General features: G+C 39.1%; 1 protein-coding gene and 2 non-coding genes across 3 annotated transcripts; 2 read left to right on the top strand and 1 right to left on the bottom strand.

The window, feature by feature from the left end:
- Positions 1-26952: 26952 nt before the first annotated feature.
- HIBADH (3-hydroxyisobutyrate dehydrogenase) lies at positions 26953-134610 on the bottom strand. The gene is made up of 8 exons (XM_032872620.1): positions 134435-134610; positions 120700-120860; positions 112151-112260; positions 109134-109255; positions 41658-41791; positions 39514-39590; positions 32184-32340; positions 26953-27900 (listed from the first exon to the last, which is right to left on the bottom strand). Exons 1-8 carry the CDS (start codon positions 134523-134525, stop codon positions 27742-27744), a joined length of 1011 nt encoding a protein of 336 aa, XP_032728511.1. The 5' UTR covers positions 134526-134610; the 3' UTR covers positions 26953-27741.
- Positions 64723-64862, top strand: LOC116878923. Its single transcript, XR_004384912.1, has one exon.
- On the top strand, positions 64941-65023 carry LOC116878911. The gene has a single exon (XR_004384910.1).
- Positions 134611-144179: the final 9569 nt, after the last annotated feature.

The following is a 144179-nucleotide window of genomic DNA, read 5'->3' as shown; positions in this document are numbered from 1 at the left end:
GAGTCCCACATCGGGCTCTCTGCTCAGCAGGGAGACTGCTTCCTCCTCTCTCTCTCTCTCTCTCTGCCTTCTTCTCTACCTACTTGTGATCTCTCTCTGTCAAATAAATAAAATCTTCAAAAAAAAATATTTAATGGCAGGGAAAGCTATTCAGGATATATTGTTAAATTTTGTAAAAAATGGGCTTCAAATTAATGGCAAATTTGTTTTTCATCATCTAGCTGTAGTTCATAAGGGCTGGAAAAGGAAATTGACAAGTCATAAAATTAAAAAGCAGAGCTTCCCTGATGCTCCCTTCTCTAAATATTAGATGAAAACTTTCTTCAATAGATAAGTAAAATATAACCAGACTGTTTTCACCCATATGCAACCACAGTCAACATTTTGATGGACCCTCCCTATCTTTTTTCTACATGTGTGTGCACACACATGTGGCAGTGATCACATGGATCACGGCTGCACTAGGAAGTCCTCAGTCATTACCCTAGAGATTGTAATACACATCTTTGATTTATCAAAGCTAATGCTGCTTTGTATTTTTACCTTCTTTCAATAATACAAAAACCTTAGTACATTAATTCATCCCTCCTCCCCCCTCCTGAACTTATGTGACCTTGCTGGCATGCATTTTAATTCTATACATATTGCAAATTCCACAAAGCATTATCATAATCAATATTTATGTTCCCTACATATTTACACTTCTCTTGCTCTTATTTCTTATTTCCACTGCTCTTGACTCCTTTCTTCATCACAGACCTCTTCATCTGTGATCATTTTCCTTTTCTATAAAGAATACTCTTTAGTATTTCCTTTAGTACATGTCTGTGGGTGACATATCCATCAATTTCTGGCTGACAGGCTTTTATTCCACCTTCATTTTAGCTCAAGATATTTTCTCTGAGAATAGGATTCTAAGTTGGCAGTCAGATTGATTTTTGGTTTTTTTTTGGTCAATTCTCTGAAAATGTTTTGAATAGTTTTACTCTAATGTGCCTAGGTCTGGGTTTTGTTTTGTTTTGTTTTGATTAGTCCTGCTTGGAGTTTGTAGTGATTCTTGAATTTGTGGCTTCATATCTTTCATCAGTTTTTTCAAGTTCCCAGCTACTATCCCTTTGATACTGCTTCTGCTCCATTTCTCTCCTCGACTTTCAGGATTCCAATTATGCATTTGTTAGATCCTCTCACAGAATGTCTGTATCTCTTATTCTCCTAGTTTGTTTTTTTATTTCATCATTCAAAATATCATTCCAATTTTTTTTGGTGATCTGTCAGTTTACTAATTTCTTTAAAGAATTATTATTTTAAAAAATTTTTATCTAAATTCAAGTTAGTTAACATATAGTATATTATTAGTTTCAGGGGTAGAATTTAGTGATTCATTAGTTGCATATAACACCCAGTGCTCATTACATCATGTGTCCTCCTTAGTGTCCATCACCCAGTTACCCCATCCCCCAACCAACCTCCCCAGCAGCAAGCCTGTTTTTTCCCTGTACTTAAGAGTTTCATGGGGTGCCTGAGTGGCTTAGTCCATAAAGCATCTATCTTCCATAAAGCATCTATCTTCAGTTCTGTTCATGATCCTGTGGCCCTGGGATCTAGTTCCAATTTGAGCTCCCTGCTCAGCAGGAAATCTGCTTCTCCCTCTCCCTTTGCCCACCCCCACTCTCTCTCTCTCTCAAATAATAAATAAATAAAATCTTTTAAAAAAAGAGTCTCTTATGGTTTGCCTCCCTCTCTGTTTTTATTTTATTATATTTTTCCTTCCCTTCCCCTATGTTCATCTGTTTTGTTTCTTATATTCCACATTTGAATGAAATATGGTATCTGTCTTTCTCTGACTTATTTTTGCTTAGCATAATACCCTTTAGTTCCACCCATATCATTGCAAATGGAAAGATTTCATTCTTTTTGATGGCTGAGTAATATGAATATGAATGAATGAATATGAATATCCATTCATCTGTTGATAGAACTATGGGCTCTTGCCATATTTTGGCTATTGTGGACATTGCTATTATAAACATTGGGGTGTATGTGTCCCCTTGAATCACTATTTTTGAATCCTTTGGATAAATACCTAGAAGGGCAATTGAGTACACTAATTTTCTCTCTCTCTCTTTTTAAGATTTTATCTATGTTTGAGAGAAAATGAGCAGCAGGGAGGAGCAGAGGGAGAATAGACTCCCCACTGATCAGGGAAGCCCACATGGGGCTCAATCCCAGGATGCTGAGATCATGACTTGACCTGAAGGCACACACTTAAATGACTGAGCCAAGCAGCCAAATTCATTAATTTTCTATTCAGCTTTGTCTAATTTTCTACTAAACTCATGCAATGAGTTCTTTGATTCTGTTACTGAAATTTTCAGTTCTACTTTTCTTATGGTTCTTCTGTGCTCCAAATCTCACTTTTATCTTTCATCTCTTTGAACATACCAAACATTATTATTTTACAGTTTTTGTTAATATCTCCACGGTCTGGATTCCGTGTAGGTGTGTTGTTTCTTTTGATTTGTATTTGTGTATTTTCTCCCCTCAAGTGCCTGGTTATTTTTGATTGAGTGTCTGAAACTGCCTAAGAAAAACTGTAGAAAAAATTCAAGTTTAAGATGATGTTATTCCTTCAGAAAGGATTTATCTTGGCTTGAATGGTAATTAGGAACATTAGGCTTCTGGGATCCTCTTAAGCCAAATCCAGAGATGAGAGTATTTGAAACTGGGTTTCAGACCCTTGGAGACTTAGTTTACTTCAGGTCATCTTTACTTCCAGGATACAGAGATTTTAGGGTATCACCCAAATTATGGAAGGCTGGCTGGTCTCCCTCACCCGGGGGAGCCTTAGATTCTGATTTTTACCTACCCATGCAAGGCTATCAGAGCCCTGCTTAGCTTCTCAACCTCGCCACCACTTCTTCCATAGTTGGCAGAAGTGCCACTAATGCCACTAGCTTTCAGGTGCTCTGGGCACTATCTTCTCCTGAGTCTTAACCTGATAATCCTCTACTGTCTTATTAGCTCTCACATGCCTTCGAGCAGATTTTTAATAATGATTTTGTCCAGCTTTTCTCATCATCCTCAACAAATACATTGATCCACATTTCCTAATCTGCCACCACTGAAAGCAGAATTCTGTCACCTATTATGAAACTCAATTTTTAAAGGGTTCCTCTATTTTTTACCTCTGTTATCGGATAACTAGTCACTGTCTGTTTCTTATCATTGTTAAGGAGTTGGTTGTTCTTTGTTTCTTTGAATCTCAAAACAACTACCAACAAAAACTGCAGAGAATTACTTCTTCCTGGGTTGGATTTAGTGGCAGATAAATGTTCAAGGATTCTTTCTTTTGTGACTCATCTACTTGCCCCACTTTCCTCATCAGAAACTGATCTGTGATATTTCCTGGTAAACCAAGGCCCCAACAAGATGGAGTCCCGATGTCTCCCTGACTATAGGCCACACTGTCTCTTCCTCCCTGAAGTCTAATTCTGTCCAAGGGGTGAAAGCCTGCCGTGAGCCACATCCACTGTTCCAATTCTAATGCACTGGGGCTGAAGGAAAACAGTCTGCAATTCCACACAGTAAATCTCTGGGCAATAAAGCTGAAGCATCCACAAGATCATATTTTAATTTGCCTTTGCCTGCCTCTCATTTGCTACCGGCCTCTTTTCTGTCAGGGACTTAGAGTTTTGTTGCTAGTGCTGCATTTCCCAGCTACCAGAAAGAGGATCTAATGTTTCTTTTTCAAAGGTCAAGTCCATCACTGTTATTATTTTCCTGTTTGAGCTGATTTTAATAACAGCCTTTGGAAGGAGTGAGGCCGGGGTGGCATTCTAGAGCAGGGCTTCCGTCTCCAGGGCCCCTGATGAACAGAAGTGGGTGCTGGGAGGAGGGGACTGCAGCACGGTCAAGGCCCTCAGGGTCCTGCTCCTCACAGCACAGAGCTTTTTGGGCTCTGGCTTCTTAGAGAAGTTTCAGAAGCAATGGCTTTCTTTGCCCCACAAAGCCTGCATGAGCTAGTGACGTTTGGACACCCGATTGGCTGATAAGGGCCACAAAATTTTTACAGAAGTGGGAGGTTTGTAAGTCTGGCAGAAAGGGCTCCATTCTATTCCTATCGCCCTCCTCCCCGATCTTTCTAGGAGAGGAAGACCTGCCAGGCCCCAGGTGTTCACGAATGCACCATCTCCCCATCTTGGCTCATGCAGGATTTTAACAACACTACTACCCTCTCTCCCACAGACAAGACCTCATTTTCCAAACCCAGGGGACCGAAAGTAAGGGATCTGGGAGAATGAACTTTAGAAATTGAATTCAATTTAAATCACATTTAAGGGGGTGGCCTGGTGGCTCAGTTGGTTAAGCAACTGCCTTCAGCTCAGGTCATGATCCTGGAGTCCCAGGATTGAGTCCCACATTGGGCTCCCTGCTCAGTGGGGAGTCTGCTTCTCTTTCTGACCTTCTCTCCTCTCATACTCTCTCTCTCATTCTTTCTCTCAAATAATTAAATAAAATCTCAAAAAAAAAAAAAAGGAAGAAAGAAAGAAAGAAAGAAAGCAAGCAAGCTAAAGGGCGCCTGGGTAGCTCAGAGGGTTAAGCCTCTGGACATGATCTCAGGGGCTCAGGGATTGAGCCCCTCATCGGGCTCTCTGCTCAGCATGGATCCTGCTTTCCCCTCTCTCTCTGCCTGCCTCTCTGTCTACTTGTGATCTCTCTCTCTGTATCAAATAAATAAATAAAATCTTTTAAAAAATCACCTTTAATGAATTCTTGGGGTGGAGGTTATAGGCTATATCTAGTGCATTTTCTGAAATGCCAGCAGTCTTTAATATAGTAACTTCAAGATGTCTGTGATATGCTTTTTTAGGAAAAAAAATCTATGTTTATGATACCATTTTGGACAAATAAACAACATATTTACATATAACCAGATGATAGTATGTACACTTAAGAAATCTAAAAGGATATAAAACATGGTGTTAGTAAAATTAGGAAGGGAGGACTTAGTTTTTTACCTTATACACTTTGTTTTTTGGATTTTTTTTACATTTTATTTTTCTTAAGTAATCTCTATGTCCAATGTGGGGCTTGAACTCACAACCCCAAGATCAAGAGTCACACACTCTACTGACTGAGCCAGCCAGGCACCCCTATACCTTGTTTTCTTTGTTCTTATAAGTAAGAATTAGTTTCTAATAAAGATTAAAAATTTTTAAGTACAGGCTTTAGAAGAATTTCATGAAAAATAAAGTTATAAGAAGATACACTGGAATGTTCAGAATTTTAAGTTAGATTTAAAATTCTGTTCTGTAATTGATTCATTTTTCATCCATTGTGCACATATTTTTAAATATCACTATTCTTAGCATTTTATCACTAGGTGATTTTTAGAGTTAAAATGGATTGGGTTGGAGGAGAGAAAGGAGAGTAGGAAAGAACCATGAAAGGAAGACCAAAAAACTAGAAGACAGGTCTTTTGCTTAAACTTACATAATTTATCCATCCCATCCATCCATCCGTTAATCTTCTCATTGACTACATACTCACTACCTACTACTTGCAGGACCCTATGCTAAGTACTTCAGGGCATAAATAGATTTTTTTCCCAATAGATTTTCTTTATTTGAGAGAGAGCAGAGCAAAAGAGAGCATGAGCTGGAGAGAGGGCAGAAGGAGAGGGAGAAGCACGCTTCCCGCTGAGCAGAGATCCTGACTCGGAGCTCCATCCCAGGACCCTGAGATCATGACCTGAACTGAAGGCAGATGCTTAACTGACTGAGCCACCTAGATACCCCAAGAGGGCAAAGAGAATTTTAAAAATCACTCCTACCCAAGAAGTTTATAAGCTAGTAGATTCCACTGTCATGGCCCTAAAATGTTTGTACTAGGTCACAGACAGAGTGATGCACCTCCCACAGGCCCCTTCAACAAAAGGCCTGTTGTCCCAGCTGCTGGGAGTGTTGGGCAGACAGCTTTCAGTTTTGCCTCACCATCTCTTCTTCCCTGGGACTGCCTCAGCTCCACAGAGCCACCTCGCCCAAGGGCTGGCCCCTTCCCAGGTGTCCAATATCCAATAACCTACCCATGAAGGGGTGTAAAGGTCTGGAAATGTTAGCCCAACTTGGGAACACTCTGAGGGCCTATTCGAGGTCTAAAGCTCCCTGTGGAAATGGACTGAGTCTTGCTGGGCCTGAATCACAGCTTGGCTTCTCCTTCTATCCATTAGACTCCCCTCCCCATCTTCCACAGGTGTCAATACCAAAGGTATCCTTTAATGAATATTCTACTCATGAAACTCATCTCAGAGTCTGCTTCCTTGGGAATCCAACCTGCAACACACTAGCCATAGAGGCCTAATGTTTACAAAAATGTTAGAATAAGTTAAGTTCTTCTACTTCTTGGCTTTAGTCTAGCCAGGGCTACAGAAGCAGTAGTGATAGGACAGGGTTTGGCCTAGGTAAAGGGCCAGTGAAGGGCCGGATAGTAGGGCTTTGAAGGCCACGTGAAGTTCCTGTTGCTTATTCTTCTGTGTGTGTGTGTGTGTGTGTGTGTGTGTGTGTGTGTGCATGTGCATTCACAGCTCTTTGAAGTGTAAACATCATGCTCAGCTCACTGGCAGTAGAAAAACAGGCTGCAGGCCAATGGGCTGTAGGTTACTGACCTTGTGTAGAGTATTACAAGCACAGACCTGTTAGGAGACAATTCTCCATGGGTCCTTTCTGTTTCTGCACATCTAGCAAAGCAAGGAGCTGAATGACACTGTTCCATACTATCTTTTGAAGTATTCTGTATAGCGTACAGCCTCAGAAGATAGACTGTCTCCCTCCACAGGAGAGCTCAGGCATGCTCTCTGCCCAGTGTATACGACCAAGGTTCCCCTAATCTTAGGATTCCTTTCCTGCAACTCAACTCACAACATGTAAAAGTGTCAGCTGGCACTCTTCACGCTACTTTGTGGGAACGAAGTTCAGGAGACTGGTACGAGAAAATGTTGATGCTCTAGCTACTGCTATTCTGTAAGCAATAAACTGTTGTCTCTGATCCAGGAGTATCGTGACTGTGGCATCCCTGAAATTGTAGCAGGCATCCCTGAAAATGCCAGCATCACAGCCAGCATCCCTGAAATTGTAGCAGGCTCATTTGTTAGGCTGCAAGTAGAGTAAAACCCCAGACCCTTCCCAGTCCTTGATGTCCTGAGTTCAGATTCTGGCTTCGTCACTTACAGGTTGTAGGACACTGGGCAAGTTATAGGACTTCTCTGAGCCTCAGTTTTCTCATCTGGAGAACAGATGTGGTGATGCCACTAACAGCGTCTGTCTCATAGGGCTCCTGTGAGGATCACATTAGGGGACCCCATCCATGACACATTATAAGAGCTTGATAAAGATGAGCTCTCTTAATTATTATTGAGGAATAGGTTATTTAATTCCCAGGAAGGCTCAGAGACAGGGATGGGGACCACACCTGGAGACGACCCCCAAACTCCAACAGCTGACCCCATACTGGGACTGCCCCTTGCCCTGGGGCACAGACTCTGCAACTGCCCCCAAGCAAGCTTGCCTTGCCGTGTCCCTGCATTTCCTCCTCAGTTCATGGGATAGCAGTGGCCTAGAGTGTGGTCACCAGACCTGCAGCTGGAGCATCACCAGAGGATGAGCTAGAAACTCAAGTTCTTGGACTCAGCCCAGATCCTTTCCATTGGAAACTTAAGGGTGGGACCCAGCGATCTGTTTGAACAAACCCTCCAGGTGAGAGCGATGCAGCTGACACCTGAGCAAGACGGCCCGAGAGTGTCTGGCTCCATCAAGATCAGTTCTGCCTCACAGCCAAAACTCACCCTCCGCCACCAGGACCGCAAAGGTACTGGGATCTCCAATGCGCTATCGTGCCTTTCGGGTGAATTTCACCCCTTCTGGGTAACTCAGACACCCATCCACTGACATATTCTAAGCACAAATCAAAGAATTGTACATGCTTCAAGGTCAAGGGCTCCTGTGAGCACACAACAAATTCAAGCCTGTACATGTGCCAGACTCCAGGTACACATTTTCCCCCCAACCAAAAGCTCATTACCAAACTTTTCTCTGTTATTCTGAGAGAGAACACATGCCCCTTCAGTAAATAGGAAAAAAAAAAAAATCTCAAAATTTTCCTTAAAATTTTTGAATTATTACTATCTTGACTTAAAACAACTCAAAAATCAAAAAAGAAAAAACAAAAACCACCCAACACCTTGTTATTTGTAAAAGGTAGGGCTACAAATGCACAGAAAAGGAATAGGTTACCAAGTGCCAAGCGCTGTATACACACTACCTCGGTTAACCACAACCTGTGAAGGCCGTTCATTTGTTCGGGGGGCTTCAGTCATGCTGCACTAGAATCACCTGGGGAAGCTTTAACAGACTCGGGCTGCCCAGCTCCCTTGCTACCCGCCCTCCTTCCCCAACGCGATAAGAAACCCTGGTGATGGCAACTGGGCAAACACTTTTTTTTTTTTTTTTAAATTTTAATTTCCCGCATGGTTCTTACCTGCAGCAGAGTGGAGAATGGCTGAGCACTCGCCCCTGGGGTGAGGGTGTTGGCAGAGGACAGCTATTGGGCCCTGGGGCTGCCAGTCCTGCACCCCTCGGCAGATGGGGAGGAATGGAGGGGGAGTTCCCACGAGACAGAGTCTGCTTCCGCTCCTCCCCACACGCACAGCCCGCTCACTGGCTTCTAGGTGTCTGGGAAACTGCCAGTCCTGGGTCTGCCTGCCCTGGCCCCTGGCCCTGGAACCAAAGGCTTGAGTTCCTCCACAGCTGATGGCACTTTGAGGCTGGCAGTTGCCAGGAACATTGTGTGGCTTCATGTGTCTGCCAAGAAGGTGCTCAGTGAAAATAGAACGTACCTAAGAGGAGAAAGAGCAGTTATTACCACACTGGGATGCCCCTGGTGTGGGCTGGGGGCTGGAAGCTTATGGGCCTCTTTGGGCCGCTTTCCAGAGCTCGTCCGGATCCGCTCTGTGCCCCGCACACTTACTCTCCTCGTGGTGCCAAGCGGGGCTGAGCTCTGCAGGTCTCCCTGGTTCAAGAGCTGATGATCTAGCAGAGCTCCTGGCTGCTTCCTCCTCCTCCTTCCTTACAGCCTGCGCACCTTTTGGTCATTTCGCTGCTCATTGGCACCTCCTCCAGAAGGTGACCTGGTTACGGGAGGAGGCGAAACTCAAACCCAGCAATTCTCCAGCCTGTTAGCAGCTCTGATAAAAGCCTTGATGAATGAGCAGGTTAATGTGGTCGGCTAAGGCTCTAGCCTCCCGGCAGCCCTGACCACCCCCCCTCCCTGCACTGGGCTCAGCATTTACTGAGCACCTACTGTAGCCACCAGAGTAACAGCTGAACACCCAAGAGGCGCTCAGGAGTGCCTGAAGCACGGCAGAAGACGTTAAGGCAGGATGTCCTCCGCCAGGCCTGTCTTGCCATTTCTCTTCTTTTACAAACGCGGAAGTGCGGCCAGGACAGACAGGTAACTCGTTCAGACCACAGCCAGTGAGTCCACCAGGAATGCGGATCTGACAGATGTCAGAGTGTGACATCTACGTGCCTTCTGATTTTCTACGCTGCCACTCTCAGGGAGGTTTTCAAGTCCCAATCCTCAAGGGACGTCTGACCCAGTGTGAAAGGAATGGCGTCTTTATGTTAAAAAGAAAAGAAAACCACAGAAACCACGGCGGGAGTGACATGCGGGCATCACAGCTGCTGAGCAGAGGATAAGCCCCCACCCGGCGGGAGAAAGAGGAGGGGTCTCGTCGGGGCAGATCAGGGGCGCACTTGGAAAGGGGCAGGTGACCACCAGAGGAGATGGGAAGCAGGGGCGGGAGAGGTGGAGTCTGGGGCACAAGTCCCTTGGGACGGATGGGGGTGGTCAGGTAGGGGTGGTGGGGCCAGCTGGCCGGGGCAGTGGAAGTAGGTGCGGTGCAAAGGCCCGCCGCCCTCGTAGCATGGATAAGTCAGGGCCCCGGTGTGGAGCTGTGCTCCAGGAAGGCTCACAGGAAAGAAGCCTGTGTGGGGTAGGCCCAGGGTAGGGGGGAGAGCGTGGAGGAAGCGGGGATCAGCACCCTTGCTGCCATAACCCAAGCTGAGGCAGGAGGGAGCAGGTGGCTGGGAAAGAGGGCTCTGAGGAGCACGGGGAAGCAGCACACTAACAGATTCCGGCCGGTGCTGTGAAACGAGGTCATGGGGCTTCCATCATGGCAGGTCCCCTTGTTGCAGCATCAGAGGGTTAATTTTTGGTCCCCAGATGGCTGCTCTGGGATTTATAATTTATAATATAAATATATAAATTATATATTATAAATTTATATATAAATATATATAAGTATAATTTATAATTTTTCTAGAATACTCAAATTCTTAGAACTCTTAAAGATTTTAAGCCCTTCCATAATAATGTTTAAATTAAGTTCTTCTCTAACAATTTCTTCCAGGCTTCATAAACTCAGCTCTGCTATTAGGCTCTTTGAAGAGAAGTAAGGGGATCCCTGTCTTCTCAATGATCGCCCAGCAAATGCCAGTGGGTGGGACCCTCTCTCCCCAGGCTTCCCCGTACGTAATTCTCCATGTGTGTATGTATGGCAAGTCTCTAAAGTCACTGGCCCACAGAATGTCTTAAAATGAATGTTCAGTTCTCCACATTCTCCTTCCCCTCTTTCCTACCCTAGAACAGGTCTGGTAAAATGAATTTAGAAACATTTTCTATTCCTTGGCTCAAACTGACATTAGCTTTGGGAAGTATCTTTCCCCAAGTGCATTCCGTAGTTCATGCTGGGGCTCTCATAAACTGTGATGAGACTTATGGGTGGCCGAGAGCCCGTCTCGGGCCCTCTCCCTGCCTGCCCATTGAGGGGCAGCCTTTCTGCAGACCACTTGCCTGTCCCTTGTCCCCAGCTGATCCAAGAGTCTAGTCCAGTGACTCATGGGTGCCTGTGAGAAGAACACCACACCGGGCCAGATTTTAGCTCTTGGATATGATGATGGAGGGAAGGACCGGAGGAGCCAAGATGGGCCAAGTAGAAGCCAAGGTGGGGAGGCAGCAGAAGCAGGGGGTAGCTTGTCCCTAGCGCTGCCTCAGATCTTCCTTTCAGATTCCGGCTCAGGTCCATGTACATCCCCTTCAAACTAAAAACCTGCCAATGAGACTGAAACACAGCATGCGCTATACTCAGGTATCAGCTCTTCTCAGATTTAAATGTGAAAAGGAATCCTCTGGGGAACTTGTAGTACTTTGGATTCTGATTCATAGTGTGGGCTGGGGCTGAGATTCTGTGTTTCTGTCCTGTTCCCAGATGATACCCCTCCTGTGGGTCCCCAGCCCACGAGGGCAAGAGGATAGGTGACTGCTGTTACTCATGTGGGAAGAAAGAAAAACCTAAACCAGAAAAGCCAACAAAAACTAGGTTTCCAGCCTGTCCAAAAGATAGCAAAGAGGCAAAATTGATAATACTTTTCCAGCTCTTTTCCTTTCTATGGCATTTAGAGAGGTAATCAAACCTGAAAAACAATAAATAAATAAATACAAAAATAAAAACAAAACAGAAACAAAAATATAAGGCAAAATAAAATAAAATGAAATAAAAACCCACAAAAAACCCGATATGACCAAGGGCCTTGGAAGTTTTAGAATACTAGAATGTCTTCAGGCAATCTTCCTTTAATTTCTTTTAGAGCAGAACTCTTGAGTTTTTAAATCAATCTCTTCTCTGGCATTGATAAATCCACTCATTTTCCTAAGTTGATTGATTTTGAATAATTTCTATGACTCTAACACAAAACTTAGACTTCACTAGAAGGCAATACGCTGGAATTTATAATCATCCTAAACTCAGTGGGTATGTTTCCCCCTGCACTATTTCCAACAGTCTTGCTTTCTGTGGCTGCTGTCCTGTGTCAAAAGTAGAAGCCTAACTCTTGACTAAATGTAAATGCTAACATCATTCTCCTTTCTGTTCTAACTGCAAGATCTGTCACACCTTCTTCAAACACCAGGAAAACCCCACTGGGGTAGAGGTGGTGTGAGATAGGAAGTAAAGGGAAGGCAAGGGCACCTTTCTGCAAATAGGAAAGCCAACCTTGGATCTGCTTTAATCGAATTAAAAAGCATAAAGTAAAAAGATGAGCTCTAAAGATATCCAGTAGGCTACACACTCATTCATCTTAAAAAAAAAAAAAAAAAAAGGCTTTGCCTCAGTGGCGTTATCATCTGGGTTAAAATCTTGGGCAATGGCTCGTTTAGTCCATTACAAGTTGTGAGCATTTACTGCCTGTGATAAACTGGAAACATGACCATGAGCTTTTAGTGCTTCAGGTAGGCTGATCACAGCTCTCCAAACTGTAAATTACTTTAGCAACTCCTCTAGCAAGAAGGAACTGAATGAAAGAGAAGACCCAAGGCTTAGAGGACCGTCCTTCCCTACCCTGGTGCTTATCGACATGGGACACTTAGGTAAAAGCAGGCTTTCTACCATCCCCCCTCCCCTCCCTGACCAGCCTTTTTAGTCGTATTTTGTGTAAACTTCAAAGCCCTCTGTCAGTCACGCAATAAATGCAAACACAGCTCACCGTGACAATAAACACAAGTGCTATCGGAGGGCTAGCTGCCGCATTTCACGTAATCACATTTTAAAAATGTTTCTCTTGGTCTTACTGATCTACTTCTTCACTATTCAAACAGCATCTTTAAAGATTTTATTTATTTATTTGACAGACAGAGATTACATGTAGGCAGAGAGGCAGGCAGAGAGAGAGGGGGAAGCAGGCTCCCTGCTGAGCAGAGAGCCAGATGCGGGGCTCGATCTCAGGATCCTGAGATCATAACCTGAGCCGAAGGCAGAGGCTTTAACCCACTGAGCCATCCAGGTGCCCTCAAACAGCATCTTTAATCAAAAAGGTTAATACAAGGGTAAATGCTTTAAAACCCCACTAAGGTCATGAAAACTATGCCAGCTATACACGAGACCATTCGTATCTGGGACGCAAAATAACTGTAAAGATGTCACGCTGATCACTTCCTCTGAATCCAAAGTCAACACACATTGTAGAGCATACAGACTCCTTAAGGAAACAACAGGACAAAATACTTGGAAGTGGAACTATTTTTTTTTTCAAGATTTTATTTGTAAGTAATCTCGACACCCAACGTGGGACTTGAACTTACAACCCCAAGATCAGGAGTCGCGTGTTGTACTGAGAGAGCCAACCAGGTGCCCGGAACTCACTTTCATTATCTGCCATGGGTTCAACACTTCATGTACACTCTCTCATCTCATTTAATTTTTGCAATAGCTCTCTGGAATGCTTGTCCATTTTAAAGATAAGAAAATGAAACTTCATGAATAGTTTGCTAACTCTTGGCAAGGCTGGTGTGCAGATACAAGCCTACTGTAATCCAAAGCCCTCCCGTTTCCCATGTCTCCCCAGATACCAGCCAGGCAATGGTGATCCTCCATCACCTGTCCTCCAACACTCCCGACCCCTGTCTTTTCCTGGCGTGCACAGCTGCTCTATTTACCTCCTAGGGCTCTGTTATGCTAGCATCAGGCTTGGCTGCCTGTAAACAACCATTTGTATTCCCTTCCTAACAACTCAGAAGGCTCCTGGTGGCCAGAAGCAAGGATGGATAGATCATTTTCACTGGCCCTGCGATGCCTCCATTGACAAACTAACAGATAGAGGGTACATTCTGGGTTTCCGAGAGTTTGGGTAGCTCTTCTACCTTTCTTCCACCTGCAGAAACAAACCCTCTTACCAGCTGACTCTGGGCTTGGCCAAGAGCTGGAAAGAGTCTGATAAGGAGACCAAGGCACAGAGAAGGAACTGACCAACTTGTTAATGCTCTAAAACAAAGATGAATGAGTACACTAGTAAATATAGCTTTACGTGTTTAGTTATAAATAGACGCTTTATTATTTCTCTACAGTACCTTCCTAGGGATGAAATGTTGGATCACATTGTTTACTCTGTGGCCAACACTGTACCACGCACTGCACACAGACTTCTTGAAGCCTCGCAGCTCCCCGGTGAGGTAGGTACAGTTATCATCCCCATCTTAAGATAAGAAGATAGGCAGAGAAATGCTGGCAGTTGTCCAAGGCCACACACTGGCAAAGGGCAAATCTGGGATTGCCACTCAGGTCTGACCCCTTCATGGCCCAACATTACTGCCTCAATGCTGCTGTGTTAAAAGATTCTGCAAACGACCCAGCAATCGTATTATTGGGTATTTACCCTAAAGATACAAATGTAGTGATCCGAAGGGACACATGCACTGAATGTTTATAGCAGTGATGTCCACAACAGCCAAACTATGGAAAAAGGCCAGATGTCTATTGACAGATGAATGGATAAAGAAGATGTTTTATACACACACACACACACACACACACACACGCACACTCACTCACTCACACAGGAATACTATGCAGCCATCAAAAAGCCCCAAATCTTACCATTTGCTATGACATGGATGGAACTAGAGGGTATTATGCTAAGCGAAATAAATCAATCAGAGAAGACAATTATCATATGGTCTCTCTGATATGAAGAATTTGAGAGGCAGGGTGGAGGTCGTGGGGGATAGGGAGGGAAAAAAATGAAATAAGATAGGACTGGGAAGGAGACAAACCATAAGAGACTCTTAATCTCACAAAACAAACTGAAGGTTGCTGGGGGGTGGGGGTGAGGGAGAAAGGGGTGGGGTTATGGACACTGGGGAGGGTTTGTGCTATGGTGAGTGCTGTGAAATGTAAACCTGGCAATTCACAGACCTGTACCCCTGGGGCTAATAATACATTTATGTTAATTTTTTTAAAAAAGATTCAGCAGGTGCATGGGGGGAAGAAGGATGGTTTTCATCATTATTTTCAAAAGTCTGATTGCAAGTCTGTAAAATAAAGGAGGGTTTTTTTAAAAAGATTTTATTTATTTGTCAGAGAGAGAACACAAGCAGGGGGAGCAGCAGGCAGGGGGAGAAGCAGGCTCCTCGCTGAGCAAGAACCCTGATGTGGCTCGATCGCAGGATCTTGGGATCACAACCTGAGCCAAAGTAAGACGCTTAACAGACAGAGCCACCCAGTCGTCCCTAAAGGAGGGTTTTGAAACCTATCTCACTCATATATAAAACCTCAGGAAACCAAGACCAAGCAAGGCTCTGGACTTTCTATCATGAGGGGTTCCTGTGTTAGTAGGAGTATCTCAGAGCAACAGGTCATGACTCCTGTCACAGATCTTCCCGGCCAGTATCCGGCCACAGACACACTGAGATGAGGATGTTTATGAGTTATCTGCTATAGGTCAGAGACTGTGCTAGTAGCTTAACAGGTGCAACTGGCCATTTAGAGAGACTTTTCCTGATGTCTTGGAATTAGCTTTGGGGCCCATAATAATAGGGGCTAAGTGTTCTTTGTTTCTAATGCAAGAAAGCTTCCAAACTCTGGGGCCAGACACCATGCACACAGCCCCGTTCCAGGCTGCTTCAGAACTGGCAAGCCTGCCTCGCCACAACCAGACCCATTCTCTCCAATCCCTCTTGCCCTGGAGCCCTTGGAAGCAGAGCTCTTGGAAACTTTGGCCTTAGCCCTGTTCCCAGTGAGCCAAAGGAGCAGGAGTGTCAAGTATTACTACTAAAAACTGGGGATGCTTCTAAGAGAAATTTGGTATCACTCTCATTCATTCATTCATTCGTTCATCCATTTTCCCAACAAATGCAGTATTTAATGAGTCCCTACAATGCGCCAGGCACCGTACTAGGTGCTTGGACGGTATCAGTGGCAAAACAACGGTCTGGCCTGCACAGAGCTCATCTTTGGACATTGGCTCAGGCAGTGGTCTTGCTGATCTGCCTCATGCCAACCTGAGCTGGAAGAAATGAACTGGGCAGCGACATCTGCAGAAAGAGGGGGAGGAAGTACAACAGCCCGGATTCCCACTGTTGTGCACCAAAGATGCAGCTGCCCCCGGGTGTCAAGAGGACCCCTGAAAGGCAGATTGGAGCCTTCTTGTTAGTACCCACCTAGAGGCTTCCCCAGGCAAGCGCACCAGCCTGGGAGACGTCATCAGGTATATTCCCATATGGAAGCTATGAGACATAGAGAAAAGGACAAGCTGGAGGGAGACAGCCCCATTAGGAAACAGTGGAATGGGCTTGCTAGGAAGGGGTCCGACAAGGCCCTCCAAGGCTGCACCTGCGTTCCCTCAAGGGATACAGGATTCACATGACTCTGCTCTCCTAAGGAGTCCAGGAGTCTTACTTGGTCACAGATGGATTTTACTGGATCCTCTCCTGAGCAGTCTTCACAAGCAGGCAACCCAACATGGCCTCCTCTTCTTCCTCAGCCTAATCAAATCCATTTGGAGAAGCAAAGGGCATGGCCTCCCTTAATGCCCCCTATCCATCTGAATTACCGGGACAGGGCCTGGAGTCCTGCCCAAATCAGTATGAAATTGTCCCCAGCCTCTCTTCTAACACTTACCAGACAGAGCTGGACCTTTCTTTCTTTTTTTTTTCCCCTGAGTGGAATGTATCCAAGGTGACATTTATAGGAGTGTGCTGATTGGATCTCGCTTCCAGGAAGCAGTGCAAGTCTGAGGTCCTTGGCTTTGGTGAGGCAGGACACAAAGGCTGAAGGTTGTTCTTTAAACCCAAGTTCCCAACTGAGCAACTTAGTGTCACCCATGCTGACAACGTTCAAAAACATCTCTTACAAGCAGAATAATGCGGCTGCTAGCCAGACAAAGAAGCAGGCTATTGTCCACCATCAACTCGCGGCACTTATGGGAGAATCTGGTTGAGAACTTCCTGTTTCGGCTCATTTTATTTTCAAAGTGCTTCTTTTCCAAGTTACCCTTCATCTCTACAGAGCTGCTCCTCTTGTTATCTATCAAGTCAGCAGAGTAAGCAAAGGTTTTGATATTTTCTTCACTCCAAAATTTACAAAAAGGAGATACTCCTGACCACTGACATCAAAGCGATGACTGACTCTTCTGAAAATCAAAAATAAAACTGGAATTCTATTGATCAGAGGGGATTTTTTTTTCTCTCTGGGAATACTCATCTTGCCATGTCTCAAGCAAATGGCTTCTAATTAGTAAAAATTTCAGAACGTGGGATTATGCTGGCCTGTTTCCTCTCCTCTACTTCTCCCATTTCTCTACAATGGCTCTGGAAGGTAGGCTCTGTGAGGGCAGGGCCTTCCTCTGCCTCGAGCACGGAGGGAGGCCGGGCCTAGAGAATCCAGCCTGGCTCCAGGGAGGTCCTCCATAAACATCTGTAGAGAAATAAATATTTGTGGTCTGAGCCTGCAGCTGCATGTTACCTCTTTTACTATAATTTGGATTAATCCTCCCTTATCTCTCAAATAACATAGAAAGGGAAGAAAACCTTTGTGTAACCTAATTTTAAACTCATAACCTATTTCCTTCATTATATCCTTCACCGTTTAGAGCAAGCAAAACAGGTCTCAGGTCATCATTTTCCCATTAGCTGAGGACAGCAAGGATTCACTATTCTTTCCCTTTCCCACAAAGTAATTATAAGATTTCTAGCTAGGAAAAAAAAAAAAGCCAACAACAACAACGGTGTCATTTCCAACCTGGAAATGGCATTGCTCATTAAGGTTGAAAAAGTGACTGGGGTTTGCTGAATCCTATGCAAATCAGTCCTGATGAGCCCTTAACTAATCTGTTTACAAACCAGACCTGCTAGACAGGCCTCCGTGATTTTCTATCAAAGCAAAGCACTGCTCTTTATGGGCATCTGGCTGGCCCTGAATGGGTAGTTTAAACATAGACTCTTTCCTTCAAAGTAAGATCAAAGGCTTTATTACTCCTAAATGAGTGCATTATTTCCACTTACTACCTTCTTGTTTGCAATTTGTGTTTATGAACAGCACTGTCTCAGGTTTACTTTGTGAATTACTAGTTTCTGAAAACAGTATGGCAGTTTTATGGGGCATGGTATCCATTTGTGGAGATTATGTAGCATATAATACATAGAATGGCCCATCAGATAGGACATCAGGCGAAGAAAATTCTCTACAAAGATGACAATACCTGACCAAGCAGAATTCATTTATGATTTTCTATTTTTTTTTTTAGAAGAGGAAACCATCTGGCCTAACAGGTTAACACAAGAAAAGATTCCCCAACTCTGAAGCGCTGGAGATTAGATAACTTTGACTGCCTTGAGGAGAATTTTCTTTGAAGTTTGGTTCCTTCTGAAGAGAGCAAGTATATACGGCTGGACCGTGGACGAGGGATGCCATCAGTACCATTCCGGGAGAAGCACGGCGAGGTATTTTCAGAAAAGAATAAGGAGATTATTTTTAAAAACAAAAAAACTAAAAACAGACATTCCAGCATGAGCCAGACCCTTGTCTTGGAGCCATCAGCCAGCGGCCTCCCCGGAGCCTGGGTGAGGGCGGACAGAGGTGTCCGCCCATTCTGGTCCCAACAGGGAGATGAGAGCCCTGGCCTTCACTCCTGCCCTCCTGTTCATCTGAGGAGGATGGAGCTGCCCAGAAAATTGTATCTTTTAAGATTTGTGGTGACACGGGTGTATAAGCTTGAGGGTGTCGCCGACCTGCAGAAGGAGCCAGGCTGAACTGCTTTGAGTACAGTGCAGCGGAGGGAACACCCAGCCTCGGCAAGGGGCAGCTTTTAATGTCCCTAGTTGGGCCAGCCAGAAATTAAATGGGATGGCCAGGAAGGGCCATAATCAAGGATCGAGCCACCGCTCAAAGTCATACCACTCCTTAATCGTTTTCTCTTTTTCTTTTTGACATTGAAGCAAGCATAAATTCACAAGGATAAAAACACATTTATCAGAACCCCATGGTCAGATCCCTACCGATCCAAAATGAGTTGGGCTGAAAGTGGTAAGCTTGACAACAGGGAAACTAAACCCATCGTAAATCTCTTTTAAAAAGTCTCTTCCTGCTTATCACCTTGTACGTGTCCTTGATGGCCCAGTTCTGCCACTGCCACATTGGGGGTAAAAAAAAAATCAGAGAATATGTATTAAACCCTGAGTGAAAAACCCATTCCTGCACTCACAAATAGTATCAGAAATTGGAGAAATGAGACACTCAGATTGCAAAGACACTAGCAGAGAAATGTGTGACTGGCAGACATTAGGAGGGCTGGAGCTCCAATCCAAGCAGGAGGGCATGAGGCCATAAGTGCATAATAAAATACGTTCTCAGTGAACATGTATAATGGATCTGTACCATGGTGGTTGAGGCTCAGAATATCAAGTCTCTCCCATTCTCCAACAGTTTGCTTTCTCTTTCTTTCCAGTGCAGTGGCTGTCTCCCGACTCACATGTTAACGTTCACTGTTCGAACCTTCTTTGTCTAAAACATGGGCCTTGCCTCTGAGACAAAGGGTCAATTCTAGGCAAAAGTAAAAGCCAAATAAATGAGTTAGGAGTTAACTAGTAGAGCATACTTACATTAGCACAAATAAGCTATCAGGTCTCCCTGGTCATCTTGGCTCATTAAAGGGACAAAACTAAATCAAGCAAGGAGAATGAATCATGTTTGGCACTTATAGAGAGCAGACCTGGGGTCAGGGTTAAGGTCACTAAGAGGAGGAGAGAGACAGGGATTAAAGTGACGTTTGTTCTTAGAGTCTCTGAGATTGGAGCTCCAAGGGGAAATTTCTGGGAAAGGCTGCAAATAGTCTAAAATTATCATATTTCAAATTCTATCCATAAATGGAATGAAAATTAAGTTCAACAGGCCCAAAACAAATGTAAAAGAATAGGGAACTTGATATTGTCTGAACTCTCTGCCTAGAGGGCTGAAAAGCTCCATCTGGAGGTGGATTAACTCTTTCAGGGCACAAGGCTATCTCTTAATGGTGTTGGGAGAAGTAATTCACTTCCGAAAGTAAGTCACTTCCAGACCATTCATTTTTATAAGGAGTACTGGCAACAATTATGCCCAATTCCATATGATTTAAAGGGAAAGTAAGGAAGGGTGGGTTTTTTGTTGTTTTTTTTTTTAACTTTCTGGTTTGACAATGTCAGTGAGAAGTTTTCAACTCTAAGATCATGTTGGGTACTGAAGCAATATTTGTTCTAACCTACAATAATCCCAACTCTAAAGCATTTTAGGCATTTATCATTTTTAATGACTATAGCAAATGCCAAATTTTGTCCTTTTGAAGATAAAATGCTGCACGCAAAAAGTCACGGGATTTGCATATGTGGCTGGGGCTGGGAAGCACACCCCAAACCTGCCCTTTGATTTTATGAGTCTGGCTGTGAGGAAGGTTTCCATCGTCTTTCCCTCTGCCAATGTCATTATTTTACAGAGAGGGCTGCCAAAATGCAGCTCGTAGCTAAGCTTGTGTGTCAGGTTTATTCAAGTGGCTCATTCTAGATGAGCTCTCCTGCCATCTCTTTACCAGGGATGATGGACCATCATTAATAAAAATGTATTGATCTCTGAATCTATTCCCGGCTATAAAAAAACCCCTAATAAATGAGATGCCTCTATGAGCAATAAATAATACCTGACCAGAGAGAGTCCAAAACCTGTCAGAAGCACACGCCTCCCATTTTCTCAAACCCCTAACCAAAAGGAAGCAGAATTTTAGAGCTAAAACAAATGTTGGAGATCAGGGTGCTACTTTCGTTCTCAAAAGAAGGAAACTCTCCTCGTGACGTCGCACAGGTTGGTATTGACCTGGGGACCCAGGTCTCCTGTCTCCTCACCGGGCAGCTCTGGTAACCAAAACACTGGACAGCACCCCTGCCAAGGGCTTCTGCTTCACTGTATTTTCCTGTTCATGTTCTGAAAGAGGCGAATTCTAGTTTGAATGAAGAAGTCTTCATCCCTTTTAGGTATTCTTGAATTATGAAATGATGAATACAATTAAATAGTAAAAGGTCATCTTCCATCTCTCTGCCACCAATGAGAGGCGATTCCATGTGTGCATTGGTGCGAAGGACACGCTCATTTATGGGTCTGACACCTTGCACAGAACATTACAAATCCCTCTGATGGCCTTAAGATTCCTCTTCAACTGAACTGAAAGTTAAAAACCCCGCCCGGGCAGATGCCATCCCATTGGCCGGCCCTTTGAAAATGCTCGAGGGTGCAGTTACGCAGCGGAGGCTGGAAGCAAGTTGTGTTTTCCCCCAGCAGCAGCAGGCTCCTGACAGTAGCCTGGGTGGGATTTATGCACACGGATAACGCTGTCCCATCCTCCACTCAGATCTGCTTTATCCCCTCTCGCTTCCCACTCCCCAGAAGAATTGGACAGATCATACACATTTCTGATTGTTTGGAAGATAAGTCAAGATCAAAATTCATTGCAATGAGGGACACCTCGGTGGCTCAGTTGGTTGAACGTCTGCCTTCAGCTCAGGTCATGATCCCAGGGTCCTAGGATGGAGTCCCACATTGGGCTCCTTGCCTCTACCTTTTCCCTCTGCCTCTACCTGCCACTCTCCCTGCTTGTGCTCTCTCCCTCTCTCTGGCAAATAAATCAAATCTAAAAAAAAAAAAAAATTCATTGCATGAGAAAAATGACCAAGGAGTAGGCTCAGGCCTTTTGGAGTTCACTTACCACTGGACTTCACTGGGGCTGAGCATATGCTTCCTTATCGTGATGTCAGATCAACAGAATAGCAAAAGAGTCTCCTAAACAGGAACGAGTCACAGAATCCCTTAATTAAGTCAAACCTGTGTTATTATGAAATTCACCTTCTGTCTCAAGGTCCGTGTAGGAGATTACATCTGGAACCACCGTGCTTCATAAAGGAATATGTGCGTGCAAGTTGACGTTCAAAGTACATAAACCGGGGTGCCTGGGTGGCTTAGTCGGTTGGGTGTCTGGCTCTTGATTTCAGCTCAGGTCATGATCTCAGGATCTGGGATTGGCCCCATGTTGGGCTCTGTGCTCAGTGGGGAATCTGCTTGGGATTCTCTCTCTCTCCCTCTCCTCCTGCCCTACCCCCACGCACACTCGCTCTCTCTCTCTCAAATAAATAAATCTTAAAAAAAAAAAAAGTACATAAAGAGACAAAATCTTGCTAGCAAGAATGTCTATTTTTCCCCAGAATATCTTTCAACTAAGAAAAATTTATCAAAATTTCACATTCTGGAAGACTTCTTGGGCAACCGTGTGTAAACTGCATCACAGATAACACGGAGTAAAATAAACCTGATCTGCTAAGGAAGAATCTTTAAGAAAGAAGTTCACACACTTAGTTCACCTGACACAAATGCAATGTCATAGCTTCCACTGAAGTCATTCACACATTCACACATTCACTGAGCTCTTACTCAAATGCAAGGTGCTGACCTCAACACAGGACTCAGAGCTGAACGTGCCACCTTCTGTGCCCTCAAAGAGCTCATAGACTCCAGGTGTGGAAGGAAGTCGGGCAAGCCAGCACATATGACGTAATAGGATAAGTCCTATGATGTAAGAGATGTCATCAAAGAACTATCTATGGATACAGAGGGGAAGCGACTTGGCCTGACATGGCTGAGGAAGACCTTTTAGGAGATATGGCACCTGAGCTGGCCGACTAGGAGTGGAGAAGGGCATTTCAGGTGAAGGAAGTGGCACACGCAAAGGGACTGAATTGTGACACACGTGGCGTCCTCAAAAAATGGCAAGTGCTGTGGCTCACAACCTTTGGTGGCACTCAGGGTACCACAGACAAAGTCGATGAAGAACAACAGACGCCATAGCGTGAAAAGCCATGGACGCCATGCTGCAGAGCTCGGACTGCATCCCAGGCTACAGGATTTCATGCAAGGGAATGATGGGACTGGATGTCAGTCTTAGAAAGATACCTCTTGCAGGGGTGTGAGGGACGAACTAAAGAACCAAACTGGTGGCCAAGCAGCAGCTGTGAATCTGAGACAGAAAGATGAGTGGTTACCTCTGGCTAGAGGGTGGGCGGTGAGAACAGTCAATGACCGTGAACAGGCACAAGAGATGTGGGGGTGGGGGTCGTGATTCTAAAGTCAGATTGTGGTAATGATTGTACAACTCTGAGAACTTACTTTAAATCACTGAATTGTACATTTAAAATGAGCAAGTTTTATTGTATATGTATTGTACCTCAGGAAACTGTTAGATAAAAAGAAGAGCAACTGCAAAGATGGCAGAGCACCTCAGACAAGCAGCCGCGAAGGCCTGAAGCAGGATCCGGGGGTTTAGACCTCATGATGCGGAGTGGGTGGAGGGAGAAGGGAGTTGGGGATGGTTCCTGGGAGCCTGGATGGGACACGGGTAAGGCAGAAAAGCAGGTCTGCTGGGCAGGAGGACGGGGAGCTCAGGTTTTGACATACCAAGTCTGAGGTACCTGTGGAACGTACACATGGGCAGGCTGCCTCACACTCTGCATGGTGGACACTTGGGGCAGGATAATTTTTATCGTGGGGGATGTCAGTGCACTGTAGGATCTTTTGGCAACATCCCTGACATATACCCACTGAATGCCAGGAGCACTCCCCTCCCCCCCATGACAGCCGCACACACTGTCATATGTCCCCCCAGGGCAACACTGCCCCAGTTGAGAACCACTGATGAAGAGAGAAAGATTGTAACTCATGATAGTTTTCCTTAGTTTTTCTTTTTCATAGGGATATAATTCACACGCCATAAAATTCACCATTTAAAAGTATACGATTCAGTGGTTTTTAATACATTCACAAAGTCATGCAACCATCACTATCTAATTCCAGAACATTTTCATCACCCTAAAAAGTAACTCCACTGAATAGCAGTCACTCCCTATCCCCCCCTCCATTAGACCCTGGAAACCACTCATCTACTGTGTGTCTGTGGATATGCCGATTCCTGACATTCCATACAGAATCTTAGATACATGCCCTTTTGTGTCTGGCTTCTTCTACTTGGCATCACGTTTTCAAGATCCATCCATGTTGTACTACGTGGTAGTATTTCATTCCTCTTAATGGCCATTCTTCCATTGCATGGATTTGCCAGTTTGCTTATGCAGTCATCAGTGGGGGGACATTTGGACTGCTTCCCTTTTTTGGCTCTTATGACTAATGCTGCTATGAACATTTCATGAGCAAGTTTCTGTGCAGAAGTATATTTTCGTTTTTCTTGAGTACATATCCAGGAGTAGAATTGCTGGGTCCTGTGATAACGCCATATTTAATTTTTCAAGAACTGCCGAAGTATTTTCCAAAGTGGCCGCACCACTTTATACTCCTGGCAGCAACGTATGAGGGTTTTACATCTGTCCACATGCTTGCCAACACTTGGGATTGTCCTTCACTCGTATTTTCTTGTTTCAAGTTTCCAAGCAAGCACTGAATATGCAGCTCCATTGTTTAAGACAACTTCATAGATGAGAAAAATAATGGTCAGAGGAGGACGGACTTCCATATGCTGAGAGGCTGGCAAAGTCCTTTCTAGCACTAATAGCCTTCACGTAAGATGCTTACGAGTCCGACACAGAGATCCATCCCTGCCTGTCCCCTTTCCTCTCCACTGGAAGAAATCGCTTGACAGGTGTCCTCTCTTTCATGCATCATTTCTCTCCTTTACTGGACCATCCCACTTCTGTCAGGATAACCCCATAGCATCTCCAATCTTAAAATGTCAATAAATGTCAATAAAATTTCCCTTGACCCCCTATCCCTGCCAGTTTCTACCCCACTTGTGTTTCCTCTTACAGCAAAACTTCTTGAGAGTTGCCCCTACTCTTTGCATCCAACTTCTCTTCCATTCCCTCATGCTCAATGCCATTTCCAACACACCAGCACACTTGTCAGAGCCACCAATGACTAGGCCAAATCTAAATCATTAATTTTCGGCTCTTAACATTCAATACTCAACTTATCAGTAGCTTTTGATACAAATAACCATTCCTCCTTAAAACTCGGTCCTCATTTGGCTGCCAGGTGACAGCTCCCATTGTTTTCCCAGCCACTGTCACTCCTCTTCAGTCTCACTCGCTGGTTCTGCCTCCTGTTCCCAACCACCCAAAGTGAGAATAATACAGACCATGGTCTTGGACCTTTGCTTTTCCCCACTTATGTGGCTACTAGGCACTTCAAATACAGAGTTTTTTTCTCCTAAAACCCCCACATCTTCCCCACAGTAAATGGTGACTCCTTTTCTTCACTTTTACCACTAACCTTGGATTCTTCCTTGGACTTCTCCTTTCCTTTCTCATCCTATCCCTCAGTTAGTGGATCTTTTATATTCAACTCTAACCACTTCTTGCCTCCCCCATCATTAAATTCTGGCCCCAGCCCCTACTGCTTCTCATCTGGATTACTACAATTCCCTCCTACCTCATCTCCTTGTGTCCACCATTGCCCCTACACTCCACTCTCCACACAGCAGCCAGAACGATCCCTTTAAAGAGTAGGTGAGACCACACCAATCCTCTAAATGAAATGCTCAATGGGCTGGCATGATAGGATGTTTGCAAACTGGCCACCTTAATGCCTTTCTTTGTGCCCATACTCTAATGTTGTCCACTCCTCCGTGGACTCTGGGCTTGACTATGTGATTTGCCTCGACCAATGGGACAGTAGAGACATGAAACAAGCAGAACCCCGCAAAGTGTCTGGTCACTGGGGCTTGTCCTATGTTGCTGTTGAGAGCCTTTCCACCACCAGGTGAAGAAATCCAGATTAGCCTCCTGGACTGTGTGGAGAAAAGCCCCAACCATTATAGCTGTCCCAGCTGAATGAGGCCAAACTAGACCCTCCAGCTCCAGAGGATTTGGCCCAGTGTAGAATAATATAGCCAACCCAGAGAATCTTGAAAAATAATAGACATTTGTTATTTTAAACCACTAAGTTTTTGGTGGCAATGTAGCAGTTAGCTTTTGCTTTGGCTAACTGATACAATGCTAATTTTGTCGGAAAAAAAGCCAAGGAGCGCCTGGGAGGCTCAGTTGGTTAAGTGTCTGACTCTTGGTTTCAGCTCAGGTAGTGATCTCAGGGTCTTGAGATCGAGTCCTGCACTGGGCGCTGTGCAGAGCGCAGAGCCTGCTAAAGTTTCTCTATCCCTCTTTCTCTCCCTCTGCCCCTTTCCCACCTCACTCTGCCCCTCTCTCTCTCTCTCAAAAAAAAGAATAAAAGCCAATATCCTAACCTAGCCTACAAGGCCCTACAAGATCTGGCTCCCCTCATCTCGTGACTTCACTTAGAGCCTCCTTGTAATTCATCATATCTAACATTATCCTACCTTTGTGCCTCTGTACCTTGTTACTCGTTCCTAGAATATTCTTTCCTCGGATACCTGCATGGCTTGTTTCCTCACTTCCTTGTTAAATCTCTGTTCAAATGCCACCTTAAGTACCCTAACAGAATGGATGGGCACTTCCCATCCTCCCCCCTTATCCTGCCTTTTTCCTTATTATTATCGGACATATGCATGAAACATTTCTTTCTTGTCTGTCACATCCCCTCATACCCACACACACACACCCCCCACACACACACACACGAGACACCGGAATTTATGGTCTACAGGGGCAAGACTTTGTTCTGTTCGTCACCATAGCCCCAGCACTTAGAATAGTGCCTGGAATTTTTTATGACCAGCAAAATGATGAAAAGAGTAGTACTGCCAAATTTGGTGTCTAGGTCTATCAACAAGAATACTCCGAGGGGCTGTGGTAGGGAAAGTGGCAACTGCACTCAACACTGGGGGATATTCCATTTAATGCAGGCTGAGTTCCCATGCACCCACAATCTAGAAAATACTCAAATGAATGCCCATTAAGGATTCAAACAGAGCCCAGCAGGATGCTGACCTCCACCGCCCAACTGAAACTCTGTTCCTTTTGACTTCCCTCCCTTCCTTTTCTTCCCACCCTTTCCCCATCAGTCTGTAACACCAGTTTGTCAGATCATTTAGTTGTTCACCAAATGGCTGGAAAGACACAAAAACTCCAAGAAAGTATTATCTGCATAGAAATTTATTTGAGTTCAAAATAATACAGTTATATTTAGAATAATGTAATAATTATCTAAAGCATATATCATCATTGGCTCTGAAACAATTCTAAAGATGTCATTCTTTTGAAGTCAAAAAATAGGTAGTAAGAATGTACAAGGAAGCAAAAATATAAAAAACAAGTTTGCTGAGTATTGGGAGTTGTAACAAGGACACACTAAGGTAATGTAACAGAGTCCAAATTCTAAAACATGCAGCAAGGAGTTCTCTAGCTTTATCAACTCCCTGGAAAATTGGTGACCCCAATACTGCACGAATACCACCACTTGGGTAACAGGACAAACTTCCCGAGGACACAAGTAGTCACTCACTATACGTCCCCCTTTTCTCCCTCCTTTCCCCATATCAATTTCTTTTCTTTTCTTTCAGATCAGTTTCATCCTGGTGAAAACATGTTTGGTTTTATTTGTGAAGTGGAGTAAATAACACCCTGATTGAAGTATGCAATGATGTAGTTGAAGATGCTCAGGGATCAAACTTTTGAAAAAGGTTAATAAGCTGGTTAGCAGAGACCATCAGTAGCTTGCAGGAAAATAAATTCCAGTAACACATTTGCTAAACAGATAAAAAGAATTAGCAGTTAAAAATGGGTGAAAAAAATCCTACGGTTTACTGGGACCTAGACAATCAAAAGCAGACAGGTGACCTTTGATTAGACCCATTTACTTGTGGAGTGAGCTATAAGGAGGCTCCAAGATTTGGTGTTCAATAGTGTCCACGGCCAAGGGCAAACTCAGAAGCTCTCCTCCTCTCGTAGAAACTGGAAGACGGACGAGAAGTCTTTCTTTGAGTAACCCTTCGCACACATCATCCTGTAGATCTGATGGGCTTGGCTGCCCAGAAGGATTGGGCTCTTTGTGCTGGTGGCAGAGTCTTGTGCCAACCCCAGATCCTAAATCAAAAAGGGCAGGAGGGAACACATTGACACTGGCAGTCAGAGCTCACTTTGGAACTGTGGCTCCTAATGCTTTGGTTTCAAAGAAGGAGAAATGAGGTCTGAAAAAATGAGATACTTACGAATACTGTGGTAAGTTATATGTATTTTTGTAAGTACTTTCATAGAGCTGTAAAACTGCTCCAGACAGAAACCTTAATTTCTGAGTGTCCTCTCCACTCCTCCATCCAGACCTGTTTTGTTTTGACTTTGGACAGGGGTTACTATACAGATGAGAGCACATGGGGAATGTTTTTTCAAATCTGCAGAAGCCTGGAAGCCTAAGACAAACCCCATTATGACTAAATACCGGTTCAATCTCTTATTCTACAAATTTTAGCAATTGCTGTGGGCTGGGCACTGTTGCAAGGGCTGGTGATACAGGCATGATAAGACCCAGTCACTGTTCTCATGAAGCTTGGGGAAGATGGACAACAGAACAAATATTAGAACTTCAGACAATGACAAGCACTATAAAGAAAAATAAAGCAGGGCAAGGGCTTGGGAAGTGGCGAAGAGCAAGGGCCGGATAGAAGGAAGGGAGTCCTGGTAGAGGATATATTTAGGGACGCCGTCTCTGAGGTGAAGACCCCTGACCTACAATCTCAATGTCAGGGAGTAGTGAGTTCTTTGGAGAGTAAAGGAAGAGAGTTTCAGGTAGATGGAACATCAAGGTGTTGGGGGACATGGCTTGGATATTCAAGAAATAGCAAGCAGGCCAATGAGGCTGTGTGCGAGCCAGGGGGCTGGAGAGAGAAATGAGTCCAGGATGGACACAGGTAAAACATGGCAGCTTTAATATGTGTGGTAAGGAGTTGGGACGTTAAGTGCAATGGGACATCTGCCTTCATGACAAACAACGTTTAACATCTCAGAGAGCGAATGCTTCATTCTGAGGGTTTCAGAAAACTTACGGATGCTTAAAAACAGGCAAAAGTTAACATTATACGTCTTTGATAGTTAAACTGTAGCTAATGAATATCCACTACCATAAAAATGGAATTTTGTCCAAACCTGAAATACATGGGGTTGATGGGAGACAATGAAGGCTTGGATAATTGAAATAATATCCCCCAAATTTCATTTTATTTATGATTTTATAACAGCTGCAAACTGGTGGCAAAACCAATTACATCTTCTTACCATTACCATCCTCACTTCTCCCCCCAGTGGAAAAGTCAGCAAAAAATGAAAGGGGAAAACAAGAAGCAAGATGAGAAACGCTTCTACTCTGAGGAACATCCTTGGTAACAGAGCAGTTATCAATACCACCCACTCAAAGGAAAATAATTATTCAAAGGAAAAATAAGTCTCTTGAATTTGTATGATGGCATACGTGCAAACATGACTTTGTGCTTATCTGTATAATTTTCACAGGTAGACAAGAGATTTGAAAAAACTGCTTAACCTTAAATTCTTCTACAGCTTCCTAAAACTAAAAAGGGAGTTTAGTCATTACCCACACAATGAACAAACATACAGGTGCCCTACTGCCTATGCCCAGCCAAACCTCTCTTGTTGCCATCGTTTGGCAGCATATCTGCAAGATGTGTTATTTCTAAAAGATGGAGAGAAAATCTACATAGACTGCATTCAACTTTTACCCTAGTTACCTGGAACAGAAGAACTTGGAGTTAAACATAACATACTGAAGGGGACACAACACTATTGAGAAGACAAGTTGAGAGTTTTTCAAATGGCAAGTGCATACCCCAGATAAAACCTAACAAAACCACAAACATGGACAGTGTGATAGCTTTGGCGCCTGCTGCCTTAAAGGGTGCACATTCTGAAAAGAGAAAAATGGTTAGTGTCTCAAAGTCTGAGAGGCTTGTCCATCTTGAAATGCAAACGGCAAAAAGAAGGTGTCCTTTGAAGCTTATAATATGTAATTTAAAATAAACAGATTTTCCACTTCACTAATCAAATAAAATATTTATGAATCCATAAGCTAAGTGGCTAGTTCAGGAAGAAATACAGAACAACTGTAATAAGTTTTCAACAAGTTAATGGAGGACCAAGTTGTTATGTCACCAGGAAATGGTCCTCCCTTAGGGGAGGACCAAGAGTCATCATGCTTTTCCATACGTTGTTCTGCAGTGGCCATCACAGACATCTAGGCTGGAGAGTGCAAAAGATTAATCTAGTTTTCATATTGACTATGTTCTGATTATATACAAATAGCATGTTAGAATTTTATCATGTTAAGACCTAGAAATAAATGTACAAGCCTCTACTTAAAAAACACACTAACATCATATTCCCTAGAACAATACATTTAATAGCAGTTGAGCAAAACATCTCTTAGGAAGTAAAGACTTGATCTGCTCAAGCAGGAAGGACTGCTTTAATCAATGGGGCATCGACGGGGATTTCTTTAATCTCCATCAGTTTCTCTATACGAGTTTAATTAGCTATGGTGCGTTTTTGTTAATAGCAATCCAAAGTGATGACAGATTTTTTTTTAAAGTTCCTTTTAAGTTTCTTTCTAAGTACTCGCATTCCAAGCAAAATTAATAAGTCTTCCTCTTTAAAAGGGAAATTGCACCTGCATTTCATAGAGGAAATGAGAGCAAAGGAGAACAGTAATTTCTGTATGTTTCACTCCCGTGCTGTCTCATGCTGTTAGTGGAAAGTGCTATCGTTTATGATCAAGAACATCATTTTAAAGAAAAGACCTTAACCTTGGCAGCTTCTTCCTGGGGAGGGTCCCCACAGCAAACAGCAAAAGCACAGGTATACCACACAGGGGAGGACAGCAAGGGCAGAGTTCCCAGACAAAGCCAGCACTGCAGAGGACTGGAGGCCAGACAAATTCATCTGACCCTTTTGACGAGAAGCCTCCTATTTCTTACTACTCTCCTTGTTAGCTGCTTCCTCTGCTCTGACCATTAGTGGTATTGCAAGAACCGAATAAGCTAGTGCCTCACAACCCACTTCATATGGAGATAGAATGGAAACTGAGCATAAATGCAATTCTTCCATTCTTCCACGTGCCCTAATAAATCACCCGCAGCTTCACTGAAAACAATACACTTAAGGAGATACTTCCTGTTTCTAACAACAGCCACACTGCACAAGTACAAAAGCCTGTGTGGAGGCCATGGATGCAGATTGGCATAAAAATCAGTATTTTCTTAAATGAAACACGAGGGGAAATCAAATTGCAAAATAAGAAATAGTTCAAACACTGCTTTATCCCATTAATATTTAAAGCATACTGACCATACACCAGGAACTGTGCCAGAGGCTGCGATGGAGGGTGCAAGGACAAATGGGGTGCAGGCAGAGGGGAGCAGCCAGGCTGGGGGTTTGCAAGTGAGAGCCAAGGAGAAAAGAGTCTAGTATGGCCAAAGCGAAGAGAGGGGCTGCAATGGCAGAAACGAGCTGGTAGGACAAGCAAAGGCTAAATCATCAGCTTGCTGGTGGACTTTCATCTACAAGTGACTGGAAACCATGAGAGAGACATGGTGGGAGAAAAGGCACACTCGGAGTTTTATATCTCAGGGGCCCTCTCTTTCCCGTGATGTAGAAAATGAACAAGAGAGGACTCCGAAAGGCAAGGAGACCAGTAAAGGGCTGATGTGGTATAATCTAAAGGAAGCTCAGCCAAGGCACTCACAGTGGCAGAGGAGGGGACTGCATGAATTCAAGGCACACTAAGGAACAGAATGGACAGAAGGCCATGGAGAATAAAGGTGTCCAGGTATAGGCTTTATTACTTTTGTAAAGGGTCGGGGCGGGGAGTTAATTATGGGGGCAGGGTGGGGTAAGGAATAGCTCTATGCAGAAACCTGGAAGGCTGTTCCCCAACAAACTATTTTCTAAAGTTGAGATCACAGATAGGAGGTCAACAATTTGTTTTTCAAATGATTTTTCACATAAATACACACATGTTCTTAAAGCAGGAAGATGTATTATCAGAAAATTCTTACCCCTCCCATTCTAAGGACTTGGTAAATTAATGGAAATTTCTGATGAAGAACGAAATTTTACCATCTCATATTACAAACAAACCCCAAACCCCACAAAATCAAATTCCCAGCCTATTCTTCTCATCTGAAATGAACATGATAAGGGTTTTTAATCAAAGCTTTTAATCAAAATTTTTAATCATTTCCAGTGAGCGAGTGAATCACTATTTTGGTAATTTTGCCTTCTAGGATACACATACGCTTTGGGGGATTAGACCACTGAGCACTTTTTCCCTCTCCCTTGGGTCGTCTCTGCATTTACCATACCTTAGCCATGAGTGTTGCTCCAAATCCACCCTGGTAGTTATTAGCCGACGGAACTCCATCCATCACCCCCGGCACAGGATTGTAAGTGTCACTTGACCAACACCGTCCTGAGCTCATATTTAGGATTTTAGCCAATAGTTTTGGGTCAAGCCCTAACCTGCCAAAGGTCAAAGAAAAGAAGTGTTAGATGTCAAAATGTACAAGTCATGAGCAACTTACTCATGTATGAGGACACTCCATCTTCTCTCTCCACTTATTGTCTGTCTTCAAAAGTCAAAGCAGATTGATGAGAGCAAAGAACCGAATCTTAAATTATAGGGCATTAAAAGCCAGTGATTTACCATTTCAGAGCCAGGAAGTTCTGCCCTGAGAGAAAACCCTCCAAACTATCCTACTTTAGAGAAACATCCCACAATTGCCAAAGTGGTGTTGGTTTATCACACACATGGGTTTTCTAGTCTTTTGGATATTATTGCATTTATGTGTCACACAAGAATCTTAAACCAATGTGATCATCTAAATTCTACATTCTTCACTCACAAATGACATATTTCAGAAAGAAATACTGACAGATAAACTGTGCATCATGGGAGTCCTTGTGGGTGCATTTATATGCATGTTTATTCTTTTAGCTTTTATGAGAATGGATGCAAGAGATGAGCCATGTGCCGTAAGATGAGCTTAAGTTATCCTTATAAAAGAAGACATTTCTTGCTGCAAACTTTTCCTTATTTATTAAATCTTCATTAGACGAACCTGCTTATGAAGCAAGTCTGCACAGAGCTGTGACATATGCTATCTATTCAGAGACATGCATTATAGTTCTGGGTCAACTGCTGATAAGGTTACTGATCCTGATAAAACAAAGCTTGCCCAAGCGGAAACATCATTTGTTCTATCACTGAGCTGATGGCATCAACGGCTGTTCAATGTGGACCCAGAAAAAAAGAGCATCAAAATGCTGTAATACTTTGATTCTGAGTATCTTAATGAAGTCTGGGAAGCAGAGTTTGACTAAGTATCACTGAATCGAGTTTCAAATAAAACTTTCTACCTAGCAATGTATTGGTTTCTTTCATACAAAAGCCATTATAAGACAACTGTCATAAAAGCTTTCTGCTTTTTCTTAGGACCAATCTCTTCCAGAATTTAAAAAAAAAAAAAAAAAGGCTGAAAAGAGACACACGAAAATGTAAAACAGATTGTGCATTTTGGCATGCCCAAGTTCTTGTTTACTTCCTGTGTTTGAAACCCATGTCTTTATTTCCCAGTGTGAGTATCATAACCAGTACAACATTCTTCCAATGCTAGAGCAGAGGGCTAGGGCTCATAGCCAGGATATGTATGGATTTACCACGTAATACAACTGTTATATGATCAGGCTTTTGAGAAGTAGCCATGGTCCAAGGAATATATATGGCATGCCACATATGTGAATCCATATGTTGGGCCATATTATTACAGCAGGTTTTCGTAAGGATTATAACAGAGAAGATTCACTCTAAATTGGCTGCCATACATTCCATTCAATGGTGGACTGCCAGAAAGAAAGCCAACAGTTCATTCATTCTTTTATAAAAATCCAAGTTTGGTACTGGTGTAGTTTGCTATTGCTGCTTTCTTTCCCCTTTTATTTTGTTTTTTTAAGATTTTTTTTTTTAATTTATTTGACAGACAGATCACAAGTAGGCAGAGAGGCAGGCAGAAAGAGAGGAGGAAGCAGACTCCCTGCTGAGCAGAGAGCCCGATGCGGGGCTCCATCCCAGGACCCTGAGATCATGACCTGAGCCGAAGGCAGAGGCTTTAACCACTGAGCCACCCAGGCGCCCCTTCTTTCCCCTTTTAAATAAAATAAGGCCATCAGTATGCTGTTCTAGCAGATAAATTGGGAAAAGATAAAGCTGATGTTCATAGGGAATAATGTGAAAATTATTAATTAAATAAAATCCCATGTATATTAACAACGAGTTCATCTGCTCTAACTGCAAAGATATTCTTTAAGCACAACTGTTCAAGAATGTCGATGTCTAATGTGTTCCACGAGTGGGGAATATTTTTAAGACCCCAAAACATGGTTCTTCCCTTTCACTTGAAATGTCATTTAGGCGCTTCAGAATTTAGGTTTTCTTTCAAAAATGGCTCATCACATTTAAAGCAGCAGAGATGCTCCTCTCTTCGTAATCTCCCTGGTTATACTCAACAGTAGCTCACAACAGTCTTTCCCACTACAGCAGTTCATGCTCTGTCTCTAGTACTCACCAAAATGGTGAGCAAAGCTTATTAGCCTTTGTAAAACCCTACATTTCATTTTTCTTGAGTGTTCAAGGAAAAATACTGGCACTGATTTATGGAACCCTGTTTGGTGAACACAGTACTATTTAGAAGCGTCCCGAGGGGCACGCAAAAAAAGCCAGGTGGCAGTTGCTATGTGCTCACTTTCAAATCTGATGCTTCCCCACTGTGCTGACTCCCCTTTAGGAGCCGGCTGCTCCCTCTCCACTTTTCCTCCCCCGACTCACCACTCTACAGCAAAATGTATCATTAAAAAGAGCAAGTTAGAAGTGTTTTGCATTTCATCTTTCTGAGGATTCTTTCACTGGCACATATATAACTGACAGTTAAAATTAGACATAATATTAAAATCAGTTACTGAAGTCCTCTGTCTTCCACTGTGCCTAAGGCTTGTAATGGTCTGAAACCAGCTAGAATACACAGTAATTGTCATTCAGAGAGTCTATCCTAGAACGTCATGCTTCACTGGAGAAGACTGAGTTTCCATTTGAAATCAACAAATTAATCCAAGACAGGTATCTGAAAGGGCAAGTTTAATAGGAAGCAGCTACTGGGCTCTCAACCATGATAAAATGTTATTGCTGTTTCCCTGTAAATTGGCTGGGAACATATGATACTTTCTGCATAAGAGCCCCATTGCTGTTCAGGAGATATACAGCTCAAGCCATCAAAAGGATGACAGTCTGTCAGTCCCCATAATAACTTGCCACTGGATGTGGTTCGAGAGTGTGCGCGTGCATGCATGTGGCTTTACAATTGCTGGAATGTTCTCTGATATAAACAGAGAATGAATTCATTGCTCTGACCGCATATATAATGCAACTCAAACAAACGTCACTGTGTCAAATCTACTCACCTTTAAATCACAAGAATTCTAAATGAACTTTTGGGGGAAGTAAAAATGATGCACACACTGTAAAAAAAAAAAAATTTAAAGAGAATCCAAATGTTCGCCTTCACTGTAACCGAGGCTTTTAAAAAGGACCAAAAAAGTTTTTTTGACCTTATATTCTCTATAAGTATCTATGGTGTCTGGTTTTATGGAAGAACAAAACAAATTATGTCACTAAACTGAGATGTTTGTATCACAGAAACAGATCTGGAAATGAAATACTTAAGACTATGTCAGTTTTAATCAATCATTCACTTACTCATCATTGTTTACAGATCTGCCATGTGCAGGCACTGTGCTTGGAGCCAAGGAGACAGAGTAAAGAAGCTAAGAAGAGGCTGTGTCTGCCTTCCAGGAATGGACCCATTAAGACACATATACACAGGTCACTTTCACCTGAGGCAAGAGAAGTGCCTCCCTTCTCTCTCTCTCCCCTTTTCATCCATGTGACAAACCTTCACTAAGGACGTACTATGTGCTAGGTATGTCCTTAAGATGCAGCAAAGAGCAGATAAAACCAACCCCTTTCAGGGAGCACACATTCTAGTTGGGGAGACAGGCAATAAACAAACACATAAATAGACACACCAGCTGGTGAAAAGTGCTATGAAGAAACTACTTTAAAAGTACAACTCAATTCAAATACTAACCACCAGCACCACCAACAATCACATCGATAACTATCACATAGAGCATGATAATGCGCCAGGAACTGCTTTCAAAGATTTACATGGATTTAACTCATTTAATCTTAGCAACAACCCTGTAGCTAGGTACTATTATTTTTGTCATTTTATAGAGGAGAAAGCTTAAGTCTATAGCAGAGCTGGGATGCAGGTATGGACAGACACCCAAAATCCCACCATCCCGAGTCTCACGGCATTATACAGGTAGTGAACTTAATAGTCAATAAGCCAATATGATGGTGTTTTGTCAGTTTATTAAGAAACTTGGTCAAACTTTTATTATAAACCTTTTGCCACTTGTTCTCTACTGTATATGTATTAGGTATACAACTAAGAGGCTTCAGGTCATCATCACCTAAATGAAAACCTAACAAAGGGCAGTAGTCAAGGAACTAAAACTATGCTTGTGGGAAAGTTCTCATCTTGAACAGCCTTCCAGAAGTTCAACTGTTTTAAGTTTCCTTTAACATGGAAAAAGACAATGTGGTTGTTGCTAGAGGTATCTGGGCCCTGGTTGGTAATGCAAACGGCCTGCTATACCACTAATATTGAATAAAGAGAAAAACAAAAAGTCAGTTCCAGTGGAGCAAAAATAAAAACACAGTAACAAACCCTCCATTATCACAATTCTTCCTTCGTGATGCACAGGAACAAAACTTCTCTAACGCAAGCAGGGCACCTTTGGTGTCAAAAAACTAACGTTCTAAGTCCCAACTAGAACCCAACTGGAAGGTAGAAAGGTCCAATAAAAAAGATTCTCAAAATATGCTGTATACCCATATTTTTTATACTTTACTTTTTTTATAGCATTTTAAAAATTTCACTAATATCCATAAAGAATCACTGTAAAAGATCATAGGGTCAATAAGAGTTTTAAACTGTAAGATTTTATTCTTCCAGTTTTTAAAAAAAAAAATGGGAAACAGCATTCTAGGAAAAATACTGACTTATGAGGATGAAATTAATCAGAAATGATCACTTCATAGGATTAGGTGACTCAATTTGTAAATGTTGACATTAATGCTCTAAAAAAATTTCACTTCAGAGTGAACAGAATATAAATGTGGCTGAGCCACTTTGATGCTGTACTACTTTGTGGGAATTTACTACTTGGGAATTTATGCTTGCTGATGCCAATTTTCTCTTTCACCTTGCAAAGCTCAATAAATCGTGGCCACTCTCTATACTCTATTAGAGAACAATCTTGTCATTTTAAACCATGTCTGTAAACCACCGAGAAAAGACAATAGCAGAAGCCATCATTTTTAGGACTTTCAACCCACTGAAAGTCTTTGTAAGACAAACTGATAAAATCCTACTGTTATGAAAATAAGCAACCCATTAGTATAACTGGAAGCACCAGAAACTTACAAATTATTATAACAGTTAAGTAAAACTAGCGAGTTCCTAATTTGTGTCCGTTCTTTATATGTAGTATATGTAAATATATAAATATATATTGGTACAAATTTATATAAATATATACGTGTGTGTATATAGAGAAATATTTAAATATATATATATAATTAATGTACGTACAGTTTCCAAAAAAATTAAACATTAAAAGGTTCATCTTTCTAAACACTGTTTTTATCATAGTGTATTAAGGTCAATTATAAAGGAAAATCTATTGTTGCTTTTGCTCTTAACATTTCTATTTGGAATTTTATCACTTTTCATCTTCTCTTTGTAATCACAATTCACTGTAGTAGCCAATGCATATATTTCACTGTACACATTTATTCAATTCATTTGATTCAAGTGACTTTCATACTATTCTTTATTAGCTGGTGTTTGGAGTTAGACTTCTATAAGCACTGACCATACAAAAATTTCATTTTAGAATAGCAAGTGACCATCTAATAAGAGTTTTGCTAGGAAAATTATCCGAGGAAGACCAGAGGATATATCACTATTCCTCAGGAATACCCTGATCCAGTGATGCTCAGAGTAAGAAGCAGGATATAAAACAAACTGGCAAGGATAAAGAGGGAAATTGCAGTAGAGCATAGCCTAGGTGATCTATGCTTTTGCTTTTTTATTATTCATTTATACCCAGAAGAATGAAGATAAAATTCTGAAAATGCATATGCATCCTAACGCTCTAATCCTATTGTCAACACCAATTAATTTTGTATGAAATTTTGGTTCCAGAAGTTTACATCTTCCTCTTTCATGAAATTAGTCTAGAGGATAGACATGAAAACAAGTTACTGGTAACAAGTTTTTCATTTATGAGGAAGTGACCCATAGCCTAAAACTGGCTACAATACACACCACTCTGAACAGTTCCCTGTATACTACCAGTTTTATTAAGGCTTTGTACAGATACGCCTTACCATCTTACAGACATTCAATTTTAAAATGTAAATGGTACAGGATATTGATAAACCAATTAGCACTGATGCAAAGCAAATTCCTCTTTTATCTCAATTACAACATGACAACTTAATAGGTCAAGATAGTTTAACATCTGAGACAAGGGCAATTCAATAAACAACGGCATCTTGATATGGTAATTAAGAGGAAATGTGAATCCATTACTGTGTTCTAAAAAATATCCCAAGCACTTTGGCTCTTTTTATTGCTTTTATCAAAACCTGTGATATGAAACACTATTCTGATTTGTGATATATCTGGTAAGCAGCCTGGGGAAGTGTGAAGAAAACACCTGAATAAAGCATCTGCCTAATTAAGCATTTTCTAAAGTAAGAAACGTAAATTTATTTTCATGAAATACAAAACATTCAAAAAATTAATTAGGTGATTAATCATATGTAACATTCCTAACCCAAAAGATTAAAGGCTAAAATTAAGACATTAACCTTACGCATTCTAAAGGATGATGATCATCACAGGAGAACAAAATTCCTGAATCACTTTAAGCAAAGTATAAATGCCAATTTATTTTAACGGAAAGATATGTCCTTAATGTAAAGTAACAAAACCACAAGCAAGTTAAATGAAAGAATTATGCACACGAGCTGCAGCTCTATGAATGCCATCCAGTTTGTCCCAAGACTAAACAGCCAAGGGCCCTTTTAATGTAGATTTTGGAGACTATATTTAAAGTAGATACATGAAACCAGTCGTGGTAGGATAACACTTGAATTGACTATACGTTAAAATGCTACACTGCCAAAGTACGCTTAAATTTTATAGTAAAAGTGTTTCTTGTATTTCAATACAATAGCAGAAATGGAGCTCCCATATAAAAGGGATAATGTAACTTTGAACATACAGCACAATACATTTTATGGCTATGGCAGAGTATTCAAGCTCTCCAGGGTCCTATTGGTCGTCAAATAAGCAAAGTCTATTAAAGTTCAATAATGAAGTACTTTCAAAATGTTCCTGGATCAACTCATTTATCTCTCATGAACTTTTTTTTCAACATCAGAAAATCAAATAGGGAAGCTCATAAAAATTGTTAGTACATGAAAATATATAGTCAACAAACCTGATTCCAAGATTCATAGCTTCAGCAGTTCCAATCATACTAATAGCTAACAGCATGTTGTTGCAGATCTTTGCAGCCTGAAAAAAAATGGAGTACATATTAAATACCTTTTATTTTCAAGTCGAAGCTCACAGGAAGTTGTTCTTTACCGAACTCTCCAGGTTTCTTTCTAAAAGTCAGAGCATTTAACTGTTGATCCTCTCAAATGGGCAAAGGAACGTGGTGCCACATGCTTCCTTCTGAGCTTACCAGGTCATCTGGGAGCAGACCCTTCCACTGGGTCAGAACCCCACTGTGGTGACCAAGCTCCTCCTGTGGGCTCTGTCTATAAGGCATACTGATCGATTGATCTAAGTGGCATGACTGCTCTTTTTTTTCCAGTTTCATTGAGATAGAGTTGACATATAGCACTATGTAACTTTAGGTTGTCCAGCATAATGATCTGACTGACACACATCATGCAATGGTTACCGTAAGTTTAGTTAACATCCATCATCTCATACAGATACAAAAAGATACATGTACATATATATTTTTTTCCTTGTGGCGAGAACTCTTAGGATTTACTCTTAACAACTTTTATATACATCATATGGCAGTGTTAGCTCTAGCCATCATGTTATACACAAAATCCCCAGCACAAGTGCTCTTTATGGAATGGGGCTTACATTCTAATTGGGGCAACGGAGTTAACACAATAAAGATAAAGGCAACAAACACACGAACAAAAACAACTGAGTGGAAAATTATATGGCTATTAAGACAGAGACAGTAGAAACTCCAAGATCACTGAGGGCAGAAGCAGAGAGGAAATGGAACTGAAACCCATCTCTTAGAAGGCCAGGCAGGAATTTAAATAGGCAAGAGAGAGAAAGGAGGAGAGCAAAGAAAAAGGCAAATATGTAAGAGGGATTAAATATATCAGAGCATGGGATGTTCCTGAGAGCAGTAAGAAAACTGACTTATGTACATATGTTTTAAGGAATGGTGAGAAATTTAATAGTTAAGACTGGGTTAAGAGCCATGAAAGCTAGGGTGGAGAGTTAAAATTTGACCTGACAGAAAACAGGCATCTATTCAAAGTTTCAGAATGGGGATGTCTATGTGTACAAACATCTTAATGGAGTTGGTCTTGGTTACAGTGTTGGGCAGAGTGGTAAACCCGGCATCCACGGTTTCTGAGCAGGACACAGAGCTAATGAGAAACTGGACCAGTTAATGTGAGGAATAGAGAAGACTGTCAACAACGAGAGACACTGAAGCAAAAATCGGCAGAACTTGGCAACTGGACAAGAGAATGGAGACAACAGGTATATTTGAAATAATACCAAAGTCTTGAGTAAGATAAAGAGGGTGCCAGTGACCAGGACCAAGGATTAAGATGAGGGGAGATCTCGTGAGAGCATGTGTTTTGGTGAGAGGGGGACAGCTAGTTTGATTTCAGAGTTCAGTGTTGTCCTTCACCTCTATCTGATTAGAGAATTGATATAATTCTAAATGAAAATTATTTGCTTTTCAAGAAAAAAATTAAAGTGTGTAGATTATTTCTTCCTGACTATATTACAGACAGAGCTTAGCAAGTAATTAGATGGAGGATAACAGCGACTCAGATGCCATGAGCACGTCAGATGGAAGCAGTTTTAAGAATGATTTCAGTGGTCACTAGGATGATACATCAGAATCTGAATGATGGAACTTTCAACATCTTTTTAAATAGTTAATTGGTTGATGTCTGCTTAAGTCCAACAGGAATGATGGAAAACTAATTTGTTCCAAAATAATTTAAGAAAATCTGAGCAAAAAAAGGGGCACCAGGGTGGCTCAGTCGGTTAAGTATCTGACTCCTGAGTTTGGCTTAGGCCATGGTCTTGGGATCGTGGGATCTGGCCTGGAGTTGGACTCCACACTGGGCATGGGCTTGGGATTCTCTCTCTCCTCTTCTCCCTCTGCCCTACCCACCCCCACCCCCATGCACACGCTCTCTCTCTCTTTCAAAAACAAAACAAAACAAAAACTCTCAGCAAGGAATCCACAGATTGAACAGAGTAGAGAGGAATAAGAAATAAGAATGTGGTCAGGAAAGAGAAATAAACATTAGCCAATTCTATATCGTCAAGTCAGTGTCATTAATGTAAAGATGTTACCTGCCCGGTCCCAACAGCTCCACAATACACCACATTGGAGCCCATGCACCCCAGCAACTCCTGGGCAGCAGCAAATTCATCTTCGACTCCTCCCACCATAAATGTGAGGTTCCCAGACCGAGCAGCTCCCACACCTGAATGGTTTGGGGGTAAAGGGATAGAACAAAAGGATACATTTCTTCAAGTGTTTAAGTAGATAATAAAATTACAGAAAATCCCAAAACAAATAAAAATATCTTGCCTCCAAACTGTATTTATGTCAGGCACGTAAAAGATAGTCTAAATCGCTCCTGCAATGTGTGTGTGTGTGTATTTTTAAGGAAGCGCTACACCCAATATGGGGCTTGAACTTATGACCCCAAGACCAAGAGTCACGCTTACAAACTGAGCCAGCCAGGTGCCTCTCTTCTAGAATATTTTGAAAATTAAGTAGCATGGAGTTTAATCCTAAACCAAAAGGGACATACAGATTCAAACTCTTATTCTCAGTTCATGGTATGAGTAATATGGGAAACTAAAATATACATTTATTCACATGCACCTATTATTCTAAGAAATCTATTTAGTAATAGAAAGTATATGAAAAAGGTAACTTGTGCCCTGACCAGTACAAGAACAGCCTGAGGGGTCTGCTGCCTAAGTCTGGATTTGGGGGTCTCTGGCCCATTTGCTTGCTCTCCGTGTACCATCTGCAGATGATATCTACAAAGTGGAAGATCTGGCTCTTTCCCCCAAGACAAGGAAAGAGCCATTTTTAAGGTAAAATGGCAAGAGTCCTTTTTAAGGTAAAGAAAACAGTTGATTATTTAGACTGATTATTCTGATGTGCATTTTCCAATCAATATTATTTGAGTTTTCTCTTCCTTCCTCCTATATACCTTTCGGGCAATTCTTCCTACTGCTATGAGCAGGAAGAGGAAATGAGCTTTGGTCTGGCTACAGACCTTCACAGCTCTTAACAAAGGTCTGATGCACATTCACTGATTGAAATGATTGGTTAGCATACAAAACCTGTCCTAGACGTATCCTAAAAAAAAGAGGGAAGCTTCATTCATCTAAATTGTTATTAACTCTAAAAAAAAAAAAAACCAGGAGTATTATTATTGTTTTTAATATTAGAGAAATTTTAATTCATAATTTTCAAGTTAGATTTTGTTGATCAAAACCAGGAAAGCATGTGGGAGAGCTGTATTAGTATGATTTTTGCCTTTACACTTTATTTTATAGTACAGCTAGGAATAAAGAAATCGTAATTGTCTGTGCCATGTATCAAACCTGGCCATTAGAACAGACAACTGCAAGTAATGGCCTACTTTTTAATTTAATTTATTCAATGAAATACATAGTTTATATATAAAAAGCCCAAGTGGAGAGATCCATATTTCACTGAAATTGTGAATATTTTGCTATTGCCAAGCAAAGCAGCCTTTTCCACTTTACAGTTCATGCTATTTTAACTAATTATTAAAAGCAAAAGAGGTCAGCATTATGTTAGCCAAATAATTGGGGAAGAGGGAGTGTCCATGTGTTATGAAAGCCTGAGATGCTCATGCATAAGGTTAAATTACATTTCACAATATTTTCAGACACACTTTGGAAATGATTATGTACAAAACCCAATTATAACAAATGCTTTTAATTAGCCAGTTTGTGTTCTTTGAACATTCTATAATGTTGAAGTTCAAGTGACTGTCACTTTGTTAGTTCCTAATTTACCTCACTAAGATGGTAGATCATCATTACTATTTTATAATTCTTTTGCTCAATTTCTATATCCATTTTTATACAAACCACATAACCATCCTTAGTCCTAATCCTGTTGATCTGACCTAGGAATTACGTAGACAATTTAAGTCAAAGCTTACAAACAAATCCAGCACTATCCATCATAGGTCATAGCTTTGTATCTAGATTACAGATTACTAAATAGCTTCAGAGAGTCATTTATTAAAGGAAAATTAATGCTGACAATGGTTCTCAGCTGGTTAATCTTTTGACAGGTATACTTTCTCACTTGTTCAAACACATATTTCAAAAAGAAGAAATAAGTTACTTAAGCAAGAGACCACAAAAGAAATAATAACTCATTTTTTAAGTCGGAGGTCTGTGGTACTTCCACACTCCTTCTCTTAAGGTGGTGGGCATTATTATTAGGACTTTTTCATATCCCACGATCCAATGTCAGGGCCTGACTAAACTGGGTAATTCTAAAGGTTTGGCATTCTTCAGGACCAAATCCTGTCTTCCGTACACATTCCTCTAAATGTTTGACTCTATGAAGCCTAGTCCCACTGCAAAGGCAAAATTAAGATCTAAGTAATCCTAAAATAAATGTAACCATTTTGAGCTTAGGAAATACTATCTAGGAAGGTGTAACTCTAAAGCTATGTAAGACATCCTACAGAGGGGCGCCTGGGTGGCTCAGTGGCTTAAGCCTCTGCCTTTGGCTCGAGTCGTGATCTTGGGGTCCTGGGATTGAGCCCCACATTGGGCTCTCTGCTCAGCGGGCAGCCTGCTTCCCCCTCTCTTTCTGCCTGCCTCTCTGCCCACTTGTGATCTTTCTCTATTAAATAAATAAATAAATCTTTTAAAAAAAGACATCCTATAGATTACAGAAGACCCTGTACAGATTTTGAAGTCTATCAGTAATAAATAATACATTTATTATACTGTCATGCCACTTTAATTCAAGTCTATTTCCCAAAACAGGAAAACAGACTACACACTTATACAGTTGCTAGAATATTGGGAGAAGTATTTTAACTTTACATTTTAGTAACTATATATACAAAATCAAAATATATCCTGTACTTAATTCTATTACAGCATTTACAACTCCAGTGCTTCTCTCCCATGACCACAGAATCAGAAAAACTGAACGCATTTGTACAAATGAAAAGGCGAATGCCCAAACCATACAAAATAGGTGGCTGGACCATCCTGTTTTTAAAAGGACAGCCACCTACCACTTCTCCTGGAATCTGCTTCAATTTCAATCAACCTCGGCAGGGAGAAACACTTTAAATCTAATCCAAGTCTCAAAGTCAGCCTCTTTCTTTCTCTCTGTCAAAGAAATCACAAGAAGCCTCCATTACCTAAACTGCCTTCCTTCTTTCTTTCCTTCCATTCCTATTTATGGTGGACATAAAAAATTTGACCACTGGAGAGCCATCTGTCAGTGGTTCTTAACCTTGGGAAGAAGAAATATCCTTGTCCTCAAGGAGTTTGAAACCTAGTGTTTGTGGTGGTGGATGTGAGTGTGCACATGTATATGGAGATGGGAGAAGAGAGAAGGCAAACAACTGTAAAGAGTAAAAGACAGATGCATACTACAGGAGAGGTCTGCATATAGTCATCTGGAGGTTCAAAGAGGAAAAATATCATCAGCAATTACCTGTTCAGTGCCTTTAGCAATTTGCTCCATCCTTGTGCTTGGGAGAATATTTAAAATACAACTATTCCAGAAGGTCCAAAATAAAAGGTCATAGTAGATATAAAACACAGTCTTTGCCCTCAAAAGGTATAAAATACAGTTAAGGAAAAGAGACACATACCACCTACTCAGAAGTGAATGCCAAAAGGTAGCATCCCGTACCAAGTGTCATGGATGAGGACAGCAGCCACCAAAACCTGATTCCCTCTTTCCTCCCATTTGTTTACCTCCATCATTGAAAGGCTAATGAGTTCTCAGAAAGAGAAACGGTGAAAAAAGAAATACTGTTCTCAAAGAGTAATGGTCTTGCCATCAGCTGCGGGTAAGCTTTGAAAACTTTGACAAGAATATAGGTATTCTGGGGGCACCTGGGTAGCTCAGTTGGTTGAGCATCTGCCTTCAGCTCAGGTCATGATCCCAGGGTCCTGGGATTAAGCCCTGCATCAGGATCCCTGCTCAGTAGAGAGCCTGCTTCTCCCTCTCCCTCTCATCCTCCTCCCCACTTGTGCTCTCTGTCTCAAATAAATAAATAAAATCTAAAAGAAAAGAAAAAGGTTACCTCCCCCTTTCTTTAAAAAAATAAAAAAAATAAAAATAATACAAGTATTCTCAATCTATTTGCAGATCATGTTCAGAGCAGTTTAAAACAACATGAACTGAGCAAACGATTTTGTATGTTTTACATATGGACACTGAGATCTGCCTATTATCTAAATACATACAAAACCCTATCTCTCTTCACAACAGACTCAAGTTTGCTTATTAGACAAAAAACAGAAAACTGAGGATCAGGATTAAGAACAAATACAATGAAACCATAAGATTTCACATGAATTTCAAATATGGGTCTGAGTATTTTAGAGGTCCTGGCAAACACTTTTGGGAACGGAATAAAGCAGCCTCAAGGAAAATGGGAGTTCTTCCTTACATTGAGTTACACAGTTTAAAAATTCTCATTGGTTACTTTAAGAAGGAGATGGTAAATCAAATAGAAAATGTTCATCATATTTTTGTATCAAAAGCAGAGGTAGTTTTTTCAAGGTAATTCAATTCTTGTTTTATATATGTTTCTAATTCAGCCCACTCGCAACAGAGATCAACATTAACAATAATCATCTCAGTCTAATAGTTTATGTTTATCTGTGTCTCAATCTTTGGCATTTTTGTTTGTTTTAAAAACCAAAACAGGCTTAAGTTTCCAATTATGTGTCGACATGAACATAACTAGCAGCTGAAGACATTATTCACTATTACTCAGCATTTCTACATAGCATCTCATTATTGTTTTCTTTCTTCTTCTTCTTTTTTTTTTTTTTTTTTTTTTTTGCTCAAGCAGGGGGCAGTGGCAGAAGGAATGAGAGAATCCCAAGCAGGCTCCATGTCCAGTGGGGAGCCTGATGGAGCGCTTGATCTCACAACCCAGAGATCATGACCTGAGCTAAGATCAAGAGTCGGACGCTTAACTGCCTGGGCCACCCAGGCATCCCACACTACTGTTTTCTATTAAGTAAAAGTTATTCTTTCTGAAGTACTGGTACATTTATGTTCACCAAAAAGAATTACATAACTCACTGTATCTTCCCTTTGGTCTTGAGTCATAGGAAACAATGAACTTTCTTTTTTTTTCTCCTAAAATGGCTTCTGATATTTTTAAGTTTTACTTTTGTCAATGGGCTCTAACCATTTCTCTGGTTTTCTCATCTACTCCCTGTAACAAAAACCACCATGCTAGACATACCCAACTATTTACAGTAGCTGGTATGTGTAGTGATTTTTTTTTTTTTTTAAATGTATCCATGCCTTTCCTGGGCAACTCCCTTGTTTGTAATTCCCTTGCCCTCTTTGCCTGGCAAACTCCCAATTATCTTCCAATGCTCAACTCAAGTCAACTCTAAGAAGCAATTCACGACCATAATCCCCTTTCTCTATCTTTATGACATTCCCAGTGGTATCTGTAATAAAGCACTTACACTACTCTAATCAATGATTTTTCTGGTGTGTCTTGTAAGGATCTTTATGGGCAAGAGCTGTTTGAATCTCAGCACCCAGCATATAACATGTGTGTGATAAATGTTCATTGTCTTTTTAGGAGGTGAGCAGAGAAGAAATCAATGGTTACTAAAATAACCAAGAATACTAAGTAAGACAGTGTTTTCTAGCTTACCAAAAAAGCTCAACTTTGGAGTAGGATTATTCCAAAGGTAATAGCATGTTCACTTATTGTTGCATATACACACGTAAGCAAAAGTGCACATGTACGGAGACATTACCATGAAGACACCAAAAAATGAAGAACATGTAATCTGAGTTAAGACACCTGAAGTAAGGTCACAATTCAAGGTCACCCCACTTGGATAAGTTTGGTTCCTCCCTCTGAAGATAGTGATAAAATCACTTGCCATACACACTCTGAAGCTCAAATGAAAGAATACTTTGGAAAGGTATTTTACACGGTTATCACACAAATGTTATTAAAAAATTAAATATAACAACAAGTAAACCTACTCGGCCTGAGTATCTCAAGGTCTATGGCCTAAGAGCAGCACAGAACTGAAATTTGGAATTTAGCCTTGCTAAGAAGCTGAACCAAGGGTTATGACAGAAAATCCATTATGCAAGTGCTGATAACTCAGAATAACCATTTACAAGTCACAAATAAGGAGATCATTTTTAATTCTAGGACTATCAAAAAGAGGCCTTCAAATCCAGAGAGAGAAGAGACTGAAATCTAGAAAGTACAATCAAATTGTATTTGTTTTTGATACTGTAAAAAATCTTGCCACCAAAGCACTCTCATTGATATATAGCAAAACGCAGTAAATCACTTAATTTACTCAAAAGAACTTAAATGTTTTAACCAGTCTGCCATCAAAAGAGATCAAGAAGAGGACCAATGGGACTTGGGCTGCAATGTGAGCCGTCTTTAAAATGCAATTGTTCTAATCATTTTCTACAGATGCAGCCTCACAAGGGGCTGCTGTCACAGGGACCATTTACGACTTGTTATGGTGTCTCTATTGTTTACCGGCGACATTCACTGAAACAGGCGACAGCTGGGACAGAAAGCTGCTACTCATCGAACAATATAATCCCGTGAAAGTAATCAACAAATTTAAGGGTGTTAATTAACTTTACACTTTATCATGTTCAATTAGTTGTCCTTTCTAGAAAAGATTGCCGTGCACAATCAGTTTAGAGCGTGCCATGTTTGATTTGTAAGTGATCACTGTTTCTGTTTCAGAGTCCATGTCAGATGTTCTCTTGGGTTTTGGTGACACAGATGAATGGCTCTGCACATGTTAGGGGGTGATCTGGTTTAACATAAGCCAGCATAACATAACCCCTTGTTAACACTACTTCTGGCATTATCTGTGCTGGAAAGAGAAAAGCAAAAACACTCTCGACACTACTCTAGAGTCAGATAAACAAAGTTTAGTTAGTTTTTCCTGAAATAAACACAGACACAGACACATGGGAGAAATAAGCAATTTTTCATCATTATTTTTTAAAGTAAGACCTGTCTTTCAGGGGCATGTTTGGGATCATTTCCTCCCAGCAAGATCTCAAAGCTCTGCTGCATTATGCACAAAGCAGCACTGCAGCCTCGTGCTTTACATAATGCAGATAGCCTTTTCCGTGTGCTGTTAAGTACTCGCTGGTGTTAAAGTCTAGAATGTGACTTTTAAATCCAGAAGCTATATTTTATAAGTGGGGGAAATCTGCAGAGAAGGACATTCATCTATGAATGTAGTGTGCCTTTTCTCTTACCTTTCCTATACCTGTCCCTCCCCACTTGCTAATAGGACAAGGAAAAGCTCACGATGGAGTGACAATATATTCAATACTGCATTTTAATATAAGTCACTGAAGTTCCTCTGCACTGATAGAGCTTTTGCATCAGAATATTTCAGAAGTCCCTGATGAGGTGAACAAAACCGGAAACTGAGGTTTAGCAGCAGGTGTCTTCTTACCTTTAGGAAAACAATAGCAAGGGACAGGTATCTATCTCTTAAAAACCAAAACCAAACCAAAACATCTACACAGTCTTCTGAAACATCTTCATAAAGCTATACCTTGTTCTTCTACGACTAGCCGTTTCCTGCATAATGCAAATGAAACACATATAAATAAACTACAGCTGGTTAGCTAGTTATAGCATGCATAAGGACAAAGCTGAACTTCTTCAAAATAGAAAAGTTGTTAACTCTGAAAGCTAATAATGTCCTAAGTTAAATATTAAAGAAGGAAATTATAGGCTATATCTGAAACAGCTGAAACCACAATACACAGCAGCAGAAAACATTAGTTTTCTGCAGAAGATCTGCAGGGAGAAGGGAAGCGGTCGATAGATCCTTAAATTGGAAGCAATAGCCGTTCTTCTATCCCAAGTTGGCAGCTGCTACATTTGCAGACCTGGTTCATTATTTACCCATAATGACCATCAAGCTGCAGTCAAAGTCAGATCACAACAACTGTCAGCAGCTCTTTTAATTAGCCTTGTTTGAATTCAGATAAATATCACAATAGACCTGCTTATGCTGAAAGAGCAACAGAACGTTCCACATGGAGCTGAGCGGGCTTGAGAAGGACCAGTGAGTGCAGTATGGAAGCCATCAGACAGAAACACAGTGGGGTTTTTAAAGGATAGGGAAATCAGAGAACAAAATGGTTTGCTTTCATTTTAAAAATCACTTTAAAGGGGCGCCTGGGTGGCTCAGTGGGTTAAGCCTCTGCCTTCGGCTCAGGTCATGATCTCAGGGTCCTGGGATAGAGTCCTGCATCGGGCTCTCTGCTCAGCGGAGAACCTGCTTCCTCCTCTCTCTCTCTCTCTGCCTGCCTCTCTGCCTACTTGTGATCTCTCTCTGTGAAATAAATAAATAAAATCTTAAAAAAAAAATCACTTTAAAAACCAATTCCCTGACATTCACCCCAAATGAAGATGGTGCCCAGTGTTGGAGTGCAGTATTAAGTCTAGGCTTCTAAAAGCTTGATGTCTGGAGTCCAAGGAGAAAGTTAACTTAATGCCACTGGAGACTGTGATTTTAAAAACTCCACCTTGTAGACAATGTGGCTTTCAGCTTCAAAATTAATTTCTAAAAGCCAAGTTAAAAAAAAAAAACTTTCATTAAATGCTTGCAACTTTATTAGACTTTTCTTATTTCTATTTTACTTTCTTTAGGAGCTGCATAATTTGCAACATTTTTCTGTGATAGGAATCTGCTATCTTCTATACATTCCCTGTGTTCAGCATTAACAATCACAAAGCAAAAAACAGGGCCAACAACCAGATTTTGAGTAATCCAATTCCTGCCATATTCCACGCCGCTCTGGGGCTTTCCTCCCTCCAGTCTGCTTGAGAAGAAAACAAGTCTGATGATCACCTGCCCTCTATTTTACAGAGAACTGATTGTTCACATATATTCTTTACAACTTTGGGGGTAGGTAAAAAGAAGTGACGGCTGACAGAGAAGAGATGGTAGAGAGTAAGGAAGAATAAGAAAAGGCAAGATGATAACCTCATAGCAAACCAAAGTAAACTGAGGACAGCAAGAAACTAAAGAGAAGGCTGTGCAAAAAAGCTACACTCAGCTAACGAGGAATTATCATCTCTGGAAACCCTTTGAGAATCGGGACTCTTGAATTTTGGAGTGGGCACAGCTGAAGAAGAAGTGCTTCTAAATGGAAGCTGGACTCGGTCCACTCTCATTCCTTCTAGGCCTTCAGCTGTTACGTATTGTTCTGTAACCATTTCTGATGCTGCAAAACGTAACATTAAGGAAGAGTAACCACATTTACATGCGGGTCAAGGACATGCTGTTTGCACAGGGTTTGGATCTCAGTTGCTATTTCCTAATTGAGGAGAAAAACACTCCTATAGGAAGCAATAAAAAAAATAATTATATTTGTGGTCAACTTCAAGTACTGAAAACCTGTGTAATAAAACTTTTACAAAGTGTTGTGAGACCAAGTATGTGATAAAGGCAACTACTGAATGTCAACAATGTAAGTGGGGAGAACTCTTCATCTGGTTTCATGAGAACGAATCATAGCAAAAAGGAGTACTTCTTGCCCCTTTTTTTGAAAATAAACAATAAACTACACACATCACCATCTCATAGACAATCTTCCCTCCTTACCCTTTAATACACCCTACCTCCTGACCATGTGCATAGCCAATAGTTGTAACTTCATCAGTATGTCAAGTACCAAGACAACAATCAACTTGTCATTCAAGTCTAGACTCCAGCTCAATATATATGAATCAGAATTCATTACCAAACAAAGCCTCATACCCACGAGGATGGCTACTATAAAGCAAAATAGATACAACAAGCAGTGGCAAGAATGTGAGAAATCAGAATGCTTGTGCACTCTAACTGCACAATTAGAATATAAAATGAAGCAGCCACAATGGAAAACAGTATGGCAGCTCCTCAAAAAAATAAAAATAACATCACTGTAAGATCCAGCAATTCCATTTTTGGATATATACCCCCAAAGAACTGAAAGCAGGATCTTGAGGAGATATTTATACACCAGTTTTCATAGTGGTATTATTCACAATAGCCAAAAGGTAGGAACAACTCAAATGTCCATCAATGTATGAATGGATAAATGAAATGTGATATATACACATGATGGAATATTATTCAGCCTTAAAAAGGAAAGAAACTCCAACACATGTTGAACCTGGATGAACCTTGAGGACATCATGCTAAGTCAGTCACATAAGCCAGTCACAAAATGACAAATACATTGTCATGGTTACACTTATATGAGGTGCCCAGATAATCAAATTCACATAAGGACAGAAAGTAAAACAGCGACTCCCCCCAGGGGCTGGGCAGAGAGGGGAATAAAAGGTTGCTGTTTCATGAGCATATAATTTCAGTTTTGCAAGATAAAAAGAGTTCTGGAGATAGATGGTGGTGATGGTTGCACAAAAATGTGAATGTAGTAAATTCTAGAGAACTGAACTGTCTATGTAGAAATGGTTAAGATGATAACTTTTATGTTATGTATATTTTACCACAATTAAAAATAAATAAATTTAAAAAGAAAATCAAAAAAATTTCTTTTTATTGATGGTATTCTGATTCTCACACACTAAAACCCCAGAGGATTTCAGTGAAATGCTATTAACTTTTAACATGCTGATAATGTTTAATATAATGATTTTTATGAACCCTAATTGTAGTTGTCTAAAGAAAACTGAGGAAAGCCTAGTCTTATAATAATTAATAGAAAATAACAATTAACAGAAAATAAACAAATGTACACAGTTGAGGCAAATGGGTGAAACTAAGATCCTCCAATTCCCAGCACTATCCTAACTTCACTAGGCCAGGTGGCTCCCTCAAAGACAATATGTACAAGTTCTGCTAAGAGGTCATCGAGGAGTTAAGTTGAAAAAAGCAAGAGACTGACCAAAGCACATGACCTACAATCAAGAATTGGTTAAGCCAAAAACTTAGGCTACAGAAAGAAGCAAATGATTATAAATCCATAGGAACTGGTATTTAAACTTCAGCCACAAACATGGTAGTTGGGAAAAAAAGAAGTCCCACCACGTTGTATGTGCCACAGAGATTATATATATATATAACATGTATATATATATATATATATATGTATATATACTTATGTATATATACATATATATATATACACATATAATATAAAATATGAGAGGATGTAAAGTGAAGTGAAATGACTCTAAGATTTAAGAGAAGGCAATAATCCCAAGATAATAATTGGCAGCAAGGTGAGGGCTGCTGCTCTGCCTAATTACGAAGCCAGATTTAGGCCAAGAGGCTACGGTTATTTAATTTCCTCTTTCCCTATAGGCATGAGAAATGGTGGTGCCTTTGTATGAATTGTAGAATGTTTCAATTCAAGGCGGGCCAACTACAAAAAGGCAGCCCCTGTGCAGAAGCAAATCGGAAAAAAGCTTTACCCTAAACAGGCAATTAGAGGAAGGTAAGAAGACCCAAGTTCTACATGTGGAGAGTGAGCAGCAGTGTAGGGAAGGCACAGCAGAGCTCCATTCAAGCTCCAGTTCTGACACTAACAGTATTATTTTGTGCAAATCAACAGCTTGGAGCTTGGAGTAGAATCCCATCTCCAAGTTACTAATTTGTGAAATTGGTCAATTTATCGCAGCTAATTCATATATCCATTCAACTTTAGTGAACCCCTACTATAGTACACAGCACTGTGCCAGGCAACTTCAAGGCAGGATGGTATTTTAATAGTCTCTAGGCTCAAAAATCTTCCAATCTAAAATGAAACAAACAAAATATTTCCAATCTAATGAGCTCCACATGTTCAAACAACTTTTGTCTTGCCATTCTCTCACGAAGACCCCAAACTGGTTCTTCCTCCTATGTGTCCTCTCTCAGTTAAGACACTACTATAGCACTAGAAATCCCAGGGCAGCAGTTCTCAAGGTCAGTTCCCAAGAATATGACTGCCACAAGATATTAATGGATATTTACAGTTATGTGGCAGCCATGTTTTGTTTCCAGCCAATAACCTTTCCCATCCTCCTTCTGTCAACAAATCCTGCTACTCTGGCCAAAGGGCTGTATTCACGGACAATGAGGGCATCCCATCCTTAGGGCAACTAGCCCATGGGGCCAAGCAAATACAACAAAACCGAGAGGTCTTCCCTGGGTTGCTAAGCTATGGCTGCTGAGGGCTCACAGGAAAAGTGTGTGCAGTAAGATAATGAGGTTGACATGCAAAGCATAGCAGAAACAAGCAAATAATAAAGACAGAAAAAAGGAGAGTGTTTTCAGCAGCACCATGTGGTCAGTTCTTGGTTCCTGAAGCTCTTTTTCCCATTTGAGAGCTTTCTTAGTCGTTCCCAAATCCCCACCCAAAAGTTTCTCAAATTGATTAAAGATTTGGGAATAAAATAGATATACCTTGCTAAAAAAGGGTTAAATGTCTAAGAATTTAAGCACTTATTTAATATGCAAATATGCACCCTAAATATTTCCAAGAGGGGGATAGGAAAAGATACCATTTCTCAAATTCATTTGATCACAAAATTCCTTTTTTAAAGGAACATCCTCAGAATTAGTTTTCTCTAGGGCTATGCTCCAGGAAATGCTACCCTAGAGTCATCTGACCTCTTCTTACCTTTCTATATCCACTAATCTAGTAATTTCTGTTGATTCTGGTCTGAAATTTCTCTTTCTGTTAGTACTTTCTCAATGAGCTATTTTCTTTCCCTTTCGACATAGCTTTTCCTTTTTAAAGACATTCGGGCATGTCTCAAGAAGAGTAGATAGCTAGATTTTTAAATCATAATTTCATGAAAAGTTAGTTTAATTTGCTTACATTTATTGTGATTAGACATATTTCTAGCGCATTTTGTATTTACTTTCATTTTTCCTTGAAAAAAATTTTCCCTCCTCTCTTGCCTTTTGTTGTATTGATAAAAGTCTTCTAAGTTCCTTTTTACTTTCCTGTGGGTTTTTCTAGCTATTGATTACTTTTCTATTCTTCTAAATGATAATCCTTTAAAACTTTAAACATATATAACTAACTATAAATTTTTCTAATAACATCAGAAGTTTTTCAGGATTTCTATTTTCTCTTAAATACAATGTGAACCTTAGGATGCATTAAGCCCGGAGACATCACTCTACTCCCCCAAACACAGTACATCTTACTGTCCAGAGTTTTAGTTTTACCTTTTTTAAAAGATTTTATTTATTTATTTGACAGAGAGAGAGAGCACAAATAGGCAGAGCAGCAGGCAGAGGGAGGGGGAGAAGCAGGCCGCCCGCTGAGCAGGGAGCCCCATTTGGGGCTCGATCCCAGGACCCTGGGATCATGACCTGAGCCGAAGGCAGCTGCTTAACCAACTTGAGCCACCCAGGGGCCCCTAGTTTAACCTTTTTAAACACACACAATAACAGGTTTTTTAAATTGTCAATAAAGTTAATAACGACTTTAAAAAATCATTCTGTGCTCATGATTGTTCCTTATATTCTCTTTCTCCTTAGACTAATATTTTCTTCTTAGATGTACTAAAGTATATCATTTAATAATTCATTAGGTACAGTTATTTTATTGTCTATTTTCTTTCTTATGTATGTAGAATTTCAGTTTGCAGGCTCATTGTGAATGGAAAACTTTTGTTTACTCCCCATGCCCTTGCCCTGGCCATCTGTGCTCACTTCTCCCTATGATTTCACAGTTTTCTCTTTTGGTTTCCTGGGTCCCAGTTTAGGACCAGTTCTTACACTGGCTGGGGGTTGGGAGTGTCTGCTCTTTAGGGATACTAGGGAATCACAGATATTGTCATGGAGTCGGCAGATGGCTTAGTTCAGTCCCTCGTCTAACCACTGTAATGTCCTTCCATGTCCTAGGTTCAAAGCTTGCTAAAAACTATAGCCCTAGGCAATGGTCAGTGGGAGATTTGAGCTTCCTGGTCTGCCAGCTGTGTGCCTGGGCCAGTCCCCATCACTCACATGGAGTACTTTTTTCCCAGGAACAGAACTCCCAGCCACTATTGCCCAGTTCTGGACCCAGAGCTTAGCTAGCAGATGGTTTAGCGTCGCTCAATACACTATATTTCCAGTCTAGTTTTGGTCCATGGAGACATGTATCTCATCCTGGAGCACAACTATGTTCCTACTTATTTTCTTGTATATTCTATTAATATATTCTATGATTTTCATGCACTCTGAACAGAACAGGTGCATCAGAACATGAATTTACTCTAACAACTTAACAGAACGTATTTTATTTTTCCTCCACTTTTCTTTCCATTCCCAGTTACTAGCTCTAGTCATGGCTCTACTCATCTTTCACCTAAAATACTAACACCTTAGGTCTTCCCCTGCCTGCACACTCTCCCCTGAATCCAACTGTCACCAATGCCATGAGAACCATTCATCTTATCTGTCTCCTTGAAATCTTTCAACATCTCTAACTCACCTCAAGATTACAAGTTTCTCAGCATGGCATACAAGGTTCTTCCAAGTTTGATCTCAGCTCACCTTTCTAGATTAACTTCTCAGCCCCTGACACCCACCACCTGGCATTCTAGCCAAACCAGATGATTCCTTTTTTTCCCCTATGTACAAAAGATGAACTTCCTCTTTCTTGCCTTCCTGTGCTTATGCTGTTTCTTCCTGGTATGCTATACCCACACTTACTCCCAACTCCAGCACCCATCTCAGGCTCTGCTTAGCTAGCATTACTAACTCTTCAAAAGTTCAGCCAAGTGTCATTTCCAACCCCTACCCCATAAGTACCCAGTAAGCCTGTCTGTGCATCCCCCACACACATTTTATTTGATCACATCACTCTCTATTACAGTTGTTCACCTGTTTGCTTCCCCTAGACCCAGAGCTCTCTGCATAATAACCATCTACTAAACTGAGAGTAAGAAATTTCCAGCAACAACAACAACAACAAAAAGAAATTTCCAGCAACAAGAGAAGTGGAAGAGGTCTTATAATGTAGAAAATAATGAATAGCATTTTATTAAAAATTTTAAAGTTTTAAAAATTTTTCCTGATTTGTTAATGAAAACAGAAGATGAGGAAAGTCACAGAAACCTGTACAGTATGATTTAGAAAATACTATATCCAGAATACGTAAATAACTTATACAACTTGGGACACCTGGGTTAAGCTCAGTCAGTTAGCATCTGCCTTAGGCTCAGGTCATGATCCCAGGATTCTGGGATTGAGTCCCCACATCAGGCTCCCTGCTCATCGGGGAGTCGTCTTCTCCCTCTCTGCCTGCCACTCCCCACTTTCTGCTCTCTCTCTTCTCTCTCACAAATAAATACATAAAATCTTAAAAAAAAAAAAAAAAACAACTCTATAACTCAACACCAAAAAAACTCAAATACTCCAATTTAAAAATAGGCAGAGGACCTGAATAAACATTTTCCCAAAGACGACATTCAGACAGCCAATAGACACATAAAAAGATACTCAACATCACTAATCGCCAGGGAAAAGCAAATCAGAACCACAATGAGATATCACCTTACGCTTGTCAGAATGGCTAAAATAAAAAAGATAAGAAATAAGTCTTGGTGAGGATGTGGAGAAAAAGGCACCTTCATGCACTGTTGGTGGGAATATAAATTGGTGCAGCCACTGTGGAAAACATACAGAGGTTCTTTAAAAAATTTAAATAAGAAATACCATATGATGCAATAATTCCACTACTGGATATTTACCTGAAGAAAACAAAAACACTCCTTCGAAAAGATACAGACACCCCTACATTTATTGCACAATAGCCAACACAGAGAAGCAACATGACACCATAAAAAGGTTCAGATCTTGACATTTGTGACAACATGGATTGACCTAAAGAGTATTATGCTAGGGGCACCTGGGTGGCTCAGTCCGTTAAGCAACTGCCTTCGGCTCAGGTCCTGATCCCAAGGTCCCGGTCATTAGGGAGACTGTTTCTTCCTCTCCCTCTGTCCCTCCATCCCCCCACTGGTTCTCTCTCTCTCTCTCTCTCTCTCTCTCGTACTCTCTCTCAAATAAATGGATAAAATCTTTTAAGAAAAAAAAGAGTATTATGCTAAGTGAAATACGTCAGAGAGAAAGACAAATATCATATGATTTTCACTCACAAAGGGAAAGTTAAAAACAAAACAAATGGATAAACAAAAAGCAGAATGAGACCTATACAGAGAACAGACTGATGACTGACAGAGGGAAGTGGGTAGGGGAAAGAAATCATACAATATCTGTCCTTTTATGTCTAACTTATTTCACTTAGCATTACATCTTCAAGGTTCATCCATGTTGGAGCCCGTATCAGAAATATCATTCCATTTTAATCCTGTTAACATTTTATTGTATGTACACACCACATTTTGTTTATCCATTCACCCATCAATGGACACCTGAGTTGTTTCTACTTTCTGGCCACTGTGAAAATCGCTGCTATTAACACTGGTGTACAAATAACGTTTCAAGTTCCTGTTTTCAATTCTTTTGGGTATATGCTAGATTATATGGTAATACTGTTTAATTTTTTGATGAACTACCATAACATTTTCCACAGAGGGTGTACCATTTTACTTCCCATGAGCAGTGCACAAAGGTTTCCAATTTTTCCACATCTTCACCAATACTTGTTTTTGTGGTAGGTTTTTATTTCATAATAGCCTAGATTCTAATGACTGTGAAGTGGTATCTCATTGTGGTTTTGATTTGCACTTCTGTAATGACTAGTGATGTTGACCATCTTTTCATTTTTTTTTTAAGATTTTATTTGAGAGAGAGCATGCATGAGCAGGGGTGGGGCCGAGGGAGAGGGAGAAACAGATTCCCCACTGAGCATGGAGCCCAACATGGAGCTTGATCCCGGGACCCTGAGATTATGACCTAAGCCAAAGTCAGATGCTTAACCAACTAAGCCACTCAGGTACCCCATTTCTTCATTGTTTTATTGGCTATTTGTACACTTTCCTTGGACAAGTGTCTACTCCTTTCCCCATTTTTAAAATTGTGTTATTTGGTTTTTGTTCCTGTTGAGTTCATTTTATCCTTTAATATATACTTCATTTTTATTCAGGAAATTTTTTTAAATTTTAGAAGCTTTTTTAAGATTTCATTTATTTATCTGACATAGAGAGCACAAGCTCTCTCAGCAGCCAAGGGAGGGGGAGAAGCAGGCTCCCCGCTGAGCAGGGAGCATGATGTGGGGCTTGATCCCAGGACCCTAGTATAGTGACCTGAGCCAAAGGCAGACACTTAACCAACTGAGCCACCCAGGTGCCCCTAGAAGCTTTTTGTAACACTCAGCTTACTTCCTTATCATATACTTTCAAATTCCATTCAAAATTTGCATTTACTTTTTCCTAAAAGTTCTGTGTTAGCTGCCTCCCCACTTGACATATATATATTTTGAATTCTAAATATATTTTCTTATATGACTTCTTTGATTAAAGAATATGAATTCTTTAGAAATGTGATTTTAAATTTCAAATGTATAGAAGATTTATTTATCTATTTATTTATTTGCTTTTGATATCTAATTAAATTGCACATAGTTAAAGAATACAATCTATAAGATATAGATGCTTCAGTACTAAAGACTTGCTTTGTGGTCTATTGTGTGGTTAACTTTTAATAATTTTTCAAGTCTTTTTCTTTTTTTTTTTTTTTTAAGTTATCTCTATACCCAATGTGGGGCTCAAACTCACAACCCCAGGATCAAAAGTCACACGCTTCTCCAACTGAGCCAGCCAGGTGTCCCTAATTTTTCCAAATCTTGGGAAATACATTTCTCTTTCAATTTCTGGGTAAGAGGTTCTATATACACCTCTTATGGTGTGTGTATAGTGGTATACACCACTCTGATGGTGTGCCATATCTGTCAATTTCTCCTTGTGGTTCTACATTTGTTTACATCTTGCATTTTAAGGTTATTCTATTAGATGCAGTACCTAATGTTTTTAGAGGAGCTCTTTAGGAGGTAAATTTTCTTAGTTTTCCTTTAGCTAAGAATATCCCTTCATTCTTGAAGAATATTTTGCCATATATGACTTGGGTTTCAGTACTATAAGGTGTTGTTCCACTGCCTTCTGGGATTCATAGTTTCTCCGAAGTCATTCCAATCATTGTTGCCCCGTAATGCATCATTTTTCTCTGACTGCTTTCAAGATTTTTTTTTCTTTTTCTCTGGTTTTCAGCAGTTTGATTATACTATATCTGGGCATGGGTTTCTTTGTGTTTATCCTTTTTCAGATGCACTGAGTTTGTTGGATTTATAGGTTTGTCTTTTGTTAAATTTGGTGAGCTTTCAGCCATTTTTTTATTCAAATACCTTTTTTTTCTGTACCACACTCTCATCTCTTTTAGAACTCCAATGTCACAAATGTTAGGCCTTTTGATATTACCTCACAGGATCTTGAGGCTCTATTTTTTAAAGTCTTTTTTTCTCTCTGTTGTTCAGAATGGATAAATTCTATTCAAGTCATTTTTGTCTTCAACTTCACTGACTCTTTCATTTGTCATAGCCACTCTGCTTTTAAACACACCCACTATTTTTTTTTCAAATTTCTAGTTACTGTATTTTTCAGTTATAAAATTTCAATTTGGCTTTAACTGCTTCTATTTCTTTTCTTCTTAGAACATGGTTATGATAGCTGTTTTAGAGTCACTGCCTTGTAATCTCAGGTTTGGAGTCTTGAGAATTTATCAGACTTTTCTGGTTCTTTCTGTGTCAACTAATTTTTTTTTTTTAATCATATCACAGGTATCTGGAATATTATATGAGACTCTGGGTCTTGTTCAAATTCTATGAAGAATATTTGGGGTTGGGGGTCTTGTCTGTTTGTTTTACCAGGCAACCAACCAGGTTAGGGTCAAACCAAATTGCAACATGCCTTTTGTGAGCTGTGGTCCCAATGTCAGTTCAGTTTTCAAAGTCTCTGCAGTACTGTTTGAATCTGTTCTACACATGCATCAGCCAGGGGCCAATCTGATACTTGGAGGGCTGTCTAATCCATAAAGTTCTTATATCCTTTGGTATGCTGTTCAGGAGAGATCCATACTGTATGACTCAGGGGGATCCCAACAATTTATACAACATACAGGACCCTTTCTTGAGTTTCATCCTATGAACTGCTCCCCCAGGGACACTCTAGTACTCCCACTTCTAATCCTCCCTTTGTGGTCCTCTGTATATAATGTCCTATGATTCCTGAAAAAAGGTATGTATCTGGGGCCAAGGATAAGAAGAATAAAGAAAGTAAAAAGCAACAGGGATTCCTCCCCACTCTTTCGACCATACTTCCTCTGGTCAGAGAGAAGGATTCCCCTGTTCATTTTTTTTTTTTTTTTAAGATTTTGTTTATTTGAGAGAGAGAGAGCGTGCGAGAGCATGAGAAAGGAGAAGGTCAGAGGGAGAAGCAGACTCCCTGCAGAGCTGGGAGCCCCATGCGGGACTCAATCCCAGACTCTGGCATCATGACCTGAGCCGAAGGCAGTTGCTTAACCAACTAAGCCACCCAGGCACCTCCCACCCCCACTCATATTTTTAAGAGTCTGCACGGCTGCCATTGCTTCCACAAAATTGCAATTTCAGGAATAAGGCTCGTCAGTTTGGCAGTGCTAAGAGTAAAAAAAAGAAGTGAATTTCCCCCTCTCTGTTTCATATGGCCCCTGTTCCTGCTTCTTAGACCAGAAAGTTCCTTTCTCTTACAACTTTTTTGTTTTGTTTTGTTTATACCCATACACAGTTCCAGATTCACACTGCCTTAGAATCCAGGCTGGGAAATACAAAGGGGAGGGGAAGGGTTTTAGGGAGTTTGTTGGCAGAGCTTTTGCACTTCAGGTTCTCTTCTCCTTCTCCAATCTACCTCCTACCACTTACTTTTCTGAGTTCTCAAATAGCTGCAACATTCATTCTGTCCAAGGTTTTCAGTTACACATTCAACAAAAGGGCAGTGTTTTTTTCATTCTATCTTAACCATACCTGGAATCTCCCCATCATTCTTTTTTTTTTTTTTAAGATTTTATTTTTTATTTATTTTTTTATTTATTTGACAGACAGATCACAAGTAGGCAGAGAGGCAGGCAGAGAGAGATAGGAGGAGGAGGCAGGCTCCCCGCTGAGCAGAGAGCCCGATGCGGGACTCGATCCCAGGACCCTGAGATCATGACCTAAGCCGAAGGCAGAGGCTTTAACCACTGAGCCACCCAGGCGCCCCTCCCCATCATTCTTGAAGAATAGTTTTGCTGGATGCAAATTCTAAGTTGACAAGTTATCTGTCAGTACTTTGACAAGATTGTTCCATGTCTTCTGGCTGCCATTGTTGCTCTTAAGAAGTCTGCTATTCACACAAAAGACTATATATTGTATGAACCCCAAAGGCATATTTATATGATGTTGTTACATATTCTAAAATAGACAAAACTACAGTAATAGAAAGCCACCAGTGATTACTAGAGCTGGCGGCAAGGAGTGACTACAAAGGGGCCTGCGGGAGAGGGGTACCTGGCTGGTTCAGTTGGTAAAGCATGTGACTCTTGATCTTGAGGTTGTAAATTCAAGTCCCACATTAGGTGTAGAGATTACTTTAAAAAATCTTTCAAAAGGGGGGGGCATAAAGGAACTTTCTGGGGGTAATGGAAATATTCTATGCTTAATTGTGATGATGATTATTATCAGTTGTCTAAACTCATCAATCTTTAAAACTTAAAATGGGTAAATATTATTTTACCAAATTATACCTCAATTATGCTCAGAGGAAGTCTGGTATCAAACTCTTGTTTGATCTGTCTTTTCTTTCTAGCTATTTTCATCTTTTATTGGTATTTTGTAGTTTTACAACCATGTACTTAGTAAGATTTTTTCTTCTTCTTCTTCTTCTTTTTTTTTTTTTTTTACTATTTGGTATATCTTGTGCTTCCCGTTTCTGTGGACTTATGTCAATTCTGGAACATTCTCAGACATTATCATGTTGACCATTTTCCTTCATTCCATCTGGAACTCCACTCAGATGCATGTTTGACTTTTTGTTCCTAGTTATATATTCATTTTTCTTAACCTTTCTTTCTTTTTTCATATTTTCTTTTGTATTTTCCATCTCTAAGTCTTTCAGTATTGCATTCGGGTTATTTTTTTTGATCTCTCTTCCAATTCACTAATTTTCTCTTCAGCTCTCATGCGTCATTTAACTTATCTACTGATTTTTAAATTTCAATATTTTTTCCTCAAAATTTGATTACTCTTTTCTGATATTCTCTTCTTCCTTTTCCACCTATTTTTAATTCCATCTTTTATTTATTTAAATGTTTTATATATACTCATCTTGTACTCTATTTGAGGAGCTTCAGTATCTGTAGTTATTAGATATTGAATTGTTTGTTCCTGTTGACTCTTGCTCTGATAACTTATCTCGGTCTGGCTTTTGTTTTGTTTTGTTTTTTTCCTTTTCCTTTTTTTTTTTTTTTTTTTTGGCTAGCTCACATTTACTGTGTGAATTTACCTAGTGAATTCTGAGAGTCCTGGGTTAAAGATGATTTTCTCTAGAAAGGATTTTAATTTTTTTTGTAGGTGACAGGCCCTACCAGCCTTACCAACTCAAAACTGCTTAAATTTGGGGCACTGGGGTGGTTCAGTAGGTTGAGTATCTGACTCTTAATCTCAGCTTAGGTCTTGATCTCAGGGTTGTGGGTTCAAGCCTTCCATTGGGCTCCATGCTGGGCGTAGAGACTACTTTAAAAAATAATAATGATAAAACCTTTAAATGTATTGAGTGTTCTCCCAGTTGGGTGCACTGTTTAAATCTGAACTCTTCATCCATGAGAGCCAAATTACAAAATTACAAAAATTCAGGGGACACTGATATATTTTATTTCTTATAACCTATAATCAGCATAGACAGATAGATTTACCAGTTAGTCCCCTTTACCAGCAGGCAACACTGTCTGCAGGCCACCCTTTTCCCTGAGGGAATGGTCTCTGGGTATTTTGGCTTTGTAGAGGGGGTGAATGGAATGCAGGGATCAGCTTCCTTACTTTGTGTTAGCACAAGGCCGAGTTTTCCATTAAACCCATGATCTTTCACCCATGAGTATTAATACCCCAGCTCCTGGTTCCTAGAATCAACATTGCCCCAAGAGCAGACAGAGCTTCTGGGTTCCTCACTCTGATTTCAGGTTACTATTCAATTATTTAGTCATTGAGGATTTCCCTTATTTTTTGAGGAATCTGAAATGCATTTAAAAGTATGCTTGCTGTAACTGATCCAGCACCTGGGTGTTTTATGACAGGAGGGTATTTTAACACACCTAATCCACCATACTGCCAGAAGCAGTGGATGGTTATACAAAGAAACAAAATGGGTCCTTAAATGTCAAAGGAAAGATTGATTCCCATCTTATTTTTATGCCAGGATATCTTTAACTCTTTTCTGATAATAAAACAGGTTTCATCTTTGCCATTAGTACCTGTATTACACTAAAAATTTACAACAGAATGTTGCTTTTATGGCATCTACTTTTAAAAGTGAAATCCAGAAATTTCATCCAACTAGATACAGCAGTCAATCAAGTTTATGAATACTTTCCATGAAAGTAATCTAAAAGGAAACATTAAATGCTGGGAATCTCTAGATCACTTTAATTTTGTGCTTTACTTATTTAGATTTGTTTGTTTGAGACATCTCATAAGATATTTACTATACACAAATCAAGTATTTACTGAGTATCTTCAATATACAAGTTACCCATTCTTGGCTCTTTGGGGTATACAAAAATAATTAAGACAGGATTCCTGTTCAAATTAAGTACTGTGATCCAAACAAGAGTTATTGCACCATAAAATTAACTTTAATTATAAGAAAATTAATTGTCTTTAAAATGTTCAAAATTCAAAGGAGGAAAACTTTACAGCCATTTGTGGACTGAAATTAGGAAAAATGAATAGGCAAAACTTTACTAAAAAGATCAGATCAACATGGGCCAGGAAAGATGACTAAGATCCTGATATGCTGCGCCTGGTGATGGTGGGGATGGGTGGGGGGGTGGCCATGGGTCGGGCGGGCAGGTCGGGGGGCGGGGTGATGGCGTTTGACATCCCAGGGAGTGTAGCGAGTGTCGGAGGGCAGGGAGTCCCCAGCCCCTGAGTCCCCAGTGTAGCCCCATATGAGCTCGCAGTATTTTCCTTGTATGATCGGGCCCATTGCTGGTGGTGCTGCTGGCCTGGAGCCTGAGAGGATTATGAAAACAGGTCAGACGAAGTGTGGCTCAGGACTGGGGTGGGGAGATGAGGGGCAGCACACTGGGTTGGAGATGAGGGAGAGTTAGGGAGGCCTCTGCTGCTGTGACTGTGAGCCCTGGTCAATGATGACACGACCACTGAGCAATCGGAGTTCTAGGAACCAGATGATGGAGTGTGTGCTAAGAATGGACTGAGACTGGAAGAGAAAAAAGAAAAAAAAGAAAAAGATCCTGATATGCTGGCAGGGAATGACTTGGGGCAGAGAGAAATTCTAGGTGAAGTGAACTGTGAAAGAAAATACATAAAAACAGAAAAGTATGGGGTGTGTTTAGAAAATAGTAAGCATGCACCTAGGTGGCTCAGTCAGTTAACTGACTCCGATTTTGGCTCAGGTCATAATCTCAGGGTGGTGGGACTGAGCCCTAGGTCAGGCTCAGTGCTGGGGGTGGAGCCGACTTAAGAGTCTCTCTCTCTGTCTGTACCTCCCCCTCTTCTCTGTCTCCCTCTCTCCCGGAAGGAAGGAAGGAAAGAAGGAAGGAAGACGGACATCGTAAGTAGCTGAATATGGAACAATTAAAACTCCAGATACACTGACTCTAGTTTAATCTTCAAATATGTCATGCCCTTTTCCAATTCTAAACCTCAAAAATTATCTCTTTTTCTTGGAACATGCTCACCCAACTCCACAATGCATGATAAATACCTATCAGTTTTTTAGGAAAGCAACTAGCCTACAAATCAGATCCAATAAATACAAATAACCCAAAATATAGCATCAATTTATCATGGAACTCATTTATACCTCTTATGGCAATTATCAAGCTGTACTATAATGTAGTATCTTTTTCCATGCCCACCTCACTTTACTAGAGTGTGAGCTCCTGAAAACAAGGACTATGACTTACTCCAACCCACCAATTTATATCATATACATATATGTGTGTGTATACATATATTTATAATCCTCACAATAGGAACAGAAGAAGGATAGAAGGAGGAAAGGAGGACAAACCTGTAGATTTCCATGCAAGCACTGCAAGAACTTTGGCAGACAGTGCAGAACCACAACACGCCACAGGCTGATGAGAGTAGATGTAACGAAAGACTCAAAGGCTGGGCAGCACCCAGGATAGTAAGCTATGAGCCGCGTAGGGCTACTGAGAACTTGAAACAGAGTTAGTTCAAAATGAGATGTGCTTTAGGTATAAAATACACACTAGGTTTCAAAGACGTATTATGAGGGAAAAAAGGTGTAAAATATCTCAATAATTTTATAATGATTACATGAGATAGATAATATTTTAGGAATACTGGGTTAAATGAAATGTATTATTAAAATGATGTTAGGGCACGTGGCTGGCACAGTTGGAGGAGTGTGTGACTCTTGATCTTGTGGTTGTGAGTTCGGACCCCACACTGGGTATAGAGAATACTTAAAAATAAAATCTTTAATTACATAATTATAGAAATAAATAAATAATATGATGTTCAGCTGTGTTTCTTATTACATTTTTTAAAAAAGATTTTATTTATTTATTTGTCAGAGAGAGCCACCAGAAGCACACAGAGTGGCAGGCAGAGACAGAGAGAGAAGCAGGCTCCCTGCTGGACCTGGAGCTGGATGCAGGACTCGATCCCAGGATCCTGGGATCATGACCTGAGCCGACGGTAGCGGCTTAAGTGACTGAGCCACCTAGGTGTCCCTCTTATTACATTTTAATGCTGCTACTAGAAAACCTAAAATTACCCATGTGGCTTACATTGTATTTCTCTTGAACAGTGCTATTCTCAAGAGTATGAACCTAAAAGATCAGAAAATTTGAAACTATGGTATACTATAATAAGGGAATCAAGAGGAAGAATGGTTTTATAGAAAAGATGAGCTTGACTTAGAATGAGTTTGACTAAAGGGATCCAAGAGACAAAAATGCAGGGCTACAAAGTAGAAAAGTCTATGATGGGAATACAGAATTAGGAAAACTCTATGGGGATGAGACAGTTGAAATTCTGGAAGAATATGTGAGTCCCCACAGGAAATTTTTAGATCCCTCAGCTTAGAAGGAAGAAGACGAGGAGGTAGGTAGTTTTCTCAAAGGGCAGGAAGAGGTAGTAACCTAGCTGGCATCCCAAGTTGGATCTCTGAAATCCTTACCTGCAGCAACATCATAATTTCAGAGTATTGTGGGCTGAATATATTTGAAGTCGAAAACAGGGATTTAAATATATTAGATGCTGTTGCCAACAAAAAGTGCATTCTGAATTTGAACAGGTAACTTTCTATATGTTTGATTTATAAACAAACAAAACCCCTGCAAATTAGTTTGTTATAATAAAATGGATACATAGGTTTAGGCATGTGAATCTTTTTACTTATTACTCCTCCAGGACAGATACTTCTCTGCCTAATAGTATGGAATTTATATACTACATTATTAGACCACTGGAAATAGTAACTGAAAAAGAGCTGAAAAAAAAATTTGAAGTTACAAATCCACATATCCTCCACATTTCTTTTTATTTTTATAGAACACAAGAAATTTGCAGCATTTATAAGCAAAAGGTTATTTTTAACTAAACTCTCAATTTCTTCAATATAGAACTATGCAAATGTAAGGAGCATCATTTCAAAGTATAAAATACACTTTTCCCCCAGGAGATTTAATAACTCCTATAGCCCCAGAGATATAACAAAGTGCATAATCAAGAAAAGCAAGTTAACTCTTCGTTCACGTGTTCAGATATAACTCATTTTAATGGACAAAAGTCCGTGTTTTGTGAAAAAAATTTCCAGCAAAGGATATCCCACAACTCACAAACTTTAGCATTATAAAAATTATTTTAATTTTCCCAGCATAAAATTATAAATCAAGACACGCTGCCAAATGGGTTTTCGTTGGGAATTTTAGCATTTTTAATTTATTTGCCAAGAATCCCTGGACTTAATGGATATACAATGTAGATGAGGGAAAAACACACATACACGTGTCAGTACAACGCAGGTAGGATAAGTCCCTTACATGTGGTTCACAGGAACGATCACCTCTGCCTGAAGAGAAAATCACAGGAGGAGGCATTTGTTTGGGCCAACTCTGACAGATAAAAAAGTAAGATTAAGGGGCACCTGGGTGGCTCAGTGGGTTAAGCCTCTGCCTTCGGCTCAGGTCGTGATCCCAGGATCCTGGGATCCAGCCCTGTGTCACGCTCTCTGCTCAGCAGGGAGCCTCCTCCCTCCTCTCTCTCTGCCTGCCTCTCTGCCTACTTGTGATCTCTGTCTGTCAAATAAATAAATAAAATCTTAAAATTAAAAAATAAATAAATAAGTAAGTAAGTAAGATTAAAATCCTAGCATGGGGAGCCTGAGTGGTTCAGTCAGTTAAGCATCTGACTCTTGATTTCAGCTCAGGTCATGATCTCAGGGTCATGGGATCCAGCCCTGCACTGGGCTCTGCGCTCAGCATGGAGACTGTTTGAGATTCTCTCTCCCCCTCCCTCCGTGCCTCCCTCCCATCCCTGCTCTTGCTCATCATGCTCTCACTCTCTCAAATAAAAAAGATTTTTAAAATAAATAAATAAATAAATAAATAAATAAAATCCCAGTGGAAGAAAAAAAAAACAAGAGCCAGAGACTTGAGTAAATGAGGTACACATCTGAGAAAGAGTGAGTGGTCTAGGTTGGCTAGAAGTTACAGCATGTGGAGAAAAGTAGTGAAAAACAACAACAGAAAATTAAGTTGGATCCAGACTGTGGAGGGCACTGAAGGGCAGGCTGAGAAGATGGCGCAGGCTTGGGGGAACAATGTATCAGCTGTGAGCCTAATGCAGAGGGAAGCAAATCCTAGAACAGTGGCTGTGAGCACCCAGCACTGGCCATGGGGTAGTGAAGGCAACAGGAAGCAGAGGGAGCCTGAGCAGTGCCATGCCAAGGTACCTGCTCTCTGAGCACAACGTCATACTGCCCGCAGGCAAAGGAAACACATGTGCACGTGTTCAGTTTTTCCCTATGTTTCAGAGGCCTCTTCTGGGGCAACCAGCCGAGCCTTTAAGAAAGAAAACAAATTTTTATCACATGCGTAGGGAAATCTGCCTTTTCCTGAATGGATTCCAGGCTGGACAGGCTGAGGAGAGCCATCTGCTCATAGCGGCGGCAGCGGCAGGAACCGGGGCGGCACACTTGCTCGCACGCGTGGCTCTTCCCTTTGCTGGCTGCCTCGACCCAAGCTGCCTGCCCTGGGATTCCTTTCAGATGTGCAGTGAGAGTCATATTCTACTGCTCACTGAATCAAGGCTGGGAAGCTGGAGAGGAAACATTCAGTCGCTAAGAAAACAAAGCAGCTGATTCACACCAAAATGGAAAAAGAACCCAAAGGAGGGAGTTAAGACACCAGGTGAAACACAGCAAGGAGCAGGGATGGGAGCAAGAGAAACCAACAGACATGAAGTCTTCAGACAAGGGAGAGAGGGAAGAATGGACCAGAACCATTACAGATGATGTAAATGTCACTTTCCCTTACAGTGAAACTTTATTTTTAAAAGAACTTTTGGCCCATGAAAGGGGTGGAGGTGGTAACAAAGTTAATTTCGTCTCATAATTAGTCATTAGGATTAGATAACAAAGCCTTCAGCAGTGTACTACTCTAATGATGGAGGACCAGCATCTGAGAAATAGAATAGTATATTAGCATAACCACGTATGCAAAATACATAGAACCACTGCCACAGTTAACTTGTCATTGAGTGATTAAATATGAATTCATAATTAGAAAAATCCACACTGTAATTTATTGGCTTTCCTGACTGTTTTGGTTCATTAAAAGTTGATTACTAAACAGTGACCTCTAGTGGCCCATAATCTTCTAATGCTATATTGTTTCTTTTAAAGAGGCAGCCAGCATACATTCCAAAAACCTTTTTACCTAAATAAGGCTGTTATTTTGAAGATGTTAATATCCCTTTTCCCTATAAAGGGAAGTATTGCCTTCATTCGTTCTTCTCTCTTTAAAATTCATTCTGTGTGACAAATACAAAGGAGTAAAAAAAAAAAGCTCTCTTGCTTCCACATATTCATTAACAATTTGTGACTGAACCCCTATGTGGATGTTTGGGGCATTTTATTAATACTTGGAAACTGTTATTAGATAATAACAGAATGAACTTCATTCTATATTGTCTAATTAGAACTTATGTCAAATTAACATGACAGTCATGCTATCTAATCACTGCCTATACACACATGGGACATACTGAAAACACGTTTTATTTTAAAATTCAAAGGTAATTTCAGACCCGTAATTTCAGATCACTGCATACCATACTACTGAGGTTTTTCTTAAAAGGTAATTGATTAATAACTGTAAAAAAAAATCCAGCTCATTTCTTAAATTTTTCTTAAAGAGGTTTTTTTTTAATAATAACAATGACACTTCTCAAGAAGTCTACTTCTATAACACAAAGCAAACTTTCCAAGCATCATTTCTCCCTTAGCATGATTATCTTTTTTAAAGTATTCAAATACCTATAGTAGTACTTTAAGTTAAATCCAACTTACAATTCTGTAAGCACATATGATTTTATTACTTCCTACCCAGTTATACTCATTATTCAAACAAAGTTTCAGAAAGGCTCACAATATGAAAAGAAGACTTTGGGTATATTATTAAAAGAATTATATGTATATATCTTCACCCTCCCCCAAATCAGTCATGGTATTGATCCTGATTCTCTAAAGTAGTGGCAATGCTGTAGCTTCCTTAGATAGTATGACTAAGCCTCCAATAAATTTAAGATGCAAACAAAAGAAAGATATATACTGCCTCATGTACTATTTCTACAGAACATGTGGGTGTGGGGTGCCAGTTGTTTCCTGTGATGATTTAAGATAGTAGCTGGATAATGAGTTATACCTTCTGTAAGAACCAAATCACCATTTAATGCTATTATCAACAGTTCATGACCCACCAGCAAGAAATGTCAACCTGATTAATATAAACACTGCTGACCTCAAACAAAAAAAAAAGAAAGAAACTTACTCCTCACTGTTATTAACATCTACTGTTCTTTAGTATGAAAATATAAAAAGTCAAATCTTTAGGTAAAAATATTTTTAGAGAATTTGCTATGCAAATTTTGCTAAGGGAGAGTTGGTAAGGTTCTGAAAAGGTAGAACTGAAGGCTGCATATAAATATACACATTGGTTACAACTAAGGGAAACATCTTTTAGGAGATACATGATTTTATAGTTCATTGTGTCATTTAAAATGTTTGCTTTATCTTTTTAAATAGACAGCATTAACTAGGGTTAAAGCAAGATATCATTTTGGTTACAAAGCTCACTGTTCAACTTACTTCTGATATACAAGTTTCAAAAACAACCAGAGGTAAGATCAGAAAGATCTAAAAACAGAATTTAGAATGTCATATTTCCTTCCACGAGCACAGGTATAAGAAGGCTGGTGTGAAAGATTCCTTTTTCTCAGTGAATTGTAGTATATTCACTTGCAATTCAGCCTGTTTCTGCTTTACACAATGAGCCATTTCTGGCTGTAGGTAAACCTGAAAAGCTGAAATTTCATTAGAGATTATTTAATGCTGTCATTTTCAAATTCCAAAAAGTAAGAGAAAAGAATATATGCTACAATCAGGTTTCAGGAAAACTTATTAGTTCACCCAAAAGACAGCTGATCTTTACTAAAAACAGGACCAAATTTTCCTCATTACAATAAGCTAGGTTTTTAGAATCTACAAAAAGTAAACCAACTCCTGCTTCTTTGTACCACTGAGAGGCTGGGCCTCTAAGAGCATCTGACAACAGGCAGAACAAGTCAAGATTCTCTACCAATGAATGCCAAGCTTGCAAAGATTTTATTTAAATTGGGATCCCATTGGTAACCAAGAGTTTCACCTGAGACCAATATTTAGGAAACAATCCAACAAACCCAGAATGAAGAAAATTCCATTAGATAATTGATCTGGACTCCAAAACTGTCAACATCATGGAAGACTGTTTTTTTAAATGGAGAGTATGGGAACTGCTCTAGATTAAGGAAGGCTGAAGACACATGACAATGACATGTAATGCATGAACCTTTATTAGACACCGGATCAAAGAAAACCCACTTATCTGGAGGATAACTGAAAACAATATGAATACGGGCCCTTTGTTAGATGACACTGAATCGATGTCAAACTTCTTGGATGTGATAGTTTTGGAGTTACATATGAGGATGTCCCTGTTCTCAGGAGATTTATTAAAAATATCTGGGTGTGGGTGAGCAGTTCAGCCAAAAAGCAGAAGTTTGGGAAACTGGGGGAAGAGCCTACTAATTGAGATCAGAAACAGAATAATTAATTAGATAGCAGAGCACTGATCCACATATAAATGGAATCCCTATATACTGATGATTTAGAAATGTTTCATAAATTTTATTTTTACTATCTTTTAAAAAGGCAGGAGGTGAAGAAGGAAAAATTCTGACCCAAAAACCAATGTAGATAAATACTTACACTTTGATTAATCAAAGATACTTTCTTAAAACATGAGTTAAATTTCTATAACCTGAATAATTCTTCATTAATTTACATTATTATATTGCTGAGTTCCTCTGTATCTCCATTTTAACAATCAAGTTTATATATGTGCTTTCTCTCTCCAGTAGCTCTGAATATTCCCTGGCAATAGCTTCCCAAGCAAATGAGTAACCACACTAATGGTATTTGTTCTAGGGTATCTACCAGAGCATTATATATGGAAATTACCTAGCTGAGTTCCATCTGAGGGTTGTTTTACAAATAAAAACTCAACCACCAAAAAAAGAAGCTAGGTATTTTTAACCTACTACTCTCTGACTCACATTAGTAAAAAAAAAACCTGGAAGTAAGGCTCACAGGCTGATTTTTGTTGTGTGGGGTTGTTTTTGTTTTGTTTTTGTTTTTTTTTTTTTTTTTTGCTTTTTGTTTTTTGTTTTTAGTTTAGATTTTATTTATTTATTTGAGAGAGCGAGAACACAAACTGGGGGTGGGCAGGGAGGGGCAGAGGGAGAAGCGGGCTCAATCCCAGTATCCTGAGATCATGACCTGAGCGGAAAGCAGATGCTTAACTGACTGAGCCACCAGGGTGCCCCTCACAAACTGTTTCTATGACACACCGCAAGCTACTGAGTTACAGCTTATGTAATTCTGTAACACTTACTTCCAAACTGAAACTACACTGTATGTATATTGCACTTGTATACTTTCAAAATACACAGAAGTCTATTTGAATGACCAGATTTCTATAAATTAGGGTTTGGTGAAAAGTGATACAAAACCAAATTAGAATATATGTGGTTGTTTTTCCTGTGAGTTTTCATGAAATAGTGGTGTCGAGCAAATAAATTCTTCCCGTGATTTTAATGAATGAAATGCAATCAATTATACTAAGACCACAATAGAGATAACTCAATATAAAAATCACCATCCCTGGCGTCCTTAATAGATGAGAAAAAGTCACAGAGCAAGCATCTGCACCCAGGTCTTCTGAGCAGCAGTGCTGAGTAAAAAGAACCTTGGGATTTGTACAGATGCCCTCATTTGTGAAACTGCCACCAATGAAATCCATCTGAAAAGAAAGCTTGAGCACTTAGAAATTGGGGGGGGGGGGGGGGTCTCAGCTCCCAGAAACCAAAAAACTACTTGATAACTAGAATTATTTGCCTAAAAATTCTAGGAAAATTTTTCAGGTAAGCGTATTTGTAGGAATTCAGTTAAAAAAAAAAAAAACTCTTAAGAATCAAATTTCTGGTGAGATTTTTAGCTTCCAATCTGGTAAAATGTATCTACCAAAATACTTGGTAAAAATGATTTATTAGGTATGTTTTATGCTCTTCAGAGTTTATATTCTAATTTATATCTTTCGTTTTTAGGAAGATTCATACCTCCACTCACTCATGTATTCATTCAACCCAAGTCTGGGTGCCTACTATCTGTTATGTTCTGATCTAGGCACTGAGAATACGGCAGTGAACAAAACAGAAGAAATCTCTACTCTTCTGGGCTTATAAGCTAGTAGAGTGGTTATCAACTCCGACTGCGTATTAGAAACAACTCTTAGAGATTCTGATTTAAGTGGTGGAGAAAGCGAGAGAGGTAGAAATCAGAGCGGAAGTAAAGAGGTTAGCTTCAGATAAACCCCTGATGGTCCAGGGACAGGAAGGCAGGGCATACGTCAGCTTGTAGATGTGATCATAGGGTCATGCAGCTATTCTTTCATAACTGTCTATTTTCTCTGTGAAAGTAAGAAGGAAGATCATCAGCTGCCACTGGGGAAGGTTACTGGCAGTCGAAAGAGAGAAGAGAAAGTATGAAATACCATTTAGGGGATGGAAAGAGTGAATGAACTGTCAGGCTGTCTTAAGGGTCCACTTGAGATCAGTGATCATTAATTTACAAGTGAAACCAGGCCAACATGGTCACCCATTTACTCCACCATGTTCAGCTACTCAAGGGCAGGTATAGGGCAAATGAACAGCTGGATTTGCTCTGGGATGGGATCTAATTCAATAGGGGGAAAGAGGTATAAGAGAGACATTTATCCTATATCACAGAACATAAACTGGATAGGAAAGGAAGAGGAGACTGAGGAAGACAGGGATGAAGAAGAGGCTGTTTTATTATTCTCCTTCAGTTCTAGCCCCCTCAGGCACTGACGTCAACTGTATTTCTTATCCTTTTAACACCTAAAGTTCCCTTCTTTTAAAATACTCAGTTCTTTTTCTTTTACAAAAGGTAGCTTGATTACTTTTGTTCAGGAATGACCAAACACAGCCTATAATCATAGTTTCTTTCATATTTCAGGACAATTTAGCATTTGCAGGTCTTTCAGCATTTAAAGACCAAGACACTGAGTATCATTTTTCCACTTTCACCAAAAAGAAAAAAGATTCTATTGTAAGTAGAAATCTGGAGAGACAGACCAATTCAAACAGATTTGGTCTTTTATGGTTTCTTTGATAAAGGGAAATCCTCTAGAAGAAATACGGTACTTAATTTTGTCCCCAACTTTACTAAAAGAGAAGCCCATTTATTTGAGAGACGATGAAAGAAGAGGTACTTGTTTCCTCTCTTTGGATACAATTAGGATTTGAGGGGTCACGAAGACTTACTGCAATGATTTAGGATTCAGAGTCTCTTTTGAACAGAACTATCACCTGACAATGTCTTCCTCAATTGGTAGGTAACCCATGCTTCCTTATTCTCCTTCAAACATCACTGTATGCTTTCTAACATACTGTTATATAAAAACTGCTAAAAGCAAAAGATCTTTTCTTCACTCATTTTACAGCAAAACCTCACCTGAACTGAGGTGAGGTTATTTACAGTCTCCATTTATTCTGCTTAGTTTGAATATTCAATTACTTCACTGCAGAAATAATTAATGTGTCTGATTACAGAAGGCTACCCTGGACCCTACTAGGGATGTCACATAATATATGGTAAATATAAGGTTACTATCTTCCTAAAAAATCAAAAACAAACTCACAATGCTCCAAGAGTTTCAAGGAAGGGATTATGGACCTACAGTGACTTTTTTTTCCCTTTCCCTTTTCTTATTTTAGGAACAGGAACCCGAACTTCTGGCTTGGTCAGAGTTAATAATTACTCACTTCCATTTACTGAATGATTATAATGTTTTATATACATTATTTTAATTTCATTGAACACTGAGGAATGAGTCTTTCAATCTGAGATCTTAGAATTTATGAACTTTAATCAAATCTTTTCCCTACCTCGGAATCCATCCAGCTGGTAAGGAGCAGAGCTAGCCATTTCTTGTGCTCATCTGGTGGTTAACATTTCTCCTTAATCAGAAGTAGTGTATTACATGGGTAAAATGCAGAAATCTCAGAGTCAGCTAGGCTTGGTTTTAAATTTGTTCCACCTCCATAAATGTCTAGGACATGATCCTGAACCTCTTTGTTCAATCTTTTCTTCATCAGCAAAATGGGAGGGGGGGCAGTACTTACCTCATAGGGTTATAAGCGAAAATTAAATGAGATAATGTCTGAAAAGCATTCAGCCTCATTACAACAGTACCTGGCTGGGGACTTATTTATGTAATTGCAGCTCAGGAAATAATACTCTCCCTTACCTATCTCTACCAAAGGCAAGTGTATGATGCTATTTGCTTTCTGAATTATAAATGTTATTCATAAAATTTTTTTCACCAAAATAAAATGATAGTCACATGATATATGCTCTTCTTGTTTTCAAAGGACACTTATTTTGATTTCAAGAGGAGCTTTACTAGCTTCTGAATGTCACAGACACACTGCTGGCATGCAGAATTTTAGAGATAAGACAAATGTTAGAATGAAGTATATTTAGTGATCAACTATTATATCCCAGGCATATGACACCTCAGTTCTTTCAACAAGCCTAACAGGTAGCTATTGTTGACCCAATTTTTAAAATAAGGGGGAAAAAACTTCAGCTTAAGTAACTTAGACAATGTCACAAAACTAGTAAAGAAAAGATGTCTTCGGGGTGCCTAGCTGGCTCAGTTGGTACAGCATGCGACTCTTGATCTCAGGGTTCTAAGTTCAAGCCCCACGATAGGTGCAGAGATTACCTAAAAATAAAATCGTTTAAAAAAAAAAATGTCTTCTGGGGCGACTGGGTGGCTCAGTCATTAAGCGTCTGCCTTTGGCTCAGGTCATGATCCCAGGGTCCTGGGATCCAGCCCCATGGCAGGTTCCCTGCTTGGCGAGAAGCCTGCTTCTCCCTCTCCCACTCCCCTTGCTTGTGTTCCCTCTCTCGCTGTGTCTCTCTCTGTCAAATAAATAAAATCTTAAAAAAAAAAAAAAAAAAGATGTCTTCATCAAAAGTCTGGAGGAAACCGTATCTTGTGATATAGCCCTAACACACTCTTTTTTTTTTTAATAGATTTTATTTATTTGACAGAGATCACAAGTAGGCAGAGAGGCAGGCAGAGAGAGAGAGGAAGGGAAGCAGGCTCCCTGCTGAGCAGAGAGCCTGATGCGGGGCCCAATCCCAGGACCCTGGGACCATGACCCGAACAGAAGGCAGAGGCCCTAACCCACTGAGCCACCCAGGCACCCCAGCCCTAACACTCTTAACAATGTTTTTAAAACATTTTCACCCTGCTGGGATCCCTTGGTGGCTAAGTCAGTTAAGCGTCTGCTTTCACCTCAGGTCTGAACCCAGGGTCCTCAGATTGAGTACTGCATCAGGCTCCCTGCTCGGCGGGGAGTATGCTTCTCCTTCTGCTCCTGTCCCCACTCATGCTCGTGCTCTCTCTCTCTTTCACTTTCTCTCTCAAATAAATAAAATCTAAAAAAAAAAAAAAAAAAAACAAAAAAAAAACAACTTTCCCTACCTTATTTCCCGAGAAAACTGCTTAACACCCTAGCATCAGAGAACACATTTGTAATAAACATAGAATTTATAATAATTTTTTATAAAAATTGAGCCATATTGTGTCTTGTTTTACAATCTCCTTTTCCTACAAAACACTGCAAAGTTTTTTTTGTGTCCAATATTAATCATTTTGATTCATATTATGTCATTTAATCCCTAATTATTAATTCTGTCCTCCTGGCCATCAGGTTTTTCCAAGTCATCATTATTTAAAATCAGTGGTTCTTAAACTGAAGACCCCAGAGCTTTTGCTTATGTGGATTCTGTCAGTATTTGTCAGTTAGAAATTAAAACTAAGAAAATTATAAAATATTTCTTAATTCACTTAAAAATAATAAACCCACCATTATGTTAACACACTTTCATTAAAAATAACAAGCCTTTCCAAAGCAAGAGAATATTTACTAAGAAGAGTATCTCCGTCTTAAATTTTTTGCAAATCTTTTTAATTCTGGCTTAATAGGAAACAACTAGATTTTCATCCTAGCTTGCATACAGAAGCAGATATATGTTGTTTTGGTTGAAATATATAAAGGAAAAGCTGATTTCATACAGACATGTGGTAGGTAAATGGAGAATTAATTTAATAATGTTTCAGATCATTGTGGATATCTTTGATATTATACCAAAACTTGACACATGGTGGTTTCATAAAGACTAATTGCACATATGTAATCTAAAATTGTTATCAACAAACTTTTTTCAGTCTGCTACATTAAAATCTGTTTTGCACTCTGAATGCATCTTTTAGTCGGGCATAATATATTTTTAAGATTTTATTTATTTATTTGATAGATCACAAGTAGGCCGAGAGGGAGAAGCAGGCTCCCCGCTGAGCGGAGAGCCCAATGCGGGGCTCGATCCCAGGACCCTGAGATCACTACCTGAGCCGAAGGCAGAGGCTTAACCCACTGAGCCACCCAGGCACCCCAGTCGGGCATAATTCTGTAGCATCATACAGTGGTCTTCTGGAAAGCAGTGGTTCAGTGAGTTACGTAGATCTTCCAAATTCCTAAAATGTGATATTAGTAATTCACATTCTTTAATAGTACAACAAATCTCATCATAAGTCTTTACCATTAGGAAGCTATCAGGTTCACAGCATCAGACACAAGTTTTCAAAAATTCTAATTTTTGCTTGAAAGATTCAATTTTATCATTGGCAACAAATACTATCAGTTGCTCTCCTTGAAGTAAGAGACTCACTTTGTTCTTTTTCTGTAAAATGTCTTGTCAGTTATCCTTTTAAATAAAAATGGGTGTTCCACAAAAAGGTAGATACTTCAGCTGGGACGTCAATCACAAAAGTATGAATCCCACTATCTATAGTAGCAGACGTGTTTTGTGCATACTTTCCATTTCATCACACAAGATATTAAAAAAACACATTTTATTGGTTCATCAAGGACATTCTTAAGCAAAACTACATGTGTGTCACAGTGAAGAATACACTGACACTGTCTTGATTCACACTAAGGTCTTATAGTTTTACCCACCATTCCATTTGCCCTGTAATATTAGTATTATTATGAAAGGAATGTTGACCTCATGGTGCCCCGGAGATCCATAAGAACACATGAGAACCAGAGAACACGTGAGGTTCATGAGAGCACACTGAGAACCAGTGTTAACAATGCTCTAAGTACATTTGTAGAGCTAAATCTTTACATACATTCTTAATGTGGGGGATAAAGTCTTAGAAGTAGAATTACTAGAGGAGTTATTTATTTATATACGTATTTTAAAGTTTTGGATGCATACAGCCAAACTGTTTTCTGAATTGGCTGAAATAATTTGCATACCTATTAGCAGGCAACACAGCTCCCTATTTCCCCTACCTCCAGTAAAGACAGACTTCTGTACCTTCGCCAATTTGAAGGTTAAAAATGGTAAGTCTTCTGGGATGTTCTTGCTGTCATAAAGTCCAAGTTGCTCCAGTATGGACTGCTTTGTTTCACTAGAATTTGGTTGTACGAAAAGTGAGCTTAGACCTTATAACAGCAAGTTTCTCACTTTACTGGAAAATGCTTCTAAGTAGAGTTTTCCTGCCCTTAAAAAAAGTCCCGTTGTCTAGTTACATGATTTTTTAGAGTAGGAATGTTACAAAATGACAAAATTCTCAATTTAAGAACACATGTAAACTTTTTAATAACAAGCACTAAACTGGCCTTCTTCCATGTTTATTCTAATCTGAGAAGATGAGTGGTTATACAATTCCTCCACATAAATGCAGACCACCTGGGCTCAGGAGGGAGGGTAATTTGAACACACTGACTTCCTACCAGTTCACCTACTTTCTTTGCAATTTATCCTTTAAACAAGTCTTTTTTTCCTCTGAGCAATAAATCTGAGGTAAATTATTATCACCGATTTCCCAGAAAGAAAACACGCCCTTGTTATAAATATACAAAGACAGAGGGGAAACAGGAAAAACAATATTCTTTTCTACCTCAACTGATGGTCAACATGGGATCTCAGAAAGGTGGCCAATCTGATTTGAGGGGTTTAAGAATACAACGTAATCCAGAATGACTGCAGTCTAGAGCAAACGTGTAAAAACAGCCCTAGCGTCTTTGAAAAGGAGAGGAATCACTCTGGGAAGTGTGAGCTTTGTGGATGTAACGGTGACCACCTCTACTTCCCTGGGACAGATTTCTTTAGCCTAACAACTCTCGCTGGTGACTTGTGACATTCTCCTGCCGGTCCCTGCAGGTCCAGTACCCTGACAGGCCATTATGAAAAGGCTCTCTAACAGGGCCGCTGGCTGTCAGAAGCCACCAGCTGGCCTGCCACAGCCCCGCAGTCGCCAGGGTCCAGCTGCCAGTCTGGGCGGTGCTGTCCATGCTGAGCAACGTGCCACCCAGCTGCTGCGTGGTCACGTCCATCTGGAGCTCTCTAGCTAGACAAATCTCTAGGCCTGTCAGATCTCTTCAGCAAGCCTTGTTATGCAAATTCAATTACTCAAGTGTGCCCTATTACTGCTGGCTAACTGCTCCTAGAACCAATCTCACACTGACAGTCAGTTCACATTTTTTGCTCACCAAAAAGTACCTCATTTATTCTTGCTTTGCTATTCCCTTGTATCATTAAGCTGAACAGCCAAAGTCCACGGTATTCTAACCTCTCTGCAGTGGGCTACTGTTCTCCACAAAGAACGCAGAGGAAAATTAATTACAAAAGAAAACCTTCTAATCAGACATGAAGTGTTGTTAAAGCTGCAGCCTCCTTACACTTGACACAGATGATTTTACTACCAGAAATGAGAAATTTAAATCTTAATGGCTGAAAGGAAAATCTGGTATAACAAGTTAAACGGGACAAAAAAAACCCTGAATTATTAGGAGAAAAATGCTGTAGTAGTACTTTTACTAATACCCACTTTTAAGTAAAAAGGAAGAAGTGACAAGAAATTCAGGTAAAGTTCACGCTGATGGCTCATTGCCTGCCTGGTCTGCACTTTCCACTCCCTTGTACCCCTCCCCAACCATGCACACCCACTCCCAACATGCACTTCCTCCCTACATTTTCCTCCCTCCTCTCAATGTATCCTCTTTGCCTCCCCCTTCAATTAGGTTTCTTTTTCTTTTAATAACTCATCTTAACCAATAAATAATTTGGAGATTATATGGGATATGGGTACTCAAAAGCAATTAACCATTTCTAAATGCAGCTTAGGAGAAAAAGAGTCTAAGTAAATGCTTGCTTATGAATCATGCAATGATACAAATACCAACACAAATTTAGTGAAAACAGGTATTAGAATGATATTTGGACCCCATTCCCTAAGGAATGTTTCTAGCACAGGAAATGCTTAGAATCTTTGCTTTGAAAATAACACTTCACTGTTGACTGCAAAAATGAAACAATGAAGACAGCTGGCCAAGCAAAAGCCAAACCTGAAACATCATTCAGGTTTAAAGCCTATAATACAAGGGAGGGAAGTTTACCGGTTTTCCTGGTTTGCCTAATTTTCTAAATAAACCTAGAAATAAATAAGGAAAAGAGATCCAAGGTAAATACAAGGCAAGAAATTTTGTTAAATATATGTAACTATAATATATACAGTATTTTTATATCAGCATGCATACATAGTATTTTTTTTAAGATTTATTTATTTATATTTAGAGAGAGAGAATACAAATGGGAGGCGGGCAGAGGGAGAGAGAGAGAGAATCTTCAAGCCCAAGCTCTGTTGAGGGCGGATCCCAACGTGGGACTGGATCCCAGGATCCCAGCCACTTAACTGACTGGGCCACGCAGGCGCCTCCCCAGTATTTGAAAGACATAACAAAATATATAGTACCTTTGAATATATCACAAAATCATCCTATTATCTGATAATTTACTAATTTATATTTCCTTTACTTTGCTTCTAGAAATCACTAACAGTTCTTCAATTAATTATATCTAAGAAATCAACACTCTAAAAGCATAATTTGTTGTATTCTCTACTTGTTTTTACTTTTTTACCCTGATCTTGATCAAACAGTAACAAGTGTAGTATCTATATGCTTGCCCTTAAAATTCTAAAATCAATTTTTTTTAAGATTTTATTTATTTATTTGACAGACAGAGATCACAAGCAGGCAGAGAGGCAGGCAGAGAGAGAGAGAGAGAGGAGGAAGCAGGCCTCCTGCTAAGCAGAGAACCTGATGTGGGGCTCGATCCTAGGACCCTGGGATCATGACCTGAGCCAAAGGCAGAGGCTTTAACCCACTGAGCCACCCAGGTGCCCCAGTAAGACTTTTTTTAAATGTGGGAATGGCAGTATTAGGAGTTAAGGTAACACTGAAAAGGTGTGTTTTTATTTAATGAAATGTTTTATCAGCATGTTACATTTCTACTTATAAATTCAAAATAACAAAAAAGGGTAAGTGAAGTATACTTCTACTACATTTAGAAATTACTAAAATGCTTATACTTTAATTAGGAGAACCCTAAGATTTATTTTGTTTACTTTTTATGGTGGTGACAGGGTTAAAAACACATTCTCCCAAAATATGGCGCTTTGTCATACGATGAAATTTGAGAAACCACAGATGCAGGAAGGACCTCCCCCCCCGACCTTCCCTTTCTCCCCTGAAGTAGGTCACAAGACCCTCAAGTAAGGGGTACCCTCCCTATACCTAGAGGAAAGGAACATCCTTATCTCCAGAGACAGAGTAACTCTGAAAGGAATCCCAATGAACAGGCCTTATGAAGCTTCCCACAATTTACTTGCCTCACCTGATACCCTTTGTCCTATCATATTTTTCCACTTTCCAGTCTTCATCAAACTTGGTCCAAAAACAACTTTAACCACTGGGGCACGTGGGTGTTTTCCTCCTTATGAAAACTGCCCATTATGTAAAATTCATATTAAATAAACTTGTACGCTTTTCTCTTGTTATTCTGTCCTTTGTCAGTCTCATTTACTGACAAAAGAATCAGGAGAGTAGAAGAAAAGAACTTTTTCTCCTCCCCTTCAGTGAACAAAATCTTTCTCCCAAATCTTCATATACAGTATCAATAACTAGGACTCATCCTTAAACTACTCTGCTAGATTCTCAAATTCTTCATCAACTAAGAACTTTTTTTTTCCACCTTAATAATTCCAGTAGTGATCATAACAAAATAGGAGTAATTGACACTATTGAGCACATACTATGGATCAGCTACTTTTCCCTAAAGGCAACCCTATGAAGTAGGTATTATTTATAATGTCCATTTTACAGAGGAAAAAAACTGAAGAACGGAGATGTTAAATAGCTTGCTCAAGGTCATATGGCCAGTTTGCAGTAGGGAAACTAACTCTGAACTCCACTGCCTCCACTTTATTATATACAGAAACTAAGAGAAAACTAGAAATCAACCACATGGTATAAGATATTCACCAGATTGTAAATGTAGTCTTGGGGATTATATAAACTAAAATGAAGACAGTTATGACAGTGGTTTTCCCTCTGGTAGGGATTTTTTGGTTCGTTTCTGGAAATGAATGAATTTGCCCAAGTCTATACAACTAGTAAGCAACTTAAACTTGAGTCTAGAATCCAAATCCCATGATCCCTGCATCATACCACACAGCCTCTTCTCAAAGCTCTAGAAGTCCTGTTTTGCAAATCAGAGCTCTGATCTGGGTTTCAACATCCCCAAGCTAACAGTAATGTATATTTTTCCACTCTGATTATGTTAGAACATTCTGGTAAAGTCAACCCTGAAGATGGGGTTTTGGTGAGGGGGGAAGAAAAAAGGAAAGATAGAAATTCCATTATGTGATTTTCACAGAAAGCAAAGGCCTTAAAAACAGCATTACAGTAAGGACTGTGCTCACACAGGAGACTCAATGGTCATCTTTTTACAGACTAGTGAGAGTGTTCATCTTATATATTATTTCATTTAAGCCTCAAAATAATTAACACAGATAGACTCAGTACTAATATTCTAACCACTTTTAGTTATACCTAGAAAAGTCAAGGCTCAGAGAAATCAAATAATTTACCTAAAGTTACAACAGGTAGTGAGAACAATGGAACTCAAATCTGTCTTCAGATTCCTAATTTAAGTGCTCTTTTTACTATACCCAACTTGCTTTCATACTGTAATTACTTTGCTGCCCTGTTTATCAGAATTTCCTTCCTATGCCAATCTGTCCACTTTTCAAAGCAAAAAATACTGGTCTTCAAATTTCTAAATCATCTGAACAGTTTCTTCTTGGATTTTTTCAGAAGCGTAAAGTGCAAATATAAAAGTTTCCCACAGAATGAAGTCAGTCAAAAACAAGCGCAGCCCTTCACAGACCCTCTGGCAGGCAGATTCTTAAAGGAACATCTGCTATCACTTAGCCACCGCCCATCTGATCCCTTTAGAGCCCTGCCTCCATCTACCCCTCAGCTGTAGAGGGTTCTGAAGGTATCTGTTAATTCCTTCAGGGTCCTAGATAAGGATTTCACTGAATTCTGTAAACTAGAAATACCACTTTCTTCAAGGTCTGGTCATAATATTAGCACCTGGAATTAGAAAAGCACTTTCTTATCACATTAAAGACATACAACCAAGAATGACTAAGTAAAATTATATTTCCATCCTTTCAGTGAGGCAGCCTGGTGGTTGCAATCCTTGAATGTCTCCCTCAAGGAACAGAGAAATGGTTAATAGGAGGTGAAAACATCTCAGGGCAGGATGCTAAAGCTGTAAGACAACCACATTAGTTTTTCTTTCTAAGGGAACCCATCCCGTTTTTGGTGTCAGATGATCTCATCTAAGCCTTCAACTTTGAATTTTAAGCTTAGCTTTTAGCTTTTCTAAACAGAGATACAATATAAATTCTATTAATTGAGTACAAATCACAATTATCATTTAAAAACTTCTCCACAAATCTCAGGTCTCACCCTGGAAGGAAATTTTAAGTTTGGCAAGGACGTGGGCCCTCACGGCTCACTTGTCCATCACTGAGCCCGCCCCATGGTTTGGCTGCCTCCACTGAACAACACAGGCGCTTTCATCACTTAGTTTTATTATCTGTAACCATTTGCACAGGACATAATGTAAGGTATGTAAGGCATTTACAAAGACAGTATTTTTCTAAAAAGTACAACTAAATCTGCCTTCTTGAAACTTAGTCTAACACCTTTCTTGTTAGCCTCGAAAAAGGGACATTCTTTAAATGGCGTTGTGGGCTTCCAAAAACTAAATGTACTGCTACCTTAATTTCTCACACAATCCTTTTCTACCCACCGCACTCGCCAATCTATATAAACACTTTTCTAAATACAGTGATTCTGGAAGAAACTTCCTGTGTCTTACCAATCTGGCTCATCTCACTTCTTGCTACTTCTCCCTCCCCTCACAACCAGAAACATTAAAATCCAGAAATATCCAACTGCCACACTTCAGCAAAGATACTGTGTTATTCATGTTTCTGCGTCCTTGCATGAGCTTTATTCTGTTGCCTGAAAATAGACCTCCTCTTCTTCCTTGGCAAATTTCTATTTGTCATTTATTTGTTTGTTTACAGATTTTATTTATTTGGGAGATGGAGGGAGTGCAAGAGAGAACACAAGGGTGGGGAAGGGCAGAGGGAGAGGGAGAAGCGGGCTCCCCATGGCGTTCCATCAGTGGACTTGATCCCAGGTTCCTGGGAGCCATGCAGGCACCCCTCTTTTTATCTTTTTAAAATGTAAATTAGACCTCACCTATTTCAAAAAGTCAATCATGAGACAGCCCAAATGGATCAATAACTTCATTTTGAACATCGTGTCTGTTACATTCAGTATCATGTATTGCTTTATGAATATGCATCTGCCTTATCTAATACGTGATGATAACCTCGAGGGCCCAGTCATCTCTTTCCCAGCACCCAGGGAGGACAGGAAACAGGAGCTGCTCAATGAATGTTTGCTGGGTGAATGGATGTAGAAGAATAAAGAATAGAAATATGACTGGGCGCCTGGGTGGCTAAGTGGGTTAAGCCTCTGCCTTCAGCTCAGGTCGTGATCTCAGAGTCCTGGGATCGAGCCCCACATCGGGCTCTCTGCTCAGAGGGAGCCTACTTCCCCCTCTTTCTCTGTCTGCCTCTCTGCCTACTTGTGATCTCTGTCTGTCAAATAAATAAATAAAAATCTTAAAAAAAAAAAAAAAAGAATAGAAATATGATTAACAGGGACTAGATTTTTCATCAGGAAATAAAAGAAGAAAAGAGGAGGAGAAATGGAGGACAAGGATAAAAACAATAAAGCAAACTACTGGGACCAACTCGGATATTTCTTATCCCAAAAACTGGTTCCATCCAAGTTAGGAGTCTTTGTGAATTTCATAGGCTGATCTTGTAATGCCTAAATCTAAAGTACTTTAAGGAAAACAACCAAACACACATCATGTTACCACTTTTCCTGAAACTATAACTCTAGCTCAAGCTACCACCCTCATGTGTCCAGCCTATTGCAATAGATTCCTAGTTAGTTTCCCAACTTTTACCCTTTTTTAGAAAATCCAGAACTGATTATGCAGCTTCCCTGCTTAAAATGTTCAAGATGTCCCACTGTTCTTAGTACAAAGAACAAAATGAGTAGCATGACCAGAAGGAGATTGAGAGACCAGCCCAACTGTTCAGCCTCATCCAACACCACACTTCTCTTCAAATGTCCTCTGTTTGGAACATTCTTCTCCAGTGCTTAGTTAATTCATTCCCTCTTGGAAGGTCACAAATCAATGGTTACTCTGTCCAATAACACCTCCTGACCTCCAAGAAAATCTCTCTATCCAAATACTACTTTAGCCCAACATATCCCCACTGCATTACAGCAACAAAAATACTGTACAACTTTTTGTTGTAAGATTAGTATCTGTGGGGCGCCTGGGTGGCTCAGTGGGTTAAAGCCTCTGCCTTCAGCTCAGGTCATGATCTCGGGATCCTGGGATCAAGCCCCACATCGGGCTCTCTGCTCAGCGGGGAGCCTGCTTCCCCTTCTCTCTCTGTCTGCCTCTCTGCCTACTTGTGATCTCTCTGTCAAATAAATAAATAAAATCTTAAAAAAAAAAAAGATTAGTATCTGTCTCCTCTCAAATTAGATTATAAATTATATTAGGGCAAGGACTGTGCCTATTCTGAATGCTCACTTTCTGTTGCCAATGGAGTGTTAGACCCATATTAGAAACATATTTATATTTGTTGAGGAAATTAATAATGAAAACACACATTATCATGGGATACTGCCTTAACATTTAAAAAAAAAAAATCTCCCTCCAACCAGAAGCTACCATTGTGTTTATGATCAAATCCATCAAAACATTCTCATTAATATCAGGAAAATGACAAGTGCATCTATTACCACTACTATTATTCAAAACTGTTCTAGAAGTATCAACCAATGTAATTAGTAGCAAGAAATAAGACATCTAAAAAATTTAGAAAACCTGAGTTAAAATTATCATTTTTAGAACTGGAAAACCGAAGATGGCCAACCAAAGAACTACTAGAAACATAAGAGAATTCAAAAGGAAGTTGAGTTCAGGGATGCCTTGGGTGGCTCAGTTGGTTAAGCATCTAACTTGGGCTCAGGTCAAGATCTCAGGGTAGGGCTCCCTGCTCAGCAGGGAGTCTGCTTCTGCCTCTCCCCCTACTTGTGCTCACTTTTTTCTCTCTCGCTCTCTCTCAAAAAAAAAAAAAAAAAAAAAAACTTAAAAAAAGGAAGTTGAGTTCAAATTAATATACAGAAATTGAAACTTCTCATATTTATGAACAAGAATAAATGGAAATGTTAAAAAAAAGAAAAAGAAAGGACTCCACATATACCAACAACAATAATAAAGATAAAAAGACTTTGGAATAAACTGTACAAGAAATGTTTAGGATATACAAGAAGAAAACCTGAAAATCCTAGTAAGAGACATAAAAGATATCAATAATGAGTAAATCTTAAACTTGGTTTTGTAAATATATCAATTTTCCATAAATAGTCTAGTGCAACCCCAATCAAGATATTAATAGAATGTTTTGGGAGGAACATGATAAAATGACTCTCATGTCTATTTAGGACAATAAACAAGCAAAAGTAGTCTGGGGAGTTCTGAGAGGGAAAAAAGGGAAAGAGAGAGAAAGACTATTCTCCCAGGTAGGGTAGACAGGAAAATAAAGCAACAGAAAGTAAAAATGTCCTACTTATAGAAAAAAATGGAAAGTAAAAATGTCCTACTTATGGAAAAATCAACAAGAAGGTATCAGTAGAAGAGTAGAGAGAGCTTAGAATAGACCCAAATATACATGGGAACTGAGTATATGAAATTAATGGAGTTTGTAAAATCAATGGTGAAAGATTTTTCACTAAATTGATACAAAGAAAAGGTAATCTGGATCTTTACCCTCATTCCCTCCACCGTAATAAATTCCAAATGAATAAAAAATTTAAAAAGTGAAATCATAAAGCAAAATAAAAATGTGTAAATCTTTTTTTAAATCTTATAATCTTGGAGAGATAAACAGGACATATAAGTCAGAAACCATAAAAAGTAAGACTGGTAAGTTCAACAACATAAAAATTCAAGATTTCTATATTTCAAAAAAAACCCATAAACAAGATGAATAAAAAAGAAAGGACAAACTGGTCAAAAATATTTACAACATATATATCTCCCCACAAATAACACTCGTTAAAATATAAACTCCCTAAGAGCAGGAATGTGTATGTGGGTGTGGGGGTGGGAGGAGTTCTACAATCTCTTCCCAGGCCTAGACTAGTACTTAGTACATGGTAGTCAATAAATATTTGTTTAATAAATGAAGGAGCATTTGACACTCATACATATCAATTAGAAAAGATCAATGCCCAGCACAGTGCCCAACACTCCTAAGTACTCAACAAATATCTGCTGAATGAATGAATCCAATAAAAACATGTCCAAAGGATAGGCAGAAATAATCAATGGAAAGAAAACAAACAAACAAAGAAACAAAATGGCCAGGAAGCATTATTAAAATGCTCAAACTCGTAATTTGGAATTTTAAAAAATTGAAAGAAAGAAAATCAAAACTACATTATACCATTTTTAAACTATCAGACTGGAAATGTAAAGATAGTACTGACAAGAGCATTAATAAGTAGTTTCCTACACTGTTAATAGAGGATTTACCTTCGGTGAAAAAACTGGCAACATTGACCAAAATTCAAAATATATAAGCTCTCTGACCCAGTAATTCCATTTTTTAGAATTTCTCTTACTGATTAAATTCACATACACTGTACATGAAAAGATCTATGTCCCAGAATATTAAGAGTAGCCATTCTGTAATAAGTCTGTCCCCTTAATAGAATGTTTTATAATAACTAAATAGCATAAATCTTTTATATATTAAGACACATTGAATTACATTAAATGAAAAAAATAAATTGCAAAAAAGTCCCATTTTTGTTTCAGTGTGCATATGCATATACACATAATAAAATCTTTGTAAAATATTAACACTGTCTTCAATTAGAATATATAAAAGTTTTAAGAAGAAAAGGGAGATAAGAGTACTCATGTCATTAAAAAAAATCTGAAGGGAAAAATAAGCAAAGAAAATGAAAATAAAGGGAGGAGGAATGAAAGTACACAGAGGAAGATTTTTTTAAATAGAAAAGTGGTAAGAAAACCTGATGGCCCTAGAAATCCAGCGTTATGATTCATATCCCTATTTCCAAAAAGGATTCTGAGATAGTATATGACACAAATGCATGGACCTTAAGCACTAAGAAAAAGGAAAGCGGGTCTTTCAGGCTCACTATGTATTCCCAGTGCCTACCAGACAGTAAGGACTAAGTAAGTATGTGATAAGCTAAAGCTACAAGTGAGAATGGAAACCATAAAGAAAAAGGGAAGGCTGGGAAAAGGATCATGATTATTACTAGGTGCCAAAATCTAGCTCTGATTTCCTAGCAGTCATAGTAAAAAGAAAAACTGGGTGCTGCAAGCCAATAATCTTCCAGCAGATATACAGGCTACTCCCCACTGTGGGAGGTATTGCCAGAATTCCCCCCAAACCAGATTCATTTGCACCTTCTACCTCAGGTGCTGTAACCACAGCCAAAGACCTGGGAGCACTTCAGACACCACTGACACCACCTAGTACTCCAAGGATAGGTCAACTGTTTTCTCCAACACTGGTAAAAAGAAGGGGCTCAAGACTGCAGACACTCCTACTATCCTTCCCTATGCTGCTTCTAACTATTAAAGCTAGAATACATAAAAGCTAGAACATAAAAGATAAAGGAGCTGGAATAGGGAGTTTCAGATACAAAAACTAGTCAACTTTTAATTCCCTATATTAAAGAAGTATTAATGAAAATAACTGAAATAGAGGATAATAATTATTTGCAAATCACTCCACAGATTCAGTTCAGGCTACAGCTTTATTCCCAGATTGCATCCAGTTGCTCTAGAATGGGAATCCCTCAAGAAAGAAAAAAACCAGTATCTTCAAATGCCAGGTAGTTAGTTTAGAATCTCCCACCTGTTTGTCAAAGGATTTGATCAAACATTTGTTTCAATACAATATCTAAGTGGCGGCTAAGACCTTTCAAGTTCAGTGTAGATAAACAATAGATCTGCATAAAAGCTATTAGAAGTACATATTATCTGAAAGTTATACTAGTCAAATTAATCAGAATTAAACAAACAAACAAACAAAAAGGTGTGGCCAAAGAGGGATATACCTCTTAACATATTAGAAATATGCACAAAAAAGTCTTTTAACAATAAAACTACAGATAGCTATGCTGTGTAAGACTTCAACAGCGCATGAACACAAGAGAAATGACTGCATAACATCTTTGCTTCCATTTTTATTTGCAAAAGAGGAACAATTCTTCATTATGTAGACATCTCTCCCTGAATGCTTTGAAGGAAAAGGTTTGTATTACAGACAAAACTGATCATCATTTCTGAGTTTTGTCCCTAAACCTTTGTAAAAGAAGAGGAAAAAATCACTAGCATCAATGAAAAGTAAACATTCTTATTGCTGATCTGCTAATGGGTTTGTTTCTCCATCAGTTTGAATACTATGATTCCATTTTCTTCAGGAAACTGAAAAAAACTGTAATCTTTCCAGATCAAACTTCCACCAAGCACTTTTAGTACAACATTTATCATACCTAGCAAAACCACCAGAGGACAACTCCAGCTGCTACAACAAAACGGAGAAAGATAAAGGTCTCCAAACACTTAATAGCACTTTCCCAAAAAAGGGCCATAAACCTAACACCACTGAAAGAGAAATGCAATCTGTACTTTGCAGACCGACACAGGAATTGTTTCAATACTATCTTTTTCCCTCTTCCTCACCATAAAAACTACTCACCCCTAGTTGTGATGTACAGATCTACATCCCAAGACTCTTAGGAGATTAGGAACCCACAAGTGCCAACAAAGACAGGAAACAAGGACTTCTTTCCCACACAAGCTTTATCGCCATTTCATTTCAATAATTACGTACTGAGTGAACACTGAAAAGAAAAGCAGAAAAGTACGCCTACTCAGAAGCACAACCAAGACAAAGTAAGTACAACTCAAACTAGATCTACAGTAACACTTTCAGCCCTGTCAAACCAAGGTTAGATGAGGAACACCTTAAGAGAATATGAGAATGATCCCATCCATTTGTTTTAAATCGTTCCTGGGAAAGAATAATTAAAGGGCCCATCATATAGCAAAAACCATTATCAAAGACATGGGTTCACATAAAAATAGATACGCTTAAGAATCCATCAAAACTATGGTTTAGGGTCTGGAGTAAAAATATTTACTAAATGCCTTTCTTGGGCTCAATTTAGAGACAGTAGAAAGGAAGGAACTTACTTTAAGGAATTTCAGTGGGAAATGCAGGGAAAAAAAACAGGGGCAATTAGATAAATTTTTCGTCCTAACCTTTATTTTGAATCCTTTACATTTACTTTTTAGTTTTTAAAATTATGATTAAAATTCAGCAGGAGAAAGTAAAATAATGCAAATAAAATTAAGTATCGAAGACCCAAAAGATGGGGGGCAGTTAGGAAAGGTATTTTTCTCCCTTTAAAAAACGTTTGCATGAAAAATTATAAGTAGATGTTTGTTGGTCTTCTCTTTGTAATTGTGAACATTGTGGTTTCATATTAAAAAATTCAAGAACATTTAAAATTCAGACATAAGTAGGGGCACTTGTGTGGCTCAGTTGGTTAAGCGGCTGCCTTCGGCTCAGGTCATCATCCCAGAGACCTAGGACGGAGTCCCACATCCGGCTCCTTGCTCAGCAGGGAGCCTGCTTCTCCCTCTGCCTCTGCCAACCACTCTATCTGCCTGTGCTCACTCGTGCTCTCTCTCTCCCTTTCTAACAAATAAATTTTTAAAAAAGATTTTTTAAAAATTAAATTCAGACCTAAGTAAATAGAGGGTCTATCAACCCACATTTTTGTTGCTAATGGGAAAAAAATTCAGTTTAAGTTACTATGGGATGTGGAGGATCACTTCTCAGCCTTTAAGATCATGTGTACTATGGGATGTGGAGGAAAGAACAGAGAAAATAACCTCTTATTTCTTGATGCTAAAATTTTGTCTTGGCAAGGTAGGGGAGGAGTGCCAGGTGAAGATTCACATTCGCACAGATGCACATCTATGATTCTCAATGGAAAATAAGTGGGAAATGGTCAATGGTTAGAGCGTGAAACCACAAACAGCTCATTTCCACAGTACCTTTTCCCAAAACTCATGCCCCAGTCGTGACCCTCATATGCACATGACACATTCTACAAATTAAAAATCAGCAACTCCTCATTTTGGAATTTATTTCAAGGTTATTCTGATGTTTAACCGTGTTGTAAATACACTTAATAAGAGGTTTTTGGCATGGACATCAAAATCATTATTCAGAAGTGCTATTTTCCCCTATTATTTTTAAATTTATATCCATATATAATTGATAATACTTATGAATTCCCCAGACCTCTCCCTAAATAACAAAACCAAAATGGGTATTTTTCTTCTGAAGTCCTTATTTTTCTTCACCCTTATTTCCAAACTACAGTTTTCCCATATCACCTTCCCTTCATAAAAACATTGCTGTATGTTCACATTAGCACACTTCCTAAAATATCACAGCCTACACTTTTAAATCACAACCTCAATCTTCAAAAAACACATCACCATTTAAAACTGATATAAAGATAAAGATCGAGAATTGCTCTTTTTCTTTTCTGATGAACAATCTCATTATCATAGGCCACTGCGGTTAGAAAGATAACATCACTGAAGTCAAGCAAAACTAAACTTGACCTTCACCCTGTCATAATCAGACGACCCACCAAAAGTCCCTTCCAATAACAACCAAAAACAGGAAAAGAGCAAAAACACACAAAAATAAATTTGGCTAAACAAGAGTTTTCATCACTATCCAGTTGGACAGTTTTCTGACCAGCAATAATCTTTATTCCCTTGGAACTTTACCCTAGTAAAAGGGCCAGGGTCAGAATATCTTCTTTTTTTCACCTACAATTTTTTTTTTTTTAAGATTTTATTTATTATTTGACAGAGAGAGACACAGTGAAAGAGGGAACACAAGCAGGGGAAGTGGCAGAGGGAGAAGGAGGCTTCCCATGGAGCAGGTAGCCGGTTGCGGGGTTCGATCCCAGGACCCTGGCATCATGACCCCAGCCGAAGGCAGATGCTTAATGACTGAGCCACCCAGGCGCCCCTCACCAGAAACTTCTTGCCAATATTCTCTGCTCTACCCTTTCCTTTCACAGTAATCTATCCAAAAAGCATTTCTAGAAACAATGTGAATATAACAGGCTGGGACAACAAACTGAAATGAAAGAAGCTCCATATATGATGACCAAAAAAACCTGGGAACTGGTACCAGGCTCTTCTTTAGTGCTCTAAGCTAGTGTAACTAGAATGTTGGTTTGTTTTCCCCTGTTGAACACACCAACATAAGGGAAAGGGCTTCCTCTTCATTCTTCTTTCCAAACTACTGCTAATCACATTTGGAGTTAGAAATCTAAAAGGATAAAACCAGACATGTCAGACTATTTAAACACCTGAAATTCTAGGGTTCTGTTCGTTTCCTGATTTTTATAAAATTCAGAGAAAAACTGGCAAAGCAAAATGCCGTAAACATCAGATTTTCTTACAACCTTCAATGAAACCTATGTTTTATAGTTAGACTATACTATAATTAGTATGGGTTTGTTCACTTGGTTTGTTTTAAACATAATCTGAATTAGGTATGGAAAGCATCTTTCAGAGAATTATCATTAGGATAAAACTATTAAAACACACACACACACCCCATACACATACACACACACACCCCACACTACTCTTAAAGGTCTTTTGTTAAAAGGTGTCAAGAGATTTTTTTTTTTTAGTAATATAACTGAAGAACCGTGTATACTGAGAGGGGTTAAAAACACTGACAAAATAAAAATCAATTCCCAACACATTATAATTCAGTAAAATAGCAAATTATAGTTGCAACGTCAAATAAGACTGAAGAGTACTCTTTATTACTATTATTATTATTATTACTATTATTGACCAATAAGCTGTATACACTGTTAGTCTTAAGTCTTAATGTTAACTACTATAAACTTAACAAAAAGTACACGTGCCCACTGAAACTCACTAATCTTTGGTAAAGGCCATTTTTTTTGGCATTTAAAAAGTCGTGACTAAATAACTTATTTTGGAAAAAGAAAAATTTAAAACACACGTTAAAAGAGAAAGCATACCCTAAATAAGATACATTTTGGCTCTTTATAATACCCAACTTCTAAAGACCTCCCAAGGAAGTTATTTTAGGTTTATAACTTACAGTTTTTTACTTCCAGTTCCAGATTTTCTTGTCTCTTTTATTCCTATAGTTGACTAGATTCAAGAATGTAAAACCAAAAACAAAATTGCTTTAAATTACATATGTGGACCTTTTTGGTTGACTAATAATTTTTTCTGTATTTTGATTTGGGGTGGAGTGTGTCACTAAATGGTGATATCAACAGAGGATGAAAAAGTATTTCTACTGATTTTGTTTTTAAATAAACAAATCAAAGTCTTTTCATTATTCTAACAACCTAAATAAATACCAGACTTGAAGGTATTAGTCCTTTGCAATATTTTAAGATCTTGTACCTAAAATGCCTTCTTTTTTGCTACATTGGGTTAATTCTTATAATAATTACATGCTGTCATATGATCCCTTCCTCAATAAGCCTCACCTGCCTCACTAAAAAATGAGGAGAATATGCATTTCATGAGGTTGCTGTAAGGATTAAATGGTCTAAAATACACAAACTACACTACAGCATGGTAGCCTGACACACCAAAAATATTTAATAATAAATATTAGTTGCTTTCTTCTAGAAAATTCTGTATTATGAAACTTATTTAAGGTGATTAAAGCAAAGCTATTTATAATCTATTTATTGATAAGGCCATGTGCAATTTTATGCTTTCCACTCTATTAAGATGGTCAGATTTTTTTCCCAACGAGGCGTGGGGGTAGGGATGGGGCAAGGCACAGTAGACAAAAACTGAAAGAGAAAAATCATAGATGTTGTTGCCCTTACTTTCATTCTCTTAAAGTATCCTTTTTGATAAGCTTGACTTTTAATCACTTTTATCTGTTTTTCTAAGAAATACATTTTTCTTAGTTTTTTTTTTTTTAAGAATTCAAGTCTAAAACTAAACATATATCCTATGCCAAAGTACACCTCAACGCGGATATCTTGGTTGCTGAATATTTCACAGTACAAGACCTCAGTCTCTTTAAAAACAAAAACAAAAACAAAAACCCTCTGAAGATCACTGATAACTAAGCATTCTCTCATGGTTATGAATTATTTCACACCTCTTAAAGGTTTAACTTGTTTAATTTTATATGCAAACATACTTTCTCATTCTTTACTCTCAATCCTGCTGTGGTCTATGCCGCAGAATCCCCTGACGGCTAAACTCTCTGCAACCCAGCCCACTTCTCAACACCCCCTTTTCCACGCAAACATCCACCCCTCATGAAGAGATGCCCGGCATTGTTTCAGCTGAGTTGGAAACAATACACTTCCATTGCAGTTAATTTACATCAGATGCTGCCTGGCCTGGGGAGCTCTGTGCTGTCTTTTTTACCCTTTTTCTTCCCGGGCTCCCACCTCCCTCTTTTTAATTTAAATTACTCTTTTTATTTTAAAAACTTCCGTTTGTTTTATTACCTTGGCAGCTTTACTTTTTCTCTGGACTGACTAAAAAGGTAAGTTTAAACAGTTTTTGCCAGGTTGATGTCTTTTCTTTTTTTACATGGGTATCTGACAACCAGAATCCATACCGTTAAAAGTGCAATGATGATGTTGCTTTTCTACCATGCTAACTCATGTTGGACACAATTTCACTGTTTGTAATCTAAATATACAAAACACAAAAATGTTATTTTATATGCAGTTAAATTGGCTATTCTCTAATCATCTTTATTAACAGCAACACATGTACTCCTAGAGGATACAAAGGGATTTGATGCTTGCTTTTGCTGTTTTTATTTTTTTTAGAAAACCATACAATATTACACAGGCAAATTCAGTAAGTCATTGTTTCCTTGAGTAATATTTATAACGTATTAAAATTATTTAGCTTTTGAAATCTAATATTAAAAATACTATAAAGCCAGCTTTGTTTTGAAAGCCAAACGTCTCCCCCAAAATACAGTTTTTAAAAATTTTCCAGATATCTGAGAATTAAGTATAACTATTTTTAATAAAATCATAATTAAAGCCATCTCAGAGACCAAAATCCTAACCTTCCAATCACATTTCACTGTATTAACTATTTTATCTAACATCAAGTAAGTAAAAACATGTTCCATCGACACAGTTTAAAAATAAAGTACGCAAAGACTCCCAGCATAGGCAAATGACACAAATAATTAAGAATCACATTTCAAATTTAAAAACACTTCTACCCATGAGATTCCAAAAGTATGAGTACATGGTTTTAACTTTTAACATTTACTCTCTGCACTACTTTCTCTTCCCTTCTCAAACTAGCTTCCCCTACACTCCCAACACACACATAAAATAGATCATTTAGGCCAGTGGTATTTTAGTACATCACCCCTCCTCCTCCTCCACTTAGACAGTCTTGCCTTTTATATCTACGTGGAGGTTCCCATGGCAACACTCACTTACACCAATACTATTTCCAACTGAAATGAAAGAAGCCAAAATCTAAATGCTCCATTACCAAATTACACACACCCTAAAACAAGTAAAGATTTTTTTCTATTATTTTTTAATGAAAAAGTAGGTGCCTGGAATTTCTACAAAAAATAGTTAATTAATTTACAGAAATAACTAGAAAAACAGTCATTGTAGGCAATTTTATATATGCGTATTATTACATGAGATTTGCATGGGCTTTATTACATAAAACTGGTATGCTTAGCCAAGAGGTTTACTCAATTATCATCATGAATAGGAAGTATAATTTTTGCTAATCCAGTCTACTGTATCAAATTTTTTTTTTTTTTAAATGGTGGCTGCATAGCTCACAAAAACCCTGGTGAGAAATTCTAACAAAACAAGCCAAGAAGCAATTCATGGACAGCAGGAGGCAATTCCAGAACACAGGCACAATCTATAAAGAGAAACCACTACAGCTTTTTGATGTTAAATACGTAGAAATGTCAGCATACAACAAAGCTAAGAAACAGACTATTATATCAAGTTTAAAAGTAAAATATTCAGGGTCAAATGTCTTGAGTACCTTTATCTAGACTATTTCCAAAAGTTCTACTTTCAAATTTTTGTAATTTTTAAAACAAAATTCTTTCTTTGTAATACTGAAGTCTGCATATATTTAGCTTCAGTACAACACACATTCCAATCAAGTTTTTCAAAATATAGAGAAGTGGGGGGTGATGAGTGTTGCTGTGTGTGAAAGTGTGTGTGTGTGCATGTATGTTTAAAAGCAAGAACATCAAGGTGGGAGGTCAAAACATTTACTTTGAAAACATATACATTTCTTAAACAGGTTGTGCACACTTCTAAGAAGCCTCACAGAAGAGGTAAGAATATAAAATGAGTAAAATTTCATAAAGCTTTTTGATAAATGATCAAAGCTAAGCATTAAAAATATCTGCATGGTGAATACATTTTTTAAAAGGATAAAAATCAATAGAGTGTACACTGAACTGAACTGAATTATTTATTCTGACAACATATCATAGCACCTGGATAGTCTGTATTAATTTGTTTCTGTACAGTTTATTAAAAATGTAGGTCATAAAATAGAACAATATGTATTTTAATTTAAAAATCATACTTTCATAAAATTTATAATGAGGGTTTTTCTTCCTTGCTTTTACATTATCACTCTCTTAAAATGAGCTGATTCAAAAGACAATAAAGACTCCCTCAAAATCAGTACAGGAAACTACAAGAATTTACTTTCCCAAAAGCAACTTTTAAGACATGAGCATGAACTGCCTAATGAATCTCATAGTCAGGCTTGTGAAAAGGACCAACCTGCACCTTTCTGAGGTCTTTCTCTCTTTTTAAAAATTCCCATACAGTGAAACCTGCTGACACTTTTTTTTATAAGGGCTGGGCCGGGTGTGAGTGTGTTGGGGGAAGGGGTGATTTGCAGTACTGGGGAGTTTCTGCAACATTTGTGAGGGTTTTTATAGGCAGGATCCTCTCTGAGTGTTTAGAAAAGCAAAACAAAAATAACCAACTATTAAAAGTTCATTTTACTTAAAAAAAAAAAATCCTTTGCAAATTTTCAACATTTTACTTTCATTTCAATATTAACTATCTAAATGCAGACATTTGCAGAGTTCAGAAATCTTTCCAGGTCTTTGGAGACATTTAATCAACATTGATATTAGATATAATTTAAGCCAACCTCAAAAGCAAAATCTAGAAAAAAGTATTATAACCTCTCTTGAACAAAAAAGAATTTAAAAACCTTCCTTTATCACAAGCAGGTTTGGATGCAATGCCACCTGGTGGCACAAAAAAACTTTTAAGTAGGCTTTGGTTTTTTTAGAAACTGAGCTGTTTGAAGCTCCAACCATCCCTTTGATGACTCTACCCTCGCCCAAACAAGTTATTCATCCCATTGTTTAACAATAAATGGTAATTTTAATTTAAGAACTTTAAAATTTTTAAGCAATTAACTGCATGTGACAATTTATTCAATGTTTAAATATCATAAAAGAAGCAAAGTATTTTTTCAAAAACCAAATTATACCACAGCTTTAATTTTTAAAAGATGAAATGTTTAAGAATGGCGGGGAGGCAGGGATGGAGTAACCGAGCTGCTTTGTAAAATTACACTGTATAATTAATTCCATGGTAAGAATGTTTTTATGGCGTGTTTTGGTGACCTTTTATTACCATCAAGTTCACAATGCTGGTGGCCTGCCTTTTAATCCCTCCGCAGACAAAGGCCCTAAATAAACACAGATCCCTTCCTGGGAAAAAGTCCACTCTGGTTAAATGGTAAGGAAATGAGTAAATCATTAGTAATCTTTAAAGCCAAAGCTATAAACTCAAGTTACCTTAAGTTAAAATGAAAGTGTCCTGCAAGAGTTTCAAAGTTCTGTCACAGATAGAAATCTCCAGCTCTTGACTCCAGACTAGGCGCCAGCTGATAAACAAACAATTTAAGTCAAGAGCTGGAGAATTCCCAGCTTTTTCATTTAATGGCTTTGGCCAAGAGTATTTATTGCCTCCAGTTTTATTCTCACTTAGCCCTAAGAGGAAATTTAAACTCATCATTATCTTAAAGCCCCATATGGGTAGCAGTCAGCTCACCTGATAGAGCTCCTCTTACTCTGTACCAGTCTGAGTCTCTAACTAGAAGTGATGTAATAATGTAAACTAATTAACTATAGTTTTAGGTTGACTTTTTAACAGGCTAAATAAATTCTGTTCAATATAGTTTATATTCCCACTCGGGGTAGTAACAATTCCAAAAAGTTTAAGTTTACAGTTTTACTCCAAACTACCAGCTAAAATGGAAAAGGACAATGGGATCTCTCTCTCTCTCATTCCCCCACATGCTCCTGCTCTGCCTCTCTCTCCCTTCCTCTCTCTTCCCCCTTGTCCACTAGCCCTTGATTATTATATAAAGTAACTTTTCTGAATCAAATATAGACTATTCCTTTTAATTTTTAAATATCCAGTGTTGTTCCATCTATCTCTTAAGAGAGCAGTGTGCAAGATTTAAGATGTAAATGTCTTATCAGGAAAAGCTGTTGATCTTATATTAGTACTAATAAGAATATAAAAATACACCCCAATTAAAGATCAACAGAAACCATCAAATATTTCTTAATGCTATATTTAAAAGTTTGCTATTAAAGATTATAGATCTCAAAGTCATCATTATGCTGTTGCTCTTACTCCTTTCTCAGAATTTCATTTACTTTTAGAAAAAAAATCTCATCTCTACTTAGAATTTTATGTTGAAAAAATTCTTTTAACTATTGGAATGTTTGCAGATATTTGACAACTTCAATAAATCAACTATTCTTCCTCCTCCACTGCTTGTCTAATAAAAAAAATGCCGCAAGATAATATTCATACTAAAAATAGCTTTGTAGGTAAAGAGTTAATAAAATATGGCATTTATGAGAAGAAAAGTTCTTTGCCTCTCACTTCTTAATTTTCAGGAAGTTTTATAAAACCTATCTTGGCTGGAAAACCCAATTAACCATTTCAGAATTTGCCAAGACTATTTTTCTACTCTTTTAATATATGTACACAGTACATTAAAAATGTTGGCCACCTGAGAACAAATATTACCCTAACACATAAGAATTAGGGGAAATGGAATGTAATTAATGATAAAATTATTGTATGCCCGGCCTCATATTATGTTTCATTAAAAAAAAATAACAAAAAACCTCCCTAAGAACAATGCTGTCTCAAGAGACCACAACAGATAAATGTTCGAATGACCATAACTAACAGCCAACAACTCAATAAAAAAGATGTCAGGGACAAATCTTAAAATTCTTAATACCCTTCTAAAAAAGTTCACATTCTCTCATATTGATAGTGGTAATCTGAGCTAAGTACAAAAAAACACCACCAACAAAAATCCTCTACCTTCAGGTCAAGTTAAAATCACTGCAAGGAAGAAGAGGGGAGGTAAGTCTGCTGCCATACGTTCACTGGCCCTGATGGAAGGATCCTTACTATGAAATGCACCTTTGAATTCAAAATTTTCACAACTAAAATACACGGAGCAATGCAAAACAAAATAGAATCATACAGCAAATATAGAGAGAGGATTTAAACTCTACTTAATCTACTTTTCATCTGCTAACATTACCAAACTTTAAGGAAATCAGACATCTAGAAAACCACAAATAAGTCTGATAATGGTTTGATGGCCATGACAAGGCCCTTGTGAAATTCTTAATTCCATTTCTTTCTCCCACTTTACCTCCAGTGCTATCCAGGGATCACAAGTGAAACAAAATAAAGACCTAACATGCAAGCATACTGGAACTAATTTCACACTGCTTAGGAATCAACAGATGTTAACAAAAAATAAATTATATATAATAGCTTCAGAGGATTTGTTTGCTAAATATACTTTACCTTTATATAAACACCAGTAGGCAGTTCTGAGCTGTGACCAGACCCAATTGTGTCTGGTCTGACTTACATCCTGAATGGCAATTAAAGGACATTAAAAATACCCTAGGATTACTTCAGACAGGACCCCTGCCTTATCCATGCACTTTCCAACATAACCAGGTGAAGAGAAACACAGTATCCCTCCACCACAGGACAGAGCCTGGCAAGAGCAACCCCGGTAATGGTTACTTGACTGGAAATTGCAATGCAATTAAAACCTGGCCGGCAGATTTAGAGATGGGGGAACTGCAAACTGCCAGAAAGTGAATTCTTAGAAATAAACTAGGTTGTCATTAGCAATAATAATTATCACTAACAATAAATGAGAACAACAATAACACTGAGTAAAGTGATCACCTTGCCTTCCCTAACCCATTCTTCTGTTTTCTTAGGAGACAAATTATTAAAGCTGTCTCAGCTATGTTACACTGGGCAGTGAGTAGGCAGTCTTCCCTAAACTGTTAAGAACTCATTAACACCTTATATAGAGACTCCTGTCCATGACAACTGTTGTAGGGGAGAATTAGGCAAGCCAAAGAATGTAAAAAGAGGTTTTGGGGGGGGACACCTCTTCTTAGGGACTAATTTCAAAGAAATCCCTGGAATTTATTTACCAAACATTTCTGAACTACTTGTGCAAACTGGAGAAAATCCTAGGCAAAAAGGATACTTACTGGATACAAGGTGGTAAGTAAAATTATGGGTACATGTAAATGGCTAACCTAATTAGCCCCTTTCTGGTGTGTTGGTACTGATGAATCTTATGTCATTTTTAAGGAAATGGATTTGTCCATGAAACAAAATTAAAGAAAATATTAATTATCTGAATTACTAAAGCTTTAAATACTGCCAGAATAGACCAAGGAAAGGCTTACTTTAGCTAATACTTTTCAAGACCGAATAATTCAAATCTCTCAAACAAAAGTGAGTGCCACAAAATGTCTTTTTTTTTTAACTCTTTTTTTTTTCAAGTAATCTTTACGCCGACCATGGGGCTCAAACTCACTACCCCAAGATCAAAAGTCCCATGTTCTATGGACTGAGACAGCCAGGTGCCCCTTCCACGAAGTGCTTTTAAATTTTCTAATAAGTTAATAATGTAAAAAGAACTAAAAATCATCATAGTAATATAATTCTTTAAAGGGAAGAACCCATGAAAATGAATTTTCTTAACCCTGTTAAACCAATTTATTTCAAAATATTAAAAAACAAATAAAATCTTACTGAGGTAAGATTAAAATGTAATAAACACCACACGCAATACCACTGTGTAATCAAATAGCTTATGAGAACATGAAAAAAGACCTATTGTGTGTAATAGCCCTTCTCTCTTCACATATTATCAAATAAGGCAAATTCAGTCGTATGAAATTTGGTAAAAGAATTTACTTTTGGACAGAAATAGCAATGTTTCCGCCCAAAGCCAAGTAAAATTGCCAAGTTATAAACTTCTCTAAGAAAACGTTTTAGTGGAAAAGCCAACAGACCCTTAACTATAATGGTGTTATGTGCTGAAATAGAAGTAATTCTTGTTTTTGTGGTTCCTTTACCATAAATTAGATACAGATCTAGTGGAAAAACAGCAGATATCCAGTTCAGTGAGCAGTTAAGGCCAAGACTACAAACCTGATTTTGAAAACAATAGTGGAGTCTATGTGAGACTTTCATTGAGGCATTTAGCAAGTGAGTCTAACACTCTAAGAGAAACTCCTTAATAGATTTTGTGCTTACTACTCCATATTCTAAGAATACCTCGAAAAAATTACTAAAACTTAAGCCAGCCAAGTAGAGCATAAAGTTTGGTTTCCTGATCGGGAACTGTTACACAAACATATACACACCAGTTCAATTATTTAATTTTGACATTAATCCCTAACTGGAGCAATACGGTTTAGCAGATCAATGAGGCTGGCCAACAGCCTTGGGCTAACTGCAAGTGCCACTTCAGAGTCACTTCAACTCAACATCTCTGTGTAACTCTGTAGACATATGAAGCAATCGGTGAATTTATTCCTCAATTATCCAAGCACGGTGAAGTGCTCTAATTACACCCTTGGAGCAGACCAAAGAGTATTTGGTCATTAGTCACAAATTATAGTTTTTAATTTGCTTTATGTCCAGCATTCATTATACAAGAGAAAGGATCACATTGGAACTAATCCTGTGGCAGCAGACCTTCTCTCCTCACTAAAAAAAAAAAAAAGAAAAAAAAAAAAAAGGCACATATCCAAAACGGTGTGACTAAACAATGTGTGACATTAAAGAAGGATTACAACTTTCAGAAAGATGTGATTTACACAAGACAGGTAAACAGACTGGGGCATCATATTTGAGGCCAGGGTCACGGGCTAATTTATATAAAGCTCAGTAGCTTTACTTTGATAATCACAAACAGATAAACAAAGGCATGGGGTCAGACATATGGGAAGTCAAAGTATAGGTGAGTCAATTTAATAAACACTGAGTGCAATTTCCTGCTAAGTCCTGGTGATACAAAGATAGACGTTCCACAAACATACCAACCTTGTTGATACCTCAGAGCCCATACAGAGCAGTCAGCTACTGAAATACTCTTCCCCGGAGCTGTGCACTCAGATTCTGCTTAATGATCACCTCCCCAGAGAAGGCAGCCTGTCCATTTTATGTAAAAGGACCTTCCCCTGAAGCCACTGTTTACTCTGCCGTTTTTTTCTTCATAGCACTTATCATTGAAATTATTTTTGCTTGTTTATTCTCTCTATTCCTACTAAATCATAATTCATGAGGCAAAAAACTTTGAATATCTTCAAAGCACTATGTCTAGTGCCTAGACCATACCCACCACATAAAAGTACTCAATAAGTGTTCGTTGCATGAAATGAAGAATGAAGTGTGTCCCTTGGAATCAAGGCATAATAGACAAGATTAGATAAGAGTGTATAATCAGAAAACAGTATATAATCTTTTTTTTTCTTAAAGATTTTATTTATTTATTTGACAGACAGAGATCACAAGTAGGCAGAGAGGCAGGCAGAGAGAGAGAAACAGGCTCTCCACTGAGCAGAGAGCCCGATGCGGGGCTTGATCCCAGGACCCCGGGATCGTGACCTGAGCCGAAGGCAGAGGCTTTAACCCACTGAGCCACCCCGGCACCCCAACAATATATAATCTTGTAAGAATTATATAAATAAAATAATATTAAGTACATTTCATTGAAGAAAAAATAAAGACCTTCATTTTTAGTCATCTTCTTTCCCTAAAAGTTCTAGGCTCTCCCTAATATCATGTGAACTTCTTTAGTTTATTAACAGAAGTATAACAAAACTGAAACTAAAGGTGATAAGAGAATTGTATGAGCTAACCAATGTCCTTTCTTCCTTGTTTAAAGAATATTTACTAAAGAACTGCCAAATCTAATACCAAATTCCACTGGTTCCCCTTGAACGTAACTGGGAATCATTTATAGGGCCTTTAGGTAATCTTTAAAATAAATTTTCCATTTCCCCGAACTAAAAATTCTTCTGTTACCCCAGAATCAACAGTAAGTCAAATCAGGTGTTACTTTCTCTCTAAATATCCATACAGGTGAGTAGAAGGTAAAAGTCCAAGTAAGCTTTACTAGCCACCCCAGAAATGACAAAGACAGCATTTTTTTTACAATGCCCAGCATGTTGCTATGGTCAAGCTGTTTTTTTTTTTAATTTAAATTCAATTAATTAACATTATGTATTATTAGTCTCAGAGGTAGAAGTCAGTGATTTGTCAGTCTTATATAAAACCCAGCGCTCAATACATCATGTGCCCTCCTTAGTGTCCATCACCCAGTTATCCCATATCCCCAACAGCCTTCCCTCCAGCAACCCTCAGTTTGTTTCCTATGATTAAAAGTCTCTTATGGTTTGTCTCCCTCTCTGATTCTGTCTTATTTTATTTTTTCCTCTCTTCCCTATGATCCTGTTTTGCTTCTTAAATTCCACATATGAGTAAGATCATTTGGTAATTGTCTTTCTCTGACTGACTTACTTTGCTTAACATAATACCCTCTAGTTCCATCCATTGTGATCAAACTGTTAAACTCTTTCTGGTTGCTAAGTACTGGAAAGACTGCTGTGCTATGTTATTTTGCACTTTGTTTACAAATCATTTTGTTAGTATGTTTTACTAAATTCTAAACTTCTAATGTAAGAACTTTTACTTTAAGTTGTTCCGAGTATTATTCTACTTATTTTATCCTACCCCCACTTTTTGATCATAATCACACTTCCCAATGGTATCTAATATTACAATATAACATTCTGAACACAGTAACTACTCATCTTACTAATGGTAGAACGTAGAGGCAGTTACTTGAAATTCAGAGGTTAATAATCTGGAAATAAATAAACTGGAGAACAGCTTGGGAGTGAGAAAAAACTGCAGAACAGCTCAAAATATTTAACAATTACCCTGCACTTTAAAAACGGAAGATCCTTGATTAAATCAACCATACTTTATTACATGCTCACCAGGAAATATACACTGGAGATAGAAAGTTGAGAAAGACATGGCATCTGCCTTCTTTGGAGTCTAGTAGTGGAAGAAACAGGCACAAACATAAGCATAACACAGTTGTCCTTGCAGTGGCATAGATACTATACTATGGGGAGACAGAAGAGAGCCATGAAAACAAGCTTCACTGCCTTCAGGTATAATCCTGTTCAACTCTAAGTCCTTATACCTCAAAATAGATCCTATCCTAGTCAAATTCGAACATGTTAGGAATATATCAAAATACTACTTTACTTTCTCTTTTTCTGGACATTTATTTGATTAAATAGCACCAGCCAGTGGATCCAAAACAGGAAAGACCCAAAAACCTCTATCCTCTATCCATCCTATCCCAAGACAACTGCAGAACAAGACTCCTGATAGCCAGTTAATAAACATTCCAGGATGGGGTCAACACAATAAGACTAATCTCATCTCTCCAGATGTCTCCTGATCTAAGAATAATGTCCTCTTAACCATTTCTTCTCAAATGACTCTGGAACAGAAATGTTAGGCCCCTCCCAGGTCAGAAGCTAACCTCTAAGAGTTAGAAAAGAAGGCGATTCTCCCTTCACTTCCCCGCCAAAGGTTTCACTACATGGCAGTGCCAGTTAGCTAAGACAGAAGACAGAGGACCAGCCACTACCTAACATTGTTAGAAATGGGATTAACAGCAGGCCACCACCTTCAAAAACAGAAAGGCTACCACAGGGTGGGACTAAAGGGAAGAAGGTCTGGTGGAGTGGGGGAAAATCCTAAGCCTGAGTTGGGAGAGTAAGATTCTATTCTAGATTGGTTATCAAACTGGAGAACCCTTAACCTCTTCAGACCTCAATTTCCCATCTATAAAATAACAAAGTAAAATTAAATTATTGCTAAAGTCCCTTCTAATAATAAAACTCAATTCTAAAAGCACAAAAGATACCTAAAAGCTAAACATACTTAATATTTAATCCCCAGCAGTCCATGAGAACACCACAATAAGACTTACTGAATTTTTACCAACTTACATTTCCAGATCTTACTAAACATGGGTATCTCCTATCAGCTCACCAGGGCAGCTACTTAGGTAACATTTAGGCAAACATTCTCCTTTGTAATCAGGAATACAGAGATGTAAGTCTGGGACCTCTTTACAGCAAACAAAACTCTTTTCTCTGCTGGCTTAATAATAAACTTCATTTTGGCAACTTAGCTTTGGCATTCAAGTTGGCCTTTAATGCTAACTACAGTACTGTCATTCTCCCTCAGAAAGGGTTTATAACGCTTAGACTAAACAAGCACAGGTAGCACACTAATTGATACATTAAGTAACAAACACTTGTGTGTAATTATGGCAATATCAACTATATTGGCTCCATCAGTTATCTATTGCTCCATTACACCCTCAAACTTAGTGAGTTTATTTGCTCACAATTCTCTGGGTAAGTAATTAAAACTATTTTAGCTGGGCAGTTCATTTGCTGGTCAGGCCTGAGGTCACTAAATGCAGCTGCAGTTATCTGGGAACTTGACTCTAGCTGGTCAAGATGGCCTCACTCTCATGCTTAATGATTAGAGCATGTCCCAGGCGGCTAATCCAGGCTTCTCTACTCAATAGCACAAGAGTCTCCACAGGCAAGACAGGGCAAGACTCAATGAACAAAGTGCTTTTCAAGTCTATCCTTGTGTAACATTTGCTAACATACTACTGGCCAAAGCAAGTCAGATGGCTCAACTCAAAGTCGATGCAGCACATGGACACACAGAGTAGGTTTGGACATGTGAGCCATTCAAGGTCATTACTGTAACAATGTACCATACTAGCTGTTGGCTATTTTTAGCACTATACTGAGATGATGATTTTTTTAATTTAAAGGACAAACTTCCATTTAGCAATCTTTATTTTCCTCTTAGAATAAATTAGAACTTTATAGAAAATAGTATTTCCTAATGCAGTGGAATGTGAAACAAATCTAGTCTTGGTCTTGAGCAAATGATTGGTTTCTTCAGTCCTGCCTTTCTAGAAAGTCTCCAGCTAGAAACTAGTCTTCAGCTACAAGTTACATATGTATGTGTATATGTTTGTGTGTGTGCATGAGTGTACCATATTTGATTACACAATAATTTTGGAAAACTTGCAAATTATGGAAAATCATAATACCCATGCTACTACCATTCCAAAATACCCCGATACCTACCGTCAAAATTTGATAATAATAATATGCTTTTAAAATTTTATTAGTGAAAATCCTTGTCCTCTGATTGAGATGATCATGATTTTTAAGTATGTTAATTCAGCAAAGTAAATTTATAGATTTTCTATTATTAAGCCATCTGAGTACATATGAGATAAACCTGATTGTAGGTTCGATCTCTTTTATACATGGTTGGATTTAGTTTGCTAACGCACTTTTCAAAACTTTTCATTTCTGTATTCATGACTGATATAGACCTAAAATTTTTCTCATTTCTCTCTCTTTCTGGTTGAACTATCAGAGTTACACAGGTCTCATAGAATGAGTTGGGAAGTCTCTTTTTTTCTATTGTCTGGAAAAGTTCACATAAAATTGAAATGATCTGCTTCTTGAAACTCTGGTAACATTTCACTTGTTAAAAATCATCTGGGCCTAAAGTCCCCCCTGTGAAATGATTTTTTCTTTTTAACTGCTTCCTCAACTTCCTTAACAGTTAAAAGATGATTCAAATAGGGACACCTGGGTGGCTCAGTCGGTTGAGCATCTGCCTTCAGCTCAGGTCATGATCCCGGGGTCCTAGGATGGAGCCCAGCATCAGGCACCCTGCTTAGCAGGGCGCCTGCTTCTCCCTCCTCCTCTGCTGCTCCCTGCTTAGCAGGGCGCCTGCTTCTCCCTCCTCCTCTGCTGCTCCCTGTTTGTGCTCGCTCTCTCGCGCTCTCTCAAATAAATAAATAAATAAATCTTTAAAAAAAAAAAAAAGATGATTCAAGCTAATTAATTATTTCTCGAATCTGTCCTGAAAAAGTTAAATTTTCTACAAATAGCTCTAGCTCTACCCACAGCAATCTGGACCAAAAATTCACAATTCTTCCAAGTTGTGACATCCTTTTGCCTGGACTTAGAGCAAGTTAATGTATTTTGAGAATACTAAATAACAAAAGTGAGTTTTGTTTTATTTTTGTTTTCAATGAGGAAATTGAGACTCCTGTAACAGGTCTAAAAATAACTGGTTATATCTTGGGTACCACAAAACTGTAATTGCTATTTCAGACAAACAAAAATAGGTATGCATAGATTTTAGCTGCCACTTACCACCAGAAACAGGAGCATCCATGAAAACTGCTCCCATTTTCTCAACTTCTTTGGCCAATTCTTTTGAAACTGCAGGGTCGATAGTACTGGAGTCTATCAATAGTGAGCCTTTCTTCACTTTTCTAAGTAAATAAATAAAAATAATAGTCTTTTAAAACTATAATTTTATAGTTTTAAAAATATAATGTGCAATTCTGAATAAACATTTCATGCAACTACCTACAGAATTAGAATCTGCTAAAAGCTGCCAGATATCAAGGAGGTCTTTGCTTTAGTATTAAAAACATTATTAGAACTGGTTCAAAATCTCACATCCATTTTCAGATCAATTGAAGTTCAAAGTAAACCCAAACTCTTTCAAAAAAACCTAAATAATCTAATAAACTCTATGGTATAAATTCTGGTTTCAGATGAATAACATAATACCATAATAATATAGGTAGGCAATTTAAAACACCTAATAACTTTAAAAGGTCTATTGTAGGATTTAAATTTTTGTTTGTAAAGTAGCTGAGGCTCTTTAAAAAGTACTTTATTTGTCTTTAACAAGCCATATTGCAACTTTCACACATCCATGTCATTTCCACTAGGTAGAATAAACATAAACCATTGAAATTTAGCCATTTGCTTCAGGGTGGCATACTCTTTAATAACTATAGTTTTTTAAAGATAAAATAAAACATCAAAGAAGCAGAAAGGAAAATAAAGGAATGGGCCTGCAAATCTCACAGATAAAGTTTTTCTGTTCTTTACAGTAAATGTATATACATACTTTGGCAAAGTGGTGAAACAGTCTTTTCTTCTATCATATTTTACATCAATAGTAGAAGGCATTCTTTTTTTTAAAATATTTTATTTATTTATTTGACAGAGAGAGAGATCACAAGTAGGCAGAGAGGCAAGCAGAGAAAGGGGGAAGCAGGCTCCACGCCGAGCAGAGAGCCCGATGTGGGGCTTGATCCCAGGACCCTGAGATCATGACCTAAGCTGAAGGCAGAGGCTTAACCCACTAAGCCACCCAGGTACCCCAGTAAATGGCATTCTTTTAATAAGATATTTTCATTTATACTGTAAGTGCAGATTTTATATAATCATATGGTTCCCTTATAATCTATGCCTATCTTCACTGGCTAGGAAATGGGCCTAAGTTATCATTTATTTAAAGGGCTATGGCTTACCTTTAATTCAAACTTCCCAAAGTCCTTACTACAGATTAACTAACCTAGGTAACAATCATAATTATGACTGGAAAATTAGAAATGAATAAATGTAAATATTGAAGGAGGAAAGAGAAAATCATTGCTAAAAAACAAAGAAAAATCTTTCTATAGAAAAAATAGTATATAAAATGCTTTAAACAACAATTTTAATAAACATATGAATTGATCTGGTCCAAATGCAATGATTGGGTATATTCCACAGAAAAGAAATAGCATGCTCTATATAGATCACCTCAGTATGTGGAAGTTTCACTTTGTGTAACCTGAAAATTAAGTATTACATTTCCCAGTGTTGTGTGACAGTAATATTCTTAAGCTCTTAAATCTTTAAGCAAATGGGAAACTGGCTCAAAAATTACATATGTACTACAAATGGGGAAATGATTCTGACCCAGAAGAAAATAAAGAACCACCATGAAAAGCAAATTACAGTTCAACTTGAAGCCACATTCTTTGAAAGCACTCCTGGACAAAACTGCTCTGCTAGTTGGCTACCATATTCCTTAGTAAAGAATATTAGTAAACACAGGATTTTGTCTCCATACAAATTTTTAGTAACTTAGACTTGACAGGCAACACAGGGCCATATTGGGACAGACTCCATAATGAGACAGCTAGTTTACCTCAGGACCACACACACCATGGGCCTGAGGGCTCCACCCAAAATGAGGGCCTTTCAAACTTCCCTGAAATCTAAACATTTATCTTATCGGTTTTCTGCCTAATATCCAAGTGTCTTTTGCTTCCAAGTCTGTTAGTTTTCTAAAGCAATTCAATTCCCCAAAACCTCATATTTCATGTATTACATCTTCATGAAATTAAACCCTTTCTTTTAGCCCTACATATGTCCACAGGGCCTACCAGTTTGTTCTAGTTCTTTGCTGAAATTCAACAAGTTAGAAACAGGAACAAGGGCGCCTGGGTGGCTCAGTGGGTTGGGCCGCTGCCTTCGGCTCAGGTCATGATCTCAGGGTCCTGGGATCAAGTCCCGCGTCGGGCTCTCTGCTCAGCAGGAAGCCTGCTTCCCTCTCTCTCTCTCTCTCTCTCTGCCTGCCTTTCCATCTACTTGTGATCTCTCTCTGTCAAATAAATAAATAAAATCTTTAAAAAAAAAAAAAAAAGAAAGAAAGAAACAGGAACGAGTAAAACCAGAAAATTAAATCGGAAATTCAACCACTGTCATTCTAACACAACCACAAGGCTTTGGCAATAGACAAAAATTAACCAAAAAGGTTCTCAAAGCCAGGGAAGCTAAGTACTGGCTAGAAAACTCTGACCTAAATTACATTTTATTTAAAGAGCTACTGCTAACCTTTAATTCCAACTTCTCAAAGTTCTTACTACAGATGTACTAACCCAGAGGACATACAATAACTTTTTATAATATAATAAAATGTTAAATAATGGTGTTCTTTCCAATGTTTGGTTTTATTTTTCATAGAAACCTTTTCCTGCATTTCTATAAACCATAAGAAAATTATGCTTGTAACATTTGTACAGTTTAAAATGCAAGTTTTAAAAGTCTCTTAAACATGTTAGCCATGAAAGTGTAAGTTTAATGCAAGAGTTAAGTAAAGAAACAGAAACAAAAAAGAAATTATTCCCAAAAGTCACATGCTTGCTTTCAGTGAAAAAATAAACCCTTTACAATGAGAGAGAAACTATACCATTCACTTTTAAGAAGAAAACTGTACAGAAAGGTTTAACAAACATAACTGTAATTTCCTAAAGTATTAACAAATATGAAATTCATGGACTATCATAACAAGAAAACTTCCACGGTTCAGAAATACATACTTCAGAATTCCATTTGCTCCAGAATAAGCTTCTATTGCATTGATACTGGTGGGCAACATTGTAATAATTCTGTCAGCTTTTTCAGCTACATCTGCTGGGGAAGACACTACCTTTAAAAAAAAAAAAAATTACAAAGGCACATTACTTAAAATGGAAGCGGTTTTTATAGCACAAGCAGGATCCACTTTTTACGCATGCTGACAACAGTGACTGAATAAAACTCATTCTTGTTTCCAAATGACAAACAAAAATATTTACTGCCTAAAATAGAGAGTCCATTCCTTATACACATATAGATGCAGTTTCTATGGAATCGAATCTACTGTTTATTTTAAAAAGCGTGAATTGAGTTGAGGGGAAAAGGGCAAAACCCAACAGTCCTGGGAACAGATGTACTTCTCATGGATTCCTCCAACTTGGGATTCTTAAACCGCATACTTTTTGGTAGAAGCTTTGACTAAGAAAAACAATCTAGTGCAACAGAGATGGAAGCTGAACTCCAGGATTCACCAATGATTCCATAGACAGCAAAATCCCCTAGTAAATTCTCAAGCCCCAATTACCACCATTCCCCAGTCTCCATTTTCAAGAGGAAAAAAAGCAAAAAATTAAGCCTGTAAGAAAAGGAAAAGGTGAAGGACAAGGATATGAGCACCTCCTGAATGAGCTGTAAGTACCACCATAAAGGCTGAGCATGTGAGCTACCAGGACTCTTGTGGAAACTGGAGATACAAGAAAGACACACAAATAGGCATCAAGGTATGCTCATTTCCACCCTCATTTCCGCCTTATGATGACCACAAACACACTGACAAGGAAAGTTACTGTCCATCCTGTGTATGTATGCATGCATGCAGAGATGTACGTACCCTCACTGGCATTCCCCAAAACCCTGCTCTCTCTCACACATGCCCCTTGATATGCCTGGCCAGCATGTTGGCAACCAAAGAGGTCAGAAGAGGCTGGGAGCTCACTTCTTGATTCAAACACTCCTTTAAAAAAAAGAATCCATCACCCCAACTGTCATGAAAGCTTTATCTCTCTTAAAAAAAAAAAAAAAAAGACAAAATGACTGTCAGGAGGATGACTGAAGATTTCTCTGTAAAATGAGGTACCCATGTATCAGAAATGGACATATTTTCTGCTAGGAAATGTGAACTACCATATAAGCAACCTAGAAACGGGAATGCCTCTGCTTCTTGTGTGGCAGAATGATACCTAACGTTTTCTTTTCGTCTTTGACGTACAGTTGATGAAAGTGGAAGAATGGAAAGGCAAACAGTGTGTAATCTAAGTATTATGAGCCAGAGGTAATCACAATTCAATTTTCCCTAACAGACTATTAGCTTAGAAATCAAATTTGACACAAACACAGTTTTAACATAAACTAATTTCATAAGTCATACTTTAAAATGTCAGGCAATCAAGTATCCTAACACTTTGTAAATTAACATTAAATGCTAACATAAAGTATCTCAGACCCTAAAACAAAAAAAGAGATACCCTCTCTTTCAATATTTCATTCTAAAGGCAATACGGTATTTTTAGAGGCTACAATGTAGCACATCAATAGTACATTTTGATACATCACTGGGATTTGCCCTAAAAATTCTGGAAAAAAAAAATTGTTTTTTTCTGTGGAATTACAATGACATACTTCAGCTAAGTAAAAACCTTTCTGACACCCAAATAAATGCTGAGATTCAAAAAGAGGCAACTGTTTGCTGGCAAACAGCTCAGGCTGACTCAAGAAAAACAGAGCTGAGTAAGATGAGTATAAGAATAGGAAAAGTTATAGGAGCAGTATTTCTCTATTCCAGGACTGTATCGAGAATATGGGTTACACAAAGAGCCTCATCTCTTCGTCCCCCCTTCAAGGAAGTAATACAGACAATGCAAAATGATGGCACACCTTTCAGTGGCCCTTCCTTCTATTCCAGCTCCATCTCTCTCTCAATCTTTCAGAGACTGTGGTAAGCCCTGAGGTCTAAGAGTCAATTTCAGACTTCCTCTTAGGAATTCAGTGAGTCTCTTCCACTGAAGGAAATTCAATTCCACCTAAATAACTCCTTGAGAGGTGCCCTTAGGGGCACCAACAATTAGTTCACAGATCTAAGTATACTTCACACCTCCAAGCTTCTCATACCCATGAACTGGCCGTGCCAATTCATGTAACTGCCAAGTGCATGGGGTGCCCAATCAGCCCCCTGCATCCCTAGCATCTGCTTCTTGGGATGCCTGGATTGCCAGAGTACTGCTAAGCCCTCAATTATATATGATATAGTGTCAAAGCTCACAGGTCCGGAAAAAACACACAATGATAGTGATAGCTGGAATGTCACCACTGTATTAGCCACAACTGCTCCATATCTAATGACTATATACATTTGGTACATTATAGTAAGTCTCTAATTTGCACTACAGAAGGCAAGTTTATTAGACAGACACACAGACATGTGTGTCCAGCTATTCAAATCATCTTGACTTCCATGTGATGACTTCAAGACTCTGAAATAATTGACTGACAAAATTTGGCCACGACTCAAAACCTGGGGGGAAAAAAAAACAAACCTTGTTGCCAGTCTGACACTAACCACAAAAGCCTTTAGGAGCCAAACTAATTAGAGTCCCTTCAATTACATTTACTAATTGAATGGATAAGCAAAGACAGCATGGATCAGTGAAAGGAACACTAATTTGGGAAGCCAAAGACCCAGGTTCAGTTGCAGCTCAGCCACCAAGCCCATGTGTGATTTTGTAAAAATCACTTAACCTCTCTGGCTTCAGTTCCTAAATCTATAAAGAATGGTGACTTGGGTTATCCTTAAGGGCTTCGATCTCCAAAGTAGAAAGGAAACTTAGGTAAAGAAATTTTCCACTTAAGTTCTAGGAAGGTAGAGCCTCTGTGAAAAAGAGCTCATGAGATATGATCAGTACAAAGGTACAGTATTAATAAGATTCTTCTCCACCTTCTGTCTGCAGACAGTCACTGACCTGGCTGACTTGGTCACTGCTCTGCTCTGCTCTGTCATGACCATCCAGAAAGATCTCTCGCTAATTCCATCTGCTTCAATCCTAAATTATTATGAATTAAGATGACTCTATATTTCCATTATCTCAATTTTAACTATAGGAGATTGGTTCCTTTGTGTACCATTATCTCTTCAGTCTTTGAGAATTTTTGTAGCCAATTTCTCCGGATTTAGATTCATCTGTATGCTAGTACCCATCAATGGCAGGTATGCAATATAAGGAGTAGAAGACTGGACAAATTAAAGACAAAATCTGCTTTGCTGGGTCAGGGGAAGGAGGGAGGCTTCGAGCATCAAGGCCCAGAGTAATCTGAGGGAACTGCACCTCCTTTTTTTACGTAGCCATCAGAAGAAGACAACTGTTAACTAGTTGCTTTCCACAAAGAAAAATCTCATTGTCTCTTCCAAATAAAACAGTCACATAAATTAAGCTCAGCATTGCTTCCAAGTAAGCCAAGTGGGTAAGAGAAACTTGCTAAGAAATAAGATGAACGTGACCTTGGTTAAACCTGTCATTCTGTGTTTTTTAATCTTTCTAAGTAGAAAAGCACACTGTTACATCAAAATTACACTACAGTAGAAAAACTGACTAAAACAGTTTGTGCCTACATCTTAAAACATTTGGTCAACAATGACGGAGCACATTCAGTAAGAGGCTTTTAAAGTCCTCATTTAGGGACGCCTGGGTGGCTCAGTGGGTTAAGCCGCTGCCTTCGGCTCGGGTCATGTTCTCTCAGAGTCCTGGGATCGAGTCTGGCATCGGGCTCTCTGCTCAGCAGGGAGCCTGCTTTCCTCTCTCTCTCTCTCTGCCTGCCTCTCTGTCTACTTGTGATCTCTCCTCTGTCAAATAAATAAATAAATAAATAAATCTTTTAAAAAAAATAAAATAAAAAAAAATAAAGTCCTCATTTAACAAGACCTGAGTGGATGCCAGCTTAGATCCCAAGAGAATTACTTAACCAAACATGCTCAGCCTTACAACCCAGGAACAAGATAGCTTCCAAGTTTTCAAAGAGAAAACAAAAGAAAAGACAATCTAATTATGCCTAGTTCAACCAGGAAACTCACACAGGAGTGGTGTAAAAGTCCCAAGACTATGGCACAGATCGGCAGCATCTCCAAGGAAATTCCTAGACAATGAAAATGAAGCACAAGTCATATGCCCTTGACACTAACACTTAAAGAGAAACTGGTATCTTCTGTAAAATGAAAGTGGGATGGAAGGGACAGTGCAGAATGTATTCTTAAACAGGGATGCTATCAAATCACTTTATCTCCTAGTATGGTTTTAATTTTTACCATCATTCTTTCATTTAAAAATATGTCCAAAGGGCACCTAGATGGCTCAGTTGGTTAAGCATCAGCTCAGTTCATGATCCCAGGGTGATGGGATCGTGTCCCACATCAGGTTCCCTGCTCAGTGGGGCGTCTACTGCTCCCTCTCCTCCCAGTTCCTATTTTCTCTTGCTATCTCTGCTCACTCTCTCAAATAAATAAATAACATCTAAAAAGAAATATATACGTCTATAGTTCTCTTCCAAAGCACTCTGGACTCAGAGACTCAGCCAAGACTAGTATGTTTCTATGAGTGGTGTTGGGGAATGAAGATTTGGGAGACAGATGGCAGAGATACAACCACCACCACCGTAACAACAGCAGTAAGACTAATAATAGCAGTAATAGCACTCTCTACATGCCAGGTTCTCCATGACTAAAAAGGTACTATTAAAATCACCATCTTATAAAATGAAATTTGGGCACCTGGGTGGCTCATTGGGTTAAAGCCTCTGCTTTCATCTGCAGCGTCCTGGGATCAAGTCCTACATCAGGCTCTCTCTGCTCAGCGGGGAGCCTGCTTCCCCCTCTCTCTCTGCCTGCCTCTCTGCCTACTTGTGATCTCTCTCTGTCAAATAAATAAATAAAATCTTTAAAAATAAAATAAAATAAGGAAATTTAAGTAAGAAGAGTTAAATAATCTGTCCAAAGTTACACAGCCAGCAAATGGTAGAGCTGAGATCTAAGCCCAGGCAGTCTGGTTCCAGGGTTTTTTATACCACTGCATTCACAATTTATCAATTCATGATTTCTAATAAACAAAGCCTTGATAATTACCTTTGTAATGTAGGTTACATTCTTAGGAAAGATTATAAAAGTTGAAATGATGCATCTTTCTAGGTTAAACCTGAGTTTCCAACAGAAATAAGGATATAATAAAGGGACACTGAAAGAGGAATGCCCACATTTTTGCGGAAAGGACCAAAATCATATTTAACCAAGTATAAATACCCTATCAAAATAGGTTAAGTTTTTTTTTGTTGTTTTTTGTATTGTTTTGTTTTTAAGTAGGCTCCATGCCCTCCATAGAGCCTAACACAGGGCTTAACCTCACAACCCTGAGATCAAGAGTTGGATGCGCAAACAACTGAAGCACCCAGGTGCCCCAAATTCACACTATTTTTTAAAGTAAACTCTATGCTCAACATGGGGCTTGAATTCACAACCCCATTAAGAATCACATGCTCTACTGACTGAGTCAGCCAGGCACCCCCTAGAAAAGGTTAACATCTAAAGGCATAATAAATTGATTAAATACCACCAATCATGTCAAACATTTTTAACATGTCAAAGTTTTTATTTCCTTCATAACCCATGCAATATGTTCTACTACTAGACTGGGCTTAAAGAAAACCTCCAGGGTTGGAATATCTAAAGCATTTCTTCACCTGGAACTGCAGGGGGCTATCATGTAGCCTCTTGGAAGGAGGGAGGAGCCTTGGAGCAAAGCAGATACAAGAGGCAGACAGAAAGGAACCTGATAACGTCTATGCCCAAAATTTGGCTGTGCCATGGGCCAGACCACTCCCCAACTCTTCAGTTAAACGGTGAAAAGAAACAAAAAATCCCCACTTTTTGCTTTATTAAAAAAAAAAAAAAAAAAAAAAAGCACTTCTTCAAAGAAATGTCCAAAGCTCTTTAGAACCTATTTTGGTAACTTCTCTCCCTGCAAATTTCTCGCTGAAAGCACAGTCAACATTAGAAATCAACTATCCAGTCTATGCAATCGTTGGCAGCGGGGGGACCTCATTTTCTTTGGCTGACATTTTATCAGCTTCACCTCACATAGCAATGTTGGGAGAAGGCAGGGGCAGTTGCGGGGGGGACACTTGTTCTTAAAATGGAAGTATCAACACAAACAGACTCTTGAATTGCCGAAACCTTGAACGCTTCATTGCACTACTGTGCACAATGGCAGTAAGTTTCAAGGTTTTCACCTACATTTTTCTATCCCATTCCACGTCTGGTCTTTGTCTTTTAGTAGTAGAACGAAACTCATTTGTTCTTTTATCCAAAAATTTTTTAAACTAAATATAGCTATGAAATAATAGTGCTGACATTTTAATATATCAGAACTTATTCATCCACATTGTTACTTTTTGAAGTACTGATCTTAGGAAATCACACTTGTTCCAATGACATCACCACTATTCAAAACGTTTTTTAGGCTGCCAGCATAAATTATTTAATAAATGTTTTCATTTTATTATGGCATGATACTCCCCCTCAGGCCCAAAGCTTTCTTATCCTTTATCCTTCTCCTTTCATTCATCTAAGTTTCATATTCTCCTACCCTCCACTGCTGTCATAATCAATACTCAGAGGATCTCACAGAGTCAAGGTCATAAGGGAACCAGAGATGTGAGGAAGAGAAGATGTGGGAAAGGAGGATTCTCTCTTCCAGGCTGTTGCCTCAGAACTTTTCCCACCATGTGTTGGGGACAGGGATGGGAACTGTAGACAACAAGCTAAAATAAGTCTTTACTCTTCACTAATCTGAGAGGAGCAGCTACCCACAATCCATCTTCTTTCTTTCCTCATACCCACTTATATATCTCAAGGAAAAGGAATATCCAATAACTGAACCAGTGTCCTAGAATCTTCTCATTTTTATTTAGGAATCTGGGAGATCCTGTCTCTACCACATTCATTTCAAACTACATCATTTCTGTTTGGAGGTGAGCAAAGATTATACTTAATATTTTTGTAGTTCCTCTAAGAAATGAAATGACTCTTAACAGTTATAGTTCCCTATCAGAAATGAAGTGATTCTTAACAATTATTATTTTTTTCTCCTCAAAAACTGCTTCAGTACTTTATTGTCATCAAAATGCAATTTTAATAGAAACTTCCTTGTACTAGTATTGAGTCTTGCCACCGAGACACACCTAACACGCTGTCAGATCCAACTCAACCTGTTTTATTCTCCGCAGCACTAGGTGGACTGTTAGACATACAGCAGGTATTCAAAAATTCTACCCTAAAGTAGAATTCTACCCTAAGGCAGAAATTTCTAGAAATCTAAACTGCTCTTTACAGAGGCATTACGTTTCTTAGTATTTGCTTTAAGTCTATCATCCAGAAGTGGGCTGTTTAATTTTAATTTTTGTCTCATTTTTTTTCTATGTTTCTCAGAAAATTTTTAGTACTCCCCCAATTCTGGGATTACATTCAGCCTTACCACTCCACAACTTGCACAGAACTTCCTTCATATCTCAAAAAAAACAAAACTCTAAATTCAGTTACTAATATATGATCTCCTGTTATGTGAGTTATTGGTAAAGGTTAACAAATTCAAACAGGAACTGAGCAGTAGATGCTAACATCTTTCCTATATAGCTATTTGAATTTTACATTTGAAGAAATTAAGGTACTATAGAAAATACTGTATCTGAATCATAAAATTTTTATGTGACAAGGTCTTAAAGCATTCTGAGTTTCTGAAACAAGTGCTAAGCCTATAATTAAAAATGAGTAGGATATACTCTAGTCCAGAAATTCTTCAAACAAGAATGACAGCCTAAAAACAGAACACTTGAGATCCTTCATTCACTCAGCGCTGTACTTCATACGGCACACAGTGTTGCTAGGTTGCCTCCTGGTTTAATGGCCAATAACATATATTCACAAAGTGTTGCCACACAATATTTATGAAATACATTTACATATATTCTCATTTAAGCCTCATAATCTAATGACACAGGTTGTCATCATTCCCATATTACAGATAAGGAAGATAGCTGAAATAACTTGCCCCCAGTAAGAAAGCAGGTAAGTATTTAAGCTGGGATTCAAACTGAGTTTCCTATCCCTAAACCTATTCTTGTCCTAAGACAAATTATGCCTCTCAATAACATGGGAAACTATTTCTACCAAACTACCAGCTTTCATAGCACAATCAGTAAATTTACAATCTCAGAAAACTGATACAGAGCCAAAACAAGCCCTTTGACCCAACCTGAGAAATGCTCAGTCACCTACCAAAGAACAGACCGCCTCAATCTCTGCTGCACAGACAGATGCTGGATGAAAGTTAACAATAACAACAATACAAAAATAAATCTATAACATGTATATAATTAACAATGAAGTAGGTTTATAATTCCATTGTGTATACTCCTCATTTGTCGTATTTATTTTTAAACATCAAAATCTATAACAAATCTAAAGAAAAGGCTTTACCTGTTCACCTGCATCTTGAAACTCTTTGCATGCATCAGGGAACACATCATAAATAATGAGTGGATAGCCATGTTTCATGAGGTTTTTTGCCATTGGATTCCCCATGTTGCCCAGTCCAATGAATCCAACTGGAGTCTTAGAAGCCATTGACCTAGAACATACTGATTTCAATAAATTACTTTCAGTAAGGGCAGTGACATTTCTTATTGTAAACATTCATTCAGTATTAGTTAAGTCAATTGTTACTGAGACGTTTTCTATCTTTAATTTTTTTTAGATTTTATTTATTTGATAGAGACAAATAGTGACAGAGATATCAAGAGAGAGCACAAGCAGGGAGAGCAGCAGGCAGAGGGAGAGGCTGAGCTTGGAGCTAGATGCAGGACTCCACACCCTGGGATCATGACCTGACCTGAAAGCAGATGCTTAACAAACTGAACTACCCAGGAGCCCTGAAATGTTTTCTATTTTTAAAAAAAACTTTAAAATGCTAGTTTTCAACTAATGATCTAATCACATTTAAAGACATCAACCACGTACAAACATCTAATTATTTAGTTCTATAGGAAACAACTATACAATTTTAAGCAATCTCTCCTGCTTTCTACCTCTATAACATCCCTTTTGCCATTTTTAACAATACATTTAAAAATGTTCTCATTTCTAAAATATGTGTTTTACTATTATGTGATGTACTTTAGATTCCATTGTAAGGGCCTATTTATCCAGACGGGGCCCCAAATCGGTTGAACAGCCATTTTGTTGTTTATGCAGTAACAGTTAAATTGACCCTGCCCCCCCCACACCAAGGGAACTTACTTAAAAGCAAGTCCGGGAAACCAGTCCCAGGTAACGAAGGGTGGGTCAGGTCAGGTGGAGGTAACAGCCCCAATGCAAGGAAGAGTCGGGTGAGGTGGAGACATCCAATCAGTAGAGCGCGCATACTGGAGGTAACAGCCCCAATGCAAGGAAGAGTCGGGTGAGGTGGAGACATCCAATCAGTAGAGCGCGCATACTGTCTCCCTAGCTACCAAGGAGTGTGGGTCCCGCCTTATGGGCGCCAATTCTGACTAAGGTGATAGGCTAGTTCAAATAGCTACTATGGGGTGAACTGTAATTCAATTGGCCACTTATGTGTGACCTAGCATGACTGTGCAGCTTTCTCTGTGTGTTACAATCTCATTGGTCACCTGTGCGTGGCCACATGGACTTTGCTCTATAAAAGTTAGTCTGTGAGGCAGGGAGGGGTCATCTTCTCTGTAAGGGGTGGCCCCAACGGTCTGATTGATCCAAAATGGTCGGTTTGATTCCTGATGCTTGGTGCCAAATAAAGCTTTGCTTGACTTCGCTTTATAACAGTCTCGCTCCTTTGACCATGGACCCATTATTGGGGGACCCAACACTATCTATATTATCACCTTTAATAATGCGTATGACAAACAAAATATTCAATAAAACATGTATCTTGGACAAGGTCCAAGAATAGAAAAAAGTTTTTTACCTTCCCACCCCCATATTTATAGAAATCATCCCCTCCAATGGTATAAAAAAATCTCAGTAAAATGTTAAACTAAGTCACCAGTTTATAACACGGGTTCTAGGGGAGAAGATGGAAATGCTTCCATGGGCTTTAAATGGCAAGGGTAATAGTTTCAGTGCCTTGGACTAATAACAACTCCATTCACTTTCAGAGAAGAGGCATTTCCATTTACAGAAAAGGAATTGCTCTTAAAAAGCTGTATGCAGGTTTTGTTTGATTTTCTTCATTTTCACAGAGGACTTTTGAAATCATACTGGGGCACACAATCCAAAGTAATGATTTTTGCAAGAAAGAGCAAAGGAAAATTTGCATTGCCATGAAAATAACCTTACACATCATTTCTTCATTTCTAGATTAGAACTCCACTCAACAAGTATTTACTGCATGAAATACTATGACAGAGCCAGAGATAGACATAAGCAAGATACATACAGTCCTTGCCCTCGAAAAGCTCCCAGTCTACTGAGAGAAGAGCTCTACTTGCCCTTTCCCCCCGCCACTGAAAGCTTTACTTTTCCTTTGTCTTTCAAGGACTCTAGTTATACAACTGTGTAGTACACCAACTAATTACAGTCAGTCACCCCTTTGAGTTTCAGATCCTCTCAACTGATGGATCCCTGCTCGTCCCTGAATTTAATTTAAATGCAATTAGATTTCCTAAAACCAAATTATTTGAAGCCCTAAAGCTTAAGAAATAGAGGTCTTGAGAGAGACAAACCCTAAGAGATTCTTAATCAAACAAAACAAACTGAGGGTTGCTGGAGGGGAGAGGGATGGGGTAACTGGGTGATGGACATTGGGGAGGGTATGTGTTGTAATCAGCTCTGGGTATTATATAACACTGATGAATCACAGATCTGTACCTTTGAAACAAATACTACATTATATGTTAATTAACTGAACTTAAATTTTTAAAAAGAAAGAAAAGAAAAGAAATAGAAGACTTCTGGGTGCCTGGCTGGCTCAGTCGGTGAAGCATGCAACTCTTGATCTCAGGGTTGTGAGTTTGAGCCCCATAATGGTGTAGAGATTACATAAAGTAAAACCTTAAAAAAAGAAATAGAGGTCTTCTTGGGTTAGAAGCACATTTAATTCCTTTTAACTTGATGCTTGACTCTAACATTTCCATTAAACATGGGTGTCATTCTTGTGCAACATTACCCTAACAGTGCTAAGTTTAATACCATGGGTATTATAGGATTCCTGTGGCTGACTTTCTGGCCCACAAGGGGTTCAGTGACAGAGAAACGAAATCTAATTTAAATGTTACAATATTAAACAGAATGAGAAGCATACTTTGTAAGAGAACTCTAGCACTAATAACTAATGATGATGCTAATAACTATTGTAACAGTATGGTATGAAGCTTGGAAAGGTATCATTTAACTAAAAATATTGGAAACTAGGATGACTGTGATTTAAAAACAATTAATTTAACAGACAATTCACTCTAGGTCAATAACTATGGCAAGGTAGAACCATGTTCATTCACACATTCAAGAACAGGAAGCAACTATTAAGTACCTTGCCAGATGCCACAGAAGACACAATGACATATAGTCCTTGCTGTCAACATGCTTAAAATCCAAAAGGAAATAAACTATGTACACAAATACCAACAAAGGAAAGTTGAAGATAAAGTATGAAAAACAGGGACACCTGGGTGGCTCAGTGGGTTAGGTGTCTGCCTTTGGCTCCAATCATGATCCCAGGGTCCTGGGATCAAGTCCCACGTTGGGCTCCTTGCTCAGCAGCCTGCTTTTCCCTCTACCTGCTCTGCCTGTTCTGCCTGCTGCTCTCCATGTTTCTACTCTCTCTGACAAATAAATAAATAATCTTAAAATAAAAATAATAGTAATAATAAAAAAATAAAGTATCAAAAACAATGCTGACATAAAGGAGAATTCATCTGGTTTAAGCACTTAAAGAAGGTAGCACGTGACCTGAGTATTCCAGGATTTCAAATGGAAAGGAGAGTAGGAAGGAAGGGAACTCCATATAAAAAAGGACATGACTATATGCAAGGAAATAGAAAAGCCAAGAAAAAAAAACAGTAAAAATTATTCTTGGCAATTTTACTACATGCCAGATCTTACTAAACACTTTATAAATAGCATTGTCATCATATCCTATCATTAAGCCTCCTTTCAGCTGAGAGCCCTGACACTTAGTGAATTTAAATGAAATGCCCAAGACTATACTAAACTGCAATGCTAAGTTTCAAATTCAACCAATGTAACTCTAGGTTCTTCCCTTTTAACCACTATATGACACTGCCTTCACTCTTCCTAGAGGATGCACAAAGAAACAAACAACACAAATTAAGATTGAAAGAAACAATGCAGGGTGCCTGAGTGGTTCAGTCAGTTAAGCACCCAACCCTTGATTTCAGCTCAGGTCATGATCTCAGGGTAGTGGGATTGAGCCTGAGATGGGCTCCACGCTCAGCAGGGAGTCTGCTTGGAATTTTCTCTCCCTCTCCCTCTGCCCCTCCCCACTGTGCACTCCCTCTCTCTAACATGGATGAGAATCTAATCTCTAACATGGATGGACAGATCTTGGAAGGAAGGAAGGAAACAGAAGTGGAAGGGGAAGGGTAAAGAAGGGAAAGGAAATTTAGCATGCTAAACAATTTGACCATATTTTGTAAGTAAGAGGTATTGCCACAGGCAGCCATCTCTTTGACATCATCAGCCTTAGCAACATTTTTCTAGAACTATCTCCTCAGGCAAGACTAATAATAAAAATAAACCACTGAAACTATATAAAGACTAATATAAAAGTAACAGTATTATTAGTGCAGGTCTCTCTCTGTTCATTTGAGCTGCTTCAACAAATATGCCACAGTCTGAGTGGCTTAAACAACAAACATTTATATCTCACACTTCTGGAAGCTGGGAAATCCATGATCAAAGTGGCAACAGATCCAGTGTCTGGTAAGAACCCACTTCTGGGCTTGTATATGGCCATCTCCTTATATCTTAACGTGGCCAAGAGCAGAGATCCAGAGGACAAGCTCTCCTGTCTCTTTTTATAAGGATACTAATCCCATTCATGAGGGCTCCACCCTCATAGCCAAAATTACTTCCCAAAGGCCTCACCTCCTAATACCATCACAGTGGGGGGTTAGGATTTCAACATATGGGGGTGGGGGGCAGCAAACATTCAGTTCATAACATTTTAAAGCCAGAAGTAAAAGTACATAGCAATAGATTGGATTATGGGCTAGAATAAAGGAAAGATCAAAGATGACAGCAAGAAAACAGGTTTAGCAATAACCTAAGTGGAGAAATCAAGAAAGAAAGCTATCACCATCTTAAAGTAACTGAACTGTCAGTGAGCTGAAAGACGTCCCACAGACTTAGAAATATAACCAATTAAGATCATCTCAGAGATAGCATGAGAAAAAAAGACACATATTTGGTAACAATCTGCTTTAAGGCGAGAACTGAAATCATGGTAGTTGATGAAAGTGCCAAATGAGAGTAAAAGACACTGAAGAACAAAGCCCAAGGGAATATCAACATTTAGAAGTCAAAAAGAAGAAACAAACTCTAAACCAACACAGATGTTAAAATTAGGGGGCAAGGATATTAAAAGTGATAATAACTGTAGTCTGATTGTTCCAAAGATAGAGATATGAAAGATACAAAAAAAAAAAAAAAAAAAAAGACCCAAAATTGGGGGTGCCTGGGTGGCTCAGTCAGTTAAGCGACTGGCTTCAGCTCGGGTCATGATCCCAGCATCCTGGAATCAAGCCCCGGCTCGGGCTCCCTGCTAGCAGAGAGCCGGCTTCTCCTCCCTCTGCCTGCCACTCTGCCTACTTGTACTCTATCTGTCTGTCAAATTAATTAATTAATTAATTAATTAATTTTTTTAAAAAGACCCAAAACTGAATTTCATAAGACGAAAATGACCATGTGTAAAATGAAAATCACACTGGGTTAAAAGCAGAACAGATACCGCAGAAGAAAGGATTAGTGCTCTTAAAGACGTAACAATATAAACTATCTAAAACAACATGCAGAGAGAGAACTTAATAAATAAAAAGAACAGCAGTGAGCTGTGGGACAGCTTCAACTAGCCAAATAACACACCTAACTGGAGTCATCAAATGAGATAAAAGTAGAGATGGAAAAAAGACATGAAGAAATAACAGCCAAAAATGTCCAAATTTGAGAAAAACTATAAACCCTCCACCATACACATCCAAGAAGCCCAAGGAACCCCAACATGGGAAACATAAACACAACTATACCAAGACACATCATAATCAAAATGCTCAAAAGCAGCCAGAGAAAAAGACTTTATACACAAAGGAGCAAAGATAAGGCAGATTTCTTGTCAGAAACAAGGCAAGAGAGAACACAGTACAGCATCATCTTTAAAGTACTGAAACAACAACTATCAAGGAAGGAATCTATATCCAGTGTAAAAATACATAATTATAAATATTTGTATATGTGGAGGGATAGGAGGAAATTTGGAGGCATGTCAGATATGTCCGCAATCTTGATTTTGGTGATGGTTTCACAGGTACATACATGTGTCAAAACTCATTAAATTGTATGCTTTACTGAAAAAAAGAAAGATTTGATTTATTTATTTGAGAGAAAGAGAGAGTGCAGGAACAGAAAGGAGGGGCAGAGGGAGAGGGAGAAGCAGACTCCCTGTTGAGCAGGGAGCCCCACGTGGGGCTCAATCCCAGGACCCTGGGATCACGACCTGAGCCAAAGGCAGATGTTTAACCAAATGAGCCACTAGGGCACCCCAAACTGTATGCTTTAAATATGTACACTTTAGGGGCGCCTGAGTGGCTCAGTTGGCTAAGCATCTGCCTTCTGCTCAGGTCATGATCTCAGGGTCCTGGGATCAAGCCCTGCAGCAGGCTCCCTGCTCATCGGGGAGTTTGCTGCTCCCTCCCCCTCTCTCCCTCTGCTGCTCCCCCTGCTTGTGCTCTCTCTCTCAAATAAATAAACGTGTGCAGTTTATTATAAGTCAACTATATTACAATAAATCTGTCTTTAAAAAGTCAACATGTTGGGGTACCCGGGTGGCTCGTCAGTTCGGTGTCTGCCTTCAACTCGGGTTGTAGTCCTGGGGCCTTGGATCAGGTCCCGCACGGGGCTCCCTGCTCAGTGTGGAGACTGCTTCTCCCTCAGCCCCTCTACCCCACCGCCCAATTGTGTGCTCTCTCTTTCAAATGAATAAATAAAAATCTTTAAAAAAAAAATGTCAACATGTTTATAGAACAAACAAGAGGAGCCCTGGGTGGCGCAGTCAGTTAAGCTTCTGCCTTTGGCTCAGGTCATAATCCGAGCCTACTTTTCCCTCTGCCTCTCCCCTCCAACCGGATTGTGTTCTCTTTCTCCCTCTCTCTCTCTCTCTCACTCACTCTCTCTCAAATAAATAAGATTTTTAAGAAGAAAAAAAGAACAAGAGAAGACAGCTCTCAAATAAGATATTAAAGTGATTTATCAATCAAATGCAATGCATGAAGTTTGGAGGAATCCTGATTTGGAAAAAAGAAAGAAAAAAAGAACGAACTATAAAAGATATTTTTTTTTTTAAGATTTTATTTATCTATTTGACAGAGATCACAAGTAGTCAGAGAGGCAGGCTGGGACAGAGAGGGGAAGCAGGCTCCCTGCCGAGCAGCGAGCCCGATGCAGGGCTCAATCCCAGGACCCCAGGATCATGACCTGAACCGAAGGCAGAGGCTTTAACCCACTGAGCCACCCAGGCGCCCCTATAAAAGATATTCTTAAGAAAATTATGGAACTTTAAGTATGAACTAGATATTAAATGATGTTAGGTAATTGCTAATTGTCTTAGGTAATGATAATTTGGTTATTTTGGAGACCATCCTTATTCTTGGGAGATTCACTCTGCATTATTTAGGGCTGAAGTGTTACGACGTCTGCGTTGTACCTTCAAATGATACAAGTGGGATATGATATAGTTGGAAAGAAATAAAGCAAATAGGTCAAAATGTTAACAACTGTTGACACTAAGCAAAGATTACACAAATATCATTGTATTATTCTTTCAATACTTTTGCTTGAAATTTTTCATAATAAAGGGGAAAAAAACTCAACATATCTGTATGGAAAAAATACCACAAACATGACAAAATACAAATAACCAGGAAAAACACTTGCAACACACAAGAGAAACAGCACTTTTTTGGTTTACATGCAAATAGCTCTTTAAAATCTAGAAGAAAAATATGGATGACTCATTTTTTAATTAGACAAAAATCACAAAATAGTGTACAGAAAATATTTAAATGACAAAAAAACTTTAAAATTATATTCAATTCTGTCATAATTGGAGTAATATAAAACAAAGCAATGTAATATCATTTTTCAGTTATCAGATGAAGAAATTTGTCTCTCTGATAAAACCACAGGCAAGGAAGGACTGATGAAAATATGTACTCCCACACACTGCAGAATTACATATTAGGTCAGCCTTTTGGATAGTAATTTGAAAAAAATTATCTACATTTTTATTTTATTATGAAATTTAAAATTAAAATGTACCTACTCTTTGACCCAGTAATTCCATGTCTAGGAATTTATGATACACTGGGAGGTCTCAAACTTTTTTTAAGGGGTCAGGTAGAAAACATTTTCAGCTTTTCGGGCCATGAGGCCCCGTCACAGCTATTCACCTCATCCACTGTAGTTTTAAAGCAGCCACAGACAAGCTATAAACAAATGACCAAGCTTGCGGTCCAATACTATTTTATTTACAAAAACAGGGGACCAGCTATAGGCGATAGTTTTCTGACTCCTACTACACATAAACTCTAAACAACACAAAAATATATTTTATTACAGTACTGTTTGTAACAGCAGAAAAATTGTAAACTAAATACACATTAACAGGGCACTTGATAATCCACAGAAAAGCAATACAATGAAATATTACGCAGATGTTCAAAAGAATGTGTTATCTAGAAGTATAGTGAAAAAAATCTCCAGGATAGGTTATTAAGTGAAAAAAAAAGCAAGCTGAAGAGCATTAGATATAATCACATATAATATATAAGGAGAAAAGAATATATATGCATTAACTTTTATTGAATTTCTGTAAGAATACATAAGAAACAGTTGTTACATCTAGAGAGGCCAGAGTTAGAGAAAAGACTATTTTTTATAACCTTTTGAGTTTTTACTATGTGCATATAATTTTTGTAACTACTTTTATAATAAGATAAAATACAAGCACTGGCACATAGTGTTTACTAATGTTACATGACTTTCTAGAGAGAACTTTCATCAAGTGGACATATGGGGATAAAGTCAGTTCTGAAGCAATCAGAGTAAAGATGGTGATAAAACAGATCCAGCAAAGTGGATCCACAGCCATTAAACGTTGCAGGTTGACTATCCCTTCTTCCCAGAGCCAGAGGCAAGCTCCAAATAACCTAACCCGATCACGGTAATTCTGGCTCTCTACAACTGACAGCTTCCACACACTGGCAGCCCAAAGTCAATGATTTGGCAATGCTGTGGGTAATCCGAATATGTAACAAGGAATGTTACAGAGATTAACAAAAGGATTGTATCTAATCAGCAAGTTTCCTTGACTATCAGTGGTAACACTACTTAAATGAACAGCCAGGAGGAGCGCAGACCACAGGCAATACAAGTCATCCAGAAAAAGAGCAGGAGTTGGAGAAAAGATAATACTAGAAGGCCATCAAAGGCATCACTGAAATTTCTGATTATAATTAAGTCTGAGGTCTGAGATGGATGCAGATAAACCTAGAGAGGGACTTAATGCAATGAGGGGGCAGAAAAGTATGTCTATGTATTTGGAGGGGGAAAGGAGGGAGGGGTCAAAGGACCAAGTGAGATGACAATGATATACAGCACACTGGTTAACAACACGGGGGCAGGGGGTGGTGTAATATTAACCAGAAGGCTAGTTCAACTTTTGAAATATGGGTAGTATAGCAATTCCTAGCAGTGAGATCTTGAAAGAGGTGTAGGAGAGCACTGATGTTAGTTGTTATAGTTGAGGCTCAGCTTTGGATAAGCCAATATGAAAATCAATGAAGATAAAGTTTTTTAATGATGGGCTCAGTTGTTCTCTTCATTTCATTTTTGCTTGTGGCAAAGATAGAGAAAGGGTAGTATAACTAGATGATTAAATGTCAAAAGAGAAGAGTTTTTACTGATGGTGATAATGTTTAAGAACAACTCTGAAGGACAGCCATATATAAGACCTATGTTCCAATCCAGGCAAGGTCACTTCTTAGCCATATGCCCCTGAACTAACAAGTTACCTAACTTCCCGAGACATTAAGTTGTATCAACAAGAGTCACTACTTCAGGTTATTTAAAGACATTTAAGGACTCCTTGAGATAATACACGTAAAGTGCAGAGCAGTGCCTGGCACATGATAGGTCATTAAGTATTTGCTACTTTTACTATCAGTAGTCAAGAAGCAGTATGGGGGTACAAGTCCTATGCCAAATGCCCATTTTGTCCAGTGGGTAAGAAGAGCCAGAGTGTTAGAAAAAGGGATACAGCGTATTTTAGAGGATGCTCTCTAAGGAAATAGAGCTCTTATTTAAGGAGAAGCATCAGGAGTGCTTGGACAATGAAGAATACGCTCCTAAAGAGGCACAAATTCAAATAAGCATAAAAGAATTCTTACCCTAATTTCTTACACTTTCAGACTTAACACATTTTCCTTTAAGTACATCCCTCACATTAATGTGTAGAAATAGAATCAGATGATAGCTAAAATCAAGCTGGCAAGAAATCAGTCAACACAATACAAAAATGACACTGGTTGGCTGGTAAACAAACTAGCTAGAAAATTTGGCAAAATTAGTCTCTAAATCTATAGATGTAAAATTTATCGGTTATGTCCTTTTTCTCTAATACAGGGGCAAAGTTATCCACATCTTCGTAACATGCTACCAAAAACCAGCCTACTCTAAATATCAAAATGCAAAAAACTGTAGAAAACTGGAAAATATGAAAAAGTATATCATGGGGAAAAAGTTAATCTCCCTACACAAAAATAATCACTATTTGCATTTTGCATAGCCCTGCCAGTCTTTTAAGTGCATTTTCTCATTATATTGAGATTATACTGTATACACAACTTTTATCCTATTTTATCACATAATATTATGTCATAAGTATTCTATTTGCTTTAATACTAAGAGTTAACCAAACTAAGGGTGGTGACTTACTCTACAAAGGCCTTTACTGTTTGAGTTATTTTAGAAATAATGTAACAAGTATGTAATCTCAGAAGTCTAAGGTCAACTTTTGGTCCAAGGACCATGCGCAGCTTTTCAGAGCTTCATGTGCAACCCTAGAGGCTAATGTTAAGGCAAAAATTGGTGTGTATTTTATTTATACTATGCATTGCTTTGAAAGTAGATTTCATATACTCAAAAAGGGCCATAACAACAACAACAAAAAAAGGTTATTCCCACTTCTGTATATGATTCCAGTTAATTTTCCCATTCCACCTTTGGTCAGGGGGTCATTTTAAGACTGTGATACAAATTATTTTTCCAATCTCAGAAGTCTAAGGTCAACTTTTGGTCCAAGGACCATGCGCAGCTTTTCAGAGCTTCATGTGCAACCCTAGAGGCTAATGTTAAGGCAAAAATTGGTGTGTATTTTATTTATACTATGCATTGCTTTGAAAGTAGATTTCATATACTCAAAAAGGGCCATAACAACAACAACAACAAAAGGTTATTCCCACTTCTGTATATGATTCCAGTTAATTTTCCCATTCCACCTTTGGTCAGGGGGTCATTTTAAGACTGTGATACAAATTATTTTTCCATGTACATGTTGATGAGTCACAATGACTAAAAAGGGCCTATAATTATAGATTTTTTCCTGTCAGTTTAAAGAAGTCTAAACTACAACTAATTAACTTTTAGATAAAATACAAAAACTTTTAAATAAATGGTGATGAAATAGTAACATATGTGGAATTTAATATTTCTTTTATTTTTCCTTTTTGATGTTTTTAATATTTTAAAATTAAGGTATGCTATTAACTAGGAACCTTTAGGTCTCTCTTTTTTTAACTAAATAAGTTGTATGGATTTTTATAATAGTAGTATCCATCTGATATAAACACACTAAACATACGATAGAGACAAAATATCCCACAGAAATCAGAACACTACATAACATTACTATTTGAACGTGGTTCTTTCTGTCCCTAGACTCTAGATTTGCGCGTAAATTTTTTATTAATTTTTTAAGACTCCAATGTCAAAAAAAGGTAACGCAAAAGTAAATTTAGTGGGGTGACTGGGTGGCTCAGTTAAGCGTCTGCCTTCGGCTCAGGTCATGAGAGCCCCACGTAGGGCTCCCTGCTCTGCAGGAAACCTGCTTCTCCCATTCCCATTACTCCTGCTTATGTTCTCTCGCTATGTCTCCCTCTGTCAAATAAATAAATAAAAATCTTTGGGGAAAAAAAAGTAAATTTAGTGAACTAAAATTCACAGAAACATTTAAACAATTCCAAGTAAAAACAATTGTTGAAATGTTTTAAGCAATCATCACAAAATGAAATATTTAAAATTCATCATAAGTCTACCTCCATACATCTTTGGGTCAAAGGGTCAAAGAACCCAAAGAACAAGATTACACGCTATGTGAGGTAGGCTCTTCCAGTTGAGAGGCAACTATGACAGTCTTGGGCCTCAGGCTCTTCCAGCATGAATTCAAAGAACTTTCATAACTCTAATGGGTACATCCAAGGTTCATTAAAATATCATTAAAACACCTTATAAAACCACTAAGTAGTACATATATCTTCCCTGGCTAATCAACACTGAAACAATAGCTCATTCATGTGAAAACTGGTGTTACATTTAGTACTGGAAAAGTGACTAAAAGATTTAAGTATCTCCCAAGTGGGAGGCTTTTTTTTTTTTTTTGTAACTCAATACATACATGTAGCTCAAATACTGGTTACACTCAAGTTTAGCAGATTCTGTGAGTTTGTATCTTCTTACTGTGATTGTGTAGCAGCTGTTCTCTTGCATCACATAGAGCCTAAGCCAGACAGGAAATTCACAGTTCTGCTTAGGTATAACTGAGCCTGAGAAGGGAAGCTATCAAGCACTAAATTCCCAGCCTGGTATTTTTCTACGTGATCAGAAAAATATTAGTACCAAGGCTTTCTTAAAAATCCTGAGTATGAAACTGCTCAACAGTGCATTGTTACACTCTCAAACTTTTACAAAAAGACAATGGCAATGTCTCCATAAATCAACCAATTTTTTTCAATTAAAGAGGAAGGCTGGTGTAGTAGAAGCTGCAGGAATGAGAAAAAAAATCAAGAACTACTTTCTGGATCCTGATGGGATACCTTAATTCATTCATCCAAGGGGCCTCAGGTTCTTCATTGGAAAAACGACAAAGATTAGATCTCTGTGCCTCTAAAAAGTGCCTCTTCCTAAGTCGATGGTTGGCTTCCATAAGTTATAATGGTGCGTGGGGAGAAACAGAGTATGTGCAGGCCACAATTTCAAGGACGCCGAAAGTGTCTTGGTTAATAATCTGACAGAAGTGCCATCTTCAGGTAGCACAGTTACCAAAAAAGCGGGGCAGAGGAGGCAACTCGTGCTAGTCAAGGGGGTGACTTAAAACTTTGCTGGAATGACTTGTCACCTGGTTTTATAGACGACCACTTGCGTAAGACCATCCTACGCGATTAAGGTGGTTAAACAAAAATCAAACCCCACTGCCCGATGGCACGCCCACCAGGGTGCATACCTGGGGGCGTTGAGAGTCACAGGGATAGGGGCTAGGTCGACCCTGGGGTTGGGCCCTCCAATTGTCTTCGCAGCCCTAACTCCAAAGAAACACGCCCCAGAGTCAAGTATTCCTCCCTTAACCCAAGCTCTTCCCACCCCTTCCTAGGTCCCCAAAAAGGCGCTGAAAGCCGTTCATCTGGATCCCGGGGGGGTGGGGGGGCGGGGTGGAGGGGGATTACTGGAGGTGAGGGGGAAGACTAGCTGTGCGATAGGCTGCCGCAGAAGAAGCCAGGCCTTGGGACCAGCCAAAACGGGGTTTTAAGCCCCGACCCAAGCGCAGCGCCTCCCGTGAAAACACCTCTTCGGCCGTCAGGGGGCGAGAAGCGGGCAGCCGGAGGAGGGACGGGGGGAGAAGGCGCGAGGTCCTTACCCGCTGCAAGGCTGTACGCTGCCGGGCGCTGCCGGCGGCTCCAATACCGGAGGCCGGAGACGGCTCCGCGGAGCCGTAAGGAGGCTGCCATGCTGCCCCCGCCCCGCCTCCCCGCGGAGACCTCCGCGGCTCCCGGCTCACCCACTGACTGCAAGTGTGCGCCGCTAAGCGGGCGGGATCGACCGCGGCGTGGGGCCGCGCGCGCACGCGCTCTGCAGCTCGGGGCGGGAGCCCACCGACAAGGGGAGGAGCGCGACGCGGAGAGGGGCGGCCGGGCGAGACAGGGGTCGTCAGTCCCCTTATGGATAGGGAACCAAACCAATCAGGATTCTCGGGTCTCCGCACTTCGCTAACCAATAGGAAGCCTTTTCGAACCCCACCCACATCAAGTGCCCTGGCCCCGCCCCCAAGCTCCTCCCTCGTCTAGCGACTGCAGGCGGGAGTCTCCTTGTTTATCAAAACGCAGCGGGTGTGCGGGAGGCGGTGGCTGTCACTCACTGTTGGCACCAACGAGCGCCTGACCCTCCGGAGCCGCCTCCTAGGAGGGTGTAACTGCTCGTCCTGCTTCCGTGCAGACAAGAGCAAAACTGATTCGCCGCAGCTGCTGTAATTTTTATGCAAAAGCAGAAATTCCTAGGCTAAGTGTAGGGACCCATTTTTAAGTTCAATAATACGCGGATCTCCTAATGTTAGTTAGTACTTGTATTTTTAGCGTCTGTTCATTGAAAAACAACAGAAATCTACCATTAATGTGATAACTTTGATACGCATTTCACTTTAACACAACAATTTCTCCATAAATTTGAGAAACATAGGAAAACAAGTTGGTAACATTATTCTATTTGATAGGTAGAATTACTAGGAACTCTATTCCAATATATATTTCTTTAATGTTTTGAAAATTCTGCATTTTGTAAGCAAAAACTAAGGATAAATGAAAATACAAAAAAAAATAGTCTATATGTATGTGTGTCAGAGAGAGAGAGAGAGAGAGAGTTATTCATTCTTCTTTCTGTGCTTAGTGTACATATTTGAGTCTCTGAACCCTTTGGCAACAACTGCAGGGCTTCCCATCTCCACTGACCCCACAAAAGGGTTGTGAGCCCCGCACACTCCAAAGCAAGACTTGTAACCTTTGCAGAAAGGTAGTATAGGAGGACAAACAGTGAGGAGTGTCTAGTGCAATAGAAATCCCAAGGTGTCCATCCCCCCGCCCCGCCAGATTCATTCTACTTATTCATTTGCCTAGATTGTGCTCACCCAACCTTTTAATCTGAGTAATAAAATCAACAGATTTGACTTTGACCTTATTTTTCACTTCTGCCCAGTCAGTCATGGAGTTGGAAGTACCTAAAGGAAAAGGAAAGAAACTGGGTAATTTCCAAGCAGGTTCTTTCATGGTTCTGGGTAGGCTAGCAATGTTTCCAGGAACTAGTACAGAGTGCAAGGTTCACATTTCTAACTGGTACAAAAACAACTCCTTTCTTTGGCTATCTCTCCACTGCAGTCCTCTATTCCACATCAACCAAAAAGAAGGAAGGGAGGGAGGGAGGGAGAAATGAAGGGAGGAAGGAAGGAGGGAAAGAGGGGAAATTATTTCAGCATTGCGACAGTCTCCTAGATTTGGGTTCCTGTCCAAATCTATTTAATTGGTTTCTGGAGAATGTCCTACCTGATCTTCTCTCTCCAGTTTATTTGGATTTTAGCTGGAATAGACCTCCTGCAACCAATAAATGTAGTCCTATGGATTTCTATAATTAACTGCTGAAATGTGCTCTGCTTTTCAACTATGTCAGCCTACACAGCAGAGCTATTTACAACACAGGACAACATATCAATTGATCTCCCAGCTCCTAAACTTTATATCCCAGTCCTCTTGAGATTTTATATCCAATCAGATCGTTTTTGTCATTTTTATGGTGCGCTACTGCTTTTTGTTTCTCCAGGTGGTTTATAGAGACCTTTTCTTGAAAATGAGTGTTTCTTTGCAAAAGGTTGCTTCCTATGTGCAGTGTCTTCCTGGACTGGAAGAGGAAAAGGAGAAAGGGGCTCAGAAAGAAGAGCAGGCGGAACTAAAGCTGGGCATGAGAACTTTTTAATTTGTGCTTTTTTTTTTCCTCCAAACTAATGTCATGGCTTTGAAAAAGGAATGAGTGCATTGAAAATTGGACTCTTTTGCTCAACTGAGACCAGGGGATAAGTCACAATTTCTCCATATCCCTGCATCATGTAGTTTAATATCTCCTCTCAGAAGCCCTTTACTGATTCATATATTAAGGCTCTGAGATTTTTACAGAAGTTTATAATAAGCATTATCATTTTTAAGTAATTACTATTTGAAGGTGCTTATAGATATTATTATGTTTGCAAAGGCTGTTACTACCCATGTTGGCTTTATTTGATTGCCTCCCTGATATCTTGAAGGGCATTGTAGCTTTTTCCTGGATCTCTGACATGTAGTTTTGTTTGAAATTGTGTTTCAAGACATTACAGCCTCTTTGCTTCTGCTTCCAGGTAGATGGGATAAGTATATTTTTCTCTATCTCTCCCAATAAGTACAACTAAAAACTTCGGACATTATATATAAAACAAATTTAAGAAACTCTGAAACGTGGAGAAAAAATGGCATACTAGCTAGGGACTTCTGGACCCAAAGATGGAGGGAAGTACTTGGGTTTTTGTTTAACCTTAAGCTCCCATACTGAGTGCTAGATAAGTCAAAAGCTAGAAACCTTGAAATGCCAAGAGGCACAGACAAAACTGCCCCAGTGAAAGGCTATTCTCTTTAGCCAAAGGATGAGGAAGGGGCAGCCTACCAAAATATCACTTTTACACCAAAATATCACTTTTACAAAATAATTACTCTGCTATAGACAAGCACCACACAATAAAAACCTATGACCCCACCCATGCCTGGAAAGGCCAAGTGAGGAGCCTAGACTTGCACACTCTATAGGCTATAATGAAACACTTCAACATCCTAACATCCCAATCCCCCATTCCTCAATCCCACTGGTGTCATGTCAGAGAAAGCCAAGTAGAGGGCCAAGACTTATATACCACTGCTGAGTTATAACAAATAACCCTCTACACATATCCCTGATCCCTCTCCTTGCAGAGACTATGTTGGGAGCCTGGACTGGACTTCCGCCCCTACTTGACAGTAATGAGACAACCCTTCTCCCTGCTGAGAGAGTCAGAGGAGGGACCTACTGGAGAGTAAGGACTTTCATCACTCTCTGGTGTAAGGAGGCCAACCATCCCCATTATGGTGCCATTGGAGGCCTCATGGGGAGTAGTAATGAGGCTCTCCTACCCCTCTCAGCTAAGGAAGTACCAATGGAAGCCTAATGGGAAGTTGAACTCCTACCCAAGCCCACCAGTAATGAGGAACCACACCCCCATGCCATCAATGTTAACATGGGCAGAATGGAGAAACTTGAATTCTACACTTAATGTCCCATTAACATAGACAATGCCCCCTCTATTCCTTTTCCAGGGCTAGGAAAAGCCAGCTAAAATAGGTGGTTTAAAGAAGATCCAGAGTAGAATAATAACCAAACATCCATGTTGCAGTTGAAAGTTGTTCACCATACCAAGAACCAGGAATATCTTAAACTGAATGAAAAGAAAAAAGATGCCAATATCCCATAAATCAACTATAACAAAAATAATAGAGATTTTTGGCTTTGTTTGTTTTTGCTTAAAGAGATGATACCAGAGGCCCTTGCCATAATTTCCATAGCCTGTGATCACTCTGATATTTCCTGGGTCAGATCATTTCTACATTTGGCCTAATTTATCTGTAAAGAGTATTAAGCAGTGGCTTGCAATCCCAAAGGCATGTTAAACCATTTTCAAAACACCAAAGCTCCGTCCTCATGCACAAGTGGCTTCTGGAGTAAGTCATAGAGCATTTAAATTTGTTTTTAATTTCTTCAAATGATTCTGCTACACAGTGAATCTAGAGGGTCACAGCCATAGGAGGGAAAGCTAGCTAGCATAAAAGATGCTCAGGAACTCCCCAAGCTGGCAATAAAACAATGGGCATAGAGAAAAAGAGACAAGTATGAAAGGTATCTGGGAGGCAAATCCAGTGATACCAGTTACTTCTGAAGTTGAAGGAAACTTGAAAGAGAAGTAATCCAGGCAGAGCCCCAGGTTGTTTGGCTTGGGTGACAGAATAGTTGAAAATGCCATTTCCCAATATGGGAAAATGGATTATATAGAGTTTGAAGTGAATGTGTCCAAGGGCAGTTGGCCAGATGGAGAATCCACGTTAGAGATTCATATTTGGAAGTCACGGGCTAAGAGATGGTAAAGGAAGTCATGGGTGTAGGTGGGATCATTATGAATGTTTTAAAGGAATATTTTTGGGGTGCCTGGCTGGCTCAATCAGAGGAGCATGCAACGCTTGATCTTGGGGTCATGAGTTGAAGTCCCATGTTGGGGGTAGAGTTTACTTAAGAAAAAAAAAAAATTTAGTGTTTTTAAAAAATTAAAAATAAAGGAACATGGGTGATGATAAAACTCCAGAGAACACCATAAGAAGTCAGTGGAAGAATTAGAGCTTATGAAGACTGAGAGGGATGGGTCCAATGGAGAAAAGACATAAGGAGCAATATCCAAGAAGTCACAGCAAGAGAAAAGTTCAAGGAGGGAATAGTTCACCCTGCCAGTTGTTCCATGTAAGTGATAAGTGCATAAAGGTAAGTCTTTATTGGCTCTTGGAACTCAGAGTTAGTGTTGGCTTTAGTAAGGGAGAGCAGATGTAGTGAAATGGTGGGCCAGATCACCGTAGATCGAGGAGAGAATGACCAGCGGCAAAATGGAGAAATTCAGACAGCGAATACTGTCTGTTTTTTCATAACACCTGGTCTATGAAGGGAAGAATTTATAGAGAGATGTAAATGCCAAGGGAGGCCTTTATTTACTTGTTTTCATTTTAAAAAGGAAAGATGTTGGAGTATGTTTAAATCCTAAGGAGAAACAGTAAAGAGACTGAATTGAAGAAAGGGGTGCTGATAGGTGATAGTTTTGGGATTATTACTGAACAATCCCAGGGGTTCTTTCTCTTTAATTAAAAAAAAAAAAAAATGCTTCCCCGTTTAGTTTCTATGTAAGACCTGTAGTCAGAAGGAAAGCATGTAGAGAGCCTCAGCTAATAAAGCTGTGGATTTTCTTTCCCACAACAACACAAGCTTAGAACAATCTTACAAACACATAGTGAGGTATAATAATTTTTAAAAATACAGATCAGGGTGCCTGGATGGCTCAGTCAGTTAAGCATCTGACTCTTGATTTTGGCTCAGGTCTTGATCTCAGGGTTGTGTGACGGAGCCCCATGTCCCGCTCTGCACTCAGCATGGAGTCCGCTTGAGGTCCCCTCCCTAACCCCTCCCTCTGCTCATGTGTTCTCTCTCTCTCTCTCTCTCTCAAATAAATAAATAAAATTAATCTAAAGAAAATACAGATCAAGTTGGGAACATGCATACATTTATGAAAATATTTAAGATATTGTTTCCCAAGAAGTTTTAGGAGTATAGGAGAATTCTCATAATACAAAGTTAAGTGAAAAGATTCAAGATACAGGCACCTGGGTGGCTCAGTCAGTTAAGCATCTGCTCAGGTCGCCATCCCAGAGTCCTGGGAGAGAGTCCCTCATTGGGCTCCTTGCTCAGTGGGGAGCCTGTTTCTCACTCTACCTGCTGCTCCCCCTCCTAGTGCTCTCTCTCTCTCCCTCTGACAAATAAATAAATAAAATTTTTTTAAAAATCAAAATACAAAACTGTTCTTGCAACATTTTGCAATTTGTATTGTATTAAGCATATATATATGATATATATATACACATACAATTTGTATTCTATTAAGTGTGTGTGTATATATGGTGTGTGTGTATATATATATATATATATATATATATATATATGTACATGCATAGGAAAACAAAATGTAGGATTAAAGATGTTTTTTCTTATCTCTGCTTTTCTTCGCCTTTGCTACCTCACCATCCATAAAAATCAATTCCAGATGAACAAAAGACTTATGTATAGAAGACAAAATTTTAAATCTATTAAAAGAAAATGTGGAAGAATATATTTGGAATAAGGAAGAATTTTTTAACAAGTCACAAAAACACAAGTAATAAAGAAAAGTATTAACACATTCAATAGTATTATAATTAAGAACATCTGTTCATCAAAATATAACAAATAGAAAGTGAAAAAACAAGCCACTGGGAAAAGATGTTTGCAACACAAAAAACCATCAAAGGATCGGTATCCACTATATATATTTATTTTAATTTTAATTTTTATTTTTAAGTAATCTCCACACCCAATGTGGGGCTCAAACTCAAAAACCTTAAATCAAGAGTCGCACACTATATCAACTGAGCCAAGCCAGGTGCCCCACAACAATATATTTTTAAAATCCTACAAATCTACATAAAACATATAAACAACTAATAGAATAAAAAAGTAAAAGGTATAAACAGACATCTTATTAATAATCATGAGATGCATATTAAAATCATGATGAACTATGGTTAGTGCTGTGAAATGTGAAAAAAAAAATAAAATAAAATCACAATGAAGAGATAGAGAAACAGGAGCTTTTTTTTCTTTTTTTTTAAAGATTTTATTTATTTGTCAGAGAGAGAGGGAAAGAGAGCGAGCACAGGCAGACAGAATGGCAGGCAGAGGCAGAGAGAGAAGCAGGCTCCCCGCCGAGCAAGGAGCCCGATATGGGACTCGATCCTAGGACGCTGGGATCATGACCTGAGCTGAAGGCAGCCGCTTAACCAACTGAGCCACCCAGGCGTCCCAGGAGCTTTCTTATATAGCTAGAAGGAGTGTAAATTAGGTCAACGACATGGGGAAATTCTTTGGCATTACCCAGTGAAGTTGCACAAACTCAGTAATTCCACTCTTAAATATTCAGCTTTGTAAAATGCATCTATATGTTCATCAGGAGCCCTGCGCAGGAAAGATCTTTTTTTATTTTTTAAGATTTTATTTATTTATTTGACAGAGAGATCACAAGTAGGCAGAGAGGCAGGCAGAGGGGGAGGGGGAAGCAGTCTCCCTGCTGAGCAGAGAGCCCAAAATGGGGCTCTCGATTCCAGGACCCTGGGCCAATAACCTGAGCTGAAGGCAGAGGCTTTAACCCACTGAGCCACCCAGGTGCCCCCAGGAAAGATCTTAATACTGTTGTTCCAGTGGCAAAAACCTGGAAAAAATGCAAATATCCAACAGAACAAAGAAATACATTGTGGTGTATGCATAAAATGTAATGTCATGTTAGCAGTGAGAATGAACGCAATATCACGGCTCTCATTAACATGCATGACCCTCAAAAACAATGTTGAGTGAGTCACAAAAGAAAAAGTACTTTTATAGAGAGCTCAAAAGAGGCAGAACAAAGTATTTCTTTGTATGAATACATACACATGTAGTAAAATGATATTAAAGTAAGAGAATGATTAACACCAATTATAATATAGAGGTTACCTCTGATTGGGAGGAAGACGAGGTGGAGTGACTGGGGAGAGGCACATGGGAATCTGCAGAGCTATTAGCAAAATTCTGTTTTTTAAGCTTTGTGATGGGTCCAGGTGGTAATTTCATTCTTCTTTAAATAATAATGTTTTTACTAAACATGTACATGTCACACACTCTTGTAGGCATGTGATTTAACTTGGAGGTAATTTTTTAAAACTAACCACACACCCACAGTGTGCTTAAGAATGTAAATTTGTGAAGGTTAGGACACACTTCACGGGGATCATTTACAGGTTCAGGCAATACTCAGAGAGTGATGGAAAGAACTTGGGTCTCTGATGGAACCTGGGCCTCTGCTAATATGGACCAGGATAACAAGGTCAGCCTTGAATCTTTTACCTAGACTAGTCAAGTCCCTGTATCTTGGGATCTTTTTTTGTAGCACCAGTTTGTCCCTTGGCTAATAAAGCCATCGTCCTTCTTTATGTGTTCCTTGTAAACATCAGCAGAGTAGGTAAGGCTTGACGGACAATGGTACAGGGCTCATATGTTGTTGTCTGGAAAAAGATCAGCTGCTTCCATACCTTAGAAATTCCATTTTCTCGCTTTCTAGGACTTTCAGGCCCTCATAGACTGGGACAAGTTGGCTAAAAATTACAAGAGACCAAAGTTAACACCAGAAAGCTAATTGATTAACTTACTAGGAAAAGTAAAACGGCAATACCCTAGCAGGCACAGTTAGCGTATTCCATCCCCTATAATAAAGCTACATGGAAAGCTAATTCATCAGAAGCTGTTTCAGTGACTTGACAGAGAATTTTAAAGTTCATGTGGTAAAGTCATTCTCTCCCTATAGGGAGACCTGCATGGAACTTAGAAGGCTGCTTCCTGATCGTAAAATCAAAGCAAGGGGAAACAGATGAGTTAAATGTATAGTGATGAGCTTTTTACTTTTGTAACCACAGGGACAGGACCAAAATCAAAAGCTAAAATCTCCTATCTCTATCTTCACATCTGAAATGGTGTTGTAGCTGAGAGCAAAAATAGGTCAAAGGCAGAAGATACGGCTTCCTTTTCCTGATCCCAAGCCCAATCCTAACCCTTCCTTTTCCCTGAACAACAGACATTACCGATGATTGCCTCTGGGACTCTTCTTTTTTTTATCCCAAGGGCTGATCCAAGAGAGTGTTGCTTGTCTTTAATAAGATTTTCACCTGTTTGGGGGGAAAAAAAATATCTCCCTAGATTGTAGACTTTCTGGGAACAACTGCCTTTGTTCTGAGAATATACTATTTGTTATTTTTTTGATGGTAAAACATCTTTTCTCTTATGACATGATGGTGGTGGTTTTTGACAGATATTTCTTGTGTCTGTCTTTGGTAAATTGAAACGTTGGAAGCACTTCATCAGGCTCTCCAATTTTTTTAAAGAGTCATAAAACCTAAAGGCCTGTTTTATCCTCCAGAAGATGAACAACCACTTTTTGATTGACACGTTTTTAAGATGGGATAATCACTTCAGATCGGTTGCACTGAAGTTTTCTGAGCCTTCAAGCTATCCTTCAGGTGAACCACTTTTGGTTCATTTTATAACTAAACTTCTAGACTTTTTTTTTTTTTTTAAGAATTTAATTATTTATTTATTTGTCAGAGAGAGAGAGAGAGAGAGAGCACAAGCAGGCAGAGCAGCAAGCAGGAGCAGAGAAGCAGGCTTGCCACTGAGCAAGGACCCCCCAATGCAGGACTGGATCCCAGGACCCCAGGATCATGACCTGAGCTGAAGCCAGCAGCTTAACCGACTGAGCCACCCAGGTTACAACTTCTAGGTGTTTTATTTTATGTCTTTCTCAAGTTATCAGGACATAACATGATAACCCTGAGGTATTTAGAACATCCCATGAATTCACTTTCTAAGAGCACAGTAATCATGTCTTATAACAGTAATAATAACATCTGCAATTTCTTGATCGTGCACCATATGTCAGATACTGTAAGTGCTCTATCAGTTCTTTACCTGGATTAATTCAGTCAGTCCTTTCCCTAGGAAGTATTTATAATTATTTGTCAGAGAGCACAAATAATAATTATAATTGTAATTATTATGAGCACAAATAATAATGATAATTATTATTTGCATTTTAAGATGAGATGATCAGAGCACAAAAAGGCTGTTAATTTGTCTAAGATCACATAGCTCATAATACCTGGAACTCAAAACCAGGCGATCTGATTCCAAAGTCC

Source organism: Lontra canadensis, unplaced genomic scaffold (assembly GCF_010015895.1).
Source record: "Lontra canadensis isolate GAN:19392208 unplaced genomic scaffold, GSC_riverotter_1.0 scaffold2, whole genome shotgun sequence".
Classification (NCBI taxonomy): Eukaryota; Metazoa; Chordata; class Mammalia; order Carnivora; family Mustelidae; genus Lontra; species Lontra canadensis.
Note: the sequence above shows the minus strand (reverse complement) of the source record. Positions and strands in the feature narration are given on the sequence as shown.

What these genes read in the sequence shown, in the direction of transcription:
- HIBADH (XM_032872620.1), bottom strand. Translation starts at nt 134,525, where the DNA reads ATGGCAGCCTCCTTACGGCTCCGCGGAGCCGTCTCCGGCCTCCGGTAT. An exon ending in GGAGCAAATGGAATTCTGAA is followed by an intron (nt 109,256 to 112,150) that starts GTATGTATTTCT and finishes TTATTTACTTAG; the next exon opens with AAAAGTGAAGAAAGGCTCAC. An exon ending in GAGCTGTTGGGACCGGGCAG is followed by an intron (nt 39,591 to 41,657) that starts GTAACATCTTTA and finishes ATTTTTTTTCAG; the next exon opens with GCTGCAAAGATCTGCAACAA.